Below are 144179 nucleotides of genomic sequence, written 5' to 3'. Positions count from 1 at the left end.
GGAACCAGGACTGAGGGTAGATCCAGAGCTTTGCCTTCCTCAGCTCTCTTTTCGTCACAACGGTGCGGTAGAGCGAATGCAGCAACGCCCCCGTAATTAATTCTCATGCATGCCACTCTGGCCCTCGCCTCTTGCACCATGTGCAGGCAGTCAGCCGACACAACCCCTAAACTTTATGCAAATAATATGTAGTGATGTCACCAATATGCAAATAAACAAATGGCGCCATCAGTCACCTTTTATCAACATTCAAAGCTAGTGCTAGCTACTCTGATTGGAAAAGAGTCAAAACAGAAAACAACACCAAAACATCTTTGGGGAAAGTTTCCTTTCAGCCAGCTTGAAGTCAGAATTCTACCTTTTACAGAATCTAATGAGTCAGCTTTCACACATGCATTCACACACAAGCATGCAAACTCACACACAGTAGTTAAACCACTTTTCAGAGTATGATATTTATTAATTCCATTACTACGACTAATTCTATACCTTAACTGACAACCAAGTCTTGACCATAATATAAAAGTCCTCTTTGGGGAGGCAAGTCCCCAAAGAAAAGGAGCGTCCCCGCATTGTATAATAATGCAACACACACACGGACACACACACACAAAAGTCCGATCTCACCCCTAAAAATTGTAAACGTCTAAAAATTCCCTCACCCCCTTTTTAAACAGAAGTTCCAGACACACACACAAACACACACTCACACACACACACACACACACACACACACACACACACACACACACACACACACACACACACACACACACACACACACACACACACACACACACACACACACACCAACAGGAAGTGAGGAGTGACAGCCTTACATTCTCTCCATGTAGCCTCCATCGGGTCATGTAGATGAACTCCAGAGTGTGATCTCTTCCCATGATCTCTCCGTTACACAGCACATCCAGCTGGAGACAAAGAAGTAAACATTTAGTTTCTCCACAAAACAAAATTAAAGAACAACATGAGAGAAACACGTTCATGTAATAAAAAAGGGTCAACATGTGGAGCCAAAACCTGTGACGAAAAATGAGAATAAAAATGCACACAATGAAAAGAAAGGGGAAGTTGACTGTGGTGATGAGTGGGAGGCTGCACTGAGTGTGTGAAAGAGTGTGTGAGTTTCGGTTTCAGCTCAGTGTTTAGTAACAGGTTTGAATCCTGTGATAAAGTCGATAATTGGAATGGAATATTAATGAGCATCTGGATCATAACGCTGAGACAAAGTTCACTTTATAAGAGTGAACGGAGCTAGTGAGACCTTCCCTCATTTGTTTTTTGCCTGTTTGGTCCGTGTTGGTCCGTGTTTGATTCTCCAGATGTTCCTTTTTTTTCTTAAACCTGAAATCAGTTAGTGAATTTACTTTAATTATATATTTATGCTATATTTTAATTGACGCATTTGCTGTTTAATTACTCTTTATGAGTGTAGCTTTTGAAACCAAGGCATTAGCTGATAATAAAACGCTGTACAATAATTGTTCAGTTACCCTTAAAATGTAGACGGCAAAACAACATAACAGGACATCTTAGGGCGCACTCACACTGTCCTTCCGCACAGGTTTTGCGGGTAGAGGCTAGTGTGTTTGACCAGTGTGAGTGCCCCCGCTCCGCGCCTAGCTGCGGCCAGTTGGCCGTCCACAGCCCGTTTGAGAGAGGTGGGCTTTTGTAGGGCGTTTGCACATGTACGAGCACGAGCACGAGGCCTACGGCGGTTCTGAGGTAATTTCCTGTGCGCCTGTTGGGACATAGAAAGAAGAAGGAGGGACCATGCGCGGACATTTAAAACAATGGCGGCGAAAGGTTCACGTTGGTGTGATGCGGAGGTGGAGTGTTTACTGCAGATTTGGTCGATGAAAAGATTCAAAAACAGTCGACAAGACGCACAAAAACTCAGAGGTCTACGGAAAGATCTGGAAACAAAGCCACGCATCGCCATGACGTCATCGATGCGTGTGACGTGTTACGGTGTGATGACGTATAGGCAGCAAGAAGCATTCTCCGAGGCCCAGGTAGTGTGAGTACAAACGGGCCTGGAGGGGGGGACAAGTACCCTAAAGCACGGGGCACGGTGTGGAAGGACAGTGTGAGTGCGCCCTTAATAATACAACTTTATAAATTGATTTGGGTTTCAATATGGAGTTTAACTGGATCGAACGTTTTGCATAAAGTATCTGATGCACCAGGCGTCCACAGTGATATCAGACATCAGAGCAGGTGCTCCAGGATTAAGAGCGCCAGACTCCACGTAAGAAGGGAGACGTGGGTGCTGGGTAATTCAAACAAACACAGGGCTTTCACCCAGGAAACCGCGGTTTGAGCACCTTTCGTTTCCCGTGCGTCACTGTGGTTTAAGTTCTCAGTCAACTAACACTCAAACCATTTGTCCACAATTAGTCGATTTAGATTCAGATCTGTAAAACTGTATTTCCCCAATATGAAGTTTGCAACATCACTTTAAATATTGTGTTTAACAGAGATATGCTCGATGAGTTTCTTGTAAATTAGTCATTCAACATGAAAATACGCATTAAAAATGACAAATCAACTCTATAAATCTCAGTCGGCTAAGAGCCAAACAAGCAGATCAGTCGACTAATTGAAAAAGAGAGGGCAGCCCTACAGTGGTTACTTTACAGATACACTTATTTTAACCCCACCCACGATCTTTTCCTAACCCTAACCAAGTCGTTTTGCAAAAGGTGCTGACAAAATGGCCAAATGTGACGAGTTAGGATGAGGACGGGTTGATCATTTACAAGCTTTTGAGGGAAATTACAACAGAAACATGAATGTGTCTATGAAATTGTCTGATAATGGGCAAGTGGGGGCGGCATTAGCTCAGTCCATAGGGGACTTGGCTGGTGCCAGTTCATCTCCTGGGCAATGCCGAGGTGCTGTTGAGCAAGGCACTGAATCCCCAACTGCACGGGGCACTGAGCCATTGGCAGCCCCCTCGCTCTGACATCTCTCCATTAATTGCATGTATTTCGGGTCCGTGTGTGTGTGTGTGTAACATGAAAAATAACAATAGAGAAAGAAAAGAAAACTGAAAACACCCGAAAAGTTGAGCTACCCCCTTTGACTTTAGCTTCATAGCCTGAGGACTGAATGAGTTCCTTACCTCATAAGAGCTCGGCAGCTTTAATTTAAGACTGAGAAACTTCTTAATTGTTCCCACTGTGACTCTGCTGGAGCAGCGGATGAACCTCTTCATCAAGTCCTAATTGGAGAGACACAGTCTATTACACACTGATTCAGAGACAGTGAAAAGATGAATGTTAATTCTTTAACAGGTAAAAACCCTTAACACATTCAAGCTTTTACAAGGGATTAGAAAGGCACTGGCCGAGGAGCATTTACAAACATAACAGCGATCCCAGAAACATTTCCCCAAAGTAATTTTCTTTCAGATAGGAACATTAACTACGGGCTTCCCTGTTTTTAAAGTTAAATGATGAACAAAATGAAAAGGTTACACATATTATTATGAGAGTGCACACACCGTGACAGTGCTCTCCCCTGACTGTCCCGTGTTGCGCAGGCAGTCCAGACAGATGGCTATCTGAGGGTCACTCCTGTGGTAATCGTCATCGCCGCCGTCGTCATCGTCATCGCCACCACCTCCGCCATCGCCTCCACCACCACCACCATAATCACCTCCAACATCAGGCAACCCGAGCCTCTGACACCTCACGTTTGCTGCTGTGGTTAGGGACAAACATTCACAAGTTACTGAATTATTGTCCTCTACAACCATATAAGCCCCGTTCACACCTGAAGAACTGTGTGTATTTGATGCATGAGCAGGGAATTCCCTGAAATCAGCCGTGCTGCAGATTCACAGGAACACGCTCAAAATGTAAAGATTATTCAAATGCTGATGAATCAAAAGTTTCAGAACCGAATGAAAAAAACTCCCCTAATCTGTTGATTTCACTTCCGCCTCCTCTAATAATGAGAGGAAAAAGACATAAACTGTAAACTAGAAAAATAAATAGAAACAACTAAACCAAACTAGAATTACCACCTTGCAGTTGAACGTGTCCATCGACCAGCGAAGTTGCAGTTTACATACAAACTGCCCATACTAACATTATATATATAGTAAAGACTTTGAAGGAATTTAATAAATGTAAAGTGTATTTTTTGGATGCTTCAAACAAATCTTCAACCCATTCTTCTTCAAACATGTCTGTTCCTGAGTCATGTGACATTATGATGTCACAGTGATATCGACATTTGACCTTTTAGATCTAAAACGTCATCATCAGCGTACAAATTCTCCAAATATGGCCAAGAAAAAAAAACGTTTTCTGAGGTCACAGTGATCTTGACCCTTGACCTCCAACATCTAATGATTTTATCCATGAGTTCAAATGAACTTTGTGCCAAATTGAGACATCGTGTTCACAAGAATAGGACAGGCGGACAACTCGATGCCTCCTGCCACAGCTGTCACTGACGCTGAGAGATAAAAAAGCTAAAAAAGAGTTACATTATCCCAAGAGACCAATCAATCAATACTTTATTTGTTGGGGACAGTCACATTAATGAACAACGGTAACAACATATCACTGTAAAAGTGACGGATTATAGCAAAGATGCCAATTTGCATCCGTAGTCCCTGCTAAAAAAATAGAAAAAATACAAATATTTACTAAATAAATTAATAAAATACAAATAGAAGAGACAAGACACACCGCACAATACATGCCACACTCAGGAGGACACCAGACCCACACAGGATGAAACAATGACATAAATCGCCATGTGCAATATGATACAGACGAGTCAGTGGTCGCACTTTTGATTTGATTTAAGCCACTTTTTGAGTCGACCTTTAAAAGAGGAACATGTGGGGCGTTCCCTTATTGTGGAGGGAAGACTGTTCCAGGTTTACCCCCCTACAACAGACGACACATTCTACGTGTTCTACGTTCAGACGTGTTACTAGCCGACCTTCCTCCTCCCCACAAATGTTGTGTAAATTACTATGTTTCAAAAATGGTTGATTCAAACAAGCAGTCTTGCATTATTTCTCCAAAGGCCAGAGTGACTGAATGTATCAAAATACAGATGATGTTTCTGAATAACTAACTAACTCACCCTGTCCGTTTTCTCTGGGCTGGTTCTTCTTCCAGAACTCTAGTTCCTGCTGTTCCTCTTCTGGTTCACATGAAAGCAGGTAAAAAGAGCAACAGGTGAAAAGACAGCGTTAATATGCAGCATGGAGACACCGAGAAGCATGCAGATCATTTCTGTAAAGAAGGATCTGATATTGCATTATCGTTTCCACTGATTGAAATCCTGTCCAGATTTAGACCTTGTGCTTTAAGAATTTCTGAACTCAATTTCTTTTTCTCTTGATTTTAGTCTGCAATTAAAGTTCCTTTGGGGTGAAGGATTTGGGAAGGTCTGTGCCAAAATTGATGCATGCAAGCTCCTTTGCATACAGGACTATAAAGAGGGTGATATGAAAGCTGTTTAAATGGCCTGTAGTAAGGATTCTGTCCAGAGAATAGGCTGCCTTGCCTTAACTGATTTATAAGCTATATGAGCCTCAATACAATTGAGCACAATACAAGAGATAAAAACACTTATGGCTCACATCTTCTCACAACCATCCAATTTGGAGCTGTGGTGTAACAGAGACTAGCTTTATATTTTTATAGCATTATTATAGCAATGAACATTCATTCATTCATATTGAAGCCCCAGCTTGTCCCTATCAGGGTCGCCGTGGGCTGGAGCCGATCCCAGCTGACATCGGGCGTGAGGCGGGGTCCACCCTGGACAGGACGCCAGTCTATCACAGGACACATAGAGACGAACAGAGACAGACAACCATTCACACCTACGGGTGATTTAGAGTCATCAATGAACCGAACACCTGCACGTCTTTGGACTGTGGGAGGAAACCGGAGAACCCGGAGAAAACCCACGCAGACACGGGGACAACATGCAAACTCCACACAGAAGGACCCCAGCTGGGATTTGAACCCTCTCACTGTGAGGCCACAGTTCTAACCACCACTCCACCGTGCCAAATGAGGTAAAGATAGCCGTGTGCCTGCGTGATTTTTATGTAGAGAGCAGAGACATCCTCTATTGTTGGCCCCCTTGAAGAGACAAAGTTGTATTTCTTTAGTGACATTTTGTGACTTTTACGCTCATAGAATCACTCATTAAGTGTTGTGATTGTGTTCTTTCTGTGCCTCCATTTTAACCGCATATAATCCAGTTTGGGGTCACAGCATTGCTGCTAGTGTGAATATTGAAGACAATTCATACGTTAAAATGCATTCTTGTTTAGATAATAAGTTATTTTTCCCATCCCCCCATGAATGGTTAACTAATTAAACACGGACTGCAAACTGAGGCGACAGATTGATGAAACCATCTGGTAGAACTCACTTTCTCTGAGTCCGGGCACCAGCTTGAAAATGATCTCCTCCAGGGTGTTGTCCAACCTGAGAATATGAAGAGAGAAGAGTGTGAGAGGAAGGTGGAGGGAGAGAAGGATGATTAGGGAGGTGAAGAGGAAGTTGAATGAGGATTTAAAGTGGCAGGAGTTGAAGGAGGTGATATTCTGGCGTAAAATCATCCCAAGGTCTTTTTCAGCACTTAGATACATCAAATAAGCCATCGAGAATGTTTTTTGTGTATAAACTAATAACGGAGAAATCTGTGAGAGTCGCTAACAGCTGGACGTGGCTAACAGTTATTAGCTCGGGGCAGTACAGTGAAGGCATTCAAAGGTCTCTTTTAACCACTAATGCTGCTGTAAATAACAGCAAACCTCTGCAGCAGCATGAGAAGAGTCCCTACACACAAACACAGCGTAGTTAGTGAAGCCAGAGTTTATTAAAGAGTGTTTTAAAGACTTACCTACTGGCCTCTGTACCAGCTCCTCTCATAGTAAAGTCCATTCAAGTGGATTACCAAAGTCAATCCCAAAGGAAGGAGCCCATTGGTGCTTTGTTGTGTGTGTAGGGACTCTTCTCATGCTGCTGCAGAGGTTTGCTGTTATTTTCAGCAGCATTAGTGGTTAAAAAAGACCTTTGAATGCCTTCACCGTGCTGCAACAAGCTAATCACTGTTAGCCACGTCCAGCTGTTAGGGAGGCTACCGGATTTCACTGTTAATAGTTGTGACACTAAAAACTGTCTTGATGGTTTATTTGATGTGTGTAAGTGTGGAAAAAGACCATGGGTTGATGTTACGCCGGAATTTCACTTCAAGAGGGGAAGAGCAGTATTGGAGGTAGAGCAGAGAGGACTCTGGTGGGCGGAAAGCAAATAATTTAAATCAAGAAGGAATAAAAGATTACAGATGAGGGAGGAAATAACAAAGAGGAGAATGAGTTGGTAAAAATGTGGAGGAACCAAGGATGAGTAGCTGAAGGTAGGGATGTTTGAAACACAAAGCAGATGATAACTGAGACAAGAAAGAAGAATCAGTGTAAAACAACACGATAGAGAAACAGAAGTATGAGGAGGTATGTGAAGAGGAGAAGGATGAGATGATCAAATAATAGAAAGTTGAGAACAGTAATTGGTGGATCAAGGGGTTGCTGATACAATGGAAGTGAATTACATTTGTGTTACTTAAAGCACTGAAAAATATCAGTTTTAAAATGTTCTCTCTCAAAGCTGCAGGCGGCAAGTCTGGCAGATCGAGTTGACTCAAATTTGAAATGTTTACAACTCTACCACCCCTACCCCGTCTACCAACAAGCTCCTCCCTCGCTCCCATCAAGTGCTCGTCAGTGCGCGTCATGTCATTTAGCATATGCCTAGCTTGAGGCGTGTGCCGGTGATATTGTAACATGCAGGAGGGGGAAATGGGGATCTGCAGAGAGTCAGCTCTGCACTGAGTGGACGGGATGACACGGGCGCGGTGGATTTTTGTAAACGACAATCTCTAGGTGCACGTAGAGGCGCGTTTTTTACGTTGTTCTATCGGAGCAGAGTGTCGGCTCCAGTGAATATGATTTTAAAAAAATGTTGCCGGCTTCATGTTTAAGGAGAAGAGAAAGAACCATGAAACAGGGTGAAAACTACCAATGAAAAGGAAGAAAGAAGCTCAGTCAAACAGAAGAGGGTGGAGTGAGAAAAGAGAAAGCACACGTTACCTGAGCATCTCCAGTGGGTTGGTCTCATGGACCTGAATGCCACATTTAGGACAATCATTACTCTCCTCAAAGTGCTGCACAATGCAGCTCTTACAGACTGCAGAGGAAACAACATCAACATATTTTAAAGGGGTTAAATTAATATCTCCTGTGGCAACTCTTTGTCAAGACAGTGTGCCGTCGACTTGTTTAAGTATTCCAAAGAAATAAGAGAAAGGAACCTGCCTTGAACAGAGAACTGCATGGTAGTTAGGTAGTTAAGCGTATTTATGTTCCCCAGGCAACTTCCACTTAATATGACTCATTAAGGAGACTTTTCAAAGGGTTTTGTGTTCTCAGAAATGCCTTTTTCATGAGGTCAAATGTTCAGCGTAGGTTTCCTTGGGTCAATATGTTGAAATCACCCACCTGCAGCTAACAGCCTACTGATGTTATACTCCTTGAGACCCGTGTCCCCAAACTTGCCGGCAAGATAATTTTCTTGACTTCAGACATTTATATTCCCACAATGGCTGAATTGTTAGTTATCCTTCAAACTGCAAGAAATGTCCATCTCCCTTTGTTTTTGTCAGCATAGGAACTGCAAACCTCTTACCCTGTTAGTTAGCTAGCTAGCTCGCAGATAGCTTCATCACTCACAAGCTTGTTAACTCACTTGCTGGAAGGTTAGCTTGCTAGATAACAAACCAAAGCTGCAGTCAAGACCAACTTAATCCAAGAGTACAAGACCAGGTCAAGTCAAATACAAGTCAAGACCAAGTCCAAAGTAGTCAAGACCATGTAATGATTAATAGTTCAGGCGTTCAGTACAACTGGTTCCAAATCAGCAGCCAAGATAAGACTTCTAAACTTCTAGAGAGACGTCTAAGTTCTTCTGAATAACATGGCTCTTAGTCCACAGTCTTAGTTAGCCTGTGGCAGGGTGACCAACTTCTCATGCCTAAAATAGTCTAAAACGTTGAGACTTTAGAATTTAGCAGCTAAATGACCGTAAGACTAGCCTAACACTAGAGACGAGTCTAGACTATCTTTGTGAAACTGGCCCCAGTTCTCAACAGCCGAGTCCAAGACAATGCCAAGGCTTGAGACCAAGACAACTGCAACAGTTCATAACGTGGTTAAGAAGTGTCTCAAGTACTACAGCGCCGTGCATGTACATCTAACAAGCTAATGTTCACACGATGCACTGTGGGAAAATTCTATTCAACCAGGATGACATCGATCTAACTTGAACTCCTGCTATGTATTGTCACTCCTTGAAGTACGTGCACCGTCACTGAGTAAGAAATCTGCAGGTGTGTTTGTGTGTGTGTGTCTGTTGTGTTACTCACAGGTGTGCAGGCACTCGGTAACCGTGGTTGGTTTAATCAGGTAACCCCGACACAGGTAACAGGTGATGAAATGGTTGAAGTCTCTCACCAGGTGCTTCCGCGCTGTAGCGGCCATGTTTTTGGAGTTGTTTTAAGCAACACTACAGCAAGATGCTGAGCAGGAGTCAGAGTCGCAGTTTGAAGCTGAAGGTTAGAGTCACCTTCTAGCTCCAGAGGATTCAGACGTCCATTCACAACAATGAGGAATGGAAAAAGACTGCAGCTGCAGGATAATATTGGGTGTAAAGGGTTGTTATCTTCACCAACACTGACTAATGTTAGTCCAGGCTAGTGCATACATGTATCCACAAGTTATGAGAGAGAATAGAGCTCGTACTGTGTGAAATCCTGCTCCATCCTTGACTCAAATTCTATGTTGTAATCAGTGTTTCTTCACTGAACCATGTTGGTCCCATTGGAATAAAAAAAGACACCAGTCTTGTCGGTTCTGTGCAATCCAGTTTTAAACAGACACGTTTGTTAAATTCCCAGAATTCCCGGAGAGTAAGATGTGTCGCCTTCCTCTCGTCTCGGCAAGAGTGCCATTTTTAATCCATGAGGGGTCAAAGGTCGGTAGACGACAGTGAGGCCAAAGGCTTCTGCATAGTCGGCGTCTTCCCAGTCAGATCAGTCTTCATGACGTCTTCATTCGTGTAGTGGCACACGTGGACACGGGACTGTCTGACGACCTTTTACCCCCAAAAACTCAAGTTACCTACAGCAAAGAGAATGAAACACAAAAATAAGAGATTGCGCATGGACCAGAATTTAAAAAAACTACAGGAATGGAAACATGTTCATCAAGATATTCATTTACACAACCTTAAATATAAATATAAATGGTAAAAAACTAGAAAGAAGCAGACGGCTTGTATCAGGCATCTTCTAAAGAGAAAAGTCAAATACATTTGAATAATTACAGCCTATGAGATGGCAGACATTTCATGCTTTCAAGTAACATTTATTATTGTATATGTGTGTTATTATTAATTTTTTTTTTTAATATAGCTTTTAATAACAATTCTACATATTCAACCTTTAGTGTAGAGCAGGGGTTGTCAAACTCAGGCCCGTGGGCCAAATCTGGCCCGCGGTGTAATTATATTTGGCCCGCAAGATCATATCAAGGTACTCTGAGAGCTGGCCCGTGAGTATAAAGCACACACACGTCTACTTTTCTGTTAGCAAACATGAGCATCCATGCTACCAGTCTCTGCAGACACACTGAATCCACCCCTCCCCAAAAACGACCAAAAGAAAGATGGAGGACAGGAGCTTTCAGCACCGGTGGGAGGCAGATGATCTGTTTCTGGGGGTAAAGAGCTGTTTGTCACCGTGGCTGTAACCAAAGAATCAAACAGAAGAAACACCACGACAAGAACAAGGAGCTGCACTGGAAAGGTTCAACGTTACACATCTGGACAGAAGGAAACACATGCACGTTTGCAGTCTTTTTTTGTAGATATTGGCCCTCAACTTTGTCCCGGTTTTTAAATGTGGCCCACTGTGAGCTGGAGTTTGACACCGCTGGTGTAGAGGTTCAGCTGTACACAATCATCCCGCTGACACATACACAGTCGTTTCACAGATCTTGTTCCCACTCCACACACCTTTGGTTTGCTCCCTCCTGTCTGTGTTGTTGTGTAATTAACATGCATCTGTCTGTGGATTACAGAATAGCTATCTCTAATCTCTGTTCCATCCCCACTTTGACGGATCTGAATTCATTTTTCCCTTCTTAAAATATAGATATTAATATATATTAATGTAGATATTAATATATAACACTACGCTTCATAGACATGGCTGGAAACCTAATCAGAAGTTTCCTATTTACTTTGCAGAGCCTTTTCCTCATCCGTTTATTTAAAAGGGCCTGAGTCAGTGGTGCTGTTATAGTAAATGAAGTGAGCAAGCCGGTAAATGTTTGTCGTCGTGGGATGAGTCACTGTTCTCAGGTCAGATTCATTCTCTTTGTAAACACGCTGCCGTCTGCCCATTAAACCTCAGCAGGTTACCATCATATACTAGCAGATTATCATAGAATAAACATTTTGTCTGGCAGGCAGCTTGTATTTATTGTGATTGTGATGTTTGGTATAAATGTGACGCATGGACATTTAACGTCCGTCTGAATGAGTCTCTCCTGTCGCTCTTTCATATGGGACCATCGTTGACTCATAAATAACTGGTAAGAGGGGTAGAGCGATACATGAATGGGCCCTAACGCAGCAGGAAAAGCCCTGTTACTGTGGGGATATTACAAATAAAGTGTGTGATACTGCAGCTTCTATGAGAATGAAACACCATGTAAAACGTTATGAATGGCATAAATTACAGTTAGATAAAAAAAATATGAATTCCAAGACTCAAAACCATCAGGCAATGTTTTGTCGTCTCTCAGGTCTCTGCTGATGGTGGTGGTGCCTGCTGCCGTGGTCCTGCATGACGCTTCCTGCTGCTGTTATAATCACCTTAGCTGTGCTTGTTTCTACTATTCTGCTGTATTAATAAGTCATATTCACATTACTATAGATACTATTATAGTTACTGGAAGAGAGTCTGTCTCTGTCTTTGTGTCTGTCGGGTTGAAAATGAGACCCCGGGTTGCGGGGGCAGCAGCTCCAGCAGGGGACCCCAAACTTCCCTTTCCCGGGCCACATTAACCAGCTCTAACTGAGGGATCCTGAGGCGTTCCCAGGCCAGTGTGGAGTTCTAATCTCTCCACCTGGTCCTGGGTCTTCCCCGAGGCCTCCTCCCAGCTGGACGTGCCTGGAACACCTCCCTAGGGAGGCGCCCAGGGTTCATCCTTACCAGATAATCCCGAACCACCTCAATTGGCCAATCAATTTTTAATTCACTACACTGGGAAATAAAACTTGCCTCCTGTTGGGGCCCTTAGAAACATTTCAAAAAAATAAGTCACTGGTTGGATTGATCGTGTGGCCGGGTTCAGAAGGTCAGTCTGTTGTCAAATGCAACGTCAGGCAATGTCACTAGACAGTAAAACGGCAAAATGTCAGAAAGTAAACGTGATAATGGAGCAAGAAGAAGAAAAGCACAATGACTGAAAGACCAACAGGACCAAGATCTACTGAAGAACATACCTAAAGTGACAGGATGGTAAAAGGTTGTGGACTCTTCTTCTGCTCTAGCTGTTTGTTTTCTGAAAAGCATGATTAATAATGAGGGGGGCCCAACAAACAGTAGCCCGGGGGCCCCTCACCACCTTAATCCGCCCCTGCTAATCATCCACAGGAGTGATGATCTAATTAACAAAAGCAGTTTGAGCTTTTTTGGAAGTTGCAGCTGATGTCTGATCCACCTGCTGTTCGCTGGAAACTCTTAATTAAGCACGCACTTCATCCTCGTGTGTAACTCCGTCATTTTGAACATGACGTCACGCGGTGCACGTTGCCATGCAGCCTGCGTGAGCGTCAGGTGTGTAAACAGTGTGTGACGCGCGCACAGCAGCTCACCCGCTGCAGAAACAAACTACACACGCGGAGAACACGGCTCCTTTCAGCGTGGGCGCTTCTTTTTCTTTTTTTTTTTTTTTTGGCTGGAAAAATCTCAAGTGCGCAGTTCAGAAAAACCCTCCTCGGTCCGCGTCCGTCAATGAGACGCGGCCGCGCGCGCACGGGCGTGCTATTTCTTCACACGGCGCGGATCCGCTTATCTCATCGTTATAAGGCGCGTCACGCTCTACGTCACCTGTGTCAAAACAACATCAATGGACGACGCACGCACATTACACTGACACACGCAGCTCTACTGTACAGCCTGATGCATGTCCAGACGTGCGTGTACGCATATGTAGGCGCGCGAGCGTACGCGCATGTCGCAGCTCGTTACTGTATAGCCGTCCATCTACACACACACGCACACACGCATAGACACACGCGCGCAGCACGTATCGAGAGTAAAAGTTGCAGAGCTGCGTGTCACGGCCTTTTAACCACACGGACGGGAAGCGCACCGCACGCGGGTTATTTGCGTGAACATACCGTGATCCCGCATGCCGGTGTGCACGGCGACGCACTTTGCGTTTCAGGGGAGAGAGAGAGAGAGAGAGAGAGCGAGAGAGGGGGAGGGAGGGGGAGGGAGAGGAGGTCCAGCCAGCAGCGTCAAAGTTTGGCTGTAGCCGACGTCGGCTGATGGATTCGCCATCCGCGCAGAAAGAACGAGAAATAAAAACACGTCCCTCACCTCCGCGCACACTTTCCCTCTGCCCCCGGAGTTATGGATGCCGCGGCCGGGCAGGAATGTCCACCATGACACCGCCAGATCTCCCCGATCAGTCCGGTCCGCGTACTGGGTGAGGAGAGAACACGGAACTGGTCGGCTCGGGTCTGCCCCAGTCCGCCCAGCAGCCAGGCAGAGAGGCAGGCAGGCAGGCAGCGGAGAGCTGCGGTGGGCGGGGAGCCACCAGGCAGGCAGGCAGGCAGGGCTCGGAAACTGAAAGCAGTTGTGTAACTGAGTGACTATTGGCCTACAACACACGCACACACACACACACGCACACACACACACACACGCACACGCACGCTCGGCGCACCGCGTCTGCCGTGTGATGAGAGATGGAGCGCAGGCGGCGCAAACGGAAGAGTTTGGTTTCATTTCAACATTTTAACACTTTGCCTTGATGGTGTAGATTTAAAAGTTAAAACTATCTACATATTTGATATTTTCCTGTGTTTATATTGTTTATATTTTTCTACAGTTTGTTGTTGCTTATTGATGCTTCTTCTTATGTTTGCTTCCACTTTGCTGCTGTAATAAGGACATTATTACCTTTGTGGGACTAATAAAGGAAAATCTCATCTTTAAATATTAAATACAACCAGATCAAATAAAGATATGATAACCAGCATGTTACACATCTACAACAGGGCTCATCCCTCATGAATAAAATATCATTTCTGCCTCTTGTTCAGCACTAAGTGTTTATGTTTACTGTATAATAGGTCTGACATGAATCCTGTTTTTAGTAGGAATGTCTCACGAGAGTTGAATTTCTCAGCTTTGTCACGTCAAACTTTCTTTGCAGAGTGTATTTCAAACAACCACAGTTAACCAAAGGACTTTCCGTACTAGAAAGACGTTTATTCAAGTGTGCAATCGGTATACTCCCTTTAAACTAAAAACTAAGAAGATAAGAGAGTGCACTTTGTCTAATGTTATGTACTTGTTAGAGATATATTGAATTAAATACCTTACTGACACGTGTACAGAAAAGTCTAGTATATTTGGCTTATGCTTGGACTTAATCGTCTGATCCAGTTATACTTAAGAAGAGTATAAAGTACCATTGCCTTACTTGGTTTATAGTTGTGCTGATGTAATATGGTTCATAGTGCTTCCACCTGTACCGGAGGTGTGAATTTGGTTTGTGTGTGGTCACCTAGTAGCAGCAGAGTAGTAGTAGCAGCAGCAGGAGGCGTCTATCTAAAATGTATGACCCTTAACACTGTTTATGGACCCCAGTATGCAGAAATATTAATATACACTATTAAACAGAATAGGCCATAATAACACATTTATACTGCATGAGGAACAACTGCATGGATTATCATAAAGTGGAGTCATAAAGTCTGTAAAGAGGAGACTTGTGTGGACCCGTAGAACCCATTTTCATTCAGACATCTTGAGGTCAGAGGTCAAGGGCCCCCTTTGAAAGTGGTCATGCCAGTTTTTCCTCTGGAGCGTTATTCAGCCGACTTCCTGACGAGCTAGCACGACAGGTCACGGCCTCTTACCGGGGTGGCCAATCATATTTCAGGGACGGCCCGTGTATCTCCAGGCCACCCTTAGAACCAGCCCTGCCGGCGCTGGAGGCCAGTGGAGGGAAACGAAGTCTTCAGTGGCCTCACCCTGCTGGGAGATGACCTCTTGTCTTGGAAAGGTGGAACGAATCCCCATGGCAACGCACTTCAGTCACACAGTGGGACAGTTCTTGAGATTGTAAATTCCCAAAATGTGTCATGTTCTCTGGAGGGGATTGTTGAATGAAGGCGTCTCCAGAGGTACAGGCAGTTCTCATTAGAGCGGCCCACACTTCATATTTCCCACCTGGACCTGGACTAAACACCTGTTTCTATCAAGAAGAGTCATTTGGTTGCTACTTTTTTTTTTACCTTCTAGTTAGGGCGCACTCACACTGTCCTTCCGCACCGGGCCGAAACGGGTTTTTCGGGTCAAGCCTAGTGCGTTTGACCAGTGTGAGTGCAACCGCTCCGCGCCTAGCTGCGGCCAGCTGCGGTCCACGGCCCGTCTGAGAGAGGTGGGCTTTTGTAGAGCGCGTTTGCACATGTACGAGCACGAGCGTGCGCACGTGTACGAGCACGAGCACGAGCGTGCGCACGTGTACGAGCACGAGGCCTACGCCGGTTCTGAGGTCATTTCCTGTGCGCCTGTTGGGACGTAGAAAAAAGAAGGAGGGACCATGCGCGGACATTTCAAACAATGGCGGTGAAAGGTTCACGTTGGTGTGATGCGGAGGTGGAGTGTTTACTGCAGATTTGGTCGATGAAAAGATTCAAAAACAGTCGACAAGACGCACAAAAACTCCGAGGTCTACGGAAAGATCTGGAAACAAAGCCACGCATCGCCATGACGTCATCAATGCGTGTGACGTGTTACGGCGTGATGACGTATAGGCAGCAAGAAGCATTCTCCGAGGCCCAGGTAGTGTGGGGACAAACGGGCCTGGAGGGGGGGACAAGGACCCTAAAGCACGGGGTGCGGTGCTGAAGGACAGTGGGAGTGCGCCCTTAGAGTCTATGAAAATGACACCAGGAGTGTGACGGTTATGGGTTTGAAATGTCGACTGAATAATTAAAATAGTAAGAATCCAAATACCGTAATTTCCGGACTATAAGCCGCTACTTTTTTCCCTCGTTCTAGTCTCTGAGGCTTATACAACGGTGCGGCTTTTCTACGGCTTACGGTAACCAGGGGCGCGCACTACCGAGGATGCGCGAGACCGAGGCAGACATCTGGCGCCAGGTAACGAGAGCAAAACAAAGAGTAGGAGAGCGTCAGCGACAGTTTGCGCGAAGGAAGTGTTCATGCAAACACCCTCAATATGGAAAACAAACGGAGAAGTGCATATGATGCTGCTTTTAAGTTAAAGGCAATCGATCTGGCTGTCAAAGAAGGAAATAGAGCTGCTGCACGTACCCTTGACATCAATGAATGGCTGGTTATTTTAATAACGTAAACGGCCGCGGGACTGCACTTTTACTGCCGTGTTACAGGCGAGCACTTTGTATTACTTTGCACCGTTGTATTATTTGTACTCTGCACGAATGCTGTTCGCCATGTCAAAGATGTGAAAGTTTGATTGAATGATTGAAAGATTTATTGTTAATAAATGGGACGCTTTGCGTTCCCAAACAGTCATCTCTGTCCCGACAATCCCCTCCGTGGTAGCAGGAACCCCTATATACTACGGTAATTACACATCAAAACGCCTGCGGCTTATAGTCGGGGGGCGGCTTTTATATGGAGCAATCTGTATTTTCCCCTAAATTTAGCTGGTGCGGCTTATAGTCAGGTGCGCTTTATAGTCCGGAAATTACGGTATATTGCTTTTATACCCATCATTCAATGTTTAGTTACTGCAAGTGACCGGTAATGTAGCCGCTGCTCTCATTAGAACAATTAGTGCCAACTGTTCGGATGAGTGTAGTGAGGCTCATGTCCGTCCACATTAAGATGAAAGACTGAGGGAAAAGAGAGGGAGGGAGACAAGAGGTCAGGGCTGTGAGAGCGAGACAGGTAGGTGGGTGGGTTGACAGGTCAGGAGAGGTGGGGGAAGACAAACATATAAATATAGATGCACTGATGAGACAAAGCAGAGAGAGGTGAAAGAGGAAAAGAGAGGTGACGGGAGTGAGAGTGATGGAAGGGAAAGATTATACCGTATAATGAGGGAAGGAATGAGACGGAGGAGGAGAGACGTGGTGAAAGAAGTGACGGCACAAGTGAGAGAGGAAGAGGGTCGAACAGAAACAGTGACAGGACACGGATACAGACGGGTATGAGATGAAAACAGAAGAAGAAGACAGCTGCAAAGATAACAAGTCAAGTCACAGTGTGTGTGTGTGTGCATGTGTGTGTGTGTGAGAGAGACACACACACACTCAGCTGTCTCCTTGGGATGGTTTATAACATGGCAACAGTTTCACCACTTTGTATTTTTATCGGTTTATTTCAATCACACGGCGTCACACTTCGTCTATTGTGTAACGTTCACACTAGTCTACATAGATACAGGAGCTAAATATATATGCATATCTTTTATAGCTGTGTGTGTGTGCGTGTGTGTGTTAGAGAAAGTGTGTGTGTGTGTGTGTGTGTGTGTGCGTATGTATTATTTATTACACATTTTAGGGATGATTCTGAATCTTTTATATGAGACATTTTACCACTGCAGAGGTGAAAGAAGAAGAGTCTGCAGCCGCGCCGGTCATGTGACATGTGACAATCACAGTTTCTAACAAGATATCACCACAAGGGGCGACATGGTGGTGTGGTGGTTAGCACTGTCACCTCACAGCGACAGGGTTTGTGTTTTGAAGGTGGTGATTTGGCTTAGTTCTTCTTTGACACGAACACTAGTCCCCAAGGTGAAAGTCTTATGTTTGACACCATCCGCCACACAGATGTTTAGCAATTACTACGTCACCTGATTTGTGGTGTTTCTTTGTTGGTATGTGTGGACAGTGAATGATGACAGCCTGAAAATACTGACATCCCCTACATCCTCCACTGTACTTTGTCCTGATCTTTTCATTCATTCATCTTCATCCTCTTGTCCCTGTCAGGGTCGCGGGGGGCTGGAGCCGATCCCAGCTGACATCAGGCGTGAGGCGGGGTCCACCCTGGACAGGACGCCAGTCTATCACAGGACACATAGAGACGAACAGAGACAGACAACCATTCACACCTACGGGTGATTTAGAGTCATCAATGAACCGAACACCTGCACGTCTTTGGACTGTGGGAGGAAACCGGAGAACCCGGAGAAAACCCACGCAGACACGGGGAGAACATGCAAACTCCACACAGAAGGGCCCCAGCCGGGATTCGAACCAGAAACCTTCTCTCTGTGAGGCGACAGTGCTAACCATCACACCACATGGCTAAAAAAAAAAACCCTGTTGAACTTGATTAGTTTAATACGTGAGGATGAGTTCAGATTACTAATTCATTGAAGAAGGGATGATCACACTCTGACACTCTTCTTCAGTGCGAGGAGCATCCGTCCTCATCTTCCTCATCATGAACAGGATCTCAGGGTTCCTCTGGGCCCCACAGACCCTGCTGGCAGCCATTGCTCTGTATATCCTCACCGTACAGGAATGTGGATCCACTTCTTAAAACCCCCAATTACTGACCACTGCTTTATGAATCCCCCTCTCCTCTCTTTCGTTCTGACGTGCTCTGTTCTCCTCATCTTTCTCCTTCGGCCCTTTCAGCCCTGAACTCTCTTCTCTTCTCATTTCCTTCTCCATCTTCACCCCTCAGATCCTCGTGCTTTACTTTTATCACTCTCCTCCTACTCCAACTATAAACCCTTTCATTTAAAAACCACCCAACTGCTTTATCCCGTCTCTTTAGCTAATCTCCTCTCTTTATCCGTCCTTCCCCTCCTTCTCGTCTCTGTCACTCCTTCAGCAGGTCCCTGACTGACTCATCATCGGTCATCATTTCACTTTGAATGACTCATTTTCTCTGTGCATGATTTTACGTCAGTCGCATTCAGAGCGAGACTTGGATATTTACAAGCAATGTCGTGGATGAATAGTTCCATGGTTAAAGGAGCATTAAACACAAGCAAAGAGAGCTAAAGAGCTGCAGTGACTTTAGAGTTAGGGGTTTACGCTCAAGTCCACATGCACCAATCAGTTCATGTTCATTTCAGTCACATCAGCTCATTCATCAACAAGTTGAACAAACGATTTATGTCTCTGATCCTCGTGTCTACATGTGGATACATAACGCATAATTTGTCCTCAAAGCAATTTCAGTCAAAAGTAACTGGACTTGGTTATTTGTCAGGAAGACGTTTCACCTCTCATCCAAGAGGCTTCATCAGTTCATGTACGCGTCTGACCAGGCTGGGACTGGACCAGGACCAGGACCAGGCTGGGACTGGACCAGGACCAGGACCAGGCTGGGACTGGACCAGGACCAGGACCAGGCTGGGACTGGTCCAAAGTTCTGGTGTGGAGATCCAGGTATTTAACCTCTCACAAGGCCGATGATGTCACTGGAACCCTTTGTGCTCCAAGTGCCAACGGCCGTCGTTAGAGTGGCAGTTGTTGGTGGGAAGTAGGTCTGGACTTGGTTAGTGCTCTATTGAGTCTTAACGACAGTCGCTGGAGTCACAGGAGGACATGTGTGAACAGTTGTTCTCTGAGGTTAGATTGTTGACTCTCCTGGCAAGGGATGAAAGGGCAGCATTGTAAACTGGAGATAAGTGGTGTCTCAGACCTCCTCCTCTGGTTAGCGATGGTTTCTCTACTTTTACATAGACGGCTTATTTTACTCCTCTTTCAAACCATCTGTCCTCTCTGTCCAAGATTTGGACATTGTTGTCATCAAAGGAGTGGGCTTTCTCCTTGAGGTGTACCTGGATCTCACACCAGTTAGTTGGACCAGTCCCAGCCTGGTCCTGGTCCTGGTCCTGGTCCTGGTCCTGGTCCTGGTCCAGTCCCAGCCTGGTCCTGGTCCTGGTCCTGGTCCTGGTCCTGGTCCTGGTCCTGGTCCAGTCCCAGCCTGGTCCTGGTCCTTGTCCTGGTCCAGTCCCAGCCTGGTCAGATGCGTACATGAACTGATGAAGCCTCTTGGATGAGAGGTGAAACGTCTTCCTCGACAAATAACTAGTCCAGTTGCTTTTGACTGAAATTGCTTTGAGGAGAACGATGACCTGGACACATGAGAACATTCACAGGCTTTACGTATAATTTGGTCTAACCTTTGACTAATTACTTCTATAATCTACTGCATGACCTGGATGAGCCTGACCTGGTGGAAACCTCCAGAGACGATATATATTTGTAATGTGTTTACCCCTGCCTAGTGCAAAGACTGGAAACAGACAATGAAGACATGAGATGTTTTTGGACTGATGGAATATTTTCATAGTTCTACAAACAGCCCTTTTTATTGTGTCTGCAGCACAAGATCCAGGATGATCGTAGTTCTTAGAACGCTCTTTCAACTTTTTTAGCTCCTTCTTTAGAGCAGGTCCTCTCCTGCACCAGAGGGACTACTAGCCAGCCAGGCGCTTCTTAGCTAGCTAGCCTGTTAATTCCACCGTACCTTCATGCAGCTAGCTAACTAGGCCACCGGAGACAGAAGGGCTGATTGGGAGTGGATCATTTCAGTGATCTTGTTGCTGGTGCAAATACAAACAAAGAGAAAACCTTAAAGTGAAATTCCGGTGTAAAATCTCTCCATGGTCTTTTTCGACACTTACATACATCAAATACATTTTTTTCATGTATGAACTATTAACGGAGAAATCTGGTAGAGTTTTTTTTAACCACTAATGCTACTCAAAATAACAGCAAACCTCTGCAGCAGCATGAGAAGAGTCCCTACACACACAAAACAAAGCATCAACAGCGTAGTTAGTGAAGCCAGAGTTTATCAAAAGAGTGTTTTAAAGACTTACCTACTGGCCCCTGTACCAGCTCCTCTCATAGTAAAGTCCATTCAAGTGGATTACCAAAGTCAATCCCAAATGAAGGAGCCCATTGGTGCTGACTGCAGCTAGCCCACATCAAATTTACAGTAAATTTCTGTATTAGCTATTTGTCAGAAGCCAGGATTTGCTGTGCTTTCCTGATTTGTCATTCCAGTTCAATCCAACTGAGCAAGACTGAGCAAACTGAGCTCAGCAACTTAGCATTGAGCTTTGGAGTTGACAAGCACCAACGCAAAGCTGCTCTCTGTACAGAAACAGGATTGAAAGGTCCCCAAAAAAACTGGAGGAGCACAGAGAAGCTCTTCTCATCTCTCAGTTTTAAAGATGAAACGCAGCGAACTGTTGGTGACCCATTTATTGGCTCTGGTGTCGAATAGTTCCCTGAGTGTCTGTCACCAGATGTGCATGGATCAACTGAACAAGGACTTAAACTCCTCAAACTAAAAGTTTGACACTCTTTAAAGTTCATACTGTGGACTTTAATGTTGATGCTGTTCAGACTGAAGAGCCTATTTAAATCAGGTATGTGAAGCCATGGGGAAGGGAGGATAAGGTTATTAGTATTATAGCATTCCTGGACCCTGCCTGGATCATCAGTGTTCAGTTTTATAAACTATTTGTTCAACAAGAAATGAGAGGAGAGAATGATTGATGATTGTTAAATTTGTGCAAAGTGAGGGGACGATGGAGCGTGAGTTTGGCCGGAGAATCGGAGCAGCGAGGGCGGTGCTGCAGTCGCTCTACCGCACCGTTGTGACGAAAAGAGAGCTGAGGAAGGCAAAGGTCTGGATCTACGGTCAATCTTGGTTCCTACCCTCACCTGTGGTCATGAAAGCTGGGTCAGGACCCAAAGAACCAGGTCGCGGGTACAAGCGGCCGAAATGTGTTTCCTCAGGAGGGAGGCTGGAGTCTCCCTTAGAGAGAGGGGGAGAAGTTCAGCATCCGTGAGGAACTCGGAGTAGAGCCGCTGCTCCTTTGCGTTGAAAGGAGCCAGTTGAGGTGGTTCAGGATCATCTGGTAAGGATGAACCCTGGGCGCCTCCCTAGGGAGGTGTTCCAGGCACGTCCAGCTGGGAGGAGGCCTCGGGGAAGACCCAGGACCAGGTGGAGAGATTAGATCTCCACACTGGCCTGTGAACGCCTCAGGATCCCCCAGTTAGAGCTGGTTAATGTGGCCTGGGAAAGGGAAGTTTGGGGTCCCCTGCTGAAGCTGCTGCCCCAGAGACCCGACCCCGGATAAGAGGCTATAGATGAGATGAGATGAGATGAGTTTTCTCCAAAACAGCAACTAAGAAATAATAAAAAGCTGTAAAACAAAGTAACTTTTAAGTAAATCCTTTTGCCTTGATTTATTCTGCCCCTTTAAAATGTACCCTGGTTTTGTATTAAACATGTGTTGAGTGCCCAACCCTCTAAAGGAGGCGTGTGGCAGCTGAACAGCAGCTGAGTCACAGACGACCAAACTGGGATTATTTACAGGGTGTGATGAGCACCAGTGCAAGGAGTTCCCTAAACACTGCCGCTCTGACCACAGATATGCTCCTGGGCAGCAGGGTGGCACGGCCTGTTGGGTGGATCAGAATAACATCCACACTGATGAAGAGGTTTTAAAGAGAACAGCAAATGTCTGCCAGCTCTCTCCACACTGTTTAAATCCTTATTAAATGTCATCCTGTGCGTGTTTAAGTGACTAATGTTTGCAAACTATTGAAGGACTTTGACTTGATGAACCTAATTTTGTTGCTGTTATGCGATGTCTGCATTCAATAGTTTTATCACAGAAGTAAAACAAGAATAAAACACAGTATAGGGGAGACAGGGGTTGGTTGGCATACCTTCACTCTCTGCTGTATTCCTCTGGCATAATGTATGTTCATTTATGTCGTTCTAACCAGCAACAAATAAAAGGGTTCACACTTTTTAATGGTATGATATTTTCTGTTTTCCATCCCCCCAGAAGAGGACGTGGTCTTGGCAATGACGCAGGGCTGGTCTGGTCTATTGATCAACCAATACAAACAATTTAAAGCCTTAATTCAAACTGAAAACTTGATAATTTCAGAGATTTTTAAAAACCAACAACAAAATTTTTTGTTTATTCATCCACAGATGTTGTTTACACTGAGGGCGCACTCACACTGTCAATCTGTACCGTGCCCCGTGCTTTAGGGTACTTGTCCCCCCCTCCCTCTCCCCCCGGGCCTGGGCTGCTTCTCACGTCACACACATTGATGACATCATGGCGATGCGCCGCTTTGTTTCCAGATCTTTCCGTAGACCTCAGAGTTTTTGTGCGTCTTGTCGACTGTTTTTGAATCTTTTCATCGACCAAAGCTGCAGTAAACACTCCACCTCCGCATCACACCAACGTGAACCTTTCACCGCCATTGTTTTAAATGTCCGCGCATGGTCCCTCCTTCTTTTTTCTATGTCCCAACAGGCGCACAGGAAATTACCTCAGAACCACCGTAGGCCTCATGCTCGTACATGTGCAAACGTGCTTTACTAAAGCCCACCTCTCCCAAACGGACAGTGGCTCCTATGAGCGGTAAGGTTGCACTCACACTGGTCAAAGGAACTAGACTTTATCCGTGATACGTGCTGGGGCACAGTACGGATGGACTGTGTGAGTGCGCCCTGAGAGTGTTTTCCCACAATGGGATGATGATGATGATGATGATGATGATGATGATGATGATGATGATGATGTCTTAAAAGCAACCGACTCAATAGGTTTTTGGGGAAATTGACTGATCTCTGTTGAGGTTTCTTGTAAATGAAGAAAAGTTCCAAAGTTCCTCGTGTGGATCCTTGAGGCCTCCTTCCTCTGATTTCCTTCCTCTAAGGTTGAACCTGAAATAAGTTGAAGCCGGAGTTGTTTCCGTGTGTTTACTTTTTCCGGCGCTGCTGCCTTTCCTGTGTCAGTGTACAACTTTATTAATCGGATCATTATTCACTCCCCCCTCCCTCTTGTCTTCAACCTTGAACCTGCGGATCAGCACTGATCCCTCTGAAGCTGCTGTTTGGTGTTGGCAAGCCTTTCCTCACCACACGGCCGGTTACTGCGCCCGCTCCACCTGTTTGTGAAGCGAGCAGTTGCCATTCTTCATGCACATAGCTATGAAAACACGCGCACACACACACACACACACACACATACATAGATACATGCCACAGGATTGTTGCCTCTCTGTCTGCTTTAGCGACAGTCTTTGTTCACAGCATGTGGAGCAGCGACACGTGTGCGCGCTGATACGATACGCACTCCTAGCAGCTAAAAAATGTTCATGGTTTTTAAAGGAGAGCTTCACGTTCTATTATATCTATCTGATACAATTGTCACTTTCCAGCCGGAGCGCTGAGGTCGGCAGATCATCTGCTGCTGGAAGTCCCCAGACCAGACAGAAGAACCAGAGGTGACCGAGTCTTTGCGGCGACGGCCCCTCGGCTCTCGAACAGCTCGCCCTTGCATCTTAGATCAGCCCAGACCCTGGAGGATTTTAAGTCCTTGTTGAAGACCCACCTGTTCTCCAGGGCTTTTAATTCAGGCTGAGAATGACACCTGTCTACTGTATTTTATGAGTATTTATAAAACATGATTGCCAATTGCAAATGAGGGTAATTCATAGACAACGTGCTTGAAAAAAACACTAAAAAAGGGCTCATATTCTCATGTTTCATCTTCCTTTATCATTCTTTCTTTGAGTTGCGACCGACAGCTGATGAGTCGTCCTCCAGCTGGACGTCCCTTTGTTAAACTGCTCAGTGTTGTTGCAGCGTGGCACTTTGTTTGAGGCGTGAAGGAGATTAGAGGAGGATTATGTATTGTTTATCATCAGAGGTGTCAGGCAGAAATAACTTGGAGTTGTGTCGCAGTGTGTGTGTGTGTGTGTGTGTGTGTGTGTGTGTGTGTGTGTGTGTCTGGTTACAGCAGGTGCTGGTTGGCTGCACTTGAACTTTGCCCCCACTTTTATTAGGATGATCACATGTCTGCACGTGAAACCACACACAGACACACACACACACACACACACACACACACACACACACAGTTACCCTGTGACCTTGAGCAGTGAATCAGATAAGCAACCTTTATGAGTGTCCATATATGCATGCACGTGTGTGTGTGTGATCGTGTATATATGATTGCTTGATCTCGACACATCTCCACTTTCTTAAATACCCTCATTACTGCCATCGAGCTCTGTGTGTGTATTAATACACAGCGAGATGCTTCACTCCTAAGCCCTATTAGTGCTAACACAGGAAGTGTTTATGTTGGGGGGGTCAGAGAGGCTGAGCAAAGACTCGGATCCCTTCGGACTCATGTCACAACATCCCAGCTGACCTCATTCTCGCACTGTCACAAACTGTAGCATCAAAGCAGCTTGTGTCACAAACACGACGACGTCTTCTTCTGTTCAACACAGGAAACAGTACAGAGATGTTTCCGCCTCCAAAATAAGTCTTTTTCCTCTGGGAGCACACAACGGACATTTAAGGCAGCAGTGAAGCTTTAATATTAATCTTTTGAAACAAATGGCTGCATATGATTATCAATGATTCATAAATAATAAGATGATTATGGACTGAGTCACCGTGACGGCACTTCCAGGCAGACTTGCTGTGATTTACATTGCAAAGATATGTGAATTTGACTTCAGACGTAACTGTATCATTAACAGAGATCTAGTCAAATATGATGGTGCTGTGCTTATTTGATGCACTTTGCTGCTTTGCCTCCGTGCTGCTGTAGCCTCCGTGCTGCTGTAGCCTCCGTGCCGCTGTAGCCTCCGTGCCGCTGTAGCCTCTGTGCTGCTGTAGCCTCCTTGCTGCTGTAGCCTCCGTGCTGCTGTAGCCTCTGTGCTGCTGTAGCCTCCTTGCTGCTGTAGCCTCCGTGCTGCTGTAGCCTCCTTGCTGCTGTAGCCTCTGTGCTGCTGTAGCCTCCTTGCTGCTGTAGCCTCCGTGCTGCTGTAGCCTCCTTGCTGCTGTAGCCTCTGTGCTGCTGTAGCCTCCTTGCTGCTGTAGCCTCTGTGCTGCTGTAGCCTCTGTGCTGCTGTAGCCTCCTTGCTGCTGTAGCCTCTGTGCTGCTGTAGCCTCTGTGCTGCTGTAGCCTCCTTGCTGCTGTAGCCTCTGTGCTGCTGTAGCCTCATTGCTGCTGTAGCCTCTGTGCTGCTGTAGCCTCATTGCTGCTGTAGCCTCTGTGCTGCTGTAGCCTCCGTGCTGCTGTAGCCTCTGTGCTGCTGTAGCCTCCTTGCTGCTGTAGCCTCCGTGCTGCTGTAGCCTCCTTGCTGCTGTAGCCTCTGTGCTGCTGTAGCCTCATTGCTGCTGTAGCCTCCGTGCTGCTGTAGCCTCATTGCTGCTGTAGCCTCATTGCTGCTGTAGCCTCCGTGCTGCTGCTGTAGCCTCTTTGCTGCTGTAGCCTCCGTGCTGCTGTAGCCTCCGTGCTGCTGTAGCCTCCATTCTACTGTAGCCTCTATGACGCTGTAGCCTCCGTGCTGCTGTAGCCTCCGTGCTGCTGTAGCCTCATTGCTGCTGTAGCCTCATTGCTGCTGTAGCCTCCGTGCTGCTGTAGCCACCTTGCAGCTGTAGCCTCCGTGCTGCTGTGGCCTCCGTGCTGCTGTAGCCTCTGTGCTGCTGTAGCATCCGTGCTGCTGTAGCCTCCGTGCTGCTGTTGCCTCCTTGCTGTTTTTTGTTTTGATGACGCATGCGGCTGTGAGACACTGGTGCCTGGTGTTGCCAGATAGGGTTTTTTCCGCTCCAATGCTCAGGCCTGTTTAGGGTGTGTTTTAGCCTGGGTTTCGTCTGGAAGGCTCTATAGAAATGTGGCGCCCTACTGAACAAAGTTAAACTGAGAGAGCGTGGCGTTCACAGACACCAGAATGAACGCGTTCACAGTAACGTTCATCAGGCAGAAATACAGTACGTTCAGTTCACGTTCGCCAAAAACATGAACGACTTCATGAATCGGTCAATAAACGCGTTCGTACACTACAGTGTACTAGAGTGTATGCCCGAGACCTGTCAGTTGCAGCACATTTAACAACCAGGGACAACTACCTGAAAATGTCAACATCAATTCAAGAGGGTAAGTGTGTCGTCCATATTCGTATTTTTTATACCACCACTGCTACAACAACACAGTCTCACACCCAGCACGTGTTGGCTATAACATAACTGTCTGTGCTTGGCTCATGAGCTGCATTCACCAGCAGTTTGTTCACGCTGTGTCTCAAGGCTCCTGCCAGCTCAGCCATCAAAATAAATATACTATATATATACACATATATACATATCTATATATATAGATATATCTATATATATATATAAACAGTATATATATGTATCCACTCTCTTTTAACACATCGGCTCCTGAGGGTAATATTTGGATCTTCAGCTGTTAAATGCTCCACCATGTTCACCAGATCAACAGTTTTAAGTTAAGTTTAAGTTTTAAAAGCTTTTTCTGTAAAAACAGCTGAGAGAGAATGACAGAGAGTGGTGAGGGTGAGCCAGAACTGTAAAGTTATTGGCCAGGCAGATAAGAAAATATAAACTGCAGATCCAGCTGATAGTTCTCTGCAGATTTAACATTAGGATGAATATTGTCATTTGAAACACTGTCATTTTAAAACTTTCAGCATTTGGACGTTGGAACAGAAGAAATCAGGGTTCACCCACAAATGTATTCTGACTCCATGTCATTGTCTCTTTTCATTGGGCTCCTTCTTGGTGTCTTCACTCAAACAAATGTACTAAAGACTTTCTACTTCATCATCCCACTGATGAGCATGTTCATTAAGTCTGAAATTAGACTTTTATTGCCAACACTGATGGCCTCAATATTTCCCAGTGGTCTCAATGACATAATATTGCTTGGCAACAAATAAAGTTATTCTCCAGTAAACCAAGTTTTGGCCGGTGCTGCTTAGCAACAACCTTTGTTTCCTGTAAAGTCGTACCCTGGAGCGAACTCCTGAACCAACAGGTCCTGGAGCATCTCTGTGCAGCAGCCTGGGAGCTGAGAGACTCAATTCTTTAAAGGCTTCTAACAACAGAAGTATTGTTTGGACCTATGAAGTGAAACACATGACACACTGTGGAGTACGGTTATCTTCTCAGGCTTGATGTTAAATAGAAAGAAGAAGAAAGAAGTATTAGTCCCACGAGAGGAAATTCACTTTTCACTCTATTGTTGTTATTGTTTAAACACACACACACACACACACACACACACACACACACACACACACACACACACGCATAAACAGGTCCTATATACATGCATTAATGGAGAGATGTCAGAGTGAGAGGGCTGCCACATGAGAAGCGCCCAGAGCCGTTTCTGGGTTCGGTGCCTTGCTCAAGGGTACCTCTGCAGTGCCCAGGGGGTGAAATAGCTTCTCTCCAGCCACATGTCTACCCTCCTCTCTTGGTCCGTATGAGGACTTGAACAGGCGACCCTTCGGTTCCCAAGACAAGTCCTCATGTCTGGAGACTTCTCTATTGCTTGTTATCCTACAATTGTTCAGCAACACGAGCGATCAGTGCATCTGTTCAGGCAACCAACTCTACTTACGTTCTTTAGGCAGGCTGTCATTCACTGTTCGTACATCTGAGAAGTAATACATTGGAATCTGCATATTTGTTAATATAGAAATTTCTTCCATAGCAAAGAAGGAAATCAGGTGACGTAGTATTAGCATTGACCCAGATCACCTGACTTGAAACTTAGAGGCATTGCTGCACGTCCTGGCGAATGATTACGTGGGTTATAAATTAATTTAAGTAGGTGAATGAGAATAGCCCGATAAATGGAACAATACGTCGGCCTTGGACCTGAATCGCGCCAATACGGACATAATTCCTTGAGATACTGGACCATTTAAAGGTCGAATATGTAGAATCTTTATTAAAAGCTGTATTTTTAAAAAGAAATTAAACACCCATGGTGCGTTCTGAGGGGTACAGAATGAAAGTATTGCTTTTCCAAAAAAACTATATATATATATAGTTTATATTAATATTTAAAATTTTCTTGATGGGTTTGAAAATGATTTTCTGTCCCGTTGTGTTTCCATGGTAGTAGCCAGTAGCGTTGGGCCGTTGCTGGTTGCCAGGGTTGTCTGTTGTTGGGTGCAGCTACTGTAGGCTGGCACTGGGTGAAATGGAGTTAGCCAATCCTGCAGCTGCTTGGGAGCCTCAGTGAAGGGGGCGTTCTTTGTCCCAGCAGCTGAGTGAGCGGAGACGGGCAACAACCAGAGTCACTATAGGCCGAGCATTCACTCCATGGACTGAGAGAAAGGAGAGGAACGCCATTCAAACGCACGCCCACATGGCTACGCTTCTCCTTGATCGCTAACATCACTTTCATCTGCATTTAGCTGGAACGGCTAACGCTAACTTTAGTCGACATTAGTCGTTAACCTGTATGATTCATCACTTGACATGGATCAGGTTGATCACTTCACACACTGCAACAAACCTGGCAACCCAACTGCTTTATTTTCTGTTGTTGCGACTACGATCTTGAGACACTAGGTGGCGCTGTTCTGCTAATTCTCCATATTCAACCTTTAACTAAACGTGCTACCTAACACACGTATGCTACGTCCCTGTAAGCAAAGCCTTTTACATGAACGTGACCGAGCTCTATCTTTCTAACAACATAAGTTTCATGTCACATTTTATCTTGTCCCGTCTCCGCTGTCACGCCGTCGCGCCGTCGTTTCTGTTCTGCAGCAGCCGTGTGACAAATTACCTTTTAAATTCCATCCGTCAGAGTTACGGCTCTTTCAGACGGATGGATGGAGGACGGTCCGGGGGCCGTGGAGCCTGCAGGCGCTTGTCACAAAGCAAACAGCGTTGTGAATTACGGCCGGACAGTTTGTCTCCCTGAGTGAAGGATTATCTTCATACGGTGACACACTCATAAACAGAGCTGTGGCGCTGCAATCGATCTCACAGATGCAGTGTCCCCTCGAATGAGGATACTGGGTGAGAGGAGGATTTACGCCGCTAATAATAGAGTAAACTAGATATATTTCCAGAGAAGGAATTCTGCACGGGGACTATTTATAATTACAGAACCCTATGATGTATCCCTTGTGGTTTAACGCCAAAACAGTCTTGGACTACCGGCACGCGGCTGACCGAGCCGCACAGGAACTCAGCACACACACACACACATATAAAGAAAGTGTCATCTTCACACTTTAGACTGCTGACAAATATGTGAGGAGGATATGAGCTGTGAGTTCGGGAGGAGGGAGTGGCTTCTGAAATAGGCTCACAGGACTTTATTTTGATGAAGTGCACCTTTTTGGATTTAGTCTCACTGCCGGTGTCAAGTCCTCGTGGCAACAACACGATATCGCTGTTCCTGTTGGAGCTCTGGAGCTGTCAGCGGAGCAATCGCAGACTTCACCACGGCACAGAAATAACCAAATAAAAGATTGTTGCGTGTTCATGTCTGTTCATAACTTCAGGGTCAGTGCTGCTGCTGGAGGGTATTTATTACACCGTAAAGTTGTTGTGATGTTGTGTTTGAACAAATAAAACTGGATCATTTCAAGTCCACACATGCACAAAGGTTTTTCAATGAAAGGAAAGAGTAAAGTTTATATTAGAATTGAAGGTATTCTAATAACTACAAACAGCATAATACTTTAAACATTGTACAATCGTCGTCATTAATTTCATTTGCAGAATATAATCGCTACAAACGATAACGTATCGAAACACAGACTGTATAAAAACGGACGTAACATACCCGTAGAGGTCCGTTCTCTCAACTTGATCCAGTTGTCCTCGCCTACGGGAGTCTCCATCTTGTCAGACTTTGACTCCGCCTCATTTCCTCTGACCAAAAAAGGGCATGTATGTGACGTTGGGGGGAGGGGCGTACGTCCATCTGGCTGACGTTTACCTCCGAGGAGAAGTGAGGGCCAGAGGCTAGCTGTCACTCAAGAGGCCACGCCCCTAATATTCATATTCATAAACTTTAACCTCCAATCAAATAAAAACTAGCCCCTCCCCCTCAGTGTTGTCATGGAGATATGAGCTAAACACACAGACTAGAATGTTCTTTCGTCCTTAAACAGGTTTAATGATGCTGTGTAAACGGCCTGTTTAACATGGGGCTCAATGAGAAACTGCTCTGTTATGAAACCTGCCCCTAGTGGACACTCGGAGAACTGATGTTTTTGGCACTTCCTGATTGGATCAAACAGGAAGTGGCTGTTATGGGGGCTTTGTCACAACGCAACATGAAATTTTAAAAAACAAAACCAAATCATTTGGTCTAGTGAAGACGCGAACTATATACAAGTACAGTAGATATATGCTTGACCTGTTAACTGTATATTTCTTTTTCTAAATACCAGCACTATCAAGCAATTTTTGTTGTTGTGTCAGGTTGTATTTGTCTTATCAATGTCATCGTATTGTAACGTGTTGTGTTTATTAATAAAAGAAAGAGTAAAGTTAGAGGTTGATTGATTGAGAGAGAGAGAGAGGAAGGAAAATGTGATCCAAATATAATCAAGCAGCGCTTTGCTCGCGTTTCTTGCGATTTCATCACGTCCATCACGTGCCGTGCGATCACAGCTTAAGGTCTGTGGATTCATCCCATTAGGGGAAAGTACATTTAGGGAAAAGTTCAGTTTTTTTAATGTGAATAAAGAGCATTTTAATGCAACCCAGCAGTCTCTGATAAACTACAGTCATATTCTACTTATTACAGAGTGCAGGGAGACCCAGCAACTGAGCTCCAAGAGGGTTTGTAAGAGGAGCACATGGGGCCCAGGTGTTTCTGCTGATGACCCTCTGCCACACACACCTGCAGTATGTGCAAAGAAAGCCCATTTCACACAGGTGCTGTGAGCTGAACTGAGCTACACCTGGAGGAGCTGTATAATCAGTCGGAACGGACATCAGTCGCTCTTTGTTGTGCCGGCTCTCTGTGAGTGTGTTCTCCAGTGTATTCACACAGAACGATGGGTGTGTTGATGACGCCGAAGCCTAGATGACACCAGAAATGTGAAACAACCTCCAATGGTGAAGAAGAAAGGTGATTTACACAAAGACTCCAGTGAAAATGTCTAACTGGAGATGCTGGAGAGGCTGGACAGACGCCGAAATCATCAGACTAATTCAAGGAAAGGCCAGAGACTTGGTTGTTTATGACCACAGCACGATCCGGCTCAGTCAGGTGCAGAGGTAACATCACGCCCTGCCTCCTCCTTCGTGCTCTACCCAGACGAAACCGTAAACCGCACAGAGTATTTCCAGTAAGTGAGAACGTGTCTGATACGGACAGCCTCCTGTTGTGTGATGCATGTGTGAAGGGGAAACTCCCGACCTGATTCTCCCGACACTGTCCCGAGAAAACGGCTCAAGTAACAAACAGAGCAGAGAGGGTCGTCTCACCGAGGATGCTGCAGATGTTAAACTTGATCTGCAGTAATTCTTGAAAAAAATAATTTTGACTGAATACCTTAACTATAACCTGCTGTCTCCATTTATAAACTGACAGCATCTGCCGATTCATTATGGCGTAGATTTATACAGCGTCTTTCTCAGTGCTCATGGCGCTTTACAGAGTCCAGGTTCCATTCATTCACACAGACACACATGGTGGTGGTAAACTACGTAGACTGGGGCCGACTGACGGAGGTGTGGCAGCCAATCAGCGCCAACGGGCCCCAGGGCAGACTGTACCTCCGACCGGCTCCTCAAACATGCAGCAGTCACACACATTCACACGAGGCAAGGTGGGTGAAGTGTCTTGCCCAAGGACACAACGACCATGACACAAGTAGGGCAGGGCAGACATTGGCCGATTCGCTCTACCAACTGAGCTACAGTCGCCCCCAAAAAGAAAAATTCACAAGGTCACCACGCGGTCACGGCTGCAGGTTCACTTCGACGCCCCATGTCCTTCCCACGCTGTGAACACATCTACAGCTGGACGTGAAAAGTATTGTGAAGCTCCTCCGAAGGTCTCCATCCAAAACAGTTTCCCCCGTTTTCCCTTCTATTCCAGTCACAAGGTCAGTTTCAGAAATAGCTCGCGGCTATGAATTCACTTTCAGAGGAATGGAAAGGTCAGCAGTGGACAACACGGCTGCAAATATCTAAGCGGAGGCTCAGTTTGGATGCGAACTGTCTAAAGAAGCGTGAATGTGTGTATATATATACAGTACGTAGATGTCACATTGAGCACTGCCGTTCATTGGAGCGATACAGCTTAGAGGCCGCCATCTTGGACAGGTGCACGTATGTTTACGGAGGCGAGAGGTCCATCCACGGTTAAAATCATCATTTCACATTGAACTGAGTTTCACTGATCTCTACTTTCCTTTGTTATAAACTTAAGATCAGTGGTGATTAATAAACTATGAATTATAATTATTATAAATGCTTCAGGGCGGCAGTAGCTCAGTACATAGGTGACTTGGCTGGGAACCGGAGGGTCGCTGGTTCAAGTCCATGTGTGGACCATGTAAGGAGCGTGGACTGGTGACTGGAGAGGTGCCAGTTCATCTCCTGGGCCAAGGTCCTGTTGAGCAAGGCACCGAAACCCCCAACTGCTCGGGGCGCCGGTCACTGGCAGCCCCCTCGCTCTAACATCTCTCCATTAATTGCATGTATATAGGTCCTGTGTGTGCGTGTGTGTCTATTTCAGGCCCTTTTGTGTAACATGAATAATAATAAGAGTGAAAAAACTAAATGTCCCTGTTGCGGGATAAATAAAGTAATTCTTCCTCTTCTTCTTAACTATTATTGATTATGTAGAGAAGGGGAGGCATTCAATAAAAATCTTCCCACGCCATTTTTAAAAATGTTAATTAAATGAATCATTGTTCATGTTTTGTGTTTGTTTAAATCATTTTTGTCCGTCTGCAGTGGACTGATCATTTAACTTCATATGAAAAACAGGTATTATTGTTATTAAGTAAACATTTCAACCAATCGAGCAGTTTGGTTTGTTTCAAAGCCAGTATTTATGATGGTTGGTGATGAATATATATGACCTTTATTTCACCGGGTTTGTCCCATTGGGATCCAAGACCTGGCCAAGAATGACAGCACATGGAGTTTCAACACAAGGACACATTCATCCAAGACAACAAAAAGAAACAAACAATTAGAATACAATAACAATTGAATTTTCAAAAAATGATTAAAGATGAATTTAAACATTTGCACTCAAATAAAACAATTGCACTCCTGAATCCTGGATGTGATGGAGTTTACCTTGGACTTGAACACATTCAGAGACACCAGAGTTTGGAGTTTAAGCTCTGACTGCACAATTATGATATAATAATATAATAATAATAAAAGTTTCCGTAACAGAAGCATCTATTTTAACCCAACCACCACCTTTTCCTTACGCTAACCAAGTGGTGCTGTTGAATAAACTCCACATGTTTAAAACAGCGACTGCAGGGGAGCGTTAGAGTTTGAAGCGCGGGACTAAACGATGCGTTGAAACAGGACACCCCAGGGTGCTGCTGACCAAATGTAGGGATGAGAACAGGTTGTCGCATCAGATGTCATCACCGTCAGAGTATGCGGCCCACGGCGGGGCCTACATCGCTCTGACATGTGCAATATGCAGTCTGACCACATTAAAAAGCACCTGACGTGATGACGTTAGCCGCTGCAAGCATTCCGGCATCCCGCTCACCTTTGACCTTGAGCTGTGGGCTGCTTGGAATTGGACTATTTATTTCCCCACCATGAACCTGTCTGTCTGCTCGCGGTGATATCACTGCATTTCTGAGGCCACATGCCCACCGTGACGAGCCGCCGCCCAAGGCTTTCTATGTTTGAGCGGATGAATCACTCCCAGGAAATGACGTGCTTCATTAAAAAGGTGCTAAAAACCTCTGTGAGCGTGCTAAGCTCCTGCGTCTGAAACAGGACTGTTCTCCTTCTAATATTACATATACTTTTGTATAATTTCTCTCAGAATTTATGAAAGAAATGACTCTGACATGTCTCACAACAAGCAACTCCTTTTTGGGCAAACGTTTGATGACTCATCCTGTCAGGTTAGAGGTTTAGGAAGCTGCTGAATATGCGTCTTTTGCGGAAATGGATTTCTTCATTTCAGGTCAGCAAGGACGTGCTAACTTTGGTCTACCGCTCCCTCGTTGAATCAGTTCTCACTTTTAATATCTCTTCCTGGTACAACCGACTCACCATCAAGCACTAAACAAGACTCTCCCGGAGAGTAAACCATGGTTCCCCCCGTACCCCCCTATCTGAGCTGTGCAGTCGCTCAGTGATCAGGAAAAGCCAACCTGATCACAGAGGACCATTCTCACCCCCTCCATCACTCCTTCCAGCTACGGGCGTTTCAATGTACCACTGGCCCGGAAGAACATTTACAAGAAATCCTTCATCCCTTCTGCAACAGCCACACTGAACAACACTAAATGGCTACCACAGCTGATACCTCAACACCCCATGTCTTGTCCGTATGTGTCTGTGTGAATGTTTCTTGTGATTGGAGCCTTGTCTAAAAACATTTTCTGCGTAATAGACAATATAGTATTATCTTATCTTATCTTATCTTCAATGAAGATCAACAAACAGGATCAGATTTTTCTCCGTGGTTTATTTTGCCAAAGTATTTTCCTCCGCAGACAAAAAGACGTTCACCCCTGCGTCCTCACTCGTCCCAGAGTCTAGAAGGAATGACCCCGATCCAAATCGTGCTCCGTCTTTTAGGGGAAGGTACAGGACGAGCTAAGCCTTGGTTGGGTGACGTCTTTAGACTAAACAAAAACATGCCTCAGACATTACAATCCCCCTCTGAACCTCTCTCATCACAAGGTCTCTAACACACGGCCCACATGCACAAAAATGCCAATCTATCATCATGAGGCAGTTATTTGCATTATCCATTAAGAAGGTGAGACAGAGGAGACACTGAACTGCGTCTGACCTGACAAAACTATCATTATGAATTACAAATATCCACGATTCCCACAACAGTCTTTTGTTATTGGATGATTCACTTAAGTGTGCAGCTCCTCTCCTGTGTTTTGTGATGTTCTGGCCTTATACGCCGACAAGGTGTGCATTTTTATTTGCTTCAGTGTCAAAAATGCTTAATCACTGCTGTGAACTTGCACCTTGCCAGGGAAGAAAGGTGCAGATTATCACACGTTATTGTTTTTGAGTGCTTATGTTAAAGTGTGCTCATATGTTGCTGAGGTTTGTTCCCCGTTCCCCACTGTTCTCCCCCACAGGAGCACAGCTGCTTTGTTTTCTCCTCCCCTCTCCTCTAAAACAGGAATATTCTCCCGGTAAAGCACTTTGTTATAATATACGTAGTTAAAGTGATGAACTATGGCAGGTTTTGGACTGTATGTTAAAGCATGTATGTTATTTTGAGCATTCGCAACACAGAGTTTCATTCAAATCCCGTCATATTCCGACAAAAGATATACAAATTTTTGTGCATAACTTTTCGTGAGACATCATACAAATCCTTAAATGAGATGAACTTCAGAGGTTAAGAGCAACATGTTCTCATCAGCAGGTTTTTGGGATATCGTACGAAAGGTTCTGCACGAAAGTTTGTAAGATATCTGACATTTCTTGAATGGAATTCAACCGCAAGACGTTGACGGAAGCATCCCTCAGCGTCCCTCAGCGTCCCTCAGCGTCCCTCAGCGTCCCTCACCGTACCTCAGCGTCCCTCAGCGTCCCTCACCGTCCCTCAGCGTCCCTCACCGTCCCTCAGCGTCCCTCACCGTCCCTCACCGTACCTCAGCGTCCCTCAGCGTCCCTCAGTGGCCCTCAGCGTCCCTCAGCGTCCCTCAGCGTCCCTCACCGTCCCTCACCGTCCCTCAACTGCTCTCAACGGCCCTCAACAGCTGCCCTTTGGTGTCGGTTATGGTTCGGCACCAAAACTACTGTTACGTGACATGAACGACAAGGAGGTGTAAGTCTTGTGTGCCACCACCCAGACCTGCCATCTGGAGCAGAGATTTGTCGTGTTATGCTACGTCTTCTGCTTTACATACGTGGAACACACGCAAAAGAAATACATGGAAAGAGACGGGCATGGAAGCTTCCCTCAGCGGCCCTCAGCGGCCCTCAGCGTCCCTCAGCGGCCCACAACGGCCCTCAGTGTCCCTCAACAGCTGCCTTTGGTGTCGGTTACGGTTAGGCACCAAAACTTCTCATATGTAAGCGGTTTCAGCCTACAAGCGGTGACGATTTGAAAACCAATAGGGTGGGATTAGAAAAAAGTTTGTGGTTTGGTTTGGTACATCCAGGACATGAACGACAACGGGAAACAAACCCGCTCGCCCGGGTGTAAGTCCATCTCGAGCAGAGATGTGTCGTGTTATGCCACGTCTTCTGCTTTACACACAAAAGAAATACATGGAAAATGCGTATTCCTCTTCGTTGTTATATGTTTACGAAGAATCCATGAGCACAGTCTGTGAAAGGACTTCTTGAAACATATCTGCTTGCTCATGTTGTCAAGTTTCATCCCATTCCATTGTCATTGTCTCACAGCCCAGAAATGTGAGGCAGAGTGACACCTCTTACCGCGTCTCCATCTGTGCACGGTGACACAGAGAAGCCAGCAGCGGCCCAAAGTGGGCAGAAGTGGTGGTGGGAGGGGGGGTTGGGAGATGCAGAGGACACCGAGCTGCCAAATGAGCACATGAAGAGAGTAATGTGATCCGAGGTTGAGTGACAGCACCCATATTCTACAGAGGTTTGACAGGGAGGCTATATAAGAGGCCGAGGCTCCGGCTGCAGACAGAAGAGACAGACAGAGACGCTGACATCCCAGCAAGACACCAGTGGACTTTACAGAGCTGTTAAACGACTTCAAATCAAGGAGAAGAATGGGACTTCACAGTGTCGAGGAACTGGTAAGACCTGCTCACGTGACAACAGCTATGAGATGTTTGATGTGACGCTTTGCTGGGAACTGATCATGCTTTTATGAAGAGTCAGCTTTTTTAGATGTAAAGCATTGATCAGTTCCCATGATTGTTTTGTTATGACTGTAAATGTGTCATCATGGGAAATGATATATATTGTTGCATGTACTGAGAGGAAAGAAGAAGAAGCAGAAGACAACCTACCTTTATCAATGGGGTCTTATTCATGCAAAGATGTATTTGATGTAGTTTATTGTTTTACTTATTTTTTATCTGTGGGTTTTATCTTTTATCTTACTTCCCAAAATCCTCCCATATATCACTGTTTTACGTTCATTTGGTGCCTTGTTCATGTGAAGCACTTGGTGCAGGTCATGTATGAAAGGTGCTCCACAAATACATTATTATTATTATTAGGGCGGCTGTGGCTTAGTGGGAGAGACGGTTGTCCTCCATTCGAGAGATTGGCAGTTCGATTCCTAGCTCCCTCAGGCTACATGCCGAAGTGTCCTTGGGCAAGACACTGAACCCTGAATTGCTCCCCGTGCTGCGCATGGGTGTGTAAATGTGGTGTGAATGTCCACTGCCATCAGTGTGAATGTCAGTGTGAACGGGTGAATGGGATGAACACTGTGAAAGTGTCTTGAGTAGTCAGAAGACTAGAAAGGTGCTTTATAAGTACAAGTCCATTTACCATTAATATTATTGTTATCATCACTACCTGTGTGAGGAAAGGAAAGATAGGGAAAAACACATCATGTCAGAAGGACTTTAACTCGTGTCGTCAGACGACAATCAGGACCAACAATCCTCAGTATTACCTCAGTTATCCCTGTATCTGCGCTCCTTAAAGCACCTCATTTACCTGCTTAATTATCCTTCACTGTGCAAGCTTAGCAGACGGACGGCTTAATCACAACTTTAGTTAGATAAAGATAAGAATCTTGTTCAATTATCATTGTTGTTACTGCGCATTTCACCTCTAATTCTTTGGCTTAATCCCTAAACCGAGGGTTTTTCCTTCTTTAATGACTAAACGTTAAGTAGACTCACAGTTTTAATGATAAGTGATTCAGTAATTGGGCATATAAACAGCCGGAGTGTGTCTGTGTGTGTGTGTGTGTGAATGTGTTAGAGCTGCGGTGTGTTTACATTCCTCCTTTAGCTGCAGGATTTGGCTGCACGGCACTCACGTGTTTGACTCTGGATCAAGATGAAACACAAAGTGGGCTTCAATTAAGACATTAGTGTGGGACTCTGTTTACACTGTCAACCTATTTCTCTCATTTCCTTGGCTTCTCCTGCTCAAAATGCAAAGTTCACTGAACTTAGGTCTCATGGTGTTTGTGTACTTCTCTCCCCTTCAGGTGTCCGGCAAGAGGTCAGAGGGCAAAGAGGCGGACGACTTCCAAGGTGGTGTGTACGAGGCGGCTGTCCATCAGGAGAAGCAGGATGACCGCAGGTCCCACAGGGAGCTGGTGCCCGGAGGTCTGTCAGAGGAGAGCGACAGTGGCAGCGAACAGGAGGAAGTCAGCGTGGCTGCTCTCAACGTGAGAACACACAGAAAACAACAACAGCAGTGCAACAGAGAGCGTGTGCTCATAGGGCTGTAATGAGAGGAATTATCAGCTGTAGCAGTTATATTATATTAGCAGTGACGGTGATATGTGCACACACATGAGACAGCATGGATCCAGAAAATTAAACAGTAGGAAATGTGTCGGGAGGTTTATACAACAGACCTGGAGCTAAGACTAATGACAGTACACACATACATTTAATTATAATTAGAGTATGAATATAAATATAATTAGAGTACACATAGAAGGAATAGTGTTCGGTGGTGGAAGAAGTAATTTAGTTGTTTAAGTAATTTAATGTAGAACTAAGTTACTGTTCCCACAGTGAGGACAATTTCAATGTGACAGCATCAAAAAGGAATGTGTTATGTTATATATGTTTAAACATGTGTAAATTCTACATTTACAGTAAATCATTTAAGTTAAAGTATTATCAGATAAATGAAGGCAAGTTTATGTTTATATCATATTTATTACACATGCAAAGTTTTGAAAACAAACAGATATGAGACGTAAAAGTGCATGAAACTGTGTGTGTGTGTGTGTGTGTGCGTGCTAGTGTGTGTGTGTGTGTGAGAGAGAGAGAGAGAGAGAGAGAGAGAGAGAGAGAGAGCGATGCACAACTACGTAAGAAAACCCTAAATGTTGTATTTTAGAGTAGAAATGTTCAATATTCCCCTCTGCAGACGAAGGAGGGAGGAAGAGTAGAAGTGTGTAATACGGTTTAAAAAAGTGCAGCACTTGTGTGAATGAAGTCAGCGTCATCACCGCACACGAGGCCGATGAGGCTGACGAGGCTGAGGTCTCAGAGTGAGTTCTTCTCTTGGTCCATGCTGCCACCTGCAGGCATCATCCTGAGCGTACATGTGACTCTAAAGCCCAGAATGAAGGAACAGTCATTCAGTCGGTGTGTTGAAAGATAAACAGAGATGAGAAACTCTTCATGGTTCATTTCATGTTCCATATTATAAATTAGAAGAATTATTACTTTATTTATCCCACAAGGGGAAATTACATTTTTTCACTCTGTTATTATACAAATATATGAAATACACACATATGCACAAACAGGACCTATACACATGCAATTAATGGAGAGATGTCGGAGCGAGGGGGCTGCCAGTGGCTCAGCGCCCCGAGCAGTTAGGGGTTCGGTGCCTTGCTCAACAGCATCACGGTAGTGCCACCAGTCCACACTCCATTCATGGTCCACACAGGGACTTGAACCGGCCCAGCCGAGTCACCTATGGACTGAGCCACTAGCCACTGGTCTAATCCCCACTCTAAATCAACTAATGCACACGTGTACTGTCAATCAGGGCTTGCAGAGTTTTCATTGTTGCCGTGTGCTGAAGTCGTCCTCTTGCCTTGTCTCTGCCCCGACAGACGGACAGAAGCGGTCGGCTGAAGTTGGAGACCGTGGACGACCTGTTCAACATCCTGCAGCTGAGGAAGAGGAGAAGGGAGAGGAAGGTTCCTGCCCATAAGAAACAACAGCCGGAGCCTGAGACTGTGGTGAGATTATGGTCTCAGTTTGGTTTTGTAGACAGGAAGCTGAGATGGAACAGCAGCAGCCAACTCTCTGTGTGAAGGATGACTGAGGCTTTAACTGACCCAGTCGCACAGTTCCTTCACCTACAATTTAAATTTATGTTGTCTTTTTTATTTACCTTTCAGCCAGAGATTGTGGATGAGAAGCTGTTTCTGAGTGCAGCCATGGAGAACAAACTGCCCGTGGTGGAGAAGTACCTGAGCGATGGAGGAAACCCCAACGCAGCCGACCACGTGAGTGCCACACTTACGTCTGATCAAACACGTCACATGTCATCATACTTTCAGGAGAAAATACTGGTGATGGTAGTACAAGGATTAAGTGCATGAAGCTCTGTTAAGAGTGTTGACTAATCGTTACATAAAAGTCATGTTTTTAAAAAAACTGTTCTTGGTCTGTTCTGTGCCCAGTTCCAGAGAACAGCTCTGCACAAAGCCTCGTTCAGAGGACACGTGGACGTCATGAAGAGACTCCTGGAGGCCGGAGCTGCCATCGAGAAGAAAGACAAGGTGAGAAAACTCTCATCTCACATCTCTCATTAAATACACTCTCACACACACACACACACACAGACACACACATACGCATGCACGCACACACAGACACACACACACGTATGCACGCACGCACACACACAAACATGCACATACGCACACAAACACACACACACATATGCACACGCACAGACACAGAAACACACCCACACACAGCATCAGTCTAACCGTGTGTGTGTGTGTTTCAGCTGGAGGCCACAGCACTCCACTGGGCCTGCAGAGGAGGCAGCCTGCCGGCCCTGCAGCTCCTCCTGGACCAGGGAGCCAAGTTCACCTACAGAGACAAGGTTGGTTCACACACTCATTCACCGTACGTACATATACCTGCACGTGTTGTACCCAAATTATAGGATGTGATATTTCAGGGAAAACCTTTTTTTTCTACCTTTTTTTTAGTCTTAACAAAGTTGTTTTGGTGCGTCAGTCACGTACCAGTCCCCGTTTCACAGTGTTAAATTGTGCAAGACATAACACTGATGGTAGTACTTTGTTTTTTTATCAGATATCATATGAACCTGTTGATGAGAATATGTTGCAATATGTGCAGGTTATGAAAAATCTTACTTTCTTTGGCACCATCTGGTGGTGGAATTAAAAAGGAAACATGTGGCATCCATGATACATGAACACATTTACAGTAGTATATCTGATTTCTTGCGTTCATCGAGACAACTGAACCCCTCTGCTCTCCTCAGTTGAACAGCACTCCTCTTCATGTCGCTGTGAGGACCGGACACTGCGAGTGCGCCGAGCATCTCATTCACTGCGGAGCAGACGTCAACGCCAAAGACAGAGTAAGGGCCCCGACTGAACACAACACAGAGATCACAGACTCTTCTTAAAACTACGTTAAATCCCCTGCAGCATTACATGAGCTCATTCAACAACAGACTGCTGCAGAGGAGCTGATTTTACAGAAATCAAATGTGGTGGTGCATTTACTTTCAAACCATAGAATAATGAGTAGTAATTGGCTCATCATTGAGGTGAATTTGTGCAAAAAAGTAAAGATATTGTAGCAGAATTCGTGGCTTGTCCGATCTGGAGGAGCAGCCAGTGTTAGCTGCAGGCTAACAGCAATGTATCTGAATAAATGGGATCTTTCTTCTGAATTCACAGCACAATTGACTCATTTGTGCACAAAAAATGAAAACATTAGCCCTGACACTTGTAAGATGCCGTTGATTTCACAGTAACGAAAACACAAGTTGATCAGTACCTCCTTACAAACGAACAAGTTTTGCTCAAGACTGAGAAACAATTGCAAATGAATTAACTGTGTTCCCCACCCACTGCAGGACGGAGACACACCCATGCATGACGCTGTGAGAATAAACCGATTCAAGATGATCAGGCTGCTGATGATGTACGGGGCCAGTCTCAACACCAAGAACTGTGTAAGTACAAAGCAAACGTGTAGAAATAACGTTCCCATTGTGGCACCAGAAGCAACATATTCAAAGGCACCAGCATCCACCGGCCTTTTTAACTCTAAAGCTTCCCATTGAACCTGATATGCAATGATGCCTTGAAGATGAGTCCTGATGATCAATGGTCAAATCCTCTTCATGAAAACATAGATACTCCAATCTGTAGATTTAAGAAAAACAGGGCCACACGCACCCTCGTGGACATTTGCATGCAGAACAGACTTTTTGACCATGTGGGCTGTACGCATAAGAACCCAACTGTGCATGATCCACCTCTTGTTCAACACTCCAGTCCAGTTGGTGGCTTATATACAACTCCAGCTGGATGGCCAAGAAGAACTTAAAAAATAGAACAGAACTGATGCTTGTTTTTGAGATAGGTCGCACTGTTACCTACACCGATATAGTTCATCTTTAAAGGAACAGAAAGATAGCAAACATCTTTGTGGTGCAGTACCACCGACTGCAATGGAGTGTGGATCAGAAAATGTGCATTATAAATAGTAATGATACAGATATCTGAATAAAGATCACGACTGTATGTTCAGTATCAGTCAACGGCTGACACGCTCTGCTAGACGAACTACGTAATGACACCGTTTCTAAATCACCCAAAGTAAAGTGGGTTTGAAAAATCCGCTCCCACAACAAATATTGCTCTGCGCTCACACCCTCTGGTCCAACCCTCATATTTGGTATGAGTTGCCAAAACACGAGGTCATGCCTAACCCTAACTTCACCTTTTGTAGGGTAAAACTGGTCACGTAACGGGGTTTTGGGGCCTAAACCTAACCGACAACAAAAGCAACTGCCACAGTCCACGTCCGGTCCGGTCCGTTGGTGTCCCGTGGTCTGTTTCCATTCACGATCAATCGTGAATGGAACCTATTGATGAGAATACGTTGCATCGCGTGTGCTGTTTAATTCATTTGCATAGTGTACACCAAGTATCCATATTTTACAAGACATTGTGACTGATAGAAACATCTGTAATCAGAAACACAGGCTACAGGTGAGACAATCAGCAAGATGCAAAACAATGCAGCCTCTTATGGGGACCACTTCTGGGGCTAAAGACCTTCCTACTGTACCTTACTTATCTGCAGGGGTGAATCTAAAATGTAAACACTTAATTTTCCCAGTTTTGACGTGCAGTCTCGTGTGTTCATTTGTCCCGTGCAGGATGGAAAAACTCCCATGGAGACACTGTACTCGTGGCAGAACGGAGCCAAGAGCCTCCTGTTTAACTTCAGCCACGAGAAGGCCGACCAGTGACGCCCGACGCATTCCAGAAAGAAAAGCACAAATTAAACGTGAGATGCAGCCACAAGATCTGCTGCTTTATCAGGAAAAGTGTATGAAAAAAGGAAAAATCCATGTTTCCGGCCCATGTACTCATTTCAACACTGCCGTTTATGTGTTCACGCCAGGTGCTCACACCACAATTAACACATGTTGACTTTAAGGAAGTGAATCAGAAGTTGACTGCAGGCAGATATCGTATCTAATAGAGTTGTTAGTAATAGGGATTTGAACTGGATTTCACCTGAAGTCCAGTTTCTCAGATGCTCATTTACACGGGCCGTCAGGAGCTGGAAGGAGCCTTTGATCAGATGAGACATCCAGTCAGGATGTCGATAGATTCACTGATCGCCAATTATTGCTGGACAATGTCTCGGCTTTCTTAATTTTTACTTTAAGCTGAATTCAAGTCAGCGATACTGCATCGAGAAGATGGCGTATTTATTGATTAATGACAGGTGTCAGCAATCGTTTTAATGGGTTTGATTGATTTAAATCAATGTCGTACACTTAATAACTGAGTGACTGTCTGTAGTTGGTTTGGTTACTTTTATGGTCAAATTTGAACCATTATATGAACTTGGTTTTATTTACTAACTAGAGATAGTGCTTTAGTTTTTCCCCGACGTGCCTCAGATGGTTGCACTCACGTCACAGTCCCATTGGATCAACAGTGTGTGTTTAACTGAAGTTATTTATTGGTCTAAAGAGACTCCGGCGTTGTGTAAAGGGAGGAGCTGAGCCTCGTCGTGCTGGGAGATGATGTGTGTTGTTACACTTAAACATTCAGACGAGTTCAACCAAGTCCTTTGGTCTTATGCGTTTTAAGATTGAGAGATGAGACAGGAAGAAGAAAGTCTTTGGATCAGGATGAGAAGAACGTCTTCACTTACATTTGTTTCGTTGATGGTGATCGGCAGATTTACACACTTCAGTTTCAGTTAGTCTTTTATAAAATCTACCTTTTTGAGTCCGTAATGCTTCGATGTACGCAGGGAAATGAACAGCTGAGCTGTTTTTCACACTAGGTTCCTTAGTTATTATGACTCGTCTTAATATAAACGCCATTTATCATTATAAAATCTAGTTTCAGTTTATCGTTTCTACTGTCAGCCCAATCACCCTCAGTGATCAGACATTTGTTTGTAGTTTTAGTCCAGACCACCTTCAGAGCTTTTACTGGAGCTCAATTTAAGCACCTTATCAAAGGTCACCTCAGTGATACAAAAAAGTGTCGCACACACACATGCACACACACACACACACACACACACACACACACACGCACACACACACACACGAGAGTGAAGAAGCTGAAAAGTCCGAGTTGGTTCAGAGGATGTTTGACAAGTTTTTCTGTGTCTCTACATCAGATTTATTTTTTATTGTTAAAGATGTATATGAACATGTTGCCTTGTATTTATTGATGGATTGAATAAAACTGATTTTGAATTCATGCTTTCATTTCATTTGTTGAGAGAGAGAGAGAGAGAGAGAGAGAGAGAGAGAGAGAGAGAGAGAGAGAGAGAGAGAGAGAGAGAGAGAGAGAGAGAGAGAGAGAGAGAGAGAGCCCTGGTGTGATGTGCAGAAGAGATTATCTGAGGTCTTAAAGGTCTTGTACCAGCATCGTTTTTCAATTGTTTCCTGTGAGGAGAGAGGAAAGGCAAATAGATATCATCATTTCCATGGGGCTTTATCAGTGATGAAGACCAAAATACCTCTAGGTGCAGTTGGATAAACCTACAACAATGTACAACAGAGCTATGAAACCTGACCGTCGCAGTAAGGAAAGAGAGTAACTGCTCAGTGGACAACGATGGCGACCGGGTCCAACTTTCACAAATGGCAGTGAATTAGTATTAGATGGCACTTGGAGCACAAAGGGTTCCAGTGACATCATCGGCCTTGTGAAAGGTTAAATACCTGGATCTCCACACCAGTTAGATGGACCAGTACCAGCCTGTTCCTGGTCCTGGTCCTGGTCCTGGTCCAGTCCCAGCCTGGTCAGATGCGTACATGAACTGATGAAGCCTCTTGGATGAGAGGTGATAGGTCTTACTAGACAAAGTCCAGTTGCTTTTGACTGAAATTGCTTTGAGGATACTTCCAAAAGGTTGAATTAGAGATTTCCAACCGAAAAAGGAATCCCTGAACGCAACACAAAGAGGACGCATGCGCAGTTTCAGATTGAACCCGATTGGTCCGTTTCAAACTGAGACCGCGGCTGTGTTGTTGTGTCTAACGGCTCCTGGCACCGACCAACACACAACATAATATTATTCTGCTTCACCTAATGTCCCAAACACACCTGCCAGGTGAGTCTTCCGTGGAGTAAGAGCTCAGTCGGAGCGGCACAGGTGAGTTATTTGGAAAAAAGTAAGCGGACATTTGAAATTAACGTTATTATTTGACAGGTGTGGCTGCTAACTGAACTTTCCCAGTTAGCTTGTTTGCTAGCTGGACTTTCCCAGTTAGCTTGTTTGCTAGCTGGACTTTCCCAGTTAGCTTGTTTGCTAGCTGGACTTTCCCAGTTAGCTTGTTTGCTAGCTGGACTTTCCCAGTTAGCTTGTTTGCTAGCTGGACTTTTCCAGTTAGCTTGTTTGCTAACTGGACTTTCCCAGTTAGCTTGTTTGCTAGCTGGACTTTCCCAGTTAGCTTGTTTGCTAGCTGGTCCAAGAAACATTTAGGGTTAGCGTATAAATTTTATCTTTTTATTTTATATGGAAACATTTAAACAGAAATACCGTAAAACAGTCAGTTTTGACATTCAACCTTCATTTTTTATTCAGAATAACTATTATGCATTTAAACCATTTCATTCAATTATGTCAAAGCACTTGTGCAACGTAAAGACTAATATTCCTCATGTATCACAAGGTTTGTTTTTGGAATAATATGTTTTTATGATTTTTTGCTAAACTTAAATCTATTATGCTTCCTTATCTTTTGACCTGGAGATGTCAAACTACTTGTGCAACATAAAGACTAATATTCCTCGTGTCACAAGGTTTGTTTTTAAAAAATATATTCTTAATGATTTTTTAAATTAATTTTTTAATGTTTTTTTGCTAAATTTAAATCTATTATGCTTCCTTGTCTTTTGACCTGGAGATGTCAAACCACTTGTGCAACATAAATACTAATATTCCTCCTGTATCACATGCATGTGCCATGTGCAGATAAAGCACAGGCTCCACATGTAGAATTTTTTATAATATTACGTTTTGTTGTGCATTACTGTAATATTTCTGGTCACCTGGTTTCAATCATCAGCTTACCTTAGACACAGCAGCAGTTGTGGCTGTTGACACAACATGAAGAAATCTGTGCAGCATCTCTGTCCGACTCCTTCAAATGATTTCTGAGACACTTTCATCTGAAGCTTTAACATAAAATTAACGCCAACCAAACATACCGCAACATACCAGCGAAACATGCAGCGTTTTTTTGGGGCCAAATCACTTCACCTTCTGCCTTTTTGGTGCTGTTTTGGTTTAGTCATGGGTCAATACAGCAAAATCATCCCCCTTACACACACACGCGCACACACACACACACAAGAAACACATACATATTACACACAGAAGTTGTTTGTTGTTTTTAAATGGAAAGTATCATTGTTCTTTCTTATCATTGTTGCTACCAAACATATTTTTTGGCAAATATTTCCCATCACTTTTATAATTTCCTGCATTTTGTGTTCTTAGTGGAGTATTTAAATAAGCCCTCTTTGGTTCTTTTCCTCGTCCTGCACAGTTTTATCATTTGTCATTTTTTGTAATTTCTCTGAATGTTTTTAACATGTGAAAAACAATAAAAAGTCCTCTGTCCTTGTCTTTTTACTTCAGGATGATGGAGTCATGCCTGAACACGGCAGACGGACAGGAACAGGTAGAGGTCAGCGATTTGAAGAGAGATCTCTCATCAGAATTCAGCACCTTACCGGACCCACAGGTACATCTGCGAACGACAGTGGTCCACAATTATGATAACGGGGTTCTTACTGGTGCTGGTTTAATCCTTGAAAACACTTGATTTTTAATGTGTTGTTTTAAAGGTATGAAAAGTGCTTGGATTTAGAAAATACTGCTTGAAATTAGGTTAGGTCAAGCTTAGGGCCTTTAGCCCAATACATACAGGCTGTTCTGTTGTTTTTAAACCCTGGTGTGTTTTGCAGCAGTCCAGCATCGAGAAGAGGGAACACCTTCAGGTCTACCTCCGCATCCGACCCTTCAGCTCCGCAGAGAGCTTTAATGGAGAGTCACAGGTAAACACAAATACTACATATGTAGGGCGTTGATCAGAAACTAGTATCACTGTGTGCTTCGTAGCTGCTCGGTTTCCTGGCTGTCAGAGCTTTGTTCATGGTGTTTACTCAGAAAAAGCTTCACGGCCCTCCCCAAGTTAGGTCTTCTGCTGTCAAAAGTAAAAAGAATTCCTTGATAACTGAGTTAATGCAGCGGCAGACAATTTAAATGAATGTTAACAAAACCAATTATTCTAAAGGAGTGATACATTCTTTTTGTCTTAAGCCTGTGAATGTTCTCATGGGTCCAGCTCATCGTTATCCCCAAAGCACTTTCAGTCAAAAGCAGCTGATCTTTTTGTCTTCCGTCTGCTTCCCTCCATTATCTTTTTTCTTTTACAGGACTGTGTTTCCATTGAGCCCCCTGACACAGTTCTGCTGAAGCCTCCCAGTTTGTCCCTCTCAGCGAGGCTGAGCACCGACAAATCACTTCCACAGACTGGACAGCGCTTCCAGTTCTCTCAGGTTGGTGTTTCCTCCCTCCGTCCATGTGTGTATTGATACGTACCTCCTCCAAGAAGGTCTCAGTTATGGTGCCGTTTGTCTGTCAGGACAGGAGCGGATTGTTTAACAGACGGTTTAGAAACTTTGCTGCAGGTGAGAACCATGGATGTAGTCTGAGCGAGTGGTCAAAAAATTAACCACGGGTCCCAGGATTTAGCCCACAGCAGTTAGAACGGTGGAGTCAACAAGATTAAAGTCCAGGGTCTATCATCCACGTTCAAAAGGGAGCTTCAGGCTCTGGCATGGCCTTGGAGGAGGTCCGTGCTCTCAAAGTACTGTAAATAAGGAATTTGTTTTTAGTCTATTGTGACTTGTATGTAGAGTTGCACTGATCCAGTTTTTTTTCCAATCTGATACCGATTCCTGGGCTGAGCGTATCCGCCGATACCTGATACCAATCCAGTACTACTAAAAATAAACATTTAGTCTTATTTAAAAAAAACAAAAGGTAACAAATTAAGTCAGATATAAATGTACTTAATGTTATTTATTAACAAATAACAAAGTGTACATTCACAGCGAATAGAAATACATAACACTACCATGTAAAGTAAGTTTAATATTAAACCCTAATCAGTGTTGCAAACATAGAATTGAAGTGACTAGATCGCTGTAACTGTGTTGCAGTGAATGATATTATTTTTTTTTTTAAATGACTTGATCTGCCTCATTCATCTGATATCTGATCCAGCTGATTAGTCGATATCAGAGCCGTTATCCGATCTGGGTAAGGGATCAGTGCATCTCTACCCGTCTGGACTACTTTTGGTCTACTTTCATTCATTTATGGACCTAAAACGGGGCAACAGATGTGTAAGTGTTTTTATTGTTTTTTTGTTTTTTTTAATAATCCATTTCTACTCACCCCCCCCCCCCCCCTTGAACAGGTGTATGGCTCGGAGACAACACAGAGAGAGCTCTTTCAAGGAACCGTCAAGGATTTGGTGAAAGATGTTCTCGAAGGGGAGAATTCTCTGGTTTTCACGTATGGAGTCACTAACGCTGGAAAGACCTTCACCTTCTTAGGTTTGTTCCCCTCTCTGATGCATTTAATGAGCATTAAATTACTAAACGTGACTGGTTTGGTGAAACTGTCTCTATATTCTGACATGGAGAGATAATCGGTGAAAGGTGTTCAATGTTTCTAGTCTTGAACAGTAGTTATTACATTTCAATCTAAGAAAGCCAACTAAAATATGAAGTTGTTGCATTTCTCTTGTTCCTCTGGTTCAGCTGTAGGACTTCATTTAAAAGACAAAAGTTACAGTGAGGCCCTACCACTTCTGGGGTGACACAGAAGGAGTTTAGTATTAGTACCTTTCACTAATATGCTGTTGTCACTCCAGGTCCAGACGCTGATGCTGGTATCCTGCCCAGGTCTCTCGATGTCATTTTCAGCAGCATTGATGAGCAGATTTTCACGGGGATGAGCCTCAAACCTCACCGCTGCCGAGAGTTCACGAGGCTCACCAGGGAGCAGCAGGCGGAGGAAGCGGCGTTCAAGAGAAACTTCCTCAAACAACTTAAAGAGGTAACCCACACGGCTGTACCAAATCAGATTGTTGACATTCATATTCCAAATCAACAGTGAGACAGAGAGACAGTGGGGAAAAACCACACGTAGAGCCAGCATATTTTCACATCCACCTCAGTAAATTAAGGGTTTAGGTGTTGAAAATACAGCCTGCACGGCCAGATCAATTTGCAAATGTGTATTAGTCTATTTCCAAGGGGCGTTCTCAACAATGCAGACCAATATGCTGTAAAAAGTATGCACTAAAATGTCTTCTGTATCTCAAACTATTTTAGAGAAATACAGAGAAATAAGCAAAATAGAAACATAACCCGTATTCATATTTAATCAGCGCTGCCTAGTTTCACAGTTTGATCTGAGTTTATGTGAGCTTGGTAAGTTGTGCTTCCAGTTAACTCCAGTGAACTCCACTCTCATCTCAAACCCGTCCCACATAAACAGTTAAACAGTTGTGATTGGTCCGTCGAGGTCCTGGTCAGCGTGAAATCTTTCTGAACAGGCGGGGGAGTCCAGATGTTTCTGCCAGAGCAAATGAACATGAGCTTGGAAGATTCGTCCGGCCCCTAGACACTTGAAAATGGACTTGCATCTTAAGAATACACTTTGAATTGAAGCTATGTACATAAAGCATGAATAGAATGGGATCCATTTTGCTGTCTGCAACATTAAGGAGTGCAGCTTTTCTGTCAGACGTATTTGAGACTGACGACTGAAAAATGCAGCTGAAGGGCCTCTAGCAACCTCCATATGTTGTATACCTCATGCCACATAAGTACCCCCACCCGCATGATTTATTAAACAGTGTATTTGATGCAAGGGCGACACGGTGGTGTGGTGGTTATCACTGTCGCCTCACAGCGAGAGGGTTCCTCTATGTCTCTATGTGCCCTGTGATAGACTGCCGTCCTGTCCAGGGTGGACCCCGCCTCATGCCCAATGTCAGCTGGTATCGGCTCCAGCCCCCCCGCGACCCCGACAGGGACAAGCGGATGAAGATGAATGAATGTATTTGATGCTTTTTTAGCATCTTTACTCTTTGTCTTTCAGAATGAGAAGAGCAATGCCAGCCTGTTGAACTCAACCAATAAGACTCTTCTTGAAGGCAAGATTTTGTTCTGTTATTGTGTGGGTGTGGACACCTACTGTAGCGCGAACTACACAAGCGGTTTTAATTACTACTGTTGCTGTATGTAACGAGAGTCTATAGACAATGATACTCAAGGTTTTTCTCTGATGCAGGCTCATCCATGCTGTGCACGACCGTAACGGCCGAGGACAGAATCAGCGTGGCAGTCGAAGAAAACACTAAGTTCTCTGTTTGGGTGTCTTTCTGTGAAATCTACAATGAGAACATTCACGACCTCCTGGAGGCGGTGCCCAGCGGCGCCTCGAGGAGGACTGCACTGCGTCTGTCACAGGACGTCAAAGGCAACTCCTTTGTGAAAGGTTCGAAGGGCTTGGCGTGGGCTGACACATGATTCAATACTTGATAGAAGTCTCAGGTTGTTTTTATGTATGTTGAATGATGCAGAAGGTTTAAGCTAATATGTTTTTCTTCTATTAATCTCACTAAATGTTTAATAATATAATGTTTAATGTTTTGTTTAGGTTTAAGCTAATACTTGAGTAAATTTTTTTTCTTCTGTTAATCTCACCAAATGTTAATTGAAGCACGTAAGTCTTGAAAGAAAGTGAAATGATTGATCTGTATTGCTTCCCTGGTTTAAAACGAGTGAAATAAGAAAATAACCATTTCCTGGATGTTCTCTAAGAAGATCCTGTTGTTGTGCATTTGTATTTAGATCTGCGCTGGGTTCAGGTAAACAGTGCAGAAGAGGCTTACAAGGTGATGAAGCTGGGCAAGAAGAACCAGAGCTTCTCCTCCACCCGACTCAACCACCTCTCCAGCAGAAGGTAAGGACAGCAGCCAACCGGCAGCACCTCCAGATTCATTCAGTTTTTTTCACACGGCAACTTAACACTGAGTGCAAACGTCATATAAGCATTGATTCCTACATCATCAGCTTTACCTGCAACAATAAGGAACCATTCTGTTTTGTGGAATTCAATGCTCAAAGATAGAGTACCTCAGTAATATTCTTGTGTCTCTCTCTGCAGTCACAGTATTTTCTCCATTCGTATACTGAGGATCGAAGATATTGGGACGCCCAGAGTCCACGCAGTCAGCGAGTGAGTGACCTTTTTAGTTTTAACTGGCATATTTAAACATGGCTTTAGGTGTGTGAGGTTGTGACTCAAGGCAACATTAAGAAAGGCGTGCATGTGTATATCTTGTAGAAGTTTAAGTACAGCATGAAGTGTTGAACATCAATATACAGCGTCTGCTTTTTGTGTGACAGTCATCATGTCCTTTATGTGGATCCGTGTTTGTCATCAGGTTGTGTCTGTGTGACCTCGCTGGCTCGGAGCGATGCGCCAAGACCCAGAATAAAGGAGAGCGCCTGAAAGAAGCCGGAAACATCAACACCTCACTGCTCATCCTGGGGAAATGCATCAACGCACTGCGACACAATCAGCAGGCCAAGTAAGACTTTTACCTCTCTGACATTCTCTGTCCGTCTTTTGCTGATTTTGACCAAACCAGAGCTAAAATTAGAACGAATATCGGACTTCATTCACCAAGCTTCAAGGTTTTTGCAGGCACAAACAGTTCAGCATGCACATACAGATAATAATGATAATAATATTGATAATAGATCACTTTTATATAGCGCTTTTCTCAGTCTTCAAAGATGCTTTACAGAAAACAATAGACTATCAAGCAGAAAGCAAGTTATGCATACAATGACAACTAAGCTGTTCCCTCCTGCAGGTTGCTGCAGCATGTTCCCTTCAGGGAAAGCAAGCTGACTCACTACCTGCAGGGCTTCTTCTGTGGTCGTGGTAAAGCCTGTATGATCGTCAACATCAACCAGTGTGCCTCCATGTACGATGAGACTCTCAACGTCCTCAAATTCTCCGCTGTGGCTCAGAAGGTGCATACACACTTTCATTTTCTCCTTCATGTGCTTTGCTCTTCAAGAGTGTTCTCTTTTTTGGGGGGGACAGTATTGACATGACACTGCAGTATCAATGGTTGTATTCTTACAGTTATTTCTTTTTATCTGTGTCCAGGTTGTTGTTCTGACGACCAGGCCTCCTCCCATCATGCCCCACATGTCGGCCAGCGAGGTCGCCTTCATCATGAACAACGCTGAGAGGAAGGCTCAGCGAGGCAGCAGGAGGAGCTCCCTGATTGGCTGGGATAGTAGCCTGGAGGATGTACAGGTGAGGTGTAGGCAGGGTGGCATCATGTGCCTCTCTTGCTTTATTTCTTTTAATAATATATAGAAATATATAGAATATTTGACAGCTGCAGTTTGAAGAATCACTTGATATAGTTAGTCAACATGATGTTCATTTATTTGTCCAGGAGGACGAGGATGATGAGTATGAGGAAGAAAGGAGCCTGATGGAGGACACAGTGGATCAGACGTGCAATGAAGAAGAAGAAGACGATGAAAGTAATAGGACAAACCAGGTAAGTCCCACGCCGTCTCAATTTCACAAAGTCCTTTTCACAAAATGGGGCCACAAGTAACGATTCTTTTTATCGCCGATTCAACTGTGATAACTTTCTCAATTAGATGTTTTAAAATGGTGAAAAATGTGAATCCGTGTTTCACAAAGTCCAAAATAACATCTGCACATGTCTTAAAGATATTCAGTTTACTGTCACAGAGGAGGAGATAAACCAGACAATGTTCACATTTAAGAAGCTGGAATCAGACATTTCTAACACTTTTAACATGTAGTAATTACATTCATCTTCATTCAGGAGTTTTGGAAAATAGCTTTTATTAACTAAACTTTATTTAATACAGAATATGCTGAGTCATTTTCAGATTGTTTTAATTGACTAAACCTTACACACAAGGATTCTAACAACATTTCACATAAATGTCTGATAAAGTGATGACATTTTATATCCAAAAGGTCAACTTCACTGCGACATCATAAAGCTTTTGTCCATTATTCAGTCACAACTCGGGACCAGAAAGTTGGAGACTGAATTGGTGACATTAATCCTGAACCTGTGCTGTTTATGTTGATCTGTGCTGCTGCGTTGAAGAGTTGTGTGAAACATTCACATTTCACCCCCCAAAAATACACTTCTTGTTACTCCTATACATGTTTTACTACAGATAGATACATTTACCATCTTTTTCTTATTAAACAGGACATTTACTTAATACATTCAGTAACCTTATTTGTAAGAACAATTCATTTTTCATGTTCAAACTTTTTGTTATGTGTTGCTGTTTTTTCTCCCGTTCCTCAGAGGCAGGTGGCGCTGTTGGAACAGCTGCAGGTTCAGCTGGAGAAGGAGCGAGCGGAGAGCCTGCTCATGGAGGCACGAGTCCGAGAGGAAATCAGCAGAGAGTTCTCAGAGCTCTTCTCTGAGATGCAGAATGACTACAAGTGAGATGTGTTGTTGTTTATATATATATTAATGATGAGACAAGGAGCGTTTGTGTAATGTGAGTCATACAAATGTGTGTGTTTGTGTCAGTGACCGTCTGGCGAGGGAGAGAGAAATCTTGGAGGAGCGAGCAGAAAGGAGACTCGAGATCTTCAGGGACCTCATTGACAAAATGGCCCCTGCTGGACACAGTCAAGATGCACAAGCCATGGTAACACAATCTGTCATTTTCTGGGATCACACTCCAATGGGTTGTATGCTTTGTTTACTTACTGGTGAAGAAGAGTATCTCATCTCATCTTCAACCTCTTATCCGGGGTCGGGTCGCAGGGGCAGCAGCTCCAGCAGTGGACCCCAAACTTCCCTTTCCCGGGCCACATTAACCAGCTCTAACTGGGGGATCCTGAGGCGTTCCCAGGCCAGTGTGGAGATCTAATCTCTCCACCTGGTCCTGGGTCTTCCCCGAGGCCTTCCGGCTCAGCTCTCTTTTCGTCAGATATTTGATAACAAAAATGGAAATACAACAAGAATGAAAGTATGCAGAGACTGTATTTGATCTCATAACTTTGCATCTCAGTGACCTTGTGCTGCACTCACACTTCAGACAGCCAGTCCTCAGTAAGAGCTGCCTGTCTTTGACCTGCTTTTGCCTTCCAGCTTGCCACTTAAATAATAATGATTTATCTTGGAACGACTCACTGCAAGACCAAAGGGAATTGCATGGTTTCTCACATTTCGTACAAAATCAGATGAGTTATTTGACCTCTTTTTGCCATCTTGTATTAATTACCCATTCAGAAATGTGTATGTAGCTACTCAAGAATGTGGGTTAAGTATCTTGTACCAGGATGCTCTAACAGTTGTGGTTCAACCGCTCCAGGGCACCAAATCTGGATGTTGCAATTGCAGCACTCACTAATACCCCTGACTGATTTCTCTGATGTTTCCTTCCTCCTGCAGGACACCTCCCTGGACCCATACTCCTCTGAATTGGCAGACATAAAGAAGGCCGCTGAGGTTGCTCATAAATGTCTGGGTTCACAAGGCGGAGGAGATGCTGTGGAGGAACTGGAGAGGAAGGTGTTGGAAATGAATGAACACCAGCATATGGCTCTCAAACATAATGGTAAAAACACATTTATCACTGTCTTAAAGGCAGATGGAGCAGGAAACACAAACTGAGCTGTGTTGCTGCTATCACTCCTGTAGTATGCCGGATCTGGAATGAGTGATGCGTAGACAAATGTAAATATTCATAATATTCATGGACTTCATGGCTTCCGTGGGTGTTTTCTGTCAGTCACGGCGCACATTTTAGGATCTTTTCCTCGTTAGAAAGCAGTTTGAAGGCCAACTGTTCACAGTGTGATCAGTGGACGACACAGTGATACGGAGACTGCTCCTGTAAAGAAAGAAATACATTTGAAAACTTCAACAGAAGCGATTTTGAGCTATTTTCACCTCATAGATCTGAAAACCTCATCAAATCAAATCAGAACTATTTGCACGGACTGGTACCAGTGATGGTATGGGGGATTTTTTTGTTTGTGCAAAATATATCCACAGAGAGAAAGAGAGACCTGTCGCTGTCAAAGACGACACCTGTTTTATAGAAGTGTCATGTTTTTATAATAGAAATGTTGCAAAATGTATTTTAAGGGCACACTCACACTGTCCATCCGTACCGTGCCCAAGCACATTTCACGGCTAAAGTCTAGTTCCTTTGACCAGTGTGAGTGCAACCGTACTGTGCCTAGATGAGTCACGCTTGCCGGCCACAGCCCGTTTGGGAGAGGTCGGGCACGTTTGCACATGTACGAGCACGAGCGTGCGCATGTGTACAAGCGCACGTGTACGAGCGTGAGCACGAGGCCTACGGCGGTTCTGAGGTCATTTCCTGTGCGCCTGTTGGGACAGAGAAAAAAGAAGGAGGGACCATGCGCAGACATTTAAAACAATGGCGGTGAAAGGTTCACGTTGGTGTGATGCGGAGGTGGAGTGTTTACTGCAGATTTGGTCGATGAAAAGATTCAAAAACAGTCGACAAGACGCACAAAAACTCAGAGGTCTTTGGAAAGATTTGGAAACAAAGCCACGCATCGCCATGACGTCATCAATGCATGTGATGTGTTACGGCGTGATGACGTATAGGCAGCAAGAAGCATTCTCCGAGGCCCAGGTAGTGTGAGTACAAACGGGCCTGGAGGGGGGGACAAGTACCCTAAAGCACGGGGCACGGGACGGACGGACAGTGTGAGTGTACCCTAAAAGTGGTAAATGCCAACAATGTCTTTCTTCCAAGATTGACAGTTGGATACCATCATGTCACCTCTGGCCTACTTTCCACATCCGTTTTTTTTTTTTGTTATTTCCTAGGTGAAGCCAGTGGAGAAGAGGATGAGGAGAAAAGAAAGCTTGTGTCTCAGCTCCAGGAGATGTCGTCAGAGATTGCTCGACTGAAGAAACATGAGCGAGAGCGGCTGCAGGTAAGAGCTCATAACCAGGAGGTGGTGCTGAATGCCCTGTACATGTAAGAGAAGCAGCAATGCAGCTTGGCAACCTGGCCCATTTGTTAGTTAACTTTATCCGCTGTCTTTCAATATTAGGTTTGTGGTTTGTTTTATCTGGACAAAGATGAATTAATTTCCAAAAGATCCCCCTCCTATGCCGCCATAGGCCTGAGATGTCGACCACTGAGCATCTACACAAAATCACTTTTAGGTTAATGCATTTTCCAGTGGTACACTTGACAGCAGGAGGATACAATGCTTCCCTTTCACTTTGTGCACTCGTATTTTTATAGGTTCATGGGGTTTAACGATGACTTGTTCCCAAGCTTGTCTCTCTCGCCCCCAGGCTGTCGCTGACCTACATAATATTAGCCTGAAAAAAGACAGGGAAGCTAAATGCACAGGATTTGGCTCAGTCACCAGGAAATTCTGATATACCACAGAAAATTGTACAGATTATTGTAGGGTTACTTCACAGTTAAAGGGTTAAAACACATTACAACCCTATTGTGAGTAGCCCTTTATGTAGTAATTTGCTTTAATCTACAGTAAGACGTGCTAATCTGTTTTCAGTGACACTCCTCTCCACCCTGGTTAAATGTCAGGGCTGTCAAACCCTTTAAATAAGAACTAATCATTTCTCCTGTCAACCAGGAGGCGTTGGTTGCCCTTGAGGTGGAGAAGAGAGGCAGAGAAGACAACCTTGCTGCTTTGGAGTACCAGACTATGGGAAGAGAGGAGGCACTGGCATCCTTAGAGGAGGAGAGAAAAGCAAGGGAGGAGGCCCTTGCCGCGCTCGGGGAGCTGAAACGAAGCAAAGAGGAGGCGCTAGCATCCCTAAAAGAAGCGAGAGAAGGCAACGAGAAAGCCATGGCAGCCTTTGAAGAAGAAAAGAAAGCCAAGGAGGACGCCATTGATCAGGAGAGGCGTGACAAAGAGGAGGCTCAGTCTGTTCTGGAGGTGGAGAGGAAGGAGATCAGCAGGCTGGCTGAGGAGAGAGAAAGGAGGCAACAGGAGAGTGATGCGCTTCGACAAGAAGTCAGAGACCTGACTGCCAGACTAGAAGCCACAGAGTGCCAGGTAGGCCTCAGTATGATTGTTGAAATGTGATGGGTCCAATCCTACTTATCTCAATTACCTGCATACAGTTTGAGTCAAGAACATGTACGTTGAGGTCTGACTTTGAGTTCCTGTTTCCTTTTACATAGACTGTATATAAAGTTCAGGGGTGCATGAAGTCAAAAAAATGCTCCTCATCTAAAAAAAATACCCAGATAATAACTTCTTCACTGTGTGGCCCGTAGAGCAGGTGAATAAGTCACTTCCCCCTGGTTGAACCGACTACTACGGTTTAGTGCTCCGCTAACTTAACTTGAATGGTGATTGAATGATTTAATCGCGCAGCTCCGCCTTGACTTGTGAAATGTTATCGGACCAAATTATTCACATTATGTCATTTCACAGAAGTTGCGATTCTCGTTCCCCATGTAAGTCAATGGGAAAAGGTCGTTCTGGACCCCATGGCCCAGTATTTGCAATTCCACCGTTTGACCACTTGCTTCAAAGCCTGGCGCACTTCCTGGGGAAGTAGGGAATGGGCGGTGGAGTCCCGTCATTGAAGTCCTGACCGTACAGCCGCCCAACGAATCGCAAGTTGATCACAGCTGTCAATCGTTATGTTTCATCCCATTTTAATAGCATCAAATAACTTATAAATTTACACTTGGACAAACATCACCATGATTAAGAACTCCATCTTTGGGGGAAAATTATTTAATATGCACTTTGACTTTTCAGTTAGGCCCATGAACTTTATCGCGGCCAATTGCGGCAATCAAGCTGTTTTAGCTTCACTTTCGGGGAGCTGTCAAGTCTTCCATCTTTATATACAGTCCATGTTATGACCTGAAATATGATTTTGAGTTTTGTTGTTTAGCATGTGTCTTGGAAAAATGGTCTTTTTTTTATCAATTCATCTTCGTGCTAAATGACTAAAAGAAAGTGATCTCTGTTAAAATGACCACAGGTCACCAGCAAGACTGAGAGAGCTGAAGTGTCCGTCCAACTTCAAACTGCTGTGGCACAATTGGACGAACACTCCAAAGAGATCCAAGAGAAAACTTCCCAGATCCACACCCTGACGCAGGAAGTTCACAGACTGAAACAGGAACTGCAGACTTCAGCAGCATCATCTGATGGTGTCAACGACCAGCTGAAAGAGGAAGTGTCAGAGCTTAGGAAGAAGGTGGCTGAGGAAAAGGAGAAAAATGTGAGTGAGCACAGACAGATGCTGGAGCTGGAACAAGCAAAACAACAGATCTCTGACCAGCAGGTGGAACAGTTTACTGAGAAGTGGGATCAACTAGAAGCAGCTTTAAATCAGCAAGTTGAAACGCTGAGAAAGAAGCTTCAGGAGCAAGAAGAAATGTCGCAGCAACAACTCGATGACCTCAGGTCCAAGCTCGAATGCCAGCGACATGCTTCCGAGGAAGAAGTAAAACAGCTGAGAGCAAAACATGAGGAACAAACACAGGCCTGGGAAAAAAAGGTAGAGGAGCTCAATGAGAAGCTAGGAGAACACACAGTGATATCCCAACAGCAGTTGGAGGAGGTCAAACATAAAAAAGAGGCAATTTCCAAAAAACTTATCGCTCTCAAGCAGAAGCTCAGCGAGCAAGAGCGAACTGAAGAAAGGGTCAAGGCTGAACTAGAAGAAGCCATAATTCAAGGTTCACAGAGTGGCTGTATCCATCCTACAGTAGATCATCTGAAGAGGTTGAGCTCTAATGTCCAGTGGGAGGTTGCATCCCTTAGGTCTGAGGTTTCCAACATGGAAGAGACTGCCAGCAAAACTGAAGCTCTGCTAGCCTCTTTAGAAATGGAGGTAATTCTAAAAGAAAAGGACAAACAGATGGAGGAGAAGCTAGCAGAGGTGGCAAAAGTGTCTGCAGAGAGAGACGCGGAGCTGCAGAAAATGCTGCTGGAAAAGGAGACGCAGGTGACATCTCTGCAGAAGAGCCTGCAAAACGCACAGGAGCAGCGGGAAAACGAGGAGAGCCAGGCGGTGCAGGAGGCCCGGCGCAGGGAGGTGGAGAGGCGCAGGGAGCTGCTGGCTGTGGCGCATGAGGCCATCGCTCAGAAGGACGCAGAGCTGGAGAAGAAAGCCGAGGAGATCAACAGGTAACCGGTCCTTTCTTTTGCATATCAAGGCAAGAAATTACATCCAAAATAGCATTTTACTGGAAAAAAATACTAAAAATGTTCTGAAAGACACAGAAGAGCTCTTCACACACACTGAGCCCAAGGTTATTGCTGTCAGCCCTGACATCAATGAACTACTGCTCCTTCTTTAGCAAGTCTTGTGGCAATGCCAGCTTTTAAGGATGCTAAATGATATGCTTAATAGCTTAATTGTAATACCATTAAAATTAACTCAAGGTTCAGAGATAGAGCGGGTCGTCCTCCAATCGAGAGATCGGTGGTGCGATCCCCGGCTCCTCTGGTCCGCATTTCAAAGTGTCCTTGGGCAAGACACTGAACCCAGAATTGCTCCCTGTGCTGAGCATGGGTGTGTGAATGTCTGTGTGAATGTGACAAACACTGTGAAAGCACCTTGAGTAGTGAGAAGACTAGAAAGGCGCTATATAAGTACAAGTCCATTTAGCATTTACCAAGTCACACTCAAATCAGTTGAACTGTCATATAGTCTTCTCTCTAAATAGTATGTGTTCTGGTTATCCTGGAGTTGTTTGTTACCCTCCCCTGTCTGAGATTAGTCTCCCCTGAGCTGCAGAGAAAACTATTACACGGTGAGAAGCAGTCTCTGTATTACCTCGTCATGTGGTTCTGCAGTATATTATTCTGTCATAGCAAAATACACTTTCTCTGCATTACCTTGTGGCTCATCTCTCCACAAGTCCCCATGGTGTCCAGGGAGAGTTGCATTGATCCGTCGTTCCACCCCTCGTTTCAAAAACTGCATTAAAGAGTGTGAAAAGCAATTGTGTTCTGGACAACAACGTAGGAACTGGTTGCAGTTCATTGTTATCTTGTCTCCCTCTCCCAGACTAAAAGAAAACGCCAAGCAGGACTCAGACAAAGTCAAGAACCTCGGCCTCGACCTTCAGAGAAAAGAGGACGACACTTCGGACCTCAGAGAGAAACTAGCCGACTATAAGAAGCAGATCCAGCAGGTCCAGAAGGAGGTACACTAAATATGATGCATATATTTTTATCCTTCTCTGCTCTTTCTTGCATATGTGTTAAGACAAAGTCACTCAATTGGTGATGACAGTGAGCATTTTACTACATTTACGAGATAATGTCATCCTTCAGAAGCGTGTCTTAACCGTTTACCAGATGGCAGTGGCTCAGTTGGTTTCCAGGGTGTGTGATGTCCCTGAGTATGCTGCTGGCTCTCGTCCCCAGTCTGATGACACATATGGTGTCGAGGTTATGGAGTTCAAGCCCGATAATACACAGGTCCTAGGCAGGTCCTTGTGCTCAGGAGCTGTGCAGCCGGCATACCACCCAGTTATGCTGGTCTTTATGACATTGGTGTGGTGGTAGACTGGATTAGGTTTGGTTTACCAAATACTAAATATTAAGGCCTCATTTTTGTTTTTCATCATGTTGCTATTGCCAGTTTCACTCTGCAGTTTTGCATTTTAATATGTACATGAATGAAACAATCAGTTTGATTATTTTTGGTAGATTAACTGGACTGAACGGTCCAAAGCGTGGCGTTATAACATTCCCGCCACAGGCAGGCTTAGCAGATTTTTCTTTGACTCTGAAAAACAAAATAAATAAAGAAAGCTTTAAATATTATCTAATTTCCTCTGCGCTGTGTTCACACTCGATAAGAAAACAGTTGCATTAATGCTGAAAACCTGCGCGGGTCGACTTTTTCTACATCGCAAACAGGAATCAATAAGGGGAGCAGTAAAGCAGCGATCCGATGAGCAGAATCCATACTGACATCTGTTTCAATAAAAGCTTATCACTTCCCATCCCTGATACTAATTAGACACTGACATAAACAGCTAACAGCTCCACTCACTTATCTGTAATGTCGTACACACTTCTGTTTAGATCTCTGCCATGAGAGAAGAGGAAAAGGCTCTGAAGCAGAAGCTGGCTGACATGGAGAAAGCCAAGAAGCAGCTTCAGGCCGACGTTGCCATCAGAGACCGAACCATTCAGCAACTCAAAGTGGTGAGATACCGTGTCTTTCACTTTGCGTTTACCAGACCGAATCTCTGAAGGCTCGAACTCTTGTTTGCCCTGGAAGAGCAGCTCTCTCTTCCTGCTGTGTGCAGAGTTTGCAATCCAACAGATTTTTCCTTCGGCTGCCGTCATGCTTGTATATTAATGTGCCATCTTCATCTCCTCCTCTAGGATCAATCATCTGACACCAAGTCTGATCAGACGCTCTACCAGAAGGCCTGTAAAGGTAAAGGATGTGTTTATGTGTGTTTAAAGAGAGGATAAGCACAGAGGACATCTTGTTTATTTGGCCAACCAACTGAACTTGCTCTGTGGCTCATCTTTGACCTGTTTTAGGGCGCACTCACACTGTCCTTCCGCACCGGGCCAAAACAGGTTTTTCGGGTCAAGCCTAGTTCCTTTGACCAGAGTGCAACCGCTCCGCGCATAACTGCGGCCAGCTGGCCGTCCAAGGCCCGTCTGAGAGAGGTGGGCTTTTGTAGAGTGCGTTTGCACATGTACGAGCACGACGCCTACGACGGTTCTGACGTAATTTATGTATGCCTGTTGGGACGTAGAAAACAGAAGGAGGGACCATGCGCGGACATTTAACAACAACAACAATGGCGGTGAAAGGTTCACGTTGATGTGATGCAGAGGTGGAGTGTTTACTGCAGATTTGGTCGATGAAAAGATTCAAAAACAGTCGACAAGACGCACAAAAACTCTGAGGTCTACGTAAAGATTTGTAAACATAGCGACGCATCACCATGACTTCATCAATGCGTGTGACGTGTTACGGCGTGATGACGTATAGGCAGCAAGAAGCATTGGCCGAGGCCCAGGTAGTGTGAGTACAAACGGGCCTGGAGGGGGGGACAAGGACCCTAAAGCACGGGGCACGGGACGGAGGCACAGTGGGAGTGCGCCCTTAAAGAAGGGCAATGAAAAGTGGAAGGCCTCCTCCATATTTTAGTACATGTATTACTGCGTGGGTCCCAGGAGTTAAACCTGTACCTTTGTGTTTGAATGGCCCGTCATGTTTGTTTCATGTGTAGATCTTGAAGCAAGAGAGCGCGTGATGGAGGACATGCGTTTGGCTCTGATGGAGCAGGAGGAGACGCAGGACCAGATGGAACAGGCCCTGGAGGAGAAACTTAACCTCATTGAGGAGCTCTCCAGCGGTAAGGATGTGAAAACTCATAGAAAGAAATGCAAACACAGAAAGTAAAGAATGTGGACTTCATTGTTTGGCCCGTGGACAGCTTAGTCTAATCCTCATTCCCTTGCAAGCTGCAGAGAAAAAATAAAAATGTTCATAAAATGCATTGAATCATATTGATCTTAAAGAAGACTGGCGGCCAAAACATCATCTAAATAAAAAAGAGAAATGCAAATGGAGCTGTTTTACTTCCAACACCAGACCGACTGCCATATCTTTAAAGTACGAGTGGACTCTCTTCTTCTTCTCTGCCAGTCGGTTAATCTCTCATTTGGAGAGTGGACTACTTTGAGAATTTCTTTATAAAGCAATGCATGAATTATAGTCGAGACTTTCCATCTATAAAAACTATGAATGGCAAGATTTAGAGCATGAATGGAGACGCAGTCTGTCAGCAAAGACAAATCCATATTGTCCTTTCCGTCTCCTAAAGCTGTGAGCGAGTGGGGAAATCCAGGCTTAAGTCGGGTAGAGAGCACTTTGCGTTTAAGTTTGTGCTTTGAATGTAACTATAACTTTTGTCGGGACTTTATCAGAGTCTTGTTTACTGGTTTGAACTATTTCAGAGGTGGAGAAACTGAAGGGACTGTTGCTGCAACAGGACCGGCGTGGAAACGACACACAGTGTCCCGTCGACAGCCAGTCAGACGACCTCAAACTGGCCAAACGAGAAGCTGCCCAGGCTCAGGAAAGCTTGAAGGTAGTGACAGAAAGACATTTTTAAAATATGTAGCAGCTGGAGCAGAAATGGGAGCATTGATGATTAATAGATGATTAGTTGATCCCTGTTGAAAATTTGATAGATTAAGAATATTTTGAGGATATTTTTCCACAGAGTTGGCAGAGCTGTATCTGTCCTCGGACGACTCACCCTGATCACATCAACCGTGTTCTGAGGTTGTTTATAAAAACTATTAACACTGATGTTGTCAGATCGGGTCGTCTTGTCTTAGGCCTGGGCGATTAGTCAATAATTATTTTTTCACTTACAATGACAAGGAAAACAGCGTGATCTAGATACAATGGAATATTCTGTTTTAAAATAATCCTTATGTTTTTATCCTGGGTTATAAATCCTGCGCCCCACTTTCCTTTTCAACGGTGCACTTTCACCTGTTTTTGCTAATGTTTACTAAAATGTTGAATAAATGTTAAGAATTTTGGGTAGGCTATGACAACAACATATTGGAATCAAATGTAGTTGTTCAACAGTTGCATGATATTGAATTAATGCATGATGTTCAGAGTTAGAGTAATTGGGTTCAATAGTTGTGATCTCAATAGTGTCCAAAATTATCATGATTGGGATTTTTGCCATAATCCAGCCACCCTAGCTTATCTTCTGTTTCTACTTGATGTAGAATATTCTCAGTACCACCCTTTTCATAGATGTTGACATTTCAGCAAAAGCGTGTTCCCGGCATTTAAACAGACGTCCTCTTAAAATCACCATTGTTGTTTACAGTTGTGCTCAGAGAAACACCAAACTGAACGCAAGAAGTGGCTGGAGGAGAAGCTGTTCCTCATCAGCCAAGCTAAAGAGGCGGAGGACAAGAGGAACCAGGAAATGAGGAAGTTTGCAGAAGACAAACAGCGCTACACAAGACAACAAGGCCAACTGGTAGGAAGAGGGGGACATGCAAACTCACTAAACACGAGCTGAAACATGTGAAGATGCCACAGTGTTAGAATGAATCTCAAAGCACGGCTGCAGCTGATAACCGCTGAACTAAGTCTGACAAGCTGAGTCTGAAATGTGCAAAATTGCCTCCATACAGAGGATGAACCATTTGGGTTTGGCTTACCACTTGGTCTAATGTGGTCTAATAATAGCATATTTCTCATTTTAAAAAGTTATCTTTTTCTTTCTCACTCACTCACATACAGTGCAAAACCAGTCCCCCCCCACCCCACACATTTTGCATGAACATGTCCCTCTTTTGTCAGGAGTCCTTGTCATCACAACTGGCTGAGAAGGAGCAGATCATGGAGAAGTGGAGGAAGGAGAGAGACACTCTGGTAGCAGCTTTGGAGGTCCAGTTACAGAAGCTTCTCTCCAGCCAGGCAGAGAAAGACAAACTGATCCAAGAGCTTCGCCAGAAGAGCGCACGGCCAACACAAGAGGTCAGTGTAACATAAAAGTAACAGCCTCTGCAGCCACTTCGGTGTGTGGTCCCTGTATCTGACCACAAGACTGCATCTTGTGTTAGATCTGCTTCAGTTAAAGGGGAGAGAGAGATAAGAAGAAAGAAGGAGGGTGTGTGTTATTTTCAGTATTACTGTCTCACATCTCGTAGTCATGAGGCTTTTATAGGAGTTCTTCAACCTTCAGTAACATTAAACTAAAGAAGTAGTTAGTTATTCTCGTCTCCTTCATGCATCCTAGTTGTATGTTCCACCTCTGTACACACTCCAATCAATGTTGACGGAGCATTTCGTTCCCACCTGCTGTGAAATCATCGATCAGGGTTTATCCAGAGGTGAAGCATCAGCGACAGTTTACCTTCTCTTCATTTACCCTTTTAGTTTTATCAGGAGAGTTGTGCTGGGAGTGAGACTGAGAATACAGCCAGCAACTTGAACAAAACACTACAGCAGGGAGGGAGGGAGGGAGGGAGGGAGGCAAGGGCAGCGTTGGAAACTAGTTCATAACAAAATTCAACAGATGAAGATAAGAATTTCATCTTCATCCTCTTGTCCCTGTCGGGGTCGTGGGGGGCTGGAGCCGATCCCAGCTGACATCAGGCGTGAGGCGGGGTCCACCCTGGACAGGACGCCAGTCTATCACAGGACACATAGAGACGAACAGAGACAGACAACCATTCACACCTACGGGTGATTTAGTCATCAATGAACCGAACACCTGCACGTCTTTGGACTGTGGGAGGAAACCGGAGAAAACCCACGCAGACATGGGGAGAACATGCAAACTCCAACCAGGAACCCTCTCGCTGTGAGGCGACAGCGCTAACCACCACCCCACCGCGTCACCCGCTCGTACTGTCATCGAGTTTAGTTTGTCGGGTTCCACCTTTCTCTCCTTCTCTAATACAGTGCAGGGTTTCTTTGACATGGAGTCATATCTCTGTTACATTTCAGTATTTTTCTCCTTCACATTTTGTCCTCGAAGAGCTTTTTTTTTTTTTTTTTTAAATAACATAATTTCTTTCATTTTGACCAGACAGCTTTTACCCAAGATAGCTACAGAACAGACAGTGTGAAGGGCAGGCTGCAGTGACTCACCACATCAAATTGATGCTCGGCTCACTGTCTGGTACAGCTGTATTGATTAAAACTTTTGGAGAGGATTGCAGCTAATTGTATGCAGGTGTTTTTGTTTCTGGAAAAGCACAAATGATATGAAATAGTGACAGTATGCAGAGGAATATTCAATTCAATTTCAATTAAATTTTATTTACAGTGCCAAATCATAACAAAAGTGATCTCAGGTCACTTTACAAACTAGGTAAAGACCACACTCTATGATTTACATAGACCCAACAATTCCCCCGTAGAGTACGGTGGCGTTGAAAACCTTCACTATAACAGACAGGAACGTCAGACAGACCCAGCTCTGTGGAGGACGGACATCTGTCTGCACCGGAGAGAGGAAGAGAAGGAGAGAGAGAGAGAGAGAGAGAAAAGATGGACAGATGGACAGAGAGAGACAAAGACAGAGACAGACACACTTCCAGTAACTATAATAATATCTATACTAATGTGAAAATGACTTATTTGTTATGGCGGTTAATACAGCAGAATAGTAGAAACAAGCACAGCTAAGGTTCCTCTTTCTGCAGGGAACTTTTAAAATGGGGGGGGAATGAGAAGAAATGTCTTCCCCTACTAATCCTGCAGTGTCTCCTTGCAGACTCACTTGTGCCGCGACCTCCTCTGACTGTCTTACGGTCTGTTTTGTGTGCGTCAGCGCCAGGTCCGCCGTCAACTGCAGCCTGCGCGAGAGCTCTTTAGCCATTATCCCGACGACGATGCAGTTGTGGATATTTTCCTCTCGAGTTGCTCCAAACTCACAGAGCTCTGAGAGATCGTACAGGGCTCTAATGAAACATTCTGCCTTTGGACCCGTTGGTAAAAACACCCATTAGTTGCAGTAATATTCATACTGGCTTCCAGTTGTAAAAAATGAACACTTTCTCCTGACAGAGAACATTGTAAGCTTCATAAAAGGGAAGTGATTGCATGACTGTTTTATTCATTTGACTGCTAACTCCATATTATCCCTCAATGATAATAAAAAGCATCTGATCTGAGGAGGCTTAGCATTAGAACTGAGACACTTTTGAAAACCTTTTAAAATTTGATGACATCTACAGCGGCGTTCAAACATTTAAAGACATGTCTCGTTTAATTTCCGTTGATTTCCAGCTGTACGTCAGTCCAAGCAAACACCGCATTTTGCTCCGGGATCACGCTGGCGTCTGTCGAAACTAATGCATTTCATGTTTTCAGGGAGGTAAGAGGGTTATGGACCAGAGTCATGGAAGCAAGTCCATACATTTGTTTCACATACAGCTCAGTCTTTCCGGTATTTTCTCCCACATGTGCCCGGGGATTCTGGTCACGCCTGTGTGCATTTTCATGCTTCCATGCTCGCTCAAAGTATTTTGTAGCGTTATTTAAAAAGTGTGAATTTGAACCGTTTTCTCATATTGACTACGGAGCTGTGAGATGAACGTTTCTTTATTTCTGTTGTCTAGTGATGAATTTGAGATGATGTTAATGTTTCAATTATATGTGTTTTCATCTCATTTTCTATTGCATCATTAGTTCCAATCTGTTGTAACATTTTTAGTGAAAAGCACAACATCTTCAGTGTCTATGAACTTCCTGTTCCAGAGTGGTGATGGAGGTGATGTCGGTGGCGTCACCGTGGCGGAGCTGCGGGCCGCTCTGTCTGACAGAGAGGCAGAGATCCTGCGACTAAAGGAGGAGCTCAAGGCCTCAGCAGCAAAACAGGAGGATACGTTAACACAGGTCAGTCTTGGAGGAATACTTTAGTGTCATTTCACCACCCCGGCTCACTTGAAGGGAGGCTGTTCTTGTCATCAGGATTTATGTTATTTTCTATTTCTTATTCTGCCTGTGACAGGCTGAAGGCAAGGAGAGCCCTGCTACATTGGTTGGGAAACCCCAGAATGAAACCATAACTAGGAGGTCAGGGGGAAGGAGGGATACCAGAGCGTCAGTCAGCAGTCAGGTAAGATCATGAGCGAACATGGATATGGAAAAGATCGGCTGTTGTATGTGTTATGAATCTTTTGCAGACACATGTTGAACACATATTCTTGGATTAGCATCTCAGAACCCATCTCTATAAATGGATATCTGCATATGAATGTGGATAAATGAGAAGAAGAAGCTAAAACATCAGATAATAGCGGATGGGTTCTGTGATTGCGTTTCAGGTGATATGTTCCACCTGCGACACGGACCCGCACGCAACCAAAGTGTGCTCAAACACGATTGGCCAATACTATTATCCGCTCCCCAAATCTTGTAATATTGCAGACAGGTTTTACATTCCTGGGGGTGTGGTTAGCTTAGTCCATACGTACCTAATGGTTCAAGTCTCACATACAGACCAAGTATGAAGTGTAGACTTGTAGCTGGAGATGTGGCACCACCGGCAACGAACTATCAGCTGCTCCGGGTGCTTCATCAGGAGGCAGCTCTGACATATCTTTGCATGTGTGTAGGTCGCGTTTGTGTGTGACCAGAGAACTGTGAAAGTTTGAATATCCCCTCAGGGGACTTATAACGGACTATCTAGAATCTGTTTATCATTATTTTATGAGAGATTTGCATCTTTTATTTCCACAATGTTTCACAAATATATGTTTTGATGCAAGTCAAATATATTCACAGTGTTGTTTTTTAATTTTCGAGTCATTCCTTGAGTGGCGTGACATTTTGCTCTGCAATTAATCTCAATTTTCTAATCACGTGACGGGAAATATTCCATAAGCATCAGACAAAAAAAGAATAATAGAGCGAGTTAACTTCAAGTTGAATCATTTGCAAGAGAGTATGATTTCCAATTCCCTCGTTCCTTTGAGGCCTGAAGCATCAGTATGTTTTGTTGTACATAACGCATCAGTTTTCCTAACATACCTTTTACACGACACACGTTTGTAAGAATTTTAGAGGTTGCCCGTTGTGAGTTTGCAGTCATCATCTGGCAGCCAGAATCGTTTTGCTCAGCAACAGTCCACAGGTGTGATGGCTGACCTAGATACCTCACAGCGTCACAAGGGCCAGGCTGTATCCTCAGACCCAGACACATTTCTCTCTTGAGTGACCATAAAATGACCTTTTAACCTTAACCCTGTGTGGTCCCACAGGGCTCAGCTGGCTATCCGTCAGTGCTGGAATCCTCTGAGATATCCACAGAGAACGGCAGGGCGAGCCGCTTCCCCCGGCCGGAGCTAGAGATCTCGTTCAGCCCTCTGCAGCCGAACCGCATGGCTCTACGACGCCAGGGAGAGGAGAACGCCGTCACGGTCAAGATCACCCGCTCAGCGCGCAAGAGGAAGAGCGCGGACATGGAGAAGGTAAGAGCCAATCAAACAAAAACAGCTCGTCGACTCATTCATCAGGTGTCGAAGCGTGTTTCATATCCATACAGATGATTGAAAATGATAGTGAGGTTTTTGCCCTTCGATACATTTCCTACCATCTGTGTCCAACGACAGTGTGACAGTGTGAGACTGTATGAAGCTGCGTTTGTACACCGTGTTCTCCTCTGGGTTTTTCAAAAATAAATCCTCACAGCAACTAAAGAACAACTGTGCAGCATGATCCTCAGAGATGGGCCTTTTGAGTTATTCTCAGAGACGATGGTTCATTCTTTACACAGGTTCTGTGGAGAAGATGTCACTGTGAATGTGAATCTGTTCCCTCAGCTTCAGTCCAGCTCCGCTTGTCTTGTCTTTAAAGTTACTCCTGAGAATGGAGCAAAGGCGGCTTGTAAATTTGGCACCTTTGCACCAGAACATAGCGAGCTTGTCTTTGTGTGCAAACTGAATCCAGCATTTCGTGATTTTACTTCTCTCTGTTCCCCTCTCTGCATGTTTTACATATACGTGTTATATGTTTAACATAAGTAAGCTTATAGAGGTGAAAGTATGGCTACATGACTCCAGTTAAAATGAGAATCATGCAATCCATATAATTTAATGTGGACAATGATTATTAGCTTCTGAATAAGTACCGGTTGCTTTATCTACTAAGTGTGTTGTCTTCTCTGAAGAAATCATTTTCCTGTGTATGTGTGTGTTTAAATATACTGCCACTAATACACACTCACCTGTAGCCACCTTTCACACGCCTCGCTTAGGCTGCGTTTATCAGATTGTGTAAATCCTAAAGTTTTGAAAATCAAAAAACAAATATGAGTCCCAAAATTGCAAACAGAAAACCCACCCAACGAGCAAATAGTTGAATATTTTTGGTGCAGCCCCGGTAATGTTTCAGCTGATTGTACTGATCCATGGTGTAACGGCCGAGTCAGGCCAGAAGCATGAGCAGTGTGTGGCTGCTGCCTCGTGGAAACTCCTGCAGCTCACACACACATGTGTCCACACGAGCAGCTGCTGCCTCCCTTTCCACATGAGTTTTTGACTGTCGTCGTCCTCGTCTCTGAATGCAGCTGCACACAGCAGACTGTGCAAGTACAGCAGGGGCGTGCATGTATTTGTTCTTCCTCGCCGAGGACGATTTGATGCTTTAAAAAAAAAAGCTTTTTCCGTCACTATTTCATTCTCATGATTTATTTACACAAGAGTCCCGCCTTCTTCGTTTTTTGATACAGCTCAGAGGAAAAGTGTTTATTTTGCAACGCAGCTCCCTGCGAATACAAACATGGCTCAATGGTTGTCCCATGAAAATTAGATGCAAAACATGTTTCATGAAATAAGTAGATGCATATTTGAGTATTTCTTTTAACTATTGGCCTCACCAACACTGTTCCCAGAATATCTATGAATACAGAGTAACAAGGTCAACAAGCTAATCCAAGCTGCGCCAGCTTTCATCCTATGAACCGGTCCAATACTACGGCTGTTCTGTGAAACCAATTGCAAGTCACACATTGTCTTGAAAGCTAATCCTAGAACCGGACCAATGAGGCTCCATGGAAACAAGACCAGACTGTAGAAAAGTGAAGCTGCACCGGAGGATGAACAGTGTAAAGGTTGATTTCAGGACGCCGCTTCACTGGAATTTGATTAAATGCAGCAGAGGAGCTGCACTTCTGTTAATGTGTCTGTTCCGACTAATGCAAGGGAAGTAGGCTAATGCCTCTGTTCGGTTTGGCTCTCAAAGGCAAAGTTACGCTGCAGTGGTTGACAAGACACCACGCATGAATATAAGTCACATCCAGACAGAAGATACAAATCCATGAATAAGGAGAAAACCAACTGAATTTTATATCAGCTTTTAAGACCTATAGGCACATAACATTTTCATTCATTCATCTTCAACTGCTTGTCTCTGTCGCGGGGGGGCTGGAGCCATCAGATGACATCGGGCGTGAGGCGGGGTCCACCCTGGACAGGACGCCAGTCTATCACAGGGCACATAGATTTGTAAACAAATAATACAAAATATATCATATAATTATAACTTAGTAGAGGAAAAGCACCCCAACATTTACAATACTACACCAGAATACATCAGGTTTATGTTCATAACTCCATGAAGATGAAGACGCACGAGTAAATAATCGTAGATTGAAAGAAAACGGGACTTCTGCCTAATAAAACATTTCACGTTAACTATTTTCCCTCCTCGATTTTTTTGAAAACTGCCAACTTCAATGAGCAGAAGTAGAAAACCAGTTCTTCTTGGTATCTAAAATCCGATAAGATGTAATATGTGATTCAAGGTCACATTTGCTTCATATGCACGTGTCCTTCATTTAAGCACATTATTTTCAAACTACAGTGTTTTTGTAAAAAACAGAAATATTAACATTACACCACACACACACAAGCATACAGTATAGATGTTAAAAACACTCAACGTGCATATATCATCCACATGTGGGTGAGAGAAAACAATCTCATTAATCATAAACACAGGTTACGAGGAGAAACACACTCACTTTAGTGGTAGTGCACACGCACACACACGCACTCACACACTCATCTACCCAGGAGAACATACTAAAGAAGCATCCCACTCGGAGGAACCCAAGGTCGGGTACAGTTCACTTGTCACATCACTGTTCCTCTCTTACCGTCCGCAGAGGCTAACGCTGTTTGCAGCTTGTGCGCCTGCTGTTTCAGAAGTCGTTCACTATTTCCCTTTTCTCTCTTTGGCATTGTTCCAAATGCAGACAGGTCGTTCTTCCAAGACAAATAAGATGCATTGACAAATGTAAAATAAACAGGCAATACAGTTTGTACTCATTAATTCTTGTCACTGATGTTATTAAGTTAGAGTTTCCAAATGCAAAGCATACTAGTTAATGTTTTCCTACTGCCTCTTTCCCCCCATGGCTCCATAGTAAGGCTAAATTATACTGTACATCATCATTATTGTAATTTCTCGGTGTTGGCTTCTTGTTGCTCGTCTTGTAAACACTGCATTTCCCTCGTTCCTCATATAATCCCAAGTGCCAACAGGCTCGGGAGGTGCTGATTTATTAGAGTTTTTAGGCATGAAAGCGCCTTATGCCGGTAATTCACACTTGCACGTGCTCTGTGTTTTAAGTCTACCACTGATAAAAAGAAAGATTTTAATAGCAACTTGCAATCAAGCCAATTTCATGCATGGCAGACCAGAGTGAGAACATGATAATACAAAGATATTATCAAGAGGACAAATAGAGGAGAGTGTGTTTGGCTCGATAGTCATTGTTGAGACGAACTTGTAGCAGTTTTTAAGTGGTGACTTGATAAATGCTGCAGTTATCAGATCATACGTGCTCATTTCATACGGTGTAAATCAACTGAAAGGTGGTTTTATTGACTTCCAGTTGACTCATATTGTGATGCAGGGTCTGAAAAGAACGTGTCAAGGTGACGACTGGTGAAAGAAGAGTTTTTACCGGCCGTTGCATACATAGCAGATCTGTTGTTTTACATGTAATTGTAAATGTTTCAAAGGTCATCGAACAAGATGATGAGGAATCCTTTTAGTTTTTTGAATAAAATGCTGGAAATGATAAACACACACACACACACACACACACACACACACACACACACTCAAAGCAGGACACCTCGCGACGTACAACTGTTAACGATAGGGAACTTTAGCTGCCAGTTAGCGTTAAAGAAGCTGCTTTTAATCCTCTGACATTTACTCTGCCCGCATTTGTTGATTGGTGAGTGATAATTTCGGACCCTGTAGCGATGATCGTCATGTTGTTGTCCTTTTTAACGTTGATATTATTACTATTATTTATATTATACAATGATTTAAATGCTCTGATACATATTGCAGAATTTGCATGGTGCTAGTTAACTGAACACAGTTGTATTCACTGGATATAAAAGTAAAGAACACCTCTTATATAAGGGCTTTTATTGAATTTGAAAATGTTGAATTGCACGAGATGTTTCAATTAAGGTTTCAGGGTTGATCACGTGTTACTGTGCCATCCAATCTTAGTGCAGGTTGACGGCTATACATCAGTTTGACACCCTTCCTCTGGGATTCGTTGGCACTACTTTGACAGCAATATTCACACATTCAGGGACAAAAATATACGTTAGTAATGTGAATAATCAAGGGCTATAGGTTATGGTTGCTATGCAAATCAATACATGAATGGTTTTGCCAAATTTATAATAATAAAACTGAGCTGAGTCAAATTTAAAATCTACCCATTCTTGTAAAGGACACTTTGGTTAGCAGTGATTTAGCAAACATCCAGAAATAGTCGCACACGTTTAACACAATGTAGGCACAACCTCCATTTTAATTTGTTCATTTAAAAGATTGAGTCATCTAACCGTTTTCTTCCACCATTATGTTGCAACAAAATGTTCTCAGCCTCGCCCTGTAGTGCAGTTTGTACCGTCCGATGGCATCCGCACACTCAAAGTGTCAGTTTAGGGCTAAACCATCCCTACATTTAGTTAAAGTACACCGGTGTGCACACTTAGGTGATCGGACAGTGAAATATGGGAATTTTGATTGCAGCTGTCAGCTGGTGTTGCTTCTGTGTCTTTGTAACCGCGAGTAAACAAACTTGTAATTACCGGCTTTATGTAAATGTGTTTTATACTCAGTTTTCCCAGAAGCATCTTGACACCGCAGTCATCTTCATTTCAGGGAAAGTGAACCTCGCTGAATAAAAGATGAACATCATTTTGAACTGGCACCGAGAGAAAAGCTATTTAGAAAACCAATGAGTCAACTTTGGGATGTAGAAACTTGAATATGTCGCTCCCTTAAGTGTCCTAAGTAGAGGTCAAACAAAGGTGTTTGCACATATTTAGGGCAGGGTGTAATTTGAAATGTTGATGCCGTTCACAATAACCAATGAGAGAGAGTCCCGGAGCAGCTGGCGGTGCCACCATGATCCAATGCCACTTTGAAATAACTGAACTATCCTCTTTTGAAAGCAGTGTTAAAGAGCAGGATTCACATTTATGCAGCCGCAAACATGCACACACAGCCCTGGCTGATTCATCATTTTCGCTAACAAATATAACCTTGCTAGCATACTACTGTTGTCAGATAATTATTATATTATTTTTTATATTTATTTGATCTCGTGCTCTCTTTGAAAACCAGACAACCCTCCCTTAGGGCGCACTCAGACTCTCCTTCTGTACCGGGCCAAAACTGCTTTTACGGGTAAAGCCTAGTTCGTTTGACCAGTGTGAGTGCAACCGCTCCGCGCCTAGCTGCGGCTAACTGGCCGTCCACAGCCAGCTTGAGAGAGGTAGGCTTTTGTAAAGCGTGCGCACGTGTACGAGCACGAGGCCTACGGTGGTTCTGAGGTCATTTTCTGTGCGCCTGTTGGGACATGGAAAAAAGAAGGAGGGACCATGCGCGGACATTTAAAACAATGGCGGTGAAAGGTTCACGTTGGTGTGATGCGGAGGTGGAGTGTTTACTGCAGATTTGGTCGATGAAAAGATTCAAAAACAGTCGACAAGACGCACAAAAACTCAGAGGTCTATGGAAAGATCTGGAAACAAAGCCACGCATCGCCATGACGTCATCAATGCGTGTGACGTGTTACGGCGTGATGACGTATAGGCAGCAAGAAGCATTCGCCAAGGCCCAGGTAGTGTGAGTACAAACGGGGCTGGAGTACAAGTACCCTAAAGCACGGGGCACGGTACCGATGGACAGTGTGAGTGCGCACTAAGTGTCTTTACCTCTCTGCAAACCGTTTTCATCACCGTTGCTGATTAAACCTGTGGAGATTCTCCTTTTGTGCGTTTTGGATTTTTAAAACTCCTGTAATATGAACGCGGCTTTAGTGCAAGCAGAAGAAAGACCGCTGATGCTCTACATCTTCCCCCCTGAATATTTAAAACCAGTCGATGTGATGCGCCTTCATGCTCAACGGCTCATTAGCTGGAACATATTAGGCCGCATTCGTGTAACAAGTACTATAACTAGGTCCTTCGACTCAATATCCTTGTACTCTGCCGCTATGATGACATTTTCCTCTTTTGATACCAGAAGTGGGAGAATTTATACGGGGGGTGAAAGCTCTGCCACCAAACCCCAAAGTAATAGTGCTAATGACTGCTGTTCTGCTGACTGACCTGGGTTCAACGTAGAGAACTGGAGCAGAAACAGGGGAGGGGGTGTAGTAAAAAGCACACAACAAGATATAGCTGTTTGTGTCGGGAGGCTTCTCCAGCACATCCAAAGTGACGTGACGTTGCATCAGATTTCATTCTGTGGATGTGGGGCAGTCAACATATATGAACACATCGCTTTTTAAAAAGGCAGCTGAGGAGATGGAAGAAGCAGACAAACTCTCTGTTGGTATAAAGGTATTTTTTGTTTTCATGCACACTTGCAAGACAATCAATTCAGCTTCAGAGAAACGGTCTGTTCTTTTTCTTGTACACCTTGTTCTCTAACCAGTACCTCTCTCTATTCATGCCGCTGCAATGACCCAGTTTTCATTTGGAAAGCAAAGAATCCTACGTCATCTGAACACATGAGAAAAATGATGCAGGGGTTTCGAGGTGTCACGGGTCTAAGGGTCACGGTAGTGTCGACACATCAATGACCCTGTCGGCCTTCATACAGGATCAATAAAGGGCTGAAGTGAGGCTTTGTACCAAACAGGTTGTTTTTAAGAAAGGGGAAGAGTACGGTGTAACGGAAACAATGGAAGGTGAGCTTTAAACCAAAAGAGAAATGGGACAAAATAAATTGAGGGGAACTGTGCAGTGGGAGGTGGAGAAAGCACAGAAAGAATAAATTGGTGGAAGGTTGCGGGGAGAGGGGGGTGAAGAAAAAAGTGAAAAGAAATGAGACTGGAAGGAAGGACAGATGAAGAAACACAGTGGAGGGAAAACAGCAGTGGAGAGGAGGGTAGGGAGGAGAGGGGGAAGATAAAAGTGGCAGGCAAGCAGAGATGGAGGGGTGGTGGTGGTAGGTGTGGGGATATGAAGGGAAGTTGGATGTCAAGATGAAAGAGGAGGGATTTTTGTGGTTCGGGATAAGAGCAGAAACAATAAACGGCAACGGTGGAGGGCAATTAGCGAGCGAAAGCAGCGAAAGCAGCTGACACAGCGGCGACAGTCGCTGCTGAGAGTTTGGATCTGAGCCGAGTCGAACGGCGCAGCCTGTACTTTAATGTACACATCTATTAACACAACATCTCCTTCATGTGTGCAGTCAATAAATGTGCATACTTAATGCACCACTGAAAACCAAAAACTTGTGCTATTGTTAGGAGACAATATAACCTATAATTATTATATATTATGAATGTGTACTAGTGTTCTTAAGACAAATACAGAGGATGTCCTAACATGAAAGTCCTTTAACTTGCTGCTTAGTCACGCATCAATACACTTTTTGAAGACATTGCCTCTGGTCGTTGCACTACAGAAAACCTTAAAGTCACCCGATAGTTCCAGGCTTACATCATTACATGTACTCTCAAAACCACACAGTATAAAGTTCTGACATTTCCTGTTCCCATTCATTCAGCATGTCATTGATCACAGCTATTTCTCACCGTCCCACACCAGCTATACAGCCGGTAATAGAGACCGACTGCGTCAGTCGTCGTCATGGAGGCTCTTTGGAGAAATAACTGTGTGGAAATAACTGCTAAATATAAACTGTCATAGGCGGGCAACACGAAATAACAATTCTGGAGGTTTAACGCTTTCCCAGGGAGGTCTTGTATCTGGAAATTTTTACTTGCGTCAACAGTTGTGGTGGAGCGTTAAGACAGAATAAGAATCCTCTTGCGACTTTGCCATAATTACTTTGGGTATTTAAGCAGGACCCCAACGGAAAATTTTAGGGGCACACACAGTAAATCAATAATAGATGCAAAAATGACAATGTGCTGTTTCAAATTCAGTGCCACATCTTTATTGTGCACTTTTGAAGATGCAACATGTTGCTGTTATGACAGTACATTCAAAAATATACCATGCATTCAGAATAATGTGTACATATGTGACGAGACCCCCAGCTCTCGAGTAGAGACGATACAAGATATTGAGTCCACGAGATGATCATACGTTTATGCGTAGGGATACGTTGAGAATATGTAGTGCTGAAGGAAAGTCCTGTCTGTCAGCAAGGTAAGGAAGTGAAAATATTCTAAATATAGCGTACACTTAAACTGATATTGGTTTTTAAAGTTACTAAAGTGGATTTTTACTTCTCCTGTCCGCCTCTCCAAACTGGCAGCATGTTAAACCGTCAATTACAGTACCTCACACAACCACAAAAAAAAGCTGAAGTATCCCTTTAAGGCAGCTATAAGATTCACAAATGTCACAGAATCTACATACTGTTACTGATATGGTGTTGTTGTTTCTATTGGACCTTTAAATGTCCTTAAATACAGGTCCCTAGACAGCATTTTGGGTCATCTAAGGGCACACTCCCACTGTGCATCCGTCCCGTGCTCGTACATGTGCAAACGTGCTTTACAAAAGCCCACCTCTCCCGAACGGGCCGTGACCAGTGTGAGTGCAAGCGTACTGCGCCTAGGCGAACTAGACTTTAGCTGTGAAACGTTCTTGGGCATGGTATGGATGGACAGTGTGAGTGCGCCCTTAACATGATCTAAACAGTATTTCGCTCTCATTCCCTCACTTAATCACTCTCTGTGTGAGTCTGTCTACCAGTAGGATCTCGGCCTATCCCTGATCGAGCCGAGGGTCAACAGGAGCCCAGGCAGAGAGCAGGTCCACCACTGATTAATGAGACAACTCTTAACGTCACTAAGGTCAGGGCGGGAGCGTGATGGTCAGAGGATGCACAGACAGACACAGATAAACAGAGAAGTCCTCCTCATAGCCACTTTTGCATTCATTCTTTAGTAAACTAAGAAACAACAACACGTCCATCTCGCTCGGTTTTGCTCTGAAGCGCTTCATTAGATAGAGTGGCTGAGAATTTATAGTGCTTAAGTTTCTGTTTGGCTTCTCTTGTGGTGCATCGATGCAAACACAGGGGAAAGTGATGAGGATATACTGCATTATATAAACCTGCGTTGTGCTTAAATTGATTCTCTTCAGTACAGTCGACTGACCAGGTTACATGTATTTTTTGGGGGGTTTCTGCATCAGGGATTGTTGATAAATTACCTGAGCATACGAAGGTTCTTTGAATATGAAACCATATGGGCTGGACTGCTCGGCATCACACTATCAATGAAGAGAAAAATCTAAATACGTATCCTTCAGGTAAGGCTTTCATCTTAGATCCGCATGTGAGCTAGGCAGAGTACAAAATTCATTTGTTTTTACATGCAAACACATGATCCCCGACCTTATTCAGGAAAGCACATTTGCAGGAGAGCTCTCTTCAGTTTCACGTTACTGTGGAGGTGTTGAATCTGGAAAACATGGTTCAACTGATGCACATGGAGTCAAGCCTGCGCCTTCTAGACCAAATCATCAGCAGTTCAATGATTGACACAGATGAGCCGTGTGGTTTTGGTCTCACAGTTACCGTAAGTGTGTTATCGGTGAAGTTGTGAAAGTAAAGAAATTTAAAAAAAGAGTAACTTTATTGTCCCAGAGGGGAAATTAGTCTTGGGCACAGTGCTGCAGTCCGTTGCTTCACATAGAAAGAACCTGTAAGACTTTAAGTGCTCGTGTATTTATTGCACATTGCTCTATTGCGCGGATATTTAGCATTAGCGTTCAGCAGCTTGATGGAGGCTGGTAAATGATGGCTTCCAGCTGTTTGATTTGCACTTTGGCACACAGTATTCTTCCTGATGGCAGAGGTTCCTATTTATGGAAGAGAGGATGTTGAGTCGGCCTGTTTTATGACTGCCTGCTCGCACAGGGTCTGTGTGGGCTCATTCTTCCTTCCCTATTACCTTCACAGCTGATTTGTTCATGCTGGCAAGCCTGAGAATTGATTGTCATTTATCCTGGAAAATAGGTTAAGTTTCTAAAGCTGCTAGTTATACAGTGTGTGCAGGCGTGCATGTAAGCATAGACTGAAAGTTTTGCATCACGATTGCTGATTTGTTGATGTGACTGAGGAGGCAGGTCCACAGTCAGTAGTGTTGCTGGTGTAAAACATGACCTGTGGAGCCCTCTTATGCACCAGAGGAGATGAGATGCAGATCACCAGCAATAAAATCTTAAACAGTGCTCCCACTGCAGTTGTTTTGGTTCCATAAACGCTTTCCTTTGTTGGTATGCTCATGTGTGTGACTCCAAACTGTATCCTCTGTGAACACAACCAAATGTGTACGGTTAATAAGTGTCTTGGACCACACACTGCTTATTGGGTTTGAACATTAAACATGATTGCAGCAGGGGGCTGCTGGGACGCTTGGTTCCAACAGAGCTTTATAAAGAGACTGTGCGCCCCATGGTGGCACCAGTGGCACTTTATATCCAATCCCACCAGGACCTGAACTATATCAACTTTTTATGCTTCCTTTCAAAATGACATGAAACATTAAACTATGTCAGAGCTCCCATCTATTTAGCGTCTGAATAGGTCATAAACAAGTCGTGTCGTTTCAGTTAGAGTTTTTTCTTATGTATATATTTTTAATGCAACGCTTCTTTTAATGTAAGTGCTGTAGGAAATAAACTACATCTTTCATCAAGCAGGCAACCATAATATCACTACAGACACAGAAGACTTTGTACAGGAAACCGATCTTTAAGAATACGTCCGACATTTTTAGGAATTTAGGTTAGGTTTGAAGATTAAGGGCCCACTCACACTGCCCTTCCGCACCGGCTAAAAGCCTAGTGCGTTTGACCAGTGTGAGAGCAGCCGCTCCGCGCATAACTACATTGCCTGAGAGAGGTGGGCTTTTGTAGAGTGCGTTTGCACATGTACGAGTGTGTGCACGTGTACAAGCACGAGCACGATGCCTACGGCGGTTCTGAGGTCATTTCCTGTGCGCCTGTTGGGACATAGAAAAAAGAAGGACGGACCATGCGCGGACATTTACAACAACAACAATGGCGGTGAAAGGTTCATGTTGGTGTGATGCGGAGGTGGAGTGTTTACTGCAGATTTGGTCGATGAAAAGATTCAAAAACAGTCGACAAGACGCACAAAAACTCTGAGGTCTACAGAAAGATTTGGAAACAAAGCCACGCATCGCCATGACGTCATCAATGCGTGTGACGTGTTGCGGCGTGATGACGTATGGACAGCAAGAAGCATTTGCGCGAGGCCCAGGTAGTGTGAGTACAAACGGGCCTGGAGGGGGGGACAAGTACCCTAGAGCAAGGGGCACGGGACGGAAGGACAGTGTGAGTGCGCCCTAATACCACTGTCATGTATAAAGCCAAAAACGTAACAAATTCCACCAGCTAGTAACTCAAACGCTCTCTCACTAACACATCATGTCTCATTTGTGTCGCCAGTCAACCGTGTAAAATGCATAACAAGCTATGATAATAAAATTAAGTAGCCAGATTAAAAAAAGAAAAGGCGCTTTCTTTCTTTTTTGTTGGGCTCAGACGCTGTTTAGACCTTTTCAAAATTGTAAACAAAGACCCTAAATGTGTCCAAGCTTGATTCCTGTTGCTGTGAATGTGATTGACATCTGCTGACAGGAAGTTAACAAGGACCAAGGCTGTTGCCTAGCAATGAAATTCCATTAAGAAAGGTCTATACATTTATCTTTCAAGTCTCAGTAGCTCATTAAAGCTTAGGAGTAGATCTTCCTTACTAGTTCGGAGCTACTTTAGTTCATGTAGTGGGATGGAGAAGGAAGCAAGTATGTGTTTTTGTTTCTCAGGGGGAATAAAGAACGCACGTCAGGCCTGTCAGAAGACGTTTGCATAAACAATCGCCTTCCCCACATAGTGCCGCTGGGTGCTTCTCGAGTCTTTGTGGGTGGTACTGCCGTTCTGTTGCTTCTTCAGTCTTTGAGTCCGTAGGTGTGACTGTGTAATTGTTGCCCTTATTATTAGAGCATAAGCAATAGACCGGCTTAGGGCGCACTCACACTGTCCGTCCGTACCGTGCCCCGTGCTTAAGGGTACTTGTCCCCTCCTCCCTCTCCCCCCGGTGGCCAGGTCCATTTGTTGAATGTCCGCGCATGGTCCCTCTTTTTTTTTATTTCTATTTCCGAACAGGCGCACATAAAATGACCTCAGGGCCGCCGTAGGCCTCGTGCACATGCGCACGCTCGTGCTCGTACATGTGCAAACACGCTCTACAAAAGCCCACCTCTCCCAAACGGGCCGTGGACGGCAGCTGGCCGCAGCTAGGCGCAGTACGGTTGCACTCACACTGGTCAAACGAACTAGACTTTACCCGTAAAACCTGTTTGGGCACGGTACGGATGGACAGTGTGAGTGCACCCTCAGATACTATTCCCACAAAACACCTCAAACATGCTTTTATCAACAGTGCTCGGTTTATTAGACTGCTGTGCAAATGGAAATGCTACTAATGAGGCTTTGAAACATTAATGGTTTCCTTTGTTTTTGTGTTCTGTTCTCAGTAAGTGGTTTTGCACATTAGCACTTTGATGCAGTGGAAAGTGTTTTGGTATTAGATTATTAGATTACATTGTTCAACTGTAGAATACATTACAGTTTTGTTTTAACCAAATTATTTCTTTTCTGAAGTCTCACATTTTCAGGAGGAGTAAACGGCGCACAAAACTCCAGGTACTGCTTTATTTTTTCCTGGCATCATGTTGTCGTCCTTCCATACTTCATACGCAGACGATACATTCCCATCACATTCTTCATCATTTGCCACATTCATGTCGTTGTCACTTCCTCCCCTCAACCCAACAAAAACATGCAGTGCTACCAAACGTCTTGTTCATCATGAATATGTTAACACCATCTTGTGAATACATTTATACATCAAGTTCCAGTGGAGCAGCAGCACAATGATGCTGCTGGCCTGAATCTCTGACTCTCCTCACAAATTTAGCAGAGAGTTCTGGAAAAAGAGAGAGTTATTGTCCTTTAACAGTGTTTTTCACCTCCAGTTTCACGACTGGCTCCTGGCCAACAGTAGTTTCAGGAATCAATGAGCGTGAGGATATGATGCGTAAAACTGCATGTGTGTATCCTGCCTCTCCTGCATCGGTAAATATTTTTAGAAACAGATGGTGTAACCGTCTTGGTCTCCCATGAGCAGGGAAGGGAGAGAGGCTACGTTTACTTTGCACATCATCTGATTATAGCCAATAACCAGAGTAAGGCCTCACGCCAATGAGGACGGTCGTTTGGGTTTCTTGTTGGAGCGTTTCCGTTAATTCACCCGTTTCCATGCTACAGAGCAAAGTGACTAATGCCTCAAGACCTTCACATTATTATGCAGTGTCACAGGTTCCCTCTGGTATTCATGCTCGAAAACAAATTTCTTCCATGATGTTAATGTGGTTTAACCTTCTGGTTCAGTACAGGGCTGCTGTCCGGTCTTATTTAGCTTATTAGATGGGGGGGGTGAGTTTAAAAGGAAGCCTCCGAGAGCAGAGTTGGTGTCTTAAGTCTTCCTTAAATTTCCACCGTACGCCACTTTTCTTTCCTTCTATTTAAACCATTTTAACTTTGTATGTTGAGCTCTGATCTCTGTTTTGTTAAAGCCACAGAATGGGGGAAGGAAAATCTAGCTGGAGCTGTTCCTCCCTCACACAGGGAGGTCAGAGTTAAGGGTTTAGCCACAGGACAATAGCCCCTGAAAGTTGTTTGGATTCAGTTCCCTTCTCAAGGACACTTGAGCGGATAACTCAGGGGCCAAAGTATCAAATTATTATTACAGGGTCGCTTGTATGACCACAGACCCACACTGCTCCCAGCTGATTGCGGGGTCGCTGCTGGCACCACTTCGTCCTGTACTCCTGCAGTTTTCTCGATGATGACTCTGCTGAACATCGTTTTAAGCATTGGGAAAACATTTTATTTAAACCATGGAGTCACATTTGAATGTGGGTAGTGTGTTAAGGCTGCGGTGGTGGGGGTCGCAACAATATGGTGAGGCTGAATACATTTTCGAGAAACTGCATCTGACGTCTGGTTGGGGTGGCCAATGATGTAATGTCACGGCAATCAGGCAATGTACAACGGAGACGCAAATGTGCCCTTTAAGTGACACTCCCACACCACCACACGACCATGCGCTAGTGGCTCTGGACGCTGATTTGGTGTGAATGCAGCCCTAAGGCCTTTACGCTCTGTGCACTTGATGAAGGTCAAAATGCTCACCTTCGAGTATTTAGAGAGGTGATGGGCTCAGCCGACCAAACTGGCTCAATAGTTACGCATTCTAGGGCTTTTACTGTGAAAGGTAAGAAGAGATGGATTGTGTTTGGTATGCATTGCCTCTGCTATTCTGAATCAAACTAAAGGCGTTCGCTATGGTGGTTTTATAATCCTCATCACAGATGTATCTGTATTTATGTAAGCAAATGGAAAACCTGTATATCTGCATTTGACTTTCCTCTGGATCCATTTAATCTCTTGTATTTGTGTTTTTCATATTCAAGATTCAAGAAGCTTTATTTATGATTGTGCAACAGTTTCAATACAAAGATGAAAGGATCAGAGTGACAATAAGCATAAAAACATAAATCAAATCAAACTAAAGCATAAAGCATCAAATAAATCAAACAACAACTAAATGTGACAGAGTGCAACAGACATAGTAGTTAAACGCAGGTTTATACAATATACAACAATACGCAGCGTGCAGTTTAGCAGCAGATGAAATAAAATAAGTACAAACTAAATAAGTGATAAGGAGCGATAAGTGATAACAGTGTTAAAGTGTAGCAGCATTTCTGACTGAAGTAAGTTACAGTACAACTAAATACAGTGATAAAGTGACATTTGCTCAGGACACACTGGCCCTCATTTATCAATCTTGCGTGAAAACGGGCGCAGATCTGAGCGCAGAATTGGTCGTAGGAAAGGACCCACGTGTGATTTATGAAACATTCGTATTGGACCAATCTCAGCGTACGAATGAGCGGGCCTTGATAAATGCGGCGCCTGAATTCGATCGTCATTAACATGTTACGCCCCTAAATATTCCTGTTTCGGAGGCCTCGCCCACTGAGGTCAAACACGGAGAGGAAGAACGCTGGTTAGAAAGACACTTTTCCGACGCACAGATCGGCATCCTGACATCCGAGATGGAGCAAAATAAAGATGTGCTTTTTGTCTTAAGAGTGGAATAAAAGGGGCCCATCATAAAAACGCTGTATGGAGAAGAATAACGGAGGCAGTCAACCCGAAGCAGCGCTCCACTGTGACCTGTGTGCGCGCACTGCTGAACCTGCGCTCCTTGCCAGGAAATGGTCGTACATTCGTTTGATAAATTAGGGCCAGTGTCTCCACTGTTCCTTACCTTAATCCTAAATTATTAAGATTACTTTCCAAATGCCTGTCACATGAGGAGTGTTCCTTTTCTCTGCTTCCTGCTTTTAAGACATTGTTAAATGCAAAGCCAGTCTTCTTTCCAGTCGTCCTGATTTTTGAAGTAATTATATTGTCAAAATCAGTGGAATAATGGGAATTTAATTGTTACCTCTTAAATAGAGTGCTCGAATTTCATCCATGTGACACGCAGTCAGAGAGCTGAACGGTAAAGAGGATTCTTATCTGATGGGTTTGACATCTGTAGGCAGTGACCCAGCAGGATACGGCAGCTGATTTCATCAGCTATACAAACTCCCGCACCATTCAGCTTTTCTCCCAGATAATCGAGTGTTGGCGGGCTGGAACATGTAAACTGGCACACTGTGAACACAGATAAACGGCTCCAGCTTTTACTCTTTGCATACAATCATTTTCATCTCTCTTCTCTCCTCCGTCCTTTTAACCTCGTTCAGTCATTCCTCCAACTCTCCATCCTCCTCCTCCTCCTCCTCCTCCTCCTCCTCCTCCTCCTCCTCTCGGTCTCTCACAGCCCGTCTGTTCAGCAGATGAGATTCTAATGATTTATTGACGATGTTGTGGCGCTTCTTTAGAGGAGACGTCGCCACTGTCCTAGAAAATCTTTCTTTGAATTTCTAGCTTTCATGATTTTTTTGTTAGTTTGGCCCTGGCAACAGAAGTGCTGTGCACCATGGAGTCCGTTACTCTCTGGATTACTCAGATAGATAACGCCATTTTCAAGAAATACATATACCGTATTTTCCGCACTATCAGTTGCACCTAAAAACCTTCAGATGTCTCAAAAGCCGAAAGTGCTCCTTATAACCCGGTGCTCCTTATATATGGACCAATATTGAGCCACAACAGGTCTCCAACTACGGTGAGCAGCCGCCGACTCTATTTTCCCCCGTAGAAGAAGTAACGCGCGGTGCATGTTGAGATATACGACTGCGTGAAGCCTGCCGTTTCATTTCCATGTGTGTGTTTGTGTAAAGAGCCCAAAATGGCTCCTGTTAAGAGACACGCTTACGACGCAGAGTTTACACTCAAGGCCATTAGTCACGCAGGAGAACACGGGAACAGAGCAGCAGCCAGAGAGTTGAACATGAACCAATCAATGGTGCCGAAGTGGAGGAAGCAACAAGACGACCTCCCCTGACTGTTGTGTTGACATTCCCTTTAAAATAAGTCTTTCAAAATAAGACATTCATTGAAGGTGCGCCTTATAGTGCAGAAAATACGGTGTATATATATCAAGGACTAATTTTGACCTCATTGTCAGCATGAATGTTACCGCACAATTGGCCACAGGTGTAAAGGGTTCGGTATTATTAGACATTTATGGAACTTCTTTGACCCCAATGTATTGGCAGATATTAGCATTTTACAGATCGATCTTTCTTCCTCCCCATATAGCACGAGAACTGTGACTTGCTTTATGTGGAAAAAACACTTTAAATAGCTTTGATAGCTAACAGATGGATCATTTGATACCCGACCCTGCAGACTTGTCCCGGTGATGCAGCCATGATGTTGCGTTCATTGTCATGGACGTGTGCAGCCACTTTCCTGGAACCAATTGTGCGTCCGCGTAGATAGTAAGCGGACTTAAACCGTGCCTTTCTCGTCTTCTACATTCACCCTTTCAACGCGCATTCATATATTTATGTAGAGGCTGCCATACAAGGTGCCGCCTGCTCATCAGGATCTTATCTTACCATTCACACACACATTCACACACTGCTGACAGCCTTCAGGAGCAGTTTGGAGCCTAGTCATGCCAAAGGACTCTTCCATATGCAGACCACGGGGGGTTCGAACCGATTAGTAGACGACCCGCACTACCTCCGGAGCTACTACAGCTGTCCGTGGAGCGCTTATGTTCGAGCCTCTCAACTAAATTCACCTGCGAGGTTGTCAGCTGTTTACCTTTCTGGCATTTAGCTGTTGTTGCTACTGCACCGGCCAGCTGCGTGTGAAACTCTTTTTTATCTTTTCGGTTTGTGACTCTAACAACTAACGGCTGGGCAACACTGTGCGGAGAGCCGCGGAGCAGCCCAGAGTGTGCTGCTGACCCACTGACACAGCTAAAATGTAATTTGCTGGTGCTAAAGCTTTCCAATAAGCTACTCCAATGAAATTGATGGTGAAAGTTTTATTGCTAACGGTTAATTATTCATTTTCCTATTACCCGAAAAACTAATTAAAAAAACCTGTGGGAAATTGAAACCAGTTATCTACAAAGAGAACTAAAACGAGGAAAAACACTTTCATTAAAAAACAAAATGTTTCTTAGCTGGAATCACGTACTAAGAATTTAATGACCGATATATATTTTTTATATATATATATATATATATATATATATATATATATATATGTGTGTGTTTTAACGTATTCTGAGGTTTGGTTTTAGACTTTACACCAAGTTAGAATCTATTCTCCAAAATCCAGCAAGAAACCCTCGACTCGCAGCTCATCTCCGCCTCTCTCTATCTTCTCTGCATCTTTCTTTGTCCCCAGTCTTGACTCACATTATCTCATGTCTCATTTACTTTCTCCGCACGCTCCCTCTATCATCTCATCTCTCTCACACACACACACACATGCACACACATACATTTCATCTTGTTTACTTTCTCCGCTCTCACACTCCAATCATGGTTGATCGCTATCACTTATCACTACACTACTCATCTGTATCTTTCCACTTTTTTCTCACACACACACACACACACACACACACACTCTCTAGCTCCATTATATACTGTCTTCATGTTTTGTTTTTTTAACTCTACCAATCTCTACTTCTGTACTTCTCTCTCTCTGTCTCTCTGTTCTGTTCTTCCATCCTTTCTCTGAATTTATCTAAAATAGAGACGAACAGAGACAGACAACCATTCACACCTACGGGTGATTTAGAGTCATCAATGAACCGAACACCTGCATGTCTTTGGACTGTGGGAGGAAACCGGAGAACCCGGAGAAAACCCACGCAGACACGGGGAGAACATGCAAACTCTGCACAGAAGGGCCCCAGCCGGGATTTGAACCTGGGATCTTCTTGCTGTCTTAATAACTTAAAAACTAGCATATCAGAAATAATCTAAATAAAACATGTGAAACTGAAGCTTTCTCTAAAATATGTTTCAAGGCAAAAAAATGTAAAGCTCTTCATAAAGCCATCCTCCATGTACTCCATCATGTCATTCAACTCATCACCTCTCAGTGAGCAGACCAGGGAGGAAAATGTCAGATGCAGGTGTCACTTAATGAAGACACAGCTGTTAATGAGCTGGTCACCATAGTTCAGCAGCTCATTACATGTATTTTTACTTTGCTTTCTTCCAAAATAATGTTAACTCGGAGCTGCAGGGAAACAAATACTCTCTTTAAGTGTTGATGAAAGTTTTTCTAAGCACGTTTAGCTGAAGTGCTTGTCACTGACGTCTTTTTGAAAATACAAACTGAAGATTAATTGGGTGTTTCTGAGACACTCAGACGATATTTTTTGACTGGGAGCCGTTACGCTTGTCAACTCTTTAGGCCCCGTGGCAGGTAAATGACCCTGAATTGGAGCTTGTTTGCGCTCCTTCAAAATTATTGAAAGTGCAATTGACCGACCACTTGAGGCTGGTGCACAAAGTGTCTGAATGTTTTTCTCCTCATGTCGAGCTCTCGTAATGACCCGCCCCATCTCGTCCAAACAGTCATGTCATTATGAAGCATTTTGTTTGAACTCTTTTAACCTTTCTGCACGTCAGCCTCTTACTCATCCTCTGGTACAGATGCCTGAGTTCACACCCTGGTTTGTTTGCTTGTTTGTCTGTTGTCATTTTGTATGGCCTTGTGCATTTCCCTTCTGTGTGTGTGTTACAGGAAGAGGTGGAGGCAGAGAACAGAATGAACAGACGGACCAAACTGACAAATCTGGCCTCACACCAAGAGGAGGTGAAAAATGCACACACACACACACACACCTGCATAACCATGCAAATGCGCTGTGATGCATCCTACACATATGACATAAATGATTCATAACTAACACTTCGATGTAGCAAAACCTGCTTTCAGAAAATACTCATTCTTCACACAGTATGTCACTGAAAACCTGCAGGCATCATGTTCTTAAATTGAGTCTTTGTAGGTTTAGCTGTCAGTGGGATTTAAACTATAGTATAATATTTGATCAGTGAAGCCAAAGTGCCTTAAAGCTGCATTCTCTCTAATGTCCAGCAGGGGGCGACCACACTGACTCTATAAAGAAGTCTCGTTGTGTAGAAGTCAATGAGAAAATGAGCCTAAACTTCTCACTTTATTTATTCCATCAGTAAACTTTTTCCCAATGAGTTTATGTCTCAATTTCTAGTCTCAAGTCTTCTTCAACACAGCCTGATGTTCATTTAGTCAATGATGGTCCATTTAGAGTCAAACAGACCATAAAGAAGGGGATGCTTTAGTGCGGGGCTACCTTATGATTGACAATTCGCCGTGCTAGCAACAGGATCGGCTTAGCAAAACGTATACACGCCGTTGTGGACATTAAAATAGCTGTGAACTTGTTTGTGTTAAAGTCTCAGGACTTTGACCCTCTCACTGTGTTTGCACTTTAAGTTAAACGTAACATCGTGGTTTCATAAAGATGTCTTATTTCTTGCTAACGGCGCTAACGTTAGCTTAACTGACAAGTACAGGCCCGTCCAGTAACTGCAAAGTCAGCATCGAAAAACAGCGACAGAACATTTTTCCATCTTACTTGAGGAGTTAAGGTTTTTATTTTCACCGCACCAGATTTGCTAATTGTTGGAACAGACTATCAAAGGGGGTGATTTTTGTTTTCAACTAAAATATCAAATACCGTCAATAATCTATGAAGGTATGACAGAATAAATACCGCCCAACCCATTCAACCTAAAAGATGTTTACAAGAGACAGCATCATTTGGTCAGACTACCTCACCATTCATATTTTTGTGTACTGTAAGACACATGGTGCTCTCCCCACTGTACACGCTGACAGACTAACCACAGTTCACTGTCATCTGTGATCAGACGTCTTCCCCAGCGGGTCGCCACGACTCCCAAAGCAGCATCCGCAGCAGAAAGGAAGTAACTCTGCAGAAGATCGGAGAGTTCCTGCAGAGCTCCCCTACGCTGCTGGGCTCTAAAGGTCAGTGTGTGTCAGTGTGTGGCTCTTTACTGCCGAGATATTTCACTTTCATCTGCTTCTCTGTCGATCACAGTCATGAGGGAGGAGTAGAGGTTGAGAATATATCTTTTTTTAGGGGAGTTTACACGATTAAGCAACAAAATTATCAGCAGGTGAAACAAACTTGTCAATATCTATCGTCAGCACAGCGCACATGGATCAGTTAATTACAATTTGACAACAATAGAAGAAGAAAGTCAAAGAAAAAGAAAGTACCGTATTTTCCGCAATATAAGGCGCACCACATTATAAGGCGCATAGAACAGACGCTACAGTGGAGGCTGGGGTCACGTTCTGCATCCATTAGATGGAGCTGCGCTAAAGGGAACGTCAACAAAACAGTCAGGGGAGGTCGTCTTGTTGCTTCCTCCACTTCGGCCCCATTGACTGGTTCATGTTCAACTCTCTGGCTGCTGCTCTATTCCTGTGTTCTACTGCGTGACTAATGGCCTTGAGTTGAAGCTCTGCGTCGTAAGCGTGTCTCTTAACAGGAGCCATTTTGGGCTCTTTACACAAACACACACATGGAAATGAAACGGCACGCTTCACGCAGTCGTATATCTCAACATGCACCGCGCGTTACTTCTTCTACGGGGAAAATAGAGTCGGCGGCTGCTCACCGTAGTTGGAGACCTGTTGTGGCTCAATGTTGGTCCATATATAAGGAGCACCGGATTATAAGGCGCACTGTCGGCTTTGGAGACATTTGAAGGTTTTTAGGTGAAACTTATAGTGCGGAAAATACGGTAATCATCTTTATTTGTAAATGAGGCTGGTCGATAATTAGATCTGATTGTCTTTCAATGGAAACGTATCTTGTTGAAATCTTGTGTCCTACTATACGAGTAAGTCATCAAAATGATAATAAGCACATAAAACCTGATGTGAAATAGTGATATTTCGCCCAGACATCCTTAATTAAATGAGAAAATACTCAGACTTTATTATTTGTTACACATTCAATCCACAGGAATATAAATAATAGGGTTTAACATGTGTTTTTTTCATATATGACCAACACATCCACTGTTTCTTTCTGTTTTTGTTAAAAACGTCAGTGGCCGGCTGTTTAAGGAAATCACTAAATCTTTTTAAAAATGTAACTTCGTAGTTATGAACTGTTTTTACATCGTCAGGGGACAATGAGAGAAAGATTAACATCGTGGGTTATGACAATAACAAATATTAAAAGGCACTAGAGACGTTTTAAAGAACCAATAACATAAAACCAACAGGCACCATTAAAACAACATAACACATGCTGCCCTTTTAATCTTGGAGCTCACAGTTGTGCATTTTAATGATCTGCAGTTTAAAGACATATTTGGGGGGTGGGGGCACATAAATGTAAGACTACATAAATCGAGCCTGATGACCATTAAAGTGCATCAGTATCAGTTTCTGCCCTTTACAGAAATTGCTTTACTTGCTGTAACATTCCTGAGACAGTAAAAAAGTTTTTCTGATATTTAAAATGAGCTTCAATGTTCAAACTGTGATCAAAGAGATCAGTGAAGTTATCGCAGCTCGGAGCTTTTCATGACACACACACACACATGTGCATAAACACACACACACACACACGTGCATAAACACACCAAAGCTCTTTCACACAGGTCACTCTCCCCAATGCATTAGAATCATTCACCTTGAGTCATTTACTGAGAACATCCAGGGGGGAACCACACGACCCAGATGGGTTTTTAGAATTGTCTAAATTTCACAGTTGAGAACAGTTCGTAGAAACTCGGCGTAGGACGCACAAGGACAAACCTCTGTGTGTCTGCCGGGGTCCTTTTCGAAGGACAGCGCCGGTTTGACAAAGTAACGGGGCAAGGACGGCCGAGTTTGGGACTCTAATGATGGCTCCGAGGACTCGAGACACAGGAACATATTGGAATCACCAGAGTCCTCTGGGTTTCATCCTCGGGGACTGGCACTTTCACTCGCTCAATTAATTGACGCCCTGGGGTTCCAGCGCAAGTGTGTTGTCGTCTGCCGCCATCTGATCCTCCCTCCATCTCTCCATCTCTCTCTCTCTCTCTCTCTCTCTCTCTCTCTCTCTCTCTCTCTCTCTCTCTCTCTCTCTCTCTCTCTCTCTCTCTCTCTCTCTCTCTCTCTCTCTTCTGCCTCTCGCTGTTGCCTCCTCGTCTTTTATCTTTGTTAGTTTACTCCCTCTAACACCTCACTCTTTCTTTCCTAATCTTCTTCCTTTCTCTTCCTCCACTGTGCACTCCCTCCTTTCTCCATCCTTCCCTCCTCCGTCCCTTTTATCACCAATCTTTCCCTCACCTCCCTGTCCCATCCTTTCTTTCTTTCCTTTACCCTGCAGCCTGATTGTTCTCTTCTTTTTCCACCTGAACAGTTAATTACGACCGTGCCAGTGTTGGCTTTACAGATGCTAGGATTGTCTCCTGAAAAGACCAAAACACACATTGACTGTGTCCTGCCAACAACTATTGTCTGTAAATGCTGTCCAAGAATATTCTAAGTCTGAGTATTAAATGTACCGTATTTTCCGCACTTTAAGGCGCACCTTCAATGAATGACGCTACAGTCGAGGCTGGGGTTACGTTAAGGACCGCCTCTAAACTCATTGATGTTAAGTTGGCGTGCTAGCGCTGTTGCCTTCAGTGGAATAGTGATCGTACGGACTCTTCTACTTGCTGCTCTCTGTTCAACAACCCACTGTTGGAGTTTGTCCTCCAGCTGCAGCCGTCTCGCTCTGTTCCCTCTAAACTCTGTTTAGTCTTCTTTACTCGGCGCAGGTCGTCTTGTTGCTTCCTCCACTTCGGCACCATTGATTGGTTCATGTTCAACTCTCTGGCTGCTGCTCTATTCCCGTGTTCTACTGCGTGACTAATGGCCTTGAGTGTAAACTCTGCGTCGTAAGCGTGTCTCTTAACAGGAGCCATTTTGGGCTCTTTACACAAACACACACATGGAAATGAAACGGCACGCTTCACGCAGTCGTATATCTCAACATGCACCGCGCGTTACTTCTTCTACGGGGAAAATAGAGTCGGCGGCTGCTCACCGTAGTTGGAGACCTGTTGTGGCTCAATATTGGTCCATATATGAGGAGCACCGGATTATAAGGAGCACTGTCGGCTTTTGAGAAATCTGAAGGTTTTTAGGTGCAACTTATAGTGCGGAAAATACGGTACATTTGAATAATATATATATAAAAATTTTATTTGACTGAAAATACTACTAACTTGCTTTGCCAGAGGGAAGTGGACGCAGGAGACGTCCAGGCGGATTAGACCGCCCTACTGTGAAGCAGTCTACTCAGTGACTTAACAGCAATTATACGTATGCGATAAGTCTGCTGTTCAAATTATTTATTCATAGTAAAATTGAATCACACCGCACATTTAATAACCTCAAGTGGCTCGAACATAAAATTGAGCACTCAATTATAATCTGGATCTATACCTGTCCAAGTCTAAAGTATCTATTCAGCATGTTCCTCCTGAATCGTCTCCGTCTCTGCAGCCAAGAAGATGATGAGTCTGGTGAGCGGGCGAGGGGATGCAGACTCAGCAGCCTCCTCTTCATCCCTCAGTCTGAGAGCCAAGAAAAACAAAAGGAGACTGTACAGGCCTGAAATCTCCTCCCCCATGGACATGCCCCCACACCCTGTAAGTGTCACTCATATAATATATAGCTTAAGCTCATTATGCAGACGCACAGTCGTCACAGTCCACTCACATACACAGTAACTTACAGCACAGCTGGGTATTAAACTCAACACCTGTCAGACTCATTGTTCTTCAGATATTTGCTGATTCATATCAAAATGTTGCTATTTTTAGACTTTTTTTTACATAAGGCAAAGTTCTTATGTGACAGCTTGCGTTTAGACATTACTTTGGAAATGTCACTTATTTTGCTTTAAAGGGGGTTAAAGAGGATTGTAGCAACATGGTTGTATTCCTCAAATAATGGATTAATGCGCAGGCTGCGGCCCAGGGGATCCACCGCATGAGCAGAGGCCCTGGACTAGTTTTAATTATTTCAATTTACTTTAGAGGAGGAAACAAAACTTTGCCCATAACAATCACTTTAAAAAAACAACCACGTGGCCATGTTCATAAGGTCAATTTACATTTCAGTTAATGTGTCACTGCTCCTGGACCACATAGTGTGAACAATGAAATATTATGTAACTAAACTGTGAATGCCTCTGTCTGCAGCATTGCTGTTTATAGTAACGGCTGAGTCAGGCCTCCTGGTAACTCACCTGGTAGAGAGTGTGTGGATGGTGGGGGGGGCGGGGCCTGTTTACCTTAGACTGTGTGTGTGTGTGTGTGTGTGTGTGTGTGTGTGTGTGTGTGTGTGTGTGTGTGTGTGTGTGTGTGTGTGTGTGTGTGTGTGTGTGTGTGTGTGTGTGTGTGTGTGTGTGTGTGTGTGTGTGTGTGTGTGTGTGTGTGTGTGTGTGTGTGTGTGTGTGTGTGTGTGTGTGTGTGTGTATCCCAAAAATAATGTTTGTCTCAATGTGTGTGTATGCCAGAGCAATCCCATGCACCCCGGCCATATCAATTTTCCAAGCATACAAGCATGGCACTAAATTACTTTGTTTTCTGGTAAAGCTTGATGAGTAAGAGGGGGTGACCCACTCCAAAATAGCAGCTTGGAGGCCTCAATTAAACTGGACTAAGGCAAAAGACTTTATTTTGTCTTATGTCCCTTAAAGTGTAATTCCAGCGCAAATTCCTCCCATGGTCTTTTTTCGGCAGTTACATACATCAAATAAGCCATCAAGACTGTTTTTTTTCGTGTATGTACTATTAACGAGAAATCAGTGAAAGTTGCTAACCGTCAGACGTGGCTAACAGTGATTAGCTCGGGGCAGCACGGTGAAGGCATTCAAAGGTCTTTTTTAACCACTAATGCTTCTGAAAATAACAGCAAACCTCTGCAGCAGCATGAGAATGGTACATGGTAAATGGACTTGTACTTATATAGCGTCTTTCTAGTCTTCTGACTACTCAAGGCGCTTCACAGTGTTTGTCACATTCACCCGTTCACACTGACATTCACACTGATGGCAGTGGACATCTACAGACCATCTAATCTAATCATTCACACCACATTTACACACCCATGCGCAGCACAGGGAGCAATTCAGGGTTCAGTGTCTTTCCCAAGGACACTTCGACATGTCGACCGGGGGGAGATGGGGATCGAACTCCACTCTGCCACCAAGCCACAGCCGCCCGCTAGAAGAGTCCCTACACACAAAACAAAGCAGCAACAGCGTAGTTAGTGAAGCCAGAGTTTATTAAAGAGTGTTTTAAAGACTTACCTACTGGCCCCTGTATCAGCTCCTCTCATAGTAAAGTCCATTACAGTGGATTACCAAAGTCAATCCCAAAGGAAGGAGCCCATTGGTGCTTTGTTTTGTGTGTAGGGACTCTTCTCATGCTTCTGCAGAGGTTTGCTGTTATTTTCAGCAGCATTAGTGGTTAAAAAAGACCTTTGAATGCCTTCACCGTACTGCCCCGAGCTAATCACTGTTAGCGTCGTCCGGCTGTTGGCGACTCCACGGGTCTCTGTCTTGATGGCTTATTTGATGAGTGTAAGTGCCGTAAGTGGGATGATTTTGCGCTGGAATTACATTTTAAGTGCCCGCATAAACAAAGTTGATGTAATTATTTAGTTTTAATAACATGAACGGGTGATTTGATCAGTTCATAACATCAGCTGATCCACTAACCGTCTCAGTCTTCTGATTGGTTGTTAAATAGATAGTTTGTGCGTCTCTAATGAAGCCTACAGCTATACACACATTTTTAACTTGTTCTTTCCCTCACTGCAGATAATCAGCAGAGACCCAGAAGAGAGAGAGAGCGACCACCAGATCATTAAAAGGCGCCTTCGCTCCAGGATGGCTAAATAACGACCCTACTTACACGACTCCGCACTCTTTTTTTTTTTTTTTTTTGCTTCAAACTTTAAACACATGAACGAAGCATTTAGCTGCTTATAAGCCCAGCATCCTTTTTATGTTACAGTGGCTGTAAAGTCTTAAAATATAGCGTCTAAGTTATCTTATTTAATCAAATTATCTATTTTGAGTAAATCACTAATATACAGCTAGTTACGTGGCAGTTAAAGGAATAGTTCAGCATTTTAGAAAGTACACTTATTCACGTGTGTAAACGTTCAGTGAGAAGATCGATACCACTCATGTCTGTGTTGGTCAGTGTGGAGTCAATCACATGTTGATCTGTTCCTTCACAATAGAGATATAAACCGTATTTTCCGCACTTTAAGGCGCACCACATTATAAGGAGCATAGAACAGACGCTACAGTGGAGGCTGGGGTTACGTTAAGGACCGCCTCTAAACTCATTGATGCTAAGTTGGCGTGCTAGCGCTGTTGCCTTCAGTGGAACAGTGATCGTACGGACACTTCTACTTGCTGCTCTCTGTTCAACAACCCACTGTTTGAGTTTGTCCTCCAGCTGCAGCCGTCTCGCTCTGTTCCCTCTAAACTCTGTTTAGTCTTCTTTACTTGGCGCAGGTCGTCTTGCTGCTTCTTCCACTTCGGCACCATTGATTGGTTCATGTTCAACTCTCTGGCTGCTGCTCTATTCCCGTGTTCTGCTGCGTGACTAATGGCCTTGAGTGTAAACTCTGCGTCGTAAGCGTGTCTCTTAACAGGAGCCATTTTAGGCTCTTTACACAAACACACACATGGAAATGAAACGGCACGCTTCACGCAGTCGTATATCTCAACATGCACCGCGCGTTACTTCTTCTACGGGGAAAATAGAGTCGGCGGCTGCTCACCGTAGTTGGAGACCTGTTGTGGCTCAATATTGGTCCATATATAAGGAGCACCGGATTATAAGGCGCACTGTCGGCTTTTGAGACATTTGAAGGTTTTTAGGTGCAACTTATAGTGCGGAAAATACGGTAATTGAATCTTTTGACTGGGAGAGAGATTTTGCACGATCCTAATTTCTCCACATTAAGCATCAAATGACTCCAGAGTATCTCTCTGATAGTGAGCACTCTTAATGTTTACATGTTTAACACTACTGTACGTAGACAAAAAGATGCAGATTTTTTATTTACTTTAAAATGTGCAATTGTTTTTCTTTTGTAAGTACCTGGGCGGTGCTGGAGTGTAGTTGTATTCTTTTTTAGGGAGGCACTAATCCCGATGTTGTGCCCATAATCGCCTCGTTGACTGCATCCACCTCTCAGTACATGAGGTGATATCCACCGACGGCAGTGGCTGATGTTTACCCACTGTGTTGCATCAACTTTGCATCGGCTAAACGTTCCGTAGAGAGATTTAAAAAGGCTATTTTTCCCCAAAAATAATGGTTCTTTTAGAGATTGCTGTCGATTGATTTTGTGCTCCTTCAAAGACAAAGTGTGATGAGAAGCTGAATGACTTTAAAACAGTTCAGTTATTTCTCTATAATGAAGATTTTGTTGTTTTCCTGGCACAAAAGGGGGGAAAAATAACTAGAATAAAATAAACAGCAGCAAAAAATGTTATTTAAAACACCTGTTTCGGCCCAGAACTTCCCAATCGGTGCATCCCTGGCCCTTGTTGTATCATGTGTTCAACGGTTTACTCTTAGTGTCAGCGTTTTTCAAACCTCTCTAATGTTCTTCTGTTTGTAAAAAGCCGTGAACTTCCAACTTCCTGATTTATTTCTCTGAACGTCGTCTCAGCAAAGCTGCTAACAGAGCAACACTCTCAGATCAGGAGTCAGATATCCAGACGCGTCCCCTGGAGTCGACTTGTTCTACTTCTCACTACACTCCGACCGCACTTTACCTCTTTCTTTGAACGATCGCGTGATTCTACACTAGAGCTCGATCAATCTAGATTTGTTTACTCGTCACTGAAACACCTTTAAGTTTATTAGTTACCGCTGGATGTCGACCTCCTCCTGTCACTATATCCTGTTTCAGATGAAGGAAATGTTATTAATGCTGCCTTAGTTTAAAAAAAAAGTTTCATTCCTTTTGTTTATTGCCTGAAAATGCCACTTTTCTGTACATGTACAGTTCCGTCACACTCTCATTTTGTGTCGTTGTATACAGACGATCTTATCATTTACCCAATAAAACAAAAAAAAATACTTCTCAAATACGGAGAGCTGCTGTTTTTATTTCTTATATTTTATTTGTTTTTTTTCACTCAAACTCTGGGGAAAAGGCTTTAAAGGCAGAAAATAAACAATATCAAAACATAAAGCCGTCACTTTGTTCCAGTTTGTCTTTGAAAGGAAAGAATGGAACTGAATTCATCCGCGGGTCGTATGTTTTGTTACAGTCCGGTGCTTTCGTCACACAGAACCGCCCTCGCTGCACGGCTGTGTTTAGTGTGGGCTGTAATTTCCAGATAACACTATAAATCATCCTCATTACTCTCTGAACTGTTGCCCTCGTCGCTTTCCAGGAACCGAGTTATTAGTGTGGACGGTGGCTTTTACCTCGCGCTCATCACTGATGCTTGATGGATTCAAAATCTGCTTAGAGTTCATTCATTTAGCGTATTTGCTCTGGATCACTGTCAGCGAGACGCCCGGCGTGATTTATTCAGCGCTGAATGTGGAACAGGGGAGACAATAGGAGGAGGTGTTGTTCATATGTGGAAGAAAACATGATTGAGAAAGTGTATAACAGGGTGAGGTCACCGTGTTCTGGGGACATAGGCCTGATACGCACATTCAATATCTTTACATTGGAGAAACAAAACAACCACTGCATAAACGCATGGCCCAACACAGGAGAGCTAACTCCTCAGGACTGGACTCCGCGGCCCACTAACACCTCAAGGAGAAAGCCCACTCTTTTGATGACAACAATGTCCACATCCTGGACAGAGAGGACAGATGGTTTGAAAGAGGAGGAAAAGAAGCATCTATGTAAAAGTAGAGAAACCATCGCTAAACAGAGGAGGAGGTCTGAGACTCCACTTATCTCCAGTTTACAATGCTGCCCTTTCATCCCTTCATGCAACAATCTAACCTCAAAGAACAACTGTTCACACATGTCCTCCTGTGACTCCAACGACTGTCGTTAAGACTCAATAGAGCACTAACCAAGTCCAGACCTACTTCCACCAACGACTGGACCAGCACTAACGAAGTCCAAACCTACTTCCCACCAACAACTGTCACTCTAACGACGGTCGTTGGCACTTGGAGCACAAAGGGTTCCAGTGACATCATCGGCCTTGTGAGAGGTTAAATACCTGGATCTCCACACCAGTTAGTTGGACCAGTCCCAGCCTGGTCCTGGTCCAGTCCCAGTCTGGTCAGATGCGTACATGAACTGATGAAGCCTCTTGGATGAGAGGTGAAACATCTTCCTGACAAATAACCAAGTCCAGACCTGGACGAATGAGAACATTGCCAGGCTTTAGAAAACAATAGAACTGCAGTTGGGCGTGATGACGTCTGGACACAAAGTAGACGCCACTGATTGTAAATGTATGAGTGTGTATTGGAAAGACCTGATGGGGCATGCAAACGTCGTCAGCACGCGAACATCAGTATAAGACGGGAAGAGTTAAGTTAAGAGACACTTGGGATTGTGGATCTTGGATCTCTGTGATGTGTCAAACCTTGATTCAATAAATTCCCCTTGATTGCTGTGAGACCTCTCTGCTGACTCCCTGTTGTAGACCTATCTATTTGTATAATACATTGTTCTACCATAAAATACACTCGTCTAAATGTGTGTCTGCGTACGTGTCCGGCTGTCTTCACGCCTGCTGTTGCTGATGTCAGAGATGTTCGGGCTATTTGGCCAAACACTGACAGCGTTAGCGACTCCCGTTGTTCCATCTGGCGGAGGTGGTGGAGGGGCAGATTATCTGAGAGTGTGTTATTGAAAGGCTCTGCACCCACAAGCTTTTATCCCGAGGAGCGTTTTCCAAAAAAGCGAGAGGTTGAAGCAGCAGGTTTTGACGGTCAAGTGCTGGTACAAAATTGAAGCCAATTTCCTTTTCTTTCTCAGTCATGCCGTTTCCCTTCCTTACCTTTTTGAAGTTGTTTTTTAAGTCCTCTGCGCCGTCAGTAGCTTCGGTTCAGATTTCAGTGACATTCAGTGCTCAGGTGTGTTTACCCCACGGAGGATAATACTGCTGAAAGTAAAAGCAAACCTCTGCAGCGGCATGAGAAGAGTCCCTATACACACAACAAAGCACGGATGGGCTCCTTCCTTTGGGATTGACTTTGGTCATCCACTTGAATGGACTTTACTATGAGAGGAGCTGGTACAGGGGCCAGTAGGTAAGTCTTTAAAACACTCTTTAATAAACTCTGGCTTCACTAACTACATTTTTGCTGCAGAGGTTTGCTGTTATTTTCAGCCGTATTAGTGGTTAAAAAAGACCTTTGAATGCCTTCAACGTGCTGCCCCGAGCTAATCACTGTTAGCCACGTCCAGCTGTTAGCGACTCCTGGATTTCACCGTAGTTGCACAACAAAAAAAAACTGTCGACCATGGGAGGATTTTGCGCTGGAATTACACTTTAAGAAAAATTGCAGATGTTTAACTGCCTTTGTGTCACTAGATTCGACAGTGGAGCACAGCCTGACGCAGTTTAGTGCTCTCGTCCAAATATGGTCGGGCCTGGTGAAAAAACCCAACATGCAATCTGGCTTCAACACGGTAGTCCACAAACCAACGGGTGTTGTCACAGTAGCTACGTCCACTTCTTTTTTTATACATTAAACATATCTCATCTCATCTCATCTTCAGCCTCTTATCCGGGGTCGGGTCGCTGGGGCAGCAGCTTTAGCAGGGGACCCCAAACTTCCCTTTCCCGGGCCACATTAACCAGCTCTAACTGGGGGATCCTGAGGCATTCCCAGGCCAGTGTGGAGATCTAATCTCTCTACCTGGTCCTGGGTCTTCCCCGAGGCCTCTTCCCAGCTGGACGTGCCTGGAACACCTCCCTAGGGAGGCGCCCAGGGTTCATCCTTACCAGATGATCCTGAACCACCTCAACTGGCTCCTTTCAACGCAAAGGAGCAGCGGCTCTACTCCGAGTTCCTCACGGATGCTGAACTTCTCCCCCTCTCTCTAAGGGAGACTCCAGCCCCCCTCCTGGGGAAACACGTTTCAGACGCTTGTACCCGCGACCTGGTTCTTTGGGTCATGACCCAGCTTTCATGACCACAGGTGAGGGTAGGAACCAGGACTGACCGGTAGATCATTAAACATACATTTTTATAAATCAAATTCTATGGTCCTCCCCCCCCCCCCCCCCCAACATTAAACACGGAGAAGTAAATCTGTTCATCATGGATCACTTAATAACAAACTAAGATCTATTTTCTCATTCTATAGCAACAACATGCACCGTGGGCTGATTCTTGTCACAGTGAGTCAGCACTTTTTTAAACAGGATAAAAATTGCTGTGTGAACACGTTCTACATGAGCTTTATTTAAAGGAAGATCTCTAAAGCCCCGATTTCTCCAAATCTGCTGAGTGTGTGCAGACACAAACAGAAGGGGATGAGGGGCCATCTGTGTCATAATGAAAAACTGCAAACTGCAACAACAAATACATCTTTTACTATACTGTATATGTGCACTGTATACAGTCACAGTCTGGGGGCTCTGATCACTGACCACCACGTCCGTCGGTTATTGGAGCCGTAAATCCAAATGGAAGCAGTCAGGGGGAGGGAGGGTGGATCTGAGGTGACAGCAGCAAGTGGCAAACAGCGCTGTTGACTCTGAGAGGGGAAACAACTACATGTACAACTCTATTTTTATAACCTGACTGCCAAATGGATTGATTCTCATTTTCTCAGCAGATCCATCTGGGAACTCTCGTTTAGACACTAATTAAAGTTTATTAGAAAAGCTAAACGGACTAATCTGACTCCAGATGGATGATTTGCATGATTCTCATTTTCTCAGCACGTTAAACTGGGAACTCTGGTTTGGAGATCTTTGGGGAAGGGGATAAAATCCTGGTTTCTGATTGGATAAACCATCTGTCTGTCACCAACACACGGGCCAAACCAACCAATCAGATGACTGAAGCGTGTGACGTGCTAACAGCGTGGAGGCAAAGCTCAGAAAGGAAACAACATGTGGGTAAGGGAGATTTTCCCTTTGTGTTTAACGTGAATTTACGGATCAAAGGCCCAATTTCAGGAGCCCGGTCCATATTCAACAGAAGGATCCAGAGAACAAAGAGTTAGTGAGCGGCTAACAGAATAAGGGCTCCCGCCGTCTGAAAATGTGTCTTTAGATCCGGTCGGATCTGCGTTTGTTGCTTCCGCTTGCTTGGTAGACTAGAGGAGAGGTTCGCCCTTGGTGTCACATCTAAACTCGCCTCAAAAACAACGGGGATTCGACGTTCACTTGGCAAACGCCTCCAAATTTAATGGACCTCGCAAGATTAGGATGGTCTCACGAGGCCGGTATTTTTATACGCATGGGTCTTACTGTTACTGTCGCTGTGTTGCAGGTGTAAACACTCGTGGCCCAGTGATCACACAGGTTGTAAACAAAAGGGCAGTTTAGCCATAACATTTTTATTTAAAGTAGTTGTTTTTGTTACACCTTAAAATTAAGCAGCATCTGTTACTGTGGCTCAATGTTAATGCTGTATTAGACGACCCCAAAACAATAAATGGACATTAATAGAACATCTGTGAAGGACGTGTCATCATGGCATCGCTGCACTGTGACAGAAACAAAGAGGGAGTCATTTAACATCAGTCAGTTGCTAAATAACGTCTTTCTAAAGTGATACGTGGGGTAATATGATATCACTGAATGAGGCAGGTAAGATGGACCGCTGAAATATAAATATAATCTGCTCCGTCTGTATGTGTTCCCTGTGCTGTTGTCCCTTTTCCCTCTCCTGTTCTCCGTCCAGGTGTTCTCCATTGTTCAACGAGGTGCACCTGTCTGGGGAAGGAGGTGCTTAGAAAGCTCCTGTGCCTGCAGCTGAAGAGAGAGAGAGGTGTGTGGTGTGAGGGTTTGTGGCTGCTGGCCGTCGCCTCACAGCCCGGGCTTTTGCATTGTTTCCTTTGTGTGTGTGTATTGATGTAAAGAAACTCTGTGTATTTGAGCGTTTTTACTGGGTTTTCTATGGTTGATTTGGGTCAGAGCTGCGTTGTTGTGACGGTGCGTTCACATGCTCCTCGGATGGTCCCGTTTCCCGAGCTGGGAAGGAGTTTTGACCTTGGTGCTTTGGAAACAACATGAAGATGCATTGCATTTCATTGCTCAGAGCATTTAAATGACATTGATTAATGTTTCCAGTATTTAAGTAAGTCCCTGAACTCCCACACAGGTGTTTTCAGTTCTTCTGGCTGATTAGACCTCTGCTTGGGTTGAAGGTGGGCGGCGCTTTGATGGGAATTTGAGGTCAGAAATGTCAGTCTACCACTAAGAATGATAAAGGTGTGCTTTGTCCAACCTTAAGCTAACAGGAGACTGGGGAAGATGTCAATCCCAGTAGACACACCCACACAGTCCTGAGAATAGGTCTAATCAACGAGTCAACTGAAAACACCTGTGTGGGTGTTCAGGGGCTTTAAGCTTTATATGATCACGTTTGTCCCAGAGTAGTTGCCACCCTGGTTCATTCCCTAAAACCACCCAAATACTGCTCACTCTACATCAGGGATGTCAAAGTGATCCAGTAAAGGGTTGCTGTGGCTGCAGGTTTTCATTCCAACCAAGCAAGAACACACCTGATCCAACAAATCAACTGAGTGAAGGCGATTTTTGAGGGGTACAGAATGAAAGTATCACTTTTCCATAAATAAATAAATTTAGTATGAATTAGTATTTAAACATTTTTTTGACGGGTTTGGCAATAACTTTCTGTCCCGTTGGGTTTCCATGGTAGCAGCCAATAGCGTTGGGCGTTGCTGGTTGCCAGGGTTGCCTGTTGTTGGGTGCAGCTACTGTAGGCTGGCACTGGGTGAAATGGAGTTAGCCAATCCTGCAGCTGCTTCGGAGCCTCAGTGAAGGGGGCGTTCTTTGTCCCAGCAGCTGAGTGAGCGGAGACGGGCAACAACCAGAGTCACTATAGGCCGAGCATTCACTCCATGGACTGAGAGAAAGGAGAGGAACGCCATTCAAACGCCACCCACATGGCTACACTTCTCCTTGATGCTAACATCACTTTCATCTTTACTTAGCTGGAACGGCTAACGGCTAACGCTAACTGTCAGTCAAACTCTGCTGGACTTATTTTTTGTTGTTGCCACTAGGATCTTGAGACACTAGATGGCGCTGTTCCGCTCATTCTCCATATTCAACCTTTTAGGTTTAAAAAAACTGGCACATTTAACAAGTTCTGCAGGCCTTAAAAGCAAATCTGTGCGTGAGTGGTTCTTGCATGAGACCCAGAGCGTTTCCAGATTTGACCCTCTTATAACCTACAGAAACTCTGGCCAACACGATAAAAGCAAGATGGCTGACAGTGTCCGCTAGGAGGAGTGACAAGTGTTGGAGCGTTAAATGATCTCACTGGAATCTGAAACTCCCTGTTACACACTGCAGCTTCACTATTGAAGAGCAAAGTCATGAAACCAACATCAAACACATACCTGACTGTGAAGACTGTGTGTGTGTGTGTGTGTGTGTGGGGGGGGGGGCTTAGTTGCATGTGGTTCAATTGTGATTATTAAGGTATGAATATGTGGTTTGAAATGGCTTTATCCTGTGTTTTTTCTGCCTCTGTGTCTGAAATCCTCCATGCAGGAGGGCGCAGACACTATGTGTGTCAGGAAGACTTTAATCCAAAGACATCATTAGGAGGAAGTGTCATAATCGCCGTACAGTAGAGAGAGAGAGAGAGAACGTGACAGCCACGGAGGGTAAACGGGGGGGAAATACAAAGGAGATGGGGTGAAAGAAATCTGAGGGAGAGCAGGATGACAGAGAGCTTACGGAACAAAGAACGTATGAGACAAGAGGATGAGAGCGAGCGAGCAAGGGTGGCAGTGAAGGTGAGAATTCAAATGAGGACAGACCCTTCCACATTTTTTCCCTTCTCGCAGCTCAGGAACTCTTCGAGTGGACGGAGAAGAGGAAAAAGCAGGCCCCTATTCTGTGAATGATGGAGAGGCGGCCGTGATGCAATTTTAGCAATTACTTCCTACACAGCTGGGTCCTTTTGTGCGTCTGAGCAGCCCTGGCTTCCTGAGCGCAATCCACACATTCAAGTTCCTGTGGGTGTGTGTGTGGGTGTGTGTGTGTGTGGGGTTCACAGGGAGTTTGTGTGTGGAGTTTTTGGGCAGCCTTATTCAGTTCAGTCATCAAAACTTTTTCTCGTTTCCTCGTTTGTTGCGGTTCGTTTGTGCCGGTGTGAACGCAGCGATTGCACTCGGCTGAGCACCAGAAGTGGACAGAATAAGCGGAACGAGACCTGGTAGAAGAGGGGGTCTCGGTCCGCTTCCAAACCAACTCTGGTGAGAACGTGATCGGACCTGGGTCCGCACTAACTGCACAAAGAACTGTGCATTTTTGGACCAACCCAGCTCCTGTAGGCAGCTACGGGATTTCCGTAATGATTAAGTCCCTCCCCTGTAACCAGGACAACAACAACAACAACAACAGCACACCAGCATGAGTCACCACGGACTGAGGTCATCAGTGGACAGTCATCTTAAACGTGGATTGGGCTTTTATGTCCAAATAAAAGGATGTTCCAACATTAGTCGACCTGGGGGGTTATTCTTTGTGTGACGACCCTCCCTGCTCTCTCTCTCTCCCTCTGACATCAGCAGGGTCGTCAGCAGCATCGGTATCACCTGGACTGTGAGAGTCTGGGTGCTCTTAACCATCTCCTGGAGCTCAGTCAGTGTGACTCTCCTCCCAGAGACACCTTGTTCAGCGTTTGGGTTTCTGTTCATCCTTCTTACAACATTACACACACACACACACACACACACACACACACACACACACACACACACACACACACACACACACACACACACACACACTCCACTCATGCATTCACCTAAGCCACTGACTACACATGGCGTGATTAGTTCAGGGTACATTTTAAATTACTTTTTCTTCAATAAATAATTAGTTAATTGTCTCATGTGTGCATCTCCTTGCTTTGTCATGGCCGTGCGGCCCAGTTTGTGACATTTGTTGGACCCTCTACTGCACAGCAAGACGTTTCCTACAATGGCTGAGCCCACATTCTGCTCCATTGTTTGTTTTGAGTATTAAGAGTCAGTTTTCTTTTCTTTTTTGTTAATCAAATAAACCACAAGACATTTTTTGCAAACTCAACAGACTTCTGAACATTATATTCTTTGTCACCTCATGGACTCAAGCATCGTAAGAGTGTACTCTGCAGTCAGTCCCCAGTGATGTTTATATGAACCAGGAACAGCTGAGAGACGTCACTACATTCTTATCTGCCTTCCTGTCTGAACAACTGGTGTTTATAAAGTGAAAATGTTCACTCCTCTTGCAAACTTCACACCAGCGTGCACAGTTTTGAGGCTGTTTGCCTAATTAACTCATTGTGTTTACAGTCGACACAGCGTTCTGGAGAATGTCAATGAAAGGCGCATTTCCAAACTTCATTTGTATTCATGCAGAAATGATGAATTAGTGGTACGGACGCTATAAATAGACACAACTGTGCATAATAGCAGCGGCACCGTTGGAGAAGCTCGCCGCTGTGGCACAGTCATGTTTCTCATTGACAGGTCTAATGAGTGGTGGAGCGGGGCCCAACTCTCCGTATGCAAACTGAGTTCAAGGGCCTTTACATCCATTCATGTCGAATTGTTGTTGTGGAAATGAGGCTTGTGCGTGTGCGCCTGGCTCCGCAGTGACTGAGATCATAGCATCATCAGCTGAGTGGTGTGAAAGATTGTTTTTAAAGCACATTTAATCTGCTTGATGTAGATCGAGGACTGACCCCCAACAGGTGCCGCCAGCCGGGCAGTATCTTCACCCTGGAATGGTATACGTGTGAATTTTTTGACCTGAAACTGAATGACCTCAGCTGTTTTTCTTTGATAAACATGTACAGACAAAACTATATAACAGAGCACTCATGCTACTATTCCCCACACATCAGGTGCGTTCCCACTATGGTGGACTGCCCTGAATGAGGCGGGTCTATCTCGCCAAAAGAAATTGAGATGAAGACAATATATGATTATGTTTTAAGCAGTAACATTTTTGTTTTTCAGACTTATTTTTAAAAACCCCAAATATGTCCTTGGTCAATTTGACCCAAGGGAGAGCAGAGGGTCACAAAAGTGAAGACAGTAAGGCTTAACCGAAGACGCACTGCAGCAACAAGTGGTGCAGCACTTTCTCTTCCACATGTGGAAGACCTTTCCTTACAGCCATTGGTCGGTGCGCTGCCTGTTATTTACGGCAGTGTGACTGACTTTTATCCTCGTGAAGCTTTTATGAAACGTTTTCTTTACTTTATGAAGCCACTAGAAGAAGCTCTTGGTTCACAGAAAAAAGGCTCCAGGACTGGCGATCCGTTGTGCTTTCAGCTCTTTGTTGAACAGAGAGTGTCATCGAGTACGCTCAGGAAATAAAGAAAATACTTCATAAAGCTTCACGAAGCTTTGTTTGTACATTAGAACTTTTTACCCTTCTAGATGCATAAGGACGCGTCCAACATCGCCCGCCAATCACCATTGACCTGAGGAGACACAGTGAGGACCCCACAACACCACCACATCCTTCAAGTTTCTAGGAACACACAAAAAAATTCTCTGCAGCGCCTTTACTTCCTGGGGGCATTTGGGAAAACCTACCTGTCTGCCCACTGCTCTTTAGAGAGTACTAAAGTATGGGATGCCAATTGTTCAGCCGCAGACAGTGAGCCCTCCAGAGAGTCATAAACACAGCCCAGAGAATAATTGGACTTCCCCCCGCCCTCACTGGGAGACATCTTTAGATCATGCTGCATCTAAAGAGCCAGCAGCATTTCTAAAGGATGCAACTCACATCTTCTGTCTACTGCCGTCTGGAAGACAGGGCGTTAAAGAGCCACGGCTCCAGGCAGAGAAACCGCTGCAGGCCCAAGAGCCATCACTGACTCAGGTCATCAAATCTGGACCTTTTCCAGAACAAGGACGTATCGTGCAAACATGTGCATTAGGCTACGTCCACAGGATCAAAAACAACCTTTTTTCTCTCCATCGTTTCTTAGTTTTCCGTCCACACCGCCTCGGCTCAAGAAAATATCTGCGTCCAGATAGAAAAATGGCTAAAAACGCTGTAGTACACATGTCAGGCCTGGAGGTGGCGCTGTAACTGCCACAGAAATACACCAACAACGGAGAAGAAGAGACATTCCACTTCCCGAATCCTCCTCCATCCTAGAGACTAACGTGTCCCTGGTTCTGGTCTTAGTGGAGACTTTGGTGCTGTTCTGGACTCTGATGCACCCATCTCTCTGCAGTTAGTGTCCTCACTGAGCAGAGGGTGCTGCTGGGAGCCCCTTCACTCTGCAGTTAGTGTCCTCACTGAGCAGAGGGGGCTGCTGGGAGCCCCTTCACTCTGCAGTTAGTGTCCTCACTGAGCAGAGGGGGCTGCTGGGAGCCCCTTCACTCTGCAGTTAGTGTCCTCACTGAGCAGAGGGTGCTGCTGGGAGCCCCTTCACTCTGCAGTTAGTGTCCTCACTGAGCAGAGGGGGCTGCTGGGAGCCCCTTCCCCGTCCCAAAGCACTCCCAGGCGCCACGTTCTCACTACTACATTTATTTCTTCGTCTGCAGCCTGTTGTTATCCGACGCTGCTGCCGATCGTTTAAAAGAAAAACATCAGCTTTTGAATTCATTTCCTGTCTCTTAGACAATCATTGGATCCCGTTAATATCTACGTAAAATCTATTTAGCAGAGATTTGAACACGTCTCCGTGAATTCAAATGAAACCATTGTCATGTATATTTTCTGTTTAGACTGAGGATTCCTCCCTCGTTCCAACTTACAAGCTGCCGCCTGCTAAACTTTGTCCATCTGGCACCAGATTTGATTAAAACAAAGCATGAACAGTGTTTGCAAACATGGCACACACACACACACACACTGCACACATGGTTGAACACACTCACCAGCATGGGTGTATTAAAAGATGCAGACAAACAGCCAAAACTCCCATCTGGACCAAATTGCCCCAAAACCTCACTGTACCTGTTGTCTTGAAACAGACGTTCACCCTGTGAGGGCAACTGGGCTCAGCAGCAATTACAGGATAGAGCCAGAAAAGCAAACAGTGTAGTCCCCCGCTTTAGGACACAACAGCGGGAACACACACTTTCATTTGTGGAGTGCAGAAAACACATGACATGAATGTGGACTGTATGTAATATGCTCTGACTGCTCTGGGTGTGTGTTGCTCAGTGACACTTTGATCACATTGGTTATTGGTATTCCTGACGCTCAAAGTCTCTTTCAGGACTCTCTGGCTCGGTCACTTTTACATGAAAAAGCAGGTTCTAACAGATCTGGAGCTGTTCTTTCATGGTTCCCTCCCTGATCCTTACCTTCAACTTTAGGGACCGTCCACACGAACACGGGTATTTTTGAAACCGTGTGTCCAACACTGGGTGGATCTGGTTTCTGGGTTCATCTTTTAACAAACCTGAAACCTTCAGATTAGACTACATGACATTTGTGTCTCTCCAGATGGTCACTGCGTCGGCTAACGTGCCCTGAATTCTTGCCATGATTGGTCTGACAGACTTGTGAGACTACACGTGGACCACCAGCCTGGTATCACCAAAAGGCGTGTGAATGACACGCTATTTCTCTTAAGCCATCTCGCGTATAATTACAACGCTCATGATTTTTGCGTGTCATTTCACGCCATGTAGTCTCAATTGACTTGTATAGTGCAGAGATGGCGTTGTCATTTGACGCACAATTGTCATTGAGGGAAAACCCACAAAGCTTTCTATCAGAGGGTTGTTTTTAAATCAATATTTCATGTGAAGGATGGCTGAAATAACGGGCGTGAGACCACGTAGGGACCACAGACCAACTAGAGCTTGAGAAAAAACTTTGGCCTTTCACCAACACGTAACCGCAGCTGTGCTCTCCAGAGTTCAGGGTGAACTTTCTGGTTTCAGCCGTCATGTGTGGACAGGAAAACTGAGGAAAACCACAATTTCTTGTCAACATTGCTTGACGTCACACTGTGCGACGGTAAACAGTCAGTTGTATCCATGTGAGTGGGTCGATAAAGTCCTCTGGCTGCCATCTGTGTGCTCCCTTTCACAAGTTTCTTCTGGAGCTGTGGTTGGTCTGTGGTCCACTTGTAGTCTAACACGTCCGTCTGACCAATCACGGCAAGAATTCAGGGCCCGTTAGCCGACGCAGTGACCATCTGGAGAGACACAAATGTCACGTAGTCTAATCTGAAGCTTTCAGGTTTGGTAAATGATGAACCCAGAAACCAGATCCGACTGTTGGACTGGAATAAGCAGCACAGTGATTCATGAACTCCATCTGTGGGATATTACGGGATGCAGAGGGCTCATTTGTTTGAAACATTCAGACGAGACTGCAGAAGCTGCATATTTGCTCTCACACTGACAAACAAAAGCCACGGTGGAGGTTTGAACGCAGCGTCCGTGTGGGCGGCCTGAGTGGGACCGGCAGCCTCCTCAGCCAGCAGCGGGTCTGTTTGTGAGCGGCTCTCTAATGGGCTGCGTGCCTGCGGAGACGGAGGGAGAGGTGCTCCACTATCCCCATTAGAATCCAATTATTTCTGACATTTGACTAAAACAATGTCAGCGGTTTGACTCAAACGCTCTCCTCGCAGGAGTCACCAGCTGCCAGTCAAGATGTCGTCCCTCGAGCCGCGGACCTTTCTCTCTGCTATAAAACAAGTGGTGCTATCAATCACACGCACGTATGTGGCACCATACTTTTCTTCTTCCATGTTGGAAAACAAGATCATACTAAGGGGGAAAAGGACGTTTAAATAAAACTTCTCTTGTTTGTGTCGGTCTCACTTCTTCTCACAGTCACAACGCTTTTTCACTTCTGTGGTATTTTTAGGCTCAGATGGAAGAAGTGAATGTGGGGCGGCAATAAAACCAGGTCCAGATGGTGGTGTCTTTTTAACCCCCCAGACAGGGATTTTGGGCTGGCAGTGTGTGTGTGTGTGTGTGCGTGTGTGCGCGCGCACACATTTAACATAGTTAGTTTGCATGTTGTCCCCGTGTCTGCGTGGGTTTTCTCCGGGTTCTCCGGTTTCCTCCCACAGTCCAAAGACGTGCAGGTGTTCGGTTCATTGATGACTCTAAATCACCCGTAGGTGTGAATGGTTGTCTGTCTCTGTTCGTCTCTATGTGTCCTGTGATAGACTGGCGTCCTGTCGGTCGAACATGTGACCAATTAGGATCACCTCTTTCATCAGTTAGATTCTTTTTCAGTGATAAGAAAGACGTCAAATGACAATTATGTTGTTTTTTAAAGACTCAGATCAGTTCAAACAACGGGGAACACGGCACTGCTGTGTTGGAGAAATACGAGGCCGGAAATCATATTTTCAAAGGGCGTGACGTCATGTCTGAACAGCCGGATCGTGACAGGTACGAACAGAACAGTTTGGGGTTTTTGTCAAGGTTGACAGGAGTAAAGTTTGTCATGTTGTTGTGAAAGAATGTTGCTGTATCGCTGTGTAACATTCACGTTCTGTATTAAACCATTCATGACAAAAACAACTGTTTCAACAATATATTGATGTGGGATTAAACACAAACGTGTGTGTAAAGGCCTCAGGCATCACAACAGTTTAACCATCGTTCATCAGGGTCTCCACAACAAGTTTTTCCTTGTTTTTACTCGTTGTGTCTGTTCTTCTGTGTGTGTGTGCGCGTGTCTGCGTGTGCGGTGTGCGTGCGTGTGATTGTGTGTGTGCGTGTGCGTCTGTCTGTCTGTGTGTGTGTGTGCGTGCGTGTTGTGCGTGTGGTGCCGCTCTCACCCTCTTGATTGCTGTCAGGCGGTTTCACCTGCTCTGAGCTGCACACCTGCAACCCCTCCCACTAATCAACCCTGCACACACCGGGGCTCTGCGCTCTCTGCTCTCTTCACTTGTCCCTCTTTAGTCACCAGTGAGTGTGTGCACATTTAAACATCGATATTATACCAAATACATTTGAGATTTCCATCTCCACTCACTCTTCACCACACATTGTACTGCACATTTCTGCGCGTCTATGCAATGATTCTGTGCGCAGCGAGCTTTAGAAGCGAGGCCCCTGATCAGCCCGTTACAGGACGCTCTAGTGCAGGTGTGGGCAATTCTGCTCCTGCAGAGCCACTGTCCTGCATGTTTCAGGTTTCTCTCTGCTCTAACACACCTGATTCTGATGATCTGCTCGTTATCAAGCAGCTGAAGCTCGTCACAGTTTGATTATTGTTAGACGCAGGCGTGTTAGGGTAGGGAGGAACCTAAAACATGCAGGACAGTGGCTCTGCAGGACCTAATTTGCCCACCCCTGCTCTAGTGGAACTCTTCCTCCTTTTGTATTGTCGCTCTCCCGGACAGTTCTCGTGCCTCAGGACTCATCAGACCGCCTGCTCACTCATCCGCCTCGCCCCAGCTGCTGCAGACATTCCTCCACAGTCCTCCCTTCAGGCTCTGCTTCAGCTGTGATGCAGCGGTGCACAGGCTGTGGTAAACCAAAGTCACAGTACTCAAGCTTACTGATTTATCAGATAGTAAATCTGCGTTTCCACCAAGAAGTCCACTTTGGTTCAGTTCCTTACACATTAGAACAATTATTGTGCTGTTTCCATTCCAAACATTGTGGACGGTACCAGTAAAAGTGTTCTGTCCCATCCTGTTTTTTCATTCCCCCCTCTGTCGATCCAAGACTAAGATGTAGAGCTAGAAACACTGCAGTCTGATTGCTGCAGATGTTTCTCTGCAGCGTCCGTGAAGAGGAAATACTGTGAGAGGACTGTCCGTGGTAAAACACACAACAGATCAAGTGTTAAGGTACATGTCTGTACGCTCTTTGACGTATCGGTGTTGCTTTCTAGTATAGACATAGGCATCTGGTAAGGATGAACCCTGGGCGCCTCCCTAGGGAGGTGTTCCAGGCACGTCCAGCTGGGAGGAGGCCTCGGGGAAGACCCAGGACCAAGTGGAGAGATTAGATCTCCACACTGGCCTGGGAACGCCTCAGGATCCCCCAGTTAGAGCTGGTTAATGTGGCCCGGGAAAGGGAAGTTTGGGGTCCCCTGCTAAAGCTGCTGCCCCTGAGACCCGACCCCGGGACGTCCCTACGGACATCAGGCTGTTCAACAGGGGCCGCTGACCTTGGCTCTGGTGCCAGGCCCAACCCAATTCACCCTCACCTCCTCCCTTCTTTTATTACTGTATCATTCTTTATTTATATTGTTATTTATTCATATTTCTTTTATTGTTGAATGACTGTCTTTTTATGGTGAACTTATTATGTGTACTGTGAGCTACGGGACACATAGAACTTCCCTGAGGGGATGAATAAAGTATCTATCTATCTATCTGTCTATCTATCTATCGATCTATCTAGTGTAAATGTGTGTGTCACCTCGGATTACTTTAATTTCTGACAAACGTGACGCTCCGTCCGTCTGTGTTAATCAGTCGGTGCTGCCGTCTGTGTGAGGGTCCGTCAGTCTGAACCCGACTCCTCTCTCTCTGAGCTCTTCCCCAAATAGCCTTCCCATTGCTCCATCCAATGAAGTGCTCCAGTTTTGGGAGTGTGTGTGTGCGTGTGTGTGTGTGCATGTGTGTGTGTGTGTGTGTGTGTGTGTGTATGTGTGTGTGTGTGTGTGTGTGTTCCTGTGCGTGTGTGTGTGTGTGTGTGTGCCTGTGCGTGTGCCTCTGTGTGTGTGTGTGTGTGTGTGTGTGTGTGTGTGTGTGTGTGTGTTCCTGCAGCTTTTACCGGCCTACCTGATATCAGGCGTGTTCACTGGAGCTCACAGAAAGTCACATTGTACTGTAAGCCCCTGAAGCTTTGAGGATTACAAGTGACCGGGTCATTCTGGAACTTTTGTCGGGCTGATGTTATCGTCTGGGTGGAATTATAAAAGCGTCACTTGTGTCTGGAAACTTAATCTTTACAGGTGTAAGTGGACGTGCAGAGGCTCGTTGAACACTCCTTTAGTTCCCAATAAACTTTCTTTGATTCTGGCGAGTATCGATACTTTAAAACCATATCGTTCCTACCCTCACCTGTGGTCATCAAAAGCTGGGTCATGACCCAAAGAACCAGGTCGCGGGTACAAGCGTCTGAAATGTGTTTCCTCAGGAGGGGGGCTGGAGTCTCCCTTAGAGAGAGGGGGAGAAGTTCAGCATCCGTGAGGAACTCGGAGTAGAGCCGCTGCTCCTTTGCGTTGAAAGGAGCCAGTTGAGGTGGTTCAGGATCATCTGGTAAGGATGAACCCTGGGCGCCTCCCTAGGGAGGTGTTCCAGGCACGTCCAGCTGGGAGGAGGCCTCGGGGAAGACCCAGGACCAGGTGGAGAGATTAGATCTCCACACTGGCCTGGGAACGCCTCGGGATCCCCCAGTTAGAGCTGGTTAATGTGGCCCGGGAAAGGGAAGTTTGGGGTCCGCTGCTGGAGCTGCTGCCCCCGCGACCCGACCCCGGATAAGAGGCTGAAGATGATATGAGATGAGATAATCTCATCTCAAGGTAATTTGGTAACTAAGTAACTAAGTTATGAGTCTACGGGAAAAGAAAAAGCTGTGAGCAGAAGATCTGAGTCGGCAGAAGTTTGGAGAGATCCTATTTTTGCAAGGAATGAAATTCAATTCAATTTTATTTACAGTGCCAAATCATAGCAAAAGTTATCTCAGGACACTTTACAGAGTAGGTAAAGACCACACTCTATGACTTATTTATGATTTACATTGACCCAACAATTCCCCCTGTAGAGTACGGTGGCAACGAAAACCTTCACTATAACAGACAGGAACGTCAGACAGACCCAGCTCTGTGGAGGACGCACATCTGTCTGCACCGGAGAGAGGAAGAGAAGGAGAGAGAGAGAGAGAAAAGACGGACAGATGGACAGAGAGAGACACACTTCCAGTAACTATAATCATATCTATAGTAATGTGAATATGACTTATTAATACAGCAGAATAGTAGAAACAAGCACAGCTAAGGTTATAGATTATAACAGCAGCAGGAAGCGTCATGCAGGACCACGGCAGCAGGCACCACCACCATCAGCAGAGACCTGAGAGACAACCAAGCACAAACAACTCTGGGGAAGAAGTGAATTAGTAACATGCACTGATGAGACATGAATGATACAGAGAGGAGAGAAGCTCTATGAAAGAATTCCAAAACAACAACAACAACAACAACAACAAACGTGTCAATCATGATCTTAAAACACTGTTTTTGAGCTTATGGATACGACCCAAATGGGGACAATAGGAACTGTCTGTGTTACATTATATTGACACACAATCTTCTCTCTGTTTCTTTCCAGAGCAGGTTTTATTTTTCTGCTTTATTCATGACAGACATAAATTCACCGGCTGCCACTGCTGAGCTGCGTGGATCTGGCGTTTCTTGCTCCGACACATCAGCTGTTAAAATAACTCATTTGAGTTACGTAACAGCCCGTTCACCTTTGGGCAATAACAAATGATTGATACATGTAAAACGCTGCACCCAGGACCCTTTTACAGGTTTACACAGAACACAGTGAGTCGTCTGTCGATCAGTTTATACACTGGTCAGGATTTATGTGCAGTAAATGTGTTGAGATGACGCGTAGAGAACAACCAGGTGGTTTTCACACAGACTCTCATTGATGTCTGCATCGTGCGTGAAGAGGGAATACTGGTAGAGCTGGATGGCGTCATATGAATTCGATCACTGTCCACTTATATCTTTTCTTCACTACAGTTCTGTTTATACCTGTTTCAACAGTCTACTGCATGTTTACATTGTTTACATCATATACACCCGTTCACATGTCTGCTTACATCTGATACACGCATGTCTTTCTACATCTCACGCAGACGATGTTCTCCGTATCTAACTGTGACTTGTGTGTGTTTAACTTGTACTAACATCTAGACACTTTCCTCTCTGCTGTTCTTCGTATCTAACTCTGTGACTGGATTCTAACCTGTACTAACACACTAACATCCTGACACTTATTCTACTTTTACACTTCATTTTGTTGTTAGGTTAAAATGTTTTGTATAGTTGCACTGTCGTTATTTGCTGCTCTGTGTGCCCTGAATTGCCCCCCGGGGACAAAAAAAGTTTTTTGAATTGAATTGAATGGAGCGGAGAGGACTGTCCGTGGTGAAACACAAAACAGACACGTGTTAAGGTACATGTTTGCATGCTCTTGGACGTGTCGTTTGGACAGAGACGAGAGGTTTTGAAATTAAAGTCATACGGACAGATTTTGTTTTTTAATTTAATGGAAGGGAAAAATATCATTATTGTACAGTAAATGTGTTAAAGATGAAGTGTAGAGAACAACTGAGAGAACCAGGTGGTTTTCACGCAGCATCTCATGGATGTCTGACAAACATGTTTTTTAAATCCATTTTTAAAACCCTAAATCAACAGAAAGTGGAATAACTCACAAATATACAGCAAAACAACGAGAATAAAGTCACTTTACATGGAAATAGACATTTTTCTTCTGTGTTTGTTTTGCTTTAAAACAACATTTTCATCCACTCTTGAGCTGTTCTGTCATATTTAGCAAGATTATGACTTATGAATGATTATTTTTTTTACATTTTTGCAGACACAGGGTTCATTTTTCATGAACTCTGGGTTCCTGGCACCTGTGTACTTTGTTAAATGGACTAAATGAGAAGTCGCTCTTGCAGCCGAGTTTGAAAACTAAAAAAAAGCACATCATGCATGTGGGATGAGGACGGCGTTGATCAAAGACGAAGACGAATGCTTCGTCAAAATCAACCTGAACTGCAGCGCATCCAAGAACAATCTGCATCTCTAAATCCATTCAACACATTGCACGCTTATTTTATGTATTTCTCTTCCTCTTCAGTCGATGTTGTTCTGCAGCCGGAGAGAAGTCATCCATCACAGTGAACATCGTGTCTAAATACATGTTTCTCAAGGTTACTTCACTGTTGTGTGCGGTGATGTGAACACGCTGCAGATCTAAAGGTGCGTGAAAGTGTGATGCTGTGATGCTCGGACGTTTGTAACTAACGATCGAACGATGCGAAAACAAACCAGGTAGAGACAAATGATGAGCTGTGAAGAGCCAACATGGACGCCGTGACCACGCGGATCCGTCTGCTGCACTCTCGCTTTTGTTTCGCCGGATGCCGCGCGCAAAATTCATCTTTTCCAACTTGGAGGTCCTCCATGTGGAGACGCTGCTCTCATTAAGGATGACTGATGACGGCGGCCCCGCTTTGTCTGGATTTATGGAGGTTCAACTGTCTGCCACGACAGACGGACAGCGCTGGAGATAATGAGTCAGACTGGAGCGCTGCAGCACATGAAGCATTGATGCTGTGAGATGCTCTGAATAAAGCCAGGCCTCAAGTCAAGGTCAACCACTCCAATTTACCTTCAGTCAATACGAGACGCAGACAAGACCAAGTTCTATTCAGGAGTTATTATCAGGGCCGACCTGTGACGCCACATCTTCTTTGGAGCTGTAGAGATCTGCCTTCTACGGTCGACTGATCACTTCCAGCAGAATCAGAGCAGAGAGAGCATTTCCACGGACCAGCCAGCGCGATGCTTTTATTCTGAAATGTCACGTTTAAATATGCAGATGAGGCATTAGCTTATGAAAAATGAGCTCATTTTCACACATTTCCAGAACAGAAATGCAAACGGTGGATAAAGCCAGGTTCAAAATACTGTAATTTTTCTTTCTTTGGTTTCATTTCGTTGACATGGGGGAGACGCGGTACGATTGAAACATGGGACGAATGAAACACGGCGATTTCCTGGAAAACCGCGCAAGTCTGACACGTCAAATTACGTCAGTACGTTCAGCACGCAGGACTGAGCGACCCGGAGAAAGATCATGTAACGGCGTCACAACGTTCAAAGATGATTTTATATTAAACATGTCATAATCGATGACTCTAAATCACCCGTAGGTGTGAATGGTTGTCTGTCTCTGTTCGTCTCTATGTGTCCTGTGATAGACTGGCGTCCTGTCCAGGGTGGACCCCGCCTCACGCCCGATGTCAGCTGGGATCGGCTCCAGCCCCCCCGCGACCCTGACAGGGACAAGCGGTTGAAGATGAATGAATGATTATCTTCTGCTAATTTATGGTGAGTTTAGGAGAAATCCACAAACAAAAACAGACAAAATGAAGAGAAATAAACACCTAAAGGAGCGTTCATGATGTTTTCTTTCTGCAGGACTGAAAGAAGACAAAGAAAGTGCAAATGAGGCAAAAATCACAAATTTAATTAGTGCAGGAAAACACATCTTTCCTTAATCAGCAGATCAATTTTAAATATTGCAGCGGGGGAATAATAAGAGAGCAGAACCCGACCCAGTGAGCTGTTAGAGGTCAGAGGAGCTGCAGGGGAAAGGCTCTGCCGAGGTGTCATCAACACCTTTTACTTTGCAGTGTTGTGGAAAAACAGGGCTTGAGTAGTGGCTCTGTAATGGCTCCTCTCAGTGGGAGTACCTCCGTCCCTGCTGAGAAGTGGAAAGAGCGTCCACAGGAGCCAGCAGCTCCCTGCCTCTGTCAGATAGACTCTCAGGATGAGCTCAGCTTTGGTCCACATTGCTGAGGCTCCCGTCAGAATGATCATTTCATGTCTGTACCTCCACCCGCTGATGACAACAATGCCTCAGGGCAGCCATACTGTCATTTCACTCCTCATGACCTCCGTTCCCGTCCGCTTTCATCTATAAAGAGTGTCCATCTTACTCCGGGGAGCAGGCCGGGTACATGATGCAACAGCCACACACACCCTCAGAAATCTTTAATGCTGTTCATGAAAGTGGAAAAAGACCGTTCTTCTCAAATGTCACTGACCTGATTTGTGTCCAACAACCTTATTTGATACCTGAAAGCACTAAAACATGTTGATGTAATCCTGACAAGCGACCCCTTGTGTTCGTGTCAATTCTGACTTTTCTCGGAGATGCAAATGTGAACGTAGTGCAAATTAGACATCGAGATCGTTCAATGACGCCTTTACGTTGGAAGCTGAGAGCTGTTTCCATCACGTCTCCTACCAACACTCAACATCCGCTTCATCTTCAACATTTCTCTAACATCAAAGGTTGAATATGGAGAACGAGCAGAACACCGTCATCTAGTGTCTCAAGATCGTCGTCGCAACAACAAAAAAGAAGTCCAGCAGTCGGGTTGCCAGGTTGGTCAGACCCGGCCCAGCAGCTCCAGGAGACCGGAGTCTGTTTGAGCCTGTTTGAACCCGTCCCCTCCAGAAAATCACAGCATCAAAACAAGGATTAGAGGAGTTTGACTGACAGTAAGCGTTAGCCGTTAGCGTTAGCCGTTCCAGCTAAGTGCAGATGAAAGTGATGTTAGCATCAAGGAGAAGCGTAGCCATGTGGGCGTGCGTTTGAATGGCGTTCCTCTCCTTTCTCTCAGTCCATGGAGTGAATGCTCGGCCTATAGTGACTCTGGTTGTTGCCCGTCTCCGCTCACTCAGCTGCTGGGACAAAGAACGCCCCCTTCACTGAGGCTCCCAAGCAGCTGCAGGATTGGCTAACTCCATTTCACCCAGTGCCAGCCTACAGTAGCTTCACCCAACAACAGGCAACCCCCTCAAAAAGCGCCGTGGGTGTATTATCTAAAATAAACATGACTTTTAATAAAGATTCTACATATTTAACCTTTAACCAGGAAGCTTTATGCCGATGCTCTTGTACATCTTACATCTAACAGTCATATTTCCAATTTATGTCAAAGTCAGTGCAAAAGCCGGATTACAAATGACTTAAACACAGGCCCCTCATTGGCTGCAGGTCCTCCCAGCAGCTGCTCGGTCCCCAGCTCCGCTCACAAACACTAGCTGAGGCAGTTCTGCTGCACTTTGTGATCTGGTTCACCTCCCACGCTGCCCTTCAAACTTCAGCTTTGGTTTTGGGTGCATCAGTCTTCCAACCCACACATCTAACCTCACATGAGACTCCTTCAGTGGTCCTACACCGCAGATTTCACATTTCTTCTCTCCGTGACGTGCTGTGGAGCATCAGATTGTGTAGATGGAAGTGTGCATCCTCTTCATAATTCAGCTATGAAATCCTAGCACACTTCAGAGCGTCTCACCAGCCGAGGTGCCAAACGCACTGTCAGCCGAGGAGTCAGTCACACTGAACAGTAGAGGAGTTTGCACCCGTGTGTAGACATTCAGCACCAGAGCTGAGAGCGTCAGAGCAACAAGCACAAATGAGTCACGCTGCCCTCTGTTAATATGAAAATGCTTTAGTTAGGTTAAACCAAACCATTGCAGAAAGAGAGAGAGAGAGAGAGAGAGAGAGAGAGAGAGAGAGAGAGAGAGAGAGAGAGAGAGAGAGAGAGAGAGAGAGAGAGAGAGAGAGAGAGAGAGAGAGAGAGAGACATCCTAAATCAAACCCGCTCCTCCTGATCTAAAAATAGACTGTACTGTGTTTTACTGTAATCAGGTAAACCACGATAAACTGACCACTGAAGCTGAAGTTCCTACTTGCATAATAAATATTTTAACTATGTGTTAAATAAATACGTTACAGTTTTTTTTTGATTGCTTTGACCTGGTTGAAGAAACTGGTGACCTCTCAGTCTTCATCATCACTCTCTCAGCAAAGCAAAAGACAACTCTTGCAAATGAGTTAACCCGTTGTCATTGTTGTGACACACTTCCCTCTGCACCCTTTTGCAAATCAGTTAACGCAGATGTCATTCAAGCATCCAAACTCCACTGCTTTAGCTGTGGGAACCAAACAGAACATGTATGTTCCCATCTCTTAGACACTTCTTGACCAGTATGAAGTCACTGAAGCACCTGTTTGACACTGCTTCACACAACTTTTCCCTTTGCAATCAGTCTGCCCAAGATATAGATGCAGAGGCATGCCAAGGCTGGATTTATTGCTGTAATAATATCTTTAGTAATGTGAATATGACTTATAAAATAAGTCTGGGTTTAATTATGTCGTTGTGGTGGTTAAAGAAGTAAATACTGTATATCTGAAAGTCAGTGTGGGTCCAGACAGCAGGGTTAGAAGTGAGTAGAGGATAAGGTTCAGAATTATACACACTCATTCTTACACAGTCACATTGTGGGGACTCTTCTCCCATGTGGGGTCAAAGGCCCCATATTAATTTTACATGAATATAGTGCATTCATTCATTCATTCATCTTCAACCGCTTGTCCCTGTCGGGGTCGCGGGGGGCTGGAGCCGATCCCAGCTATATATGTAAGAAATGACATGACATTACAACCATCAGTGGTTCGAATCCAGAACTGTTGCAGCGTGTGTGCGTGTGTGTGTGTGTGTGTGTGTGTGTGTGAGTGTGTGTGAGTGTGTGTGAGTGTGTGTGTGTGTGTGTGTGTGTGTGTGTGTGTGTGTGTGTGTGTGTGTGTTGCGTGTGTGTGCGTGTGTGTGTAAATATTGATGTTATGATTTATGAACTCAAAGTGTTTGAAACTACAGTTAAGGGTTTAAGGAAAACGCCACTGTGTCAAATAAAGTTAAGTCTCTAAAGGAGACCGTTAAGTTCAGACAACTAAAGGAGACGGTTAAGTTTAGTCTCTGAAGGTGACGGTTAAGTTTAGTCTCTAAAGGTGACGGTTAAGTTTAGTCTCTAAAGGAGACGGTTAAGTTTTGTCTCTAAAGGAGACGGTTAAGTTTAGACACTAAAGGAGACGGTTAAGTGTAGTCTCTAAAGGAGACGGTTAAGTGTTGTCTCTAAAGGAGACGGTTAAGTGTTGTCTCTAAAGGAGACGGTTAAGTGTAGTCTCTAAAGGAGACGGTTAAGTTTTGTCTCTAAAGGAGACGGTTAAGTTTAGTCTCTAAAGGAGACGGTTAAGTTTAGACACTAAAGGAGACGGTTAAGTTTAGTCTCTAAAGGAGACGGTTAAGTTTAGACACTAAAGGAGACGCTTAAGTTTACTCTCTAAAGGAGACGGTTAAGTGTAGTCTCTAAAGGAAACGGTTAAGTTTAGTCTCTAAAGGAGACGGTTAAGTTTACTCTCTAAAGGAGACGGTTAAGTTTAGTCTCTAAAGGAGACGGTTAAGTTTAGTCTCTAAAGGAGACGGTTAAGTTTACTCTCTAAAGGAGACGGTTAAGTTTAGTCTCTAAAGGAGACGGTTAAGTTTAGTCTCTAAAGGAAACGGTTAAGTGTAGTCTCTAAAGGAAACGGTTAAGTTTACTCTCTAAAGGAGACGGTTAAGTGTTGTCTCTAAAGGAGACGGTTAAGTTTAGTCACTAAAGGAGTTTTTTGTGGAGGCTTTTGTGGCGTTGTTTCAAACTGACGGTCAAATTTCACAAGTCAGTGAAAATGTGTAAATGTTTATGTCTCAGTGTGGATGCCTCCACCCCCCCCCCCCCCCCCCCCCCTCCACTTTATGTTGTGATGATCAAATGAGGCGTACAGTACCTTTAAGTGCGATTCCCCCGCTTCCTTTTTCTTCTTTTGCAGCTTTATGTTCACTGGGGACTGTTTTCATGCAACATCAAGCTTCACAATGAAAAAGAAGAAATAAAGTTCAGGTTCTTTTCACCTAATCTGAGGCTCTGAACACACACTCCATACATACATACACGCAAATGGGATTCAGTGCACTAAATCACTGCAACCTTTATTTGACCTCTGCCCTTTTCTTCTGCCTCTGACCTTGAACAGTGCCAGCTGCTGGTGTGAATCATAAAGCGCCATTCGCTGCTTCGAGTGCATTAGCGGCTGTGAAAGCGTCTTTTTTGCACATAGAGAACATTGCACTGTAAAGGCATCAAACCCTTATGGGATATATGTGTATTATCTTAACCTTCGGTGGAGCACTGCCATCTGTGCATGGGTGTAAAGCGCATACAAGGTGCTGGTCGGCCCTACATCATCATGACGAGTGCGGATCCGTGTGGGAATAAGAAACCCACCGTGGTCGTAAACAGACAGAGAGATGGAGATTAAAAAGAAGCACCTATTCAAACGTCAAAACCACTTTTGAATCATTTCCCCCCCAAAAGAAGATAAAATCCTTGTGTGAGGAGGTAAATATGAAGCAAAGATAGCGCTCAGATATGATTTATCTTTTCCCGTGCAGGTACAGACGGCACTCGTTTTGTCTTTCCAGATGGTCGCTGCATCAGCTCAGGTGATCTTGGCGCCTGAGATTCCTGCTGTAAATCATCCCGCGGAGAGACGGCAGAGTACAGCATCCTGACCCAAGGGCGGCCCGCGGTCTTTCATGACCTGCTCGACATTCAGAGGTGACTTTCTCTTCACAGTATCTCTACACTATCTGTGTGCACTGGAAAGTACTCATGCTCATACTGGTCTGCATCATGGAGCACAACCCTGCTCATTTGTTTAACCCTCCCGTTCCCCTCAAATGGGACCAACAGCGTTTATCCTTGGGGTCAATTTGACCCCAGCAACATCCAGAAAATCCTAATTAAAGATGTTACTCAAGTGTTAACGTCAGGTATTCTGTGTGTGTTTGTTGACAACCTAAAAAACACAGCATCCCAAACACCTTCTTATACGTACCTCCAGAATAATGGGCTGAAATTGGATCGAGGGATATTTATTTGTGTGTTTTAAAGTAAGTATATTATCTGTAAGTATTATTTTGTGTTATTTATAGTATTTGGAATGAAAGTAATGTCCATTAACAAGGAGAGTAGCGCGTGTTATGTACAGTTTGACCTCAGGAAAAACCAACAATTTCAAACATTTCTAAATATTTGAATTATAAAATAGAAATGATCAATTATCAAATGAACCCAAAGGAACAATGCTGCGACAAGTACGTGTACAGGACAATTTAAAAATATAATCATGTCAATTAATGGTTTTCCCAGTTGTCCTCATGAAATTAGAAAATATATAAAGAAAAAAGAAATGACGTCAACCGTGTGTTTAGAGAATTTAAGCTATGAACGGGGTCAAGTTGACCCCGAGGAGAACAGGAGGGTTAAATAGTCATTGGCTATCTCTACGCTCTGTGTGGCACCAGTGTAGCCTGGCTACACACAGGGAAGGCTGCTGTCATTTTCTTCTGCACAAGCGTAGATCGAATGGATGCACGGAATTGGACAAACCTTCAACCAATCAGACCAACGATCCAGGTGACCTACTCCATTCGCCTGTCCACCAGCGAGGCTAACCCTTAGATTTAACTTTTACCAAAACCAGTCGACAGTAAAGCAAATACATCCTTTCTTTGGAGGAATTGCTCCTGGGCAAGTTTCCTCCTAGTTTTCAAAGTAAACTTACCACTGAAATCGTTTAAAACTGCAGTGACAGCTGCATCGACGGGTAGTGGTTGCTGCGCTTCGGCGGCGGCCATGTTGACCGTACACTGTAAACACAAAACTGCTTGTGTCGTCATCGGGTTTAACCAGCCGATAGAGCGCCAGGTGAAAAAAGAACTTCAAAAAAAGGGATAGGAAAGAGGAAAGAGGAAAAACAGAGCTGCTCTTCTCCAGACCCTTTTGCAGCTCAGGTGATCTTGGCGCCTGAAATTCCTGCTGTAAATCATCCTGCGGAGAGACGGCAGAGTACAGCATCCTGACCCAAGGGCAGCCCGGTCTTTCATGACCTGCTCGAACATTCAGAGGTGATTTCTCTTCACAGTATCTCTACACTATCTGTGTGCACTGGAAAGCACTCATGCTCACATTGGTCTGCATCATGGAGCACAACCCTGCTCATTAATCTAAATAGTCATTGGCTATCTCTAACGCTCTGTGTGGCACCAGTGTAGCCTGGCTACACACAGGGAAGGCCGCTGTCATTTTCTTCTGCACAAGCGTAGATCGAATGGATGCACGGAATTGGACAAACCTTCAACCAATCAGACCAACGATCCAGGTGACCTACTCCATTCGCCTGTCCACCAGCGAGGCTAACCCTTAGATTAAACTTTTACCGAAACCAGTCGACAGTAAGGCAAATACATCCTTCCTGTGGAGGAATTGCTCCAGGACAAGTTTCTGCCCAGTTTTCAAAGTAAACTTACCACTGAAATGATCTAAAACTGCAGTGACATGCTGCATCAATGAGGAGTGGTTGCCGCGCTTCGGCGGCCGCCATGTTGACCGTAAATTGTAAACACAAAACTGCTTGCGTCACTTCTCTGTCGTCATCGGGTTTAACCAGCCAAGAGAGCGCCAGGTGAAAAAAGAGAACTTGAAAAAAGGGATAGGAAAGAGGAAAGAGGAAGAATAGAGCTGCTCTTCTCCAGACCCTTGCAGATGGGGACGGGGTACCCAGTCTAGCCCCGTTGCAGTTGCTGTTTTAAAATGTACCTGTTCAAAAAAAGGCAGATTCTTTGAGCTTCAGTGAAGCTTTCTTGAGAGTCACTCATCCAAACAAACTGGAGGCTGTGCTTCGTTTAGTCCTGAGCAATTACACCTACCGTGACAAAGTTGTGTTCTCCAGCAATGCTAGAGTATCCGGGTTTTAAAATCATGACGTAGCGCTCTTTCCAAACCGCTCCAGGCCTCGTATTTCTGTTTGTTTTGTTCGACAGAGAGTTTGGAAAGGTGCTACATCAGAATTAAAAACAGTACATGTGTCATTTGCTAACAGCTGTCTATTTTGGACCTGGCTCTTACTTCTCCTCGGTGGTAAATGTCAGCCAGATGGACGTATCTCCCTCCCCCCAACGTCACATACATGTCCTTTTTTTTGTTAGAGGAAATGAAGTGGAGTCAAAGTCTGACAAGATGGAGACTCCCATAGGCAAGAACGATTGGATCAAGTTGAGAGAACGAACCTTGACGGGTATACTACAGTCTATGGTTGCAAGTAGTTGTAGGTAGGTTTGTGAACTGGGCTTAAGACTTGGTTTTAGAGTTAACGTTAGGATAAGGTCTGGGTTTGGGCATGTGGTTGTGGTGGTTAAAGAAATAAGTACTGTATATCTGAAAGTCGATGTGGGTCCAGACAGCAGGGTTAGGAATGAGTAGAGGATAAGGTTCAGAATTAAACACACTCCATTCTTACACAGTCACATTGTGTGGACTCTTCTCCCATGTGGGGTCAAAGGCCGGTTCCCACAAGGTAAACCACTGAGTATAGGGTTCATTCTGTGGCATTCAGCCCGCATATCCATCAGCTCCCACTGAATACAGAAAAACTTTAAAAGCAGCTCACAACTCAAACCCATTTCACACAACAGATACACTCTCATTTGAATCAATTCAGCTGTCTGCACCCGCTTTGTCAGGCTTGCGTATCAGACCCCGTCTCGTTGCCAGAAACATGACCTGAAGCATCGACAATAAGTGCTTAAATGCAAGGTTGATCCCCAAGAAACAGGCAGGATGATTATATTTGTTTACGTGATGATGTGTGTGCAGAGCAGAGCAGCACACTCCAAAGATTCACCTTTTACTTTCGTCCAACACTCTGTGAAGCGGCCACCTGTCTTTTATGTACTTATAATTTGCATATTTGTATGGAAGTTTAATAAAAAGTTGTTCACGAAAGAGGATCTAGGCTTTTCTTTTGACACCAGGGCGCGTTTTCAGGGAAAAGTCCATCATTTGCTGGTTCTCCTGTCTAAAATATGAGGCTTTTCTACACATTTCATGGATTTAATGGTTCATTGATTAAGTATTTTAGCCTTTAGCGCCTGTGGTTAGCTCTTTGTAAAGCTCTGTTTCGTATTTCTGCTCTGCTGCTTCTGATATGACCATTTTGTTTACTCATGCATGTTTATTACACACGCAGAAATGATCTTTTGTGTATGTTTACAAAACCGCCATTTGTCCTTCTTCTACTTATCTCCCATTCCTCTTTGATTTATCCCGTTACTACCTGCTGCAGCTAACACCTGATTTCCCCCCAGGGATGACATTATAACTGATCTAGTCTATTGATCATTTCCAGTAACTTCCTCTTGTATAATCCTAACAAACTGCTCAGAGCTCACTTCAGCTCCTTATACAGTTTGCAGTTTGTCAATCCCTGAGGCCTCAGGATTTACAGATGGAGTCTGTGTGTGTGTGTGTGTGTGTGTGTGTGTGTGTGTGTGTGTGTGTGTGTGTGTGTGTGTGTGTGTGTGTGTGTGTGTGTGTGTCCTTATCTGGCTGTCTTTGGGTAAATCATTCATACTTGGTCTGTGCCCTTGAATGAAAGGCCGTGCTTCAGATGCATTAGGATGATTTCCAGTACGCACAATACAACAGATTTTAAGATCAGCGTGTACTCATCAACACGCTTGATGAGTAAACCTTTCCCCTCGGTGTTCCACGATTACTCCCCCCTAAAAACACTTGGCTAACGTATGCTAACATGTGTTGACCCTTACAGAAAGGTGACAGGGTTAGGCATCCGCCGCCCCAACCCTTTTCCCTACACATAGTTTTGCGCTCTTATACTACCTCACCTGATTTCCGTCTTTGCTTCGGCCGTAATTTCTACAGAACAGATCATATCAATGCCTGTCTAAACATATGTCTTTATCGCACAGGCCACCGACCGCAAGGGTGCAGGGGTCTCCCTCTCTCACACACGCTTGTTTATCCTACGTCCAATATATGCATATATATATATGTACACATATATATACACATATGCATATCAAGTGCTCAAGAGTGTGCATGGAGTCTGATCTTGCTCTTTGAAAAGGTCCCAAATTAGAAAACATTGATGAATATCAGAATCTTTGGGAAAACTGTGGGTTTGAAAAACACATTTCATGGTGAAGCGCTTGGTGAATGTTATTCCCAATGGTTAGTGGTACAGATGTCCGTCCTCCACAGAGTTGGGTCTGTCTGACGTTCCTGTCTGTTATAGGGAAGGTTTTCGTTGCCACCGTACTCTACAGGGGAATTGTTTGGTCTCTGTAAATTATAAATAAGTCACAGAGTGTGGAGTTTGCATGTTCTCCCCGTGTCTGCGTGGGTTTTCTCCGGGTTCTCCGGTTTCCTCACACAGTCCAAAGACGTGCAGGTGTTCGGTTCATTGATGACTCTAAATCACCCGTAGGTGTGAATGGTTGTCTGTCTCTGTTCGTCTCTATGTGTCCTGTGATAGACTGGCGTCCTGTCCAGGGTGGACCCCGCCTCACGCCCGATGTCAGCTGGGATCGGCTCCAGTCCCCCGCGACCCCGACAAGGACAAGCGGTTGAAGATGAATGAATGAATGAATGACTGAATTGAATAGATGGTCTTACATCCACAGTGTCAATTCTTGGGAGGTAAAAAATTCCTCTTACGTCACAGTGTAAGAAGGTTTCTGTCTGCACAGTGCTGCTGGATTTACAGCTTAAAAGTATTGGAAAACAGAATGCAGCAGGGATGTGTCCTACAGCTGACAACAGGCCGACGGTGTGTGAGTTAGATCTCCCCTTTGTCCCGTTTCCTCCCGTATGGTCCATCCATAAGGCCGCCGTAAGAACACACGGACAGAATGTGAAGAGATTTAAGCTTTTCATTTTCAACTTCCTCACAAATGTCCACACCTGAACCAGCAGAATTGCAGATGACTGGAGATTGCAGGATCATATTTTGCATTTTGCACAGCGCTGACACTTCCAGGGTTACAAAGGGTGGATTCCCGGTGGGTTTACGCAGCGGCATGAATGCTAAAAAAAGACCGCACTCATTGTACTGTCTGGGGGCTCCTGGGATCAAAGTGGCGACCAAATAGCAGATTTTCTGTTAATTCACATTCACAGGACAACACAGCTAACCTTGAAAGCAGCTTTAAAATGGTGAAGTAGGGGAAGCTGGAGGGGAGCGTGGAGTGCAGGGTCTGTACAGCCCGCGGGGAGGAAGCTGTAATGAAATCTCAAGGCAGCACTGAGCTGAGGAAAAGGTTAAGTCCGTTCATTTGCGTGGCCCAAAACAAAAGGAAAAGAGAGTTTTGTTACTTCATTTAAAATGATTAATGATAGAATAAAACTACTCTGAGTTATTCCTCATAAATGTTCATAATCTCGCTGTGGTGGCGACCACGTGCACATGTTCAGTGTCACATCGGTGACACTCACTGTCTTTGTTACCTTAATCAGAGCTCATCAGTTCTCCAACCATTACAGCAACTCTTTCAAGGCTACTTTTGCTTCATTTAAGAGTAGCAGCTTCTCTTTCTTCCTCTACTTTGTAATCCGTGCTACCACGTCTTCCTCACGGCACGTCTACCATGGATGCGGTGTCCAGTTATGCGGCTGTAATAATCATCCATGGGAAACGGAGTCTGCTGTATTTGCTAGATGAGCTCCACCCGTGATTACTCAGCTCACAGCTCGACATTTCTTCCATCTCATTTATTGAAGCGAAAACTGCTGATTTCACCCTGAACTGCACACAACATGCAGCGCAGAGTGAAACCTATCTAATTTCCAATGCTCACATGGCTGCTGCTTTGTTCATTCGTTTGAAAGGCTGAGCGTTTCATCCAGACATTGCACTCTTTAGGGATTCAGGGGACGAGATAAAAGTCCCTCCGCTGGATTTCTCTTGGGGGGTAAAAGTTTGAGTTGGAATCACAGAGCCTTCGTCACATTGTCCTAACTTGTGGCGACTCGTCTTCTCTGGCCTTGGGGTGTTTTTCAGAGGGCAGCTGGCTTCTACAGCAGGGGTGTCACAGTCATTCTCACGCTTTTGGGTACTGAAGGCGACAGGGGCGACATATCTGCTGCCACACGCGGCACGATGGCGTCCGCACCGTAAGAGTCCATTTCCTCTCCACTGCATGATTCTTTTTTCCCACCACTGTTCTGGGACTTTAGTAACTCTCTTATTCCTGTCGAAGTGAAAATAAATGACATGTAAACCCACAGTTTATTTGTATTTCATACAGGAGGTGAGAAGAGACCAAATAGACGGAATATTCTAATGTTTTATGGAACTAAACAAGTGTTAAAAGCTGGAAAAGTTACTATGACATTATTCAATTATTAGGTAACTGACAAGCCCGCTACAACTATTATAATTACTATTCAAACTTTATTTCACACTCACAAGAGGGTCCATATAAATGAAACAAGAAGACAACAATATAACATGTCATCATTCAATTAAAACACATTCATATGTAGGCTGTCTTGCCAGTGTTTCTAAGCCTTGATGAAACTCTTCTTCGGGCTGGTTGAAGCCCTTGTGATGCTGGTCTCAGACTCACCCAAGTGACACATCAAATTGTACATTAAACGTCTTAGAAGTGCCTCACATGTGGGGACACCAGAGGAGAAAATGGCCGCCTGATTCATGTGATCAAGCAGCTGAAGCTTGTCAAGGGCTTGATAACAAGTCAATAATTAGAGTCAGGAGTGTAAGGAGATGCCCTAAACAGGGCAGTAGCTCTTCAGGAGCAGGGTTGGAGATCAATGCACTATATCAACGTGGTCTCATGGGAGGGCGTATAAATAGCACGCCACTTTTCATGACTTGCATGACTTTTCGCGTGCATGTCTACGCATATTAAGCTTTTCGCGTGTCATTTAACGCCCATTGTTCCCCAGGGTAAGGGTTAGGGTTAGGGTTAGGGGTTAGGGCATTTCGCGCCCGTTATTTCAGCCATCCTTCACATGAAATATTGATTTAAAAACAACCCTCTGACAGAAAGCTCCACCACTTCGTATTTCTCCGGAAAGTAGCGGAGAAATACGAACACGTGGGTTTTCCCTCAATGACATTTGTGCGTGAAATGACAACGCCATCTCTGCACTATACAAGTCAATTGAGACTACATGGCGTGAAATGACACGCAAAAAACAGGACATGCGTTGTAATTATACGCGAGATGGCTTAAGAGAAATAGCGTGTCATTCACACGCCTTTTGGTGAGACCAGGCTGACTATATAAATAAAACTGACTTGACTACTGACAATAAAAAAGGACTATTCTATCATTGCAAATGCTGCTGTTACAGACTCATTGTCTCCCCTGGGCCCATGGACGGTGGTTCTATTTGATTTTCCTGCAGAAAAACGTAAAACCGAAGTTTAATTTGCGGCTGAAACAAAATTCTCCAGTCAGCCTCATCTGACTCTCCCTGCAAAAGACCTAAAAAACAAACAAACAGGGGAACCCCTGGCTGGGTTTGAGCCCAGAAATGCATCCATTTATCATCCCTCCACGGCCATTTATATATATAAAACTTTATTTTATCTCACGGTGTTTTATGTGTCCATGATCTCTCTGTCTGTTTTTGTTTTATGTATTTCATTTCATTGTTTTGTTTTATCTCATTGTTTTGTTTGTTTACATCTTCTTAAACGTGCAGTTAGCAACATTTGTTTGATCATATCCACTGAAGCCGACACTCTGCTCCGATAGAACAATAAATTATCCAGTTTTAGCGTGCCTCTACGTGCACCTAGCGCTTGTTGTTTTGCAAAAATCCACCGCACCTGTATCATCCTGTCTACTTGGCACACGCCTCAAGCTAGGCATACGCTAAATGAAGTTAGCAGTCGCTATTTATGAGTAAGTTAGCCAGCCTACCTCCATGCTGTTTATAGATGAAAGAAGACACGGGTGCGTTCACAGGAATCTTGTGCACGCGCACTGACGAGCAATCTATGGGAGGGAGCGGAGGAGCCCGGTGGTGGAGGGGGAGGGGCGTGAGAGTTGGAAACATTCAAAATTTACCTGAGTCAACTCGATCTGCCAGACTTGCTGACTGCAGCTTTGAGAAAAGTGCTACAGAAATAAAGTTTATAATTATTAAATACCCTGACAGCTCCAAGCTTCCACCATGCTCACCTCACACCACAGACTGTACATGACAGCTTTGTTATATGCTTAGTGATGCAGAAACTAGCTAGGCTTAAGTACTAATTATTTCCACAGGCTCTTTGAATAATAAAGGCATTACATGGACCACATTTTGATGCAGGGTTAGCTAAATAAGGCATCCCCTAAAACAAACTGCAAATAATCACATTACCAAACAAACTGACGTGTAGTGAACCCGAGGACCTGGGTCTTGCTCAGACAGTTGATACTTTAGCCTTGAAACGACTGTGGCCAGAAAAAAAAGGTCAGAGAACGTCTCATGGTTACTGTGAGACTGAAATGCTCTCGTCTCTACCAGTTAGCTCCAGCAAACATCAGCTAACTGGAAATCTAACAGGGCAACACATACCTGCAGAAGATGATGTGCATCAAACCACCCACACCTGTTAAAACGTAAGCGTGCACACCAACGGTTAAGAAATACCTTTCGTTAAATCTGCTCCCCAGATGACCACATCCCTGCTACTGTACGTGACCTACTGTTAAAGGATTCTGCGTGTGCTACAGGCTTCCGGTGTGTGTCGCACTTCAGGGATTGCTGGTAAAAACAGCCCTTGCTTTAAAGCATCAAAGAAAATCAGAGGCAGTAGATGTGTCGATACTCACGATACAGTCAAGTTACTCATTCAAGTAGAATTACAGCCCTTTTGCCAGTTGTACGCCTCCTCCAACCAGTCGAGTTGCAGTTTACAACCAAACTGTCAGAACGTACATAATCTATGTAATGAAGACTTTGAAGGATTTTATTTAAAAGGTGTTAAATGTATCTTTTGGTCAGACGTGGATGCTTCCCATGCATCTTCAGCTCTATAAGTGTCACCAATTCAGTATCCCACCCAACGAGTTATGGCATTGAATAATGGACACAAACATTGTGTTGCCACAGTGACGCTGACCTTTGACTTTTTGGATATAAAATCTCATCGTCAGTGAAGGAGTTCTTGCGTTAGTGGACACTTGTGGACATTTGTGTCAAATCCCTCCTGGGGTGTCTGAGATATCGCGTTCAGTAGAATGTAACGAATGTACGGACAACCGGAGAATAATTCAACATGCCTCGGGCCGTGACTGTCAGCTGCGTGGAGGCAGAACACGACCACACATAGACAACATCGGAAGAGACGACAGACCCTTGATGTTGGTGGTGCAGGCTCCACTTGTTAGCAGAAATCCTAACACGCCGGAGAAGTGTTTTATTAAGGAGGGAAGGTTTGAGCTGCTGCCAGCCGGCCTGCAGAGCCTTCTGTTCTCGCCACCACAATGATGCAATCACCGATTTACGGTTTAAAAATAGGGTTTTAAACCAACATGGCAACATCTCAACCAAAGCAGACATCTCCTCCGGCCAGTTGGAAGATGTGATAAGAGCTTGCTGCTATAGTTTTGTCCGTGTGTGTGTGCGTGTGTGTGTGTGCGTGTGTGTGTGTGAGTGCGGCAGCTGCCTGCATTAATAAAGTCTATTTTGGCCACACCGCTGAATCTAATGAAAAGGTATAAAGCGCTCCCATATATCCAGCTTAATGTTCCCTATATTCCACTTTGGACTGTAAATTCAGGCCATTGCCGTCATACAAACGACTGTTAATACCGAGATGACTTTTCAAACCTCTGAACCCCTTCAGCTAAATCACAATAAAATAACACTTCAGTCAGGAAAAAGGCACCCTGGAAAAAACTTTTAAATAAAGAAATTGCTTTGTTTTGCCCCTCCTCGGCGCCCTGTCATTTTAGAATAATAGCATTGGGCTTGAACAGGTTCCAGGAGTGGAAGGATGATGATGCACAGATAAATCTGAAGTCGAGTCAAGAGGAAAAGCATAAATAATACATAGATAATACAGCAGATCAGCTGTAAAATACATCTGCTACAGTAGAATAACGGTACACACACACGGCGAGGCGGCAAGAGAACAGTGTGACAGCAGGACGGCCTTAAGTTTAGACTCTCTACAGATGAAACCTCCTCAAAATTCAAGGGCATACACTTCGATAGAAGAGTGTGCAACATACAGAAAAAGTTGTATTAAGACATTTCGTTTAAGCCTCTCTGACAAATACAAGGGAACTGAATTTGACATTATTTACACGTTGTTAGAGAACAGAAATAGTGGAAGCATTTGCCAAAATTGGGACTGTTTAGACAGATTCACTACAATAAGTTAAATAAAAGTTTTTTAAAAGTCTTTAAACCTCAAATCAATTGTCTCAGCCACACCAAGGGCGGCAGGAGCTCAGTCTATAGCTGACTCGGCTGGGAACCGGAAGGTTCGAGTCCCTGTGTGCTTTTAGTTATTTTACACATGAATGAAGTCATTTTACCACTTACAAGCTAATTATTTCAGAATGTACCAGTTTTCTATACAACTGCAGTGAACGTGACTTTATAAAGTTACAAACATGTAGAGAAAAATGACCAGTCTCCCAACTTTACAGTGATGGATTACTTTCATCAAAGCAGCAGCGAGTCTGTGAACAATAGGTTCTTTAAAGGAACGGGACCTTGCTACTTCAATATGGAGGCAAAAGCTGCAGCTTCTGACTGTGAGCCAAGCCTCCCCAAGAGCATTATAGTAAAATGCATTTCACTTAATATCCTTTAATTTCACTTAATGCCCTCCTTGCCCTGGGTTCTGTTTGTTTGTTCCCCTGCTGAGTTTAAGCTCCTTTTTTCATTCCTCCGTGCACCTGAAGCCGTGCCAGAACCCAAACACCACTGCGGCTCCAGCGAGAGCCAGAATAATGATGTTAATTCTTTTTATTTGTCGTTGTCCTGAAGGGGAGAAATAAATGGGGCATTGTTTGAACTGCTATTGGCTGCTGATTGCAGAAAATAATAGACCGAGTGACTTAGACGAAGTAATTGACTCTCTCTTGACCTGTGTGGAGTCCAGAAAGTGGGATTTTGGTGCAATGCCATGAGACTGTTTGAGCATGGAGATGTCAGCTGTTAGCCTCGTGAGACCATCCTGGTCTTGCGAGCTCCGTTGTATTTTACTCTCAGATCAGTCTGGTGATGTGAGGCGGACCGAACCAATCGAGAAGAGACTGTTGAGTGTAAACAACATGGAGGCGTCCACGGATGAGATGAGCAGCTATGGAGCAAGCCGCTCACTAACTCTTTGTTCTCTGGATCCTTCTGTTGAATATGGACCGGGCTCCTGAAATTGGGCCTTTGATCCGTAAATTCACGTTAAACACAAAGGGAAAATATCCTTTACCCATGTTACACTGGCCTAGAGTGAGGGTAGTTTGACTGGAAAAGGGGTGGTTCAGCCTTAAGATGTTGGTCACAAGACGGAGTCCACTTGAAGAAAAAATGAAATATTATATTGTCCTTTAAACGTTGTCCATCGACAGCAGAGTTTCAACGTTTCAACAAGACAGCCAAAAAAATATATTTTACAGTACTTGGGTCCACACAGCTACACAGCCCTTCACAGACTGCCTAGGCAGAGCCGAACCCCTCAATTCAAAGGCCTAGCCCCTCCCATGGACCATACCATCTTTAATTGAAATCAATTAAGTCATCAATCAATCTTTACAAGTTGTTTTCCAGATCCCAAATCACTGTCATATTTACCTTCACTACATCTACCCACCCTTAAAGGCAGTCATCACCACATTACATAAGGCTTTAATCCACAGATGCATGTACAAACCAATTTCAACCCCACAATTGGTTTGGTTTGGTCAGGAATACTATGGTACATACTAATACAACTAACAATAGTACGCCACCTGGCTAACATGTGGTATGTGTACTGACTAATGGTGCGGTGTGCTGGTGTGGTGTTCTACCAGTGGCAGGGGAAACTGCCTCAACCCACATGTTGTTTCCTTTCTGAGCTTTGCCTCCACGCTGTTAGTACGTCACACGCTTCACTCATCTGATTGGTTGATTTAGCCCGTATGTTGGTGATGGACAGATGGTTTATCCAATCAGAAGCCAGTATTCCCGCCCCTTCCCAAAAGATCTCCAAACGTTCCCAGATGGATCTGCTGAGACGATGAGAATCATGCAAATAAATCCATCTGGAGTCGGTTTAGTCAGTTTAGCTTTTCTGATAAACTTTAATTAGTGTCTGAGGGGGAAAAGAAAGATGGAGTTTATACATGTCTTTGAAAAAGACAGAAGACCAAAACCTGAAACAAGCTGCTGAGATATTTTAAAGGGGTTCGTACTCGACATCCAGAACATTCATATAAAAGCAAATGGTAACGGCGTCCGGAGCAGAAGATAAGGTCACTTCCTGCATGTGCTGTAACCTGAGCTTTTCTGATGTTTGTTTTGATAACTAATACGGCGAAGTTTACATAAAAACATGTCGCACGGAGAAAATGTCGCAGTTTGAAGTATCAAGTTGCCTTGCGGCCCACAGGTGGAGGGCGACAGAGGGAAGTCCACAGGTACGTCAGGGCGACACGACTCTCTCCCGTACAAAGACACAAAAAGACGTCTTCCCTTTGAGAATCAAGAGCGGGCAGGAAATTTGATCCCGTGTAGATAAAGAAGTCTTTCTGAGGGAACAGAGAAGAACAGAGGATTCCCTGTGAATTGTTTGAAAAAACGAAAGTCAAGGCCATTTTCTCTCCCTGCTGCTTTTCCTCTTTGTAGTCCACAGACTCTGATCCGGCAAGATGCAATTTGTCGCTCCCTGACCCGAGCTTTAAGGATGAGTTGGTTTCCAAAGCTCAGTAATCAGTCTGTGTTACTGTATCTGAGCCTCAGATCTCTGAAACTAACCAGCAACTCATTAATCAGCACGCGTGATCCAGACGAATACATTAGCGGCTTCAGTCTCTCCAGACGTGCTTATCAGCCCATGCACAGACATAAGTATGCGATGTCACACCCACATGCAAGCCAAATGCACAGTTACACACTTACATGCTACTTATGCAGAGTCACAAATACTTTAATGCATGTTTGGAGCAGAGCATGTAATTATGCATCATCACATGCATAAGAGAGAAAAGATAAAAGACCGGCATGAAGTTGCACGTTTACATAAACTCCACTCACAAGATGGAGAGAAGGTGCTTAGTTAGTAAGGCGATGGGGTTGAGCTTTCAATCTGCATTCCCTCTTTGTTTACTTGGTGTAACTTCTAATTAATCATGTTACCGCTAATTAATCACAGGCTTTGTTGAACAGACGCTGCCAGCCAAACATGCAGGAGCTGTGAAGTACAGAGAGTTTTCTGTCTGGAGCTATTTCTGGGTTGTACAATGCTTTTATTTATTTATTTATTTATTTATTTATTTTAAGATGGCTGGAGAGAATGTGCTTTAATTAGACTTTCTACAGAAAATAGGACATAAAGACCAAATGATATTCTGATGCTAATGATAAAAATGATACTATGCAAGGGCATGCAATGGATGACAACGACTTTCTGTCCCGTTCGGTTTCCATGGTAGCAGCCAATAGCGTTGCAGGTTGCCAGGGTTGACTGTTGTTGCTGCAGAAACAAGGAATCGTTTTGAGTTAAGAGCTAGCTAAACGTTTACACAGCACTCAAAGAAAGACTTCCAGTTGAAGACTCGTTAAAAATGTTATCAAATGAACTGATTTGTCCAAATAAGTCATTACACTGTATGATTCATCACTTGACATGGAGCAGGCTGATCGCTGACACATTCAGCAACAAACCTGGCAACCCGACTGCTGGAAGTATGTTTTGTTGTTGCGACTACGATCTCGAGACACCTGATGGCGCTGTTCTGCTCAATCTCCATATTCAACCTTTAAGTTGTTAAATCGATTTTTTCCCACCCCTTAAAATGAAAGATTCTCATTGTGTAGAATGGTTATAATATAATTCTTCTTCATTTTATTATTATTATTATGTGATTTCTATTACTATTATGTATGTAATGTATATATATAATTATGTATCAGATCCTCAACAAAAAGAAGCATACTGTACATTTATTCATTCATTCATTCATTTTCAGCCTCTTGTCTCTGTCGGGGTCGCGGGGGGCTGGAGCCGATCCCAGCTGACATCGGGCGTGAGGCGGGTCCACCCTGGACAGGACGCCAGTCTATCACAGGACACATAGAGACGAACAGAGACAGACAACCATTCACACCTACGGGTGATTTAGAGTCATCAATGAACCGAACACCTGCACGTCTTTGGACTGTGGGAGGAAACCGGAGAACCCAGAGAAAACCCACGCAGACACGGGGACAACATGCAAACTCCACACAGAAGGGCCCCAGCCGGGATTCAAACCAGGAACCTTCTTGTTGTGAGGCGACAGTGCTGACCACCACACCAATATGCAACATTTTAATAGTGCTGTCAGAGTGGAGCAATGTCACTGTTGGTTAGTTGAATTTACTTTTTTAGAACAACACGGCGTTGTTGATCGCTCGATTGTGATTGGTCAATCACAGCATTGGACTGGCTGTTATTTTCTGAACAGCAAACCAAATGAATCTGCCAAGCTCATGTTTCATTTTCTCAGGCAGGTACGTCCGGCCCTGCTCCTGTTCAGACAGGTTTCCAGCAGCTTGCTCATGTGGGCGAGTTTAAAGCGATGAGTGACAGCATCACCTCCCAGTCTGCAGGTCCAGCCAACGCACATTACCAGGCTCACAGAACTGTGATCTTTCTAATGTGTTGGCTTTGCCTCAACGCAAATGTTTTCAGAAACGCATGAGTGTGTTTGGCTGTAATGACTTTGTGACCCGTTTGGTTTTCTGCGGACCAAGAGCCTCGGTTCAGTTCCCCTGATTGGTTGGTACGTCCACCTGGGTCCAGGAACATTTTGCTCTGCACCACCGCTGACGCCCCCTGATGATCATCCATCAATCTGCAGAACAAACATTAGCTTTCCATTGAAATCGAATGTCAAATTCTCAATTTCTTTAGTTCAGTTCAATTCAATTCAATTTTATTTATAGTGCCAAATCATTACAAAAGTTATCTCAGGACACTTTACAGAGTAGGTAAAGACCACACTCTATGACTTATTTATGATTTACAGAGACCCAACAATTCCCCCGTAGAGTACGGTGGCGTTGAAAACCTTCACTATAACAGACAGGAAACTGGACTGGAACAGACACAGCTCTGTGGAGGACGGACATCTGTCTGCACCGGAGAGAGGAAGAGAAGGAGAGAGAGGAAGAGAGAAAAGATAGACAGATGGACACTGCAAGCAACCACAAAAGTAACAGTAACTATAATAATATCTATAGTAATGTGAATATGACTTATATGTTATAACAGTTAATACAGCAGAATAGTAGAAACAAGCACAGCTAAGGTGACAGAATATGACAACGATAATAGTTATGGTGGCAAATACGATCAATGATGAGTAGAGGTAATAACAGCTGTGATACAGTGAAATAGCACTGTCGCCTCACAGCGAGAAGGTTCCTGGTTCGCATCCCGGCTGGGGCCCTTCTGTGTGGAGTGTGCATGTTGTCCCCGTGTCTGCATGGGTTTTCTCCGGGTTCTCCGGTTTCCTCCCACAGTCCAAAGACGTGCAGGTGTTCGGTTCATTGATGACTCTAAATCACCCGTAGGTGTGAATGGTTGTCTGTCTCTGTTTGTCTCTATGTGTCCTGTGATAGACTGGCGTCCTGTCCAGGGTGGACCCCGCCTCACACCTGATGTCAGCTGAGATCGGCTCCAGCCCCCTGCGACCCTGACAGGGACAAGAGGTTGAAGATGAATGAATAAATGAAACTAATGACAGTTTATATGAGTAACAGTGATAACAGCAGCAGGAAGCGTCATGCAGGACCACGGCAGCAGGCACCACCACCATCAGCAGAGACCTGAGAGACGACAAAACACAAACAACTCTGGGGAAGAAGTTGAATTAGTAACATGCACTGATGAGACATGAATGATACAGACAGAGAGGAGAGAAGCTCAGAGGATCAGGAACAGGGTTATCCCCCGGCAGACTAGGCCTATAGCAGCATAGTTAAGGGCTAATAAGCGCTACCTATAAGCTTTATTAAAGAGGATTTTTAGGAAGTTTAGTAAGTAGCTGGGTAATAAGCGGGATAATGTAGAGTGAGCATAATTATGGACTAGCTCCATCTACATATTCTCTTTACATATCATAATTAATGTGCTCACTCTATGTAATATGTCTAACTAGTATTATTCCTACAGTAATTGAGTAGCTCAGCTAGGATCCACCCTGGGTTCAAGGAAACCTAATCTTACAGAACCCTTTCACAGGGAACAGAAGCAGGTTTTTTATGACCCCATAAATACACAATGACTATATTACCTGCAGCATGTGTGCAAGAAGTTCATTGAACGAATAACTAAGCCATTACTCGGCATCTGACGGGCTCGTGCACAGGCGGAGATACGCCCTGTGTTGCAGTTTGAAAAGGTTGTGTCATCATATTGAACTGAATACAGCAATAACCTCTCTCTAACACATCTCCCATGACATTTCTGTGCAGCACTGTTACATCATCGAAATAGTTTTTTAACCCGAGTGCGAGAAGGGAACGTTCACGAGGTTGAAATAGTTCATCCACACTCTGGCCAACGAGCCTCCAGAATGGCTCCATATTTCTTCTTTTTCCGTAGGAAGCGACTCTCGCCGGCTGCACTCGTATATTCTCCCCCTGAAATCAATAGCCGAGGCGGGCTCAGCTCGACGACGTCCTTCTCCTCTCATCTGAGACATGAGGACGAGACGTCAGCTCAGCTCTCGCTCAGTGGACGACTCCAAGAGTGAGTTCATTAAACTTCAAGTCAAGTCAGATCACTTCAGACTCTATTGTACGTCCTTGCCCTGCTGCCTCTCCCCTCTTATCTGGGGGATCACAAAGGGAGCGGATGTTGGTGGGGACAAGAACTCAAGTCCTATTACATCCTTTTCAGTCGGGGAGTTTTCACAAGGGGTTTGTCTCAACATCAGGATGGAACTTCTCTACAAGGCCTTTCAACCCCAGTACAAGTCAGACCATGCTCCTGTAATTTCAATTACAAAGGTTTCAGGACCAGGATGTACTGTAAATTGAATGTGGGGGATCGGAGGATGAAAGTGGGATCGCCACATTGGGAAACTGCCTGAAACTCTTCATTTCAATTCAACCCACACAGTTTATAACATCCCTTGGGGTGTCAGTGTTGAAGTGATGATCCGTCTGGCTGTTAGAGTCCACAGTAAGCCCCTATATTCTTTTACAGGTCCATTTTTGTTTCACATACACTGTCGCTCCTGATGTGAATAATGTTCCTTATTAAATTTTACATCATCACACTAAAAGGCGTATTAAAGTAGAGATCACATCAGCCTTGACACCGAGTCAGGCCAGGGGCGTAAAGCTAGGGGGAATGGTTCCTTCCCTACTTCCTACTGTGTCATGTGTCTCATGTTTGATTATTACTATAATTTGTTAGGGTTTTTATTTCCTCTATTTAGTTGAGCAGCTGAAGAGTGACAGGAAAAAGGAACTTTCAGGCACGTGCTAGAGGCTGCCCCCTGTTATAGACTAACAATAGTTGTTGGAATAAAGAAATCACAGTTGAACATCATCTAATCAACTGCAAAATATCAAGCTATCAGGGAGAAACTACATCTGCTAACAGGGCGAAATGTATTTATTCATCTTCTCTGTCTTTGGTGGTCAGGGACAGGGACCAGAGTTTTACCAGATCTACTTTCCTGCCACCTAACCATGGATGGATTTTCTTGCCCTGAATCCATTACCACAATGCATGGTGGGTGATATTAACCTCTGGAGTGACCATCGTTGCTCACTCACTCCTTCAGTCAAAATTTATAGAGGCCCTATTATCCTAGTTTTCAGGGTCATATTTGTATTTTTCAGGTCAACTACAATAGGTTTACATGCTTGGATCTTTAAAAATACATTATATTTCTCATATTGTCCGTTGCTGCAGCACCTATGCATCCCCCCCCCCCCCACACACACACACACACACAAGCCCAGTGTGCTCTGATTGGTCAGCTGGTCTGCTCTGCTGTGATTGGTCATCTGTTTATGCTGCATACAGGAAAATGTTATGCCCCTTACCATTAACAGAATCTTTGACCTCAGCAGCTGAAAACACTGTCAATAAGTTAGCTGTGCAACATGCTAACGTTAGCTTTAATGGGTTAACTTTCAAAATAAACACCAAAAAAGCATAAAAGAGGCCGAACTTACAGCTTACAGTTTGAGTCTTTGTCTGCCGAAAGCAATTTGTTTATGATTTTTAACCGTTAATCTCAAAATTATTAATTTGTCCTTTGCTCAAATATGTAACAAACATTTAAATAGGACCATTATTCACCCAGTAAGATTACACAAGAGCAATATTTATTCCTAATAAAATTCCCATTGAGGCACTTTTCATTTAAATGCAGCAGCACCGCGCACTGTGACTCATGTTAGAGAGACAGCTGGGCCTCATCTGTCCTGCATGTATTCACTCTCCGGAGTGTCTGAGGAGCGAGTGGGTGAACCCGCCCTAAAAGTTACATGTACAGATGAATTCTGGACGGTGACAGAGAAAAATACAAACGGCAGAAGAAAGAAAAAGGGGAAACTTTTGAATTTGGCCTCGGGAGGCTCTCGTGACACTTTGATGAATGTATTTTTGCTCGGAGAGGCACTAAAGCTCAGAGACGGAGGGATGATCCGCAGCAGGTTCTGAGCCTCGGGCTGAGACCCAC

The 144179-nt window shown here is 44.4% G+C and overlaps 3 protein-coding genes across 4 annotated transcripts in view; 2 read left to right on the top strand and 1 right to left on the bottom strand.

Moving 5' to 3' along the window:
• Nucleotides 1–13883, bottom strand: part of LOC310953410 (polycomb group RING finger protein 5-A-like) — a 25655-nt gene extending 11772 nt beyond the window's left edge. The window contains exons 1-8 of one of the 2 annotated variants that reach the window (XM_083922445.1): nucleotides 13738–13883; nucleotides 9490–10243; nucleotides 8159–8255; nucleotides 6439–6494; nucleotides 5131–5190; nucleotides 3527–3726; nucleotides 3146–3244; nucleotides 840–929 (exon numbers count right to left, since the gene is read on the bottom strand). In XM_083922445.1, the coding sequence (XP_083778571.1) occupies nucleotides 840–929; nucleotides 3146–3244; nucleotides 3527–3726; nucleotides 5131–5190; nucleotides 6439–6494; nucleotides 8159–8255; nucleotides 9490–9604 (717 nt within the window). In that variant the 5' untranslated portion in view covers nucleotides 9605–10243; nucleotides 13738–13883. The remainder of the gene's footprint in view (nucleotides 1–839; nucleotides 930–3145; nucleotides 3245–3526; nucleotides 3727–5130; nucleotides 5191–6438; nucleotides 6495–8158; nucleotides 8256–9489; nucleotides 10244–13737) is intronic. The other variant, XM_083922446.1, reaches the window with a different exon arrangement.
• A 24178-nt stretch (nucleotides 13884–38061) lies between these two features.
• Nucleotides 38062–44692, top strand: ankrd1a (ankyrin repeat domain 1a (cardiac muscle)). Its single transcript, XM_083923446.1, has 9 exons — nucleotides 38062–38165; nucleotides 39545–39727; nucleotides 41144–41272; nucleotides 41435–41542; nucleotides 41720–41818; nucleotides 42052–42150; nucleotides 42559–42657; nucleotides 43162–43260; nucleotides 44476–44692. Exons 1-9 carry the CDS (start codon nucleotides 38139–38141, stop codon nucleotides 44566–44568), a joined length of 936 nt encoding a protein of 311 aa, XP_083779572.1. The 5' UTR covers nucleotides 38062–38138; the 3' UTR covers nucleotides 44569–44692.
• Nucleotides 44693–48444: 3752 nt separating this feature from the next.
• Nucleotides 48445–97568, top strand: kif20ba (kinesin family member 20Ba; the record flags this gene model as incomplete). Its single annotated transcript, XM_083923185.1, has 34 exons — nucleotides 48445–48549; nucleotides 48773–48862; nucleotides 49244–49366; nucleotides 50293–50431; nucleotides 50752–50936; nucleotides 51987–52041; nucleotides 52179–52385; nucleotides 52742–52853; nucleotides 53058–53129; nucleotides 53338–53484; nucleotides 53773–53935; nucleotides 54075–54227; nucleotides 54373–54480; nucleotides 55282–55421; nucleotides 55513–55633; nucleotides 56383–56548; nucleotides 57799–57908; nucleotides 58587–59012; nucleotides 59959–61112; nucleotides 61999–62137; nucleotides 63027–63149; nucleotides 63333–63387; nucleotides 64199–64324; nucleotides 64929–65062; nucleotides 65828–65983; nucleotides 66310–66492; nucleotides 69220–69357; nucleotides 69473–69580; nucleotides 70725–70934; nucleotides 83631–83672; nucleotides 90276–90347; nucleotides 91448–91565; nucleotides 95103–95248; nucleotides 97429–97568. The coding sequence occupies 34 exons, from the start codon at nucleotides 48445–48447 to the stop codon at nucleotides 97507–97509; spliced, it is 5607 nt and encodes a 1868-aa protein (XP_083779311.1). The 3' UTR covers nucleotides 97510–97568.
• Between the last annotated feature and the right edge of the window lie 46611 nt (nucleotides 97569–144179).

Source organism: Echiichthys vipera, assembly GCF_963691815.1.
Source record: "Echiichthys vipera genome assembly, chromosome: 11".
NCBI classification, from domain to species: domain Eukaryota; kingdom Metazoa; phylum Chordata; class Actinopteri; order Perciformes; family Trachinidae; genus Echiichthys; species Echiichthys vipera.
The sequence above is the reverse complement of the archived record's forward strand: the minus strand, read 5'-3'. Positions and strand labels throughout refer to the sequence as shown.

Excerpts from the sequence above, each read along its gene's own strand:
- ankrd1a (XM_083923446.1), top strand. The coding sequence starts at position 38,139 with ATGGGACTTCACAGTGTCGAGGAACTG. Across the intron at positions 41,543-41,719 it reads ACCCCAACGCAGCCGACCAC|TTCCAGAGAACAGCTCTGCA; the intron begins GTGAGTGCCACA and ends TTCTGTGCCCAG. Across the intron at positions 43,261-44,475 it reads GTCTCAACACCAAGAACTGT|GATGGAAAAACTCCCATGGA; the intron begins GTAAGTACAAAG and ends TGTCCCGTGCAG.